The sequence below is a fragment of the Jaculus jaculus genome, chromosome 14, assembly GCF_020740685.1.
Source record: "Jaculus jaculus isolate mJacJac1 chromosome 14, mJacJac1.mat.Y.cur, whole genome shotgun sequence".
NCBI classification, from domain to species: domain Eukaryota; kingdom Metazoa; phylum Chordata; class Mammalia; order Rodentia; family Dipodidae; genus Jaculus; species Jaculus jaculus.
In genome coordinates this window covers 3557998-3697937 of record NC_059115.1, presented here as the reverse complement: position 1 = coordinate 3697937, position 139940 = coordinate 3557998, and the positions used below count along the sequence as shown (strand labels likewise).

General features: G+C 50.6%; 6 protein-coding genes across 11 annotated transcripts; 2 read left to right on the top strand and 4 right to left on the bottom strand.

The window, feature by feature from the left end:
* Window positions 1–38461: 38461 nt before the first annotated feature.
* On the bottom strand, window positions 38462–58646 carry Xrcc1 (X-ray repair cross complementing 1). 4 transcript variants are annotated; one of them, XM_045134022.1, is made up of 17 exons: window positions 58454–58646; window positions 56055–56147; window positions 49837–49953; window positions 45223–45381; window positions 44587–44661; window positions 44398–44506; window positions 43977–44086; window positions 43793–43904; window positions 43346–43610; window positions 42907–43023; window positions 41479–41572; window positions 41206–41338; window positions 40870–40924; window positions 40644–40783; window positions 39401–39491; window positions 38699–38774; window positions 38462–38614 (listed from the first exon to the last, which is right to left on the bottom strand). In XM_045134022.1, the coding sequence occupies exons 1-17, from the start codon at window positions 58502–58504 to the stop codon at window positions 38501–38503; spliced, it is 1911 nt and encodes a 636-aa protein (XP_044989957.1). In that variant the 5' UTR covers window positions 58505–58646; the 3' UTR covers window positions 38462–38500. The 4 variants fall into 4 exon arrangements, with proteins under 4 accessions (XP_044989957.1, XP_044989956.1, XP_044989955.1 ...); XM_045134021.1 differs by having other exon boundaries at window positions 44398–44509; window positions 58454–58645; XM_045134020.1 differs by having other exon boundaries at window positions 43793–44086.
* Window positions 50160–64502, top strand: LOC101604522 (phospholipase A2 inhibitor and LY6/PLAUR domain containing). Its single transcript, XM_004670367.3, has 6 exons — window positions 50160–50214; window positions 61011–61161; window positions 62414–62530; window positions 63540–63692; window positions 63917–64060; window positions 64275–64502. The coding sequence occupies exons 2-6, from the start codon at window positions 61092–61094 to the stop codon at window positions 64427–64429; spliced, it is 639 nt and encodes a 212-aa protein (XP_004670424.1). The 5' UTR covers window positions 50160–50214; window positions 61011–61091; the 3' UTR covers window positions 64430–64502.
* A 3420-nt stretch (window positions 64503–67922) lies between these two features.
* On the bottom strand, window positions 67923–75939 carry Irgq (immunity related GTPase Q). The gene is made up of 3 exons (XM_045134150.1): window positions 75776–75939; window positions 74780–75314; window positions 67923–72308 (listed from the first exon to the last, which is right to left on the bottom strand). Exons 2-3 carry the CDS (start codon window positions 75310–75312, stop codon window positions 71039–71041), a joined length of 1803 nt encoding a protein of 600 aa, XP_044990085.1. The 5' UTR covers window positions 75313–75314; window positions 75776–75939; the 3' UTR covers window positions 67923–71038.
* A 3182-nt stretch (window positions 75940–79121) lies between these two features.
* Znf576 (zinc finger protein 576) lies at window positions 79122–79581 on the top strand. The gene is given in 3 exon segments (XM_004673172.2): window positions 79122–79258; window positions 79260–79372; window positions 79375–79581. Coding segments are annotated over 3 exon segments (429 nt in total). The 3' UTR covers window positions 79554–79581.
* A 9779-nt stretch (window positions 79582–89360) lies between these two features.
* Znf428 (zinc finger protein 428) lies at window positions 89361–100557 on the bottom strand. 3 transcript variants are annotated; one of them, XM_045134499.1, is made up of 3 exons: window positions 100477–100557; window positions 95428–95621; window positions 89361–89981 (listed from the first exon to the last, which is right to left on the bottom strand). In XM_045134499.1, exons 2-3 carry the CDS (start codon window positions 95501–95503, stop codon window positions 89482–89484), a joined length of 576 nt encoding a protein of 191 aa, XP_044990434.1. In that variant the 5' UTR covers window positions 95504–95621; window positions 100477–100557; the 3' UTR covers window positions 89361–89481. The 3 variants fall into 3 exon arrangements, with proteins under 3 accessions (XP_044990434.1, XP_044990436.1, XP_044990435.1); XM_045134501.1 differs by having other exon boundaries at window positions 89361–89942; XM_045134500.1 differs by lacking the exon at window positions 100477–100557 and adding an exon at window positions 99982–100113.
* Window positions 100558–110496: 9939 nt separating this feature from the next.
* Cadm4 (cell adhesion molecule 4) lies at window positions 110497–139178 on the bottom strand. The gene is made up of 9 exons (XM_045133899.1): window positions 139106–139178; window positions 119158–119304; window positions 118578–118730; window positions 116702–116836; window positions 114786–114950; window positions 114599–114689; window positions 113809–113981; window positions 112408–112536; window positions 110497–110981 (listed from the first exon to the last, which is right to left on the bottom strand). The coding sequence occupies exons 1-9, from the start codon at window positions 139167–139169 to the stop codon at window positions 110872–110874; spliced, it is 1167 nt and encodes a 388-aa protein (XP_044989834.1). The 5' UTR covers window positions 139170–139178; the 3' UTR covers window positions 110497–110871.
* Between the last annotated feature and the right edge of the window lie 762 nt (window positions 139179–139940).

Genomic DNA, 139940 nt, shown 5'->3' with positions numbered 1-139940 from the left:
AGTATCTGGAGTTCATTTGCAGCGGCCAGAGGTCCTGGTACACCTATTCTCTCCCTCTCTCTCTGCCTCTTTCTCTCTCTCAAATAAATAAAATATATTTAAAAATGTTAAAAAAAAAAACAGAAAATAGGGTTGGAGAGATGGCTTAGCAGTTAAGCGCTTGCCTGTGAAGCCTTAGGACCCCGGTTCGAGGCTCGGTTCCCCAGGTCCCACGTTAGCCAGATGCACAAGGGGGCGCACGCGTCTGGAGTTCGTTTGCAGAGGCTGGAAGCCCTGGCGCGCCCATTCTCTCTCTCTCCCTCTATCTGTCTTTCTCTCTGTGTCTGTCGCTCTCAAATAAATAAATTTAAAAAAATTAAAAAAAAAACAGAAAATAATAATTTTTTATGTATTCACTTGAGAAAGGTCGGGGAGAGAACATGGGCATGCTGGAATCTCTTGTCACCCCAAGTAAACTGCAGATGAATGTACCCACCACCTTGTGCATCTGCCTTTATGTGGGTACTGGGGAACTGAACCTGGACCAGCAGACTTGTACACAAGGCTCTTTAACTGCTGAGAACTCCTCAGCCCACTTTTTTTTTTTTCCTGTTTTTTTTGAGGTAGGGTCTCACTCCAGCCCAGGCTGACCTGTAATTCACTCTGTGGTCTCAGGGTGGCCTGGAACTCACAGTGGTCCTCCTACCTCTGCCTCCCCAGGGCTGGGATTAAAGGTGTGCGCCATCCCAAGTCTCATGTAGCCTAGGCTCGTCTCCAAATTACCACGGAGCAGAAGAGGACCTTGACCTACTTGTTGGTCCTCCTGCCTCCACCTTGGGAGTGCTAGGACTACAGGAATGTGCCCCCGTGCCTAGCTCTGGGTGAATTTCCTGGAAATCTCTGAATTTTCTAGCACCTTTCTGAGGTACTTCCACGCTGAGAACCTGTGGCCACTCTGTTCCTCCTCAGGACCGGGCTGTCACCACGGCTTCCCACGTCCACAGGATTCCCCACCTCGGAGACCGCACCCTCCCCTCTGTAAACGTCACGCTGACCGACATCCTGCCACTCCCATTGGCATGTGACTCCTTGGTGACAGGAATGGGACGTTCAAGGAGAGAGTTCTGAAGAATTCAATGTAGTGGGATCATCACACTGAAGCTCAAAAGTGGGGTGAAGCCGGGCGTGGTGGCACACACCTTTGGTCCCAGCACTTGGGAGGCAGATGTAGGAGGATCTCGCTGTGAGTTCAAGGCCACCCTGAGACTACATAGTGAATTCCAGGTCAGCCTGGGCTAGAGCGAGACCCTGCCTTGAAAAGCCAACAAGAAAACAAAGCAGGTGAAAGGGCAGGTCAAAGCTAAGGTATGGATGAAGCCGTTGAGATGGAGCCAGACTTGGGGGTCAGGAGAGGGGAAAGGGAGCTGGAGAGATGGTTCCGCTGCTTAAGACGCTGTCTTGCAATGTCTGATGGCTGATGTTCGACTCCCCAGTACCCACGCGTGGCAGTCAATGCCTGACTGCTGGGACAAACATCCAAGCAGACACACTTCTGGGAGGAACAGGTTTACTTCAGGCTTACAGAATCCAGAATCCGGGGAAGCCCCGTCAATGGTGGAAGAAGCTGGCTCACTCCCATAGATCCAGCAAACGCCAGCATCACCCAGCAAGCGTGAACAGCCGGAGCTCAAACTGCCCTGAACACACACGGTAGGGCTGGGCCCAGATCCACCCCCAACTACACCTCAAGATCCACCCCCGGGGACATACCCCCTTCAGCAGGGACCTACCTGCTAGAGGCTGAAGTTGGAAGCTCAGTTTTAATAAGACACCTGAGTCTTATTATTATTATAAAGGTATGAGGCCATACCTTTAAACTATCATGTCCAGATTGCCACAGCACATAAAGCCAGATGCACAAAGTGGCACATGCATCAGGAGTTCGTTTGCAATGGCCAGCGGCCCTGGCATGTCCATACTCACACAAGATCTCAACTCTCTCTCCCTCTTCCTCCTCTCTATCTCTGTTTCGGTACTCAACAAATAAGTAAATAAAAATATTTCAAAAACAAAAGAAAATTCCATCAAGATGCAGGAGATCTCAAATCTGTGGATCACAGCTTTTGGGTTCTTATCTGTGTTAGCAAACAACAGAAAACACAGACTCCAAAAAGAGTAACTTATGATGAATTGTAAGATATAGTTTAGGGACAGTTAGGAAGGGGGAGAGGCTAGAAGGGAAGCCCAAGCCAACACACACGCGCACGCACGCACGCACACACACACAGAGGCACAACTGACAGCCTAAGCACAAAGACCTCTTCATATAAGACATCAGAGAGGATTAAGAGACACCAGGGGCCTGGAGAGATGGCTCAGTGGTTAAGGCACTTACATGCAAAGCCTAAGGACCCAGGTTCGATCCCCCAGAACCCAAGTAAACCAGATGTACAAGGTGGCACATGCTCTTTTGGAGTGGCTGGAGGCCCTAACACGCCCATTCTTTCTGTTTCACACACACACACACACTCTCTCTCTCTCTCAAATAAATAAGAATAAAAACTATATTAACAGCTAGGTGTGGTGGTGCATGCCTTTAATCACAGCACTCAGGATGCAGAGGTAGGAGGATCGCTGTGAGTTCAGGGACACCCTGAAACTACATACTGAATTCCAGGTCAGCCTGAGGTAGAATGCAACCCTCCCTTGGAAAACCTATATATCCGATTAAAAAATTGCTGCAAATTAACCAAAGTAACCCAAAACAAAGTATGCCAGATTAATTGCTATAGATTTTTTTTTTTATCAGGATTGTTTGTGTCTAGTCCGGTTTAGACAAAAAGATTAGAATAGGCACATGCATCTGGAGTTTATCTGAAGTGGCTACAGACCCTAACATGTCCATCCATTCTCTCTCATTCTCTCTCTCTCTGTCCCTTTCTTTCTCTCAAATACCATATATATATATATATATATATATATATATATATATATATATATATACACACACACATACATATATATATTTTTATATATATATACACACACACATATACATATATATATATATATATATTTATTTATTTATTTATATTTATATTTTAAAAGTACACAGGTTCAAAAGAGTACACAGGTACATAACTGTATTTAAAGGTGATGATAAGTTCCTAAAGACAGACTTCTAGGTTCTCAACTTTTAAACAAAAAGTGATGTGGGCCATGGTGATGACTTTAATCCCGCACTCAGAAGGCAGAGATAGGAGGATCACCATGAGTTCGAAGCCACCCTGACACTACATAGTGAATTCCAGGTCAGGGCTAGAATAGGACCCTACCTTGAAAATCCAAAAATCAAACAAACAAACAAAAAGAGAGAGAGAGAGAGAGACCCTGATTGAGAGGGGGAGGGGATATGATGTAGAATGGATATATGAAGGGGAAAGTGTAGAAGAGGAGGAATTATCATGGCTATAATTATGGAAGTTGTCAGTTTTAAAAGTTTAAGAAAAGTACAGATTACTAGTGTCTTTCTGAGGGACTTCCACACTGGGAATGTGTGGCCATTCTGTTCCTTCTCAGGACCATGATGTCATCATGGGATTCTCCCAGGGCTCACAGATATGGTGGCTCTGTATGGCCATTGAATTACCCCAGTGAAGTTGGAATTTCCCCAGGAATCTCACGTTGGGGGAGGGAAAGGACTGAAGTGTGGTACCAGCCAGAGGAAGAACTTGTCTTCCAGGAAAAGAATTCACACAGGCATTCTGACCACTTCAAGGCTACACCCTGGAGTCTAGGACAGTCCTTGTCAAAGATACTCTGTGCACACCTAAACCTCATGTTGATAGCAATCAGGAGACAATTAGCCCCATTTTGTAGGTGGTCAGGGTTGCAGGTCTAAAGCATATTGCTAATGATAAACCCAGAGAAAAGAGTCCCAGGGTGAACTCCACTAAAGTCCTGACTCACCTTGACTCATCAAGCTGACAGGAGAGCACTAGCCTTTGAACCCTTCTTCCTTCTTACAAGAATATTTATTTATGAAAGAAGGATGCAGATGGGGAGAATGGGCACACCAGGGCCTTTAGCCACTGCAAACAAACTCCAGATGCATATGCCACCTAGTGCATCTGGCTTATGTGCGTTGCGTCCTGGAACTAGAAACTGAGATCTTAGGCTTTGCAGGCAAGTGCCTTAACTACCATCTCTCCAGCCCGGGACTGGCTATTTTGAATGTATATAGGAGGATCTTGATTTTAAAAAAAAATGAGACCCTAACTCAAAAAAGAAAAAAAAAAAAAAGCAAGAAAAAAAAAGAAAGAAAAAAGGCAAGAAAAAAAAGAAAGCAAGAAAAAGAAAGGCAAGAGCCTTAACCACTACGCCATTTCTCCAGCTCATCCTTCTTTCTTTTTCTTTTTCTTTTTCTTGATTTCTTTTTTTTTTTTTTCTTTTTTGAGTTAGGGTCCCATTCTAGTCCAGGTTAATCTGGAATTCACTGTGTAGCCTCAGGAGGGTGGCTTCGAAATCAGTGATCCTCCTACTGAATCTTCTATGTGCTGGGATTAAAGGTGAGCCACACCATGTCCTGCCTTTTTTTTTTTTTTAAATCAAGATCCTCCTATATACATTCAAAATAGCCAGTCCAGGGCTGGAGAGATGGTAGTTAAGGCACTTGCCTGCAAAGCCAAAGGATCCAGATTTGATTCCCCAGGACCCATGTAAGCCAAATATACAAGATGGCACATGCACCTGAAGTTTCTGGAGTTTGTTTGCAGCGACTGGAGGCCCTGCCATGCCCATTCTCTCTTTCTCTCTCAAATAAATAAAAATAAAATATATATTCAAAGTAGACAATAGACTGCCATAGTGGTGCACACCTTTAATCCCAGCCCTCAGGAGGCAGAGGTAGGAGGATCACTGTGAGTTCGAGGCCACCCTGAGACTCCATAGTGAATTCCAGGTCAGCCTGGGCTAGAGTGAGAACCCACCCACCTCCAAAAACAATAGCCAATCCAGTCCCTCCTGACTTGATTTTAATGAGGTTTAATTTAATACCCCCTCAGGATCTCCGTACACACTCAGTAACCAGTGTAACCTACTGGTCCCAGAGCTCTTTCCCCGTCCGTCCTCCCATTCCTGCCCCTGGCTGTGCTCACACTGGGACTCTGGATCTACCTCCTGGTGTGGAAATCCAGGACAGGAGGGAAGGCCTCCTTCCCCCAGCCCCTACCTCTGCACACCGCCCAAGTCCCCTTCCTCTCAAAACACTTTCTCTCCTCTACCTGTAAAGCCCACTCCCACTAGTTGAAAAGGAGGAGGATTCAGTGGAGGAGGGAAAAGGGAAGGCGCTGGTCTGATCATTTAGCAGTAGTGTTGCAAAGAACTTCTTCCAGGTCACTGTGAGGGTGCTTTAATTTTTTTTTTTTTTTTTTTTTTTTTTGAGGTAGGACCTCACTGACCTGGAATTCACGACGTAGTCTCAGGGTGGCCTTGAACTCATGGTGAGCCTCTTGACCCTGTCTCCCAAGTTATGGGATGAAAGACGTGCACCACCACGCCTGGCTGGTGTATTATTTCTTGTAACTAAAGTGTGGTTATTTGGACTTGCGGTTTTGTTTGGAGGGGGTCTCATTGTGCCGCCCAGACTGACCTCAACATCCTTTCTTTTTCTGTTTTTAAAAAATATTTTTATTTGGGCTGGAGAGATGGCTTAGTGGTTAAGCGCTTGCCTGTGAAGCCTAAGGACCCCGGTTCGAGGCTCGGTTCCCCAGGTCCCACGTTAGCCAGATGCACAAGGGGGCACACGTGTCTGGAGTTCATTGCAGAGGCTGGAAGCCCTGGCGTGCCCATTCTCTCTCTCTCCCTCTATCTGTCTTTCTCTCTGTGTCTGTCGCTCTCAAATAAATAAATAAAAAATTTTTTAAAAATAAATAAAAATATTTTTATTTATTTATTTGAATGAGAAAGAAGGGGGCGGAGAGAGAGAATAGGTGCATCAGGACCTCCAGCCACTGCAAATTAACTCCAGATGCGTGTGCTCCCTTGTGCATCTGGCTAATGTGGGTCTTGGGGAATCAAACCTGGGTCCTTTGGCTTTGCAGGCAAATGTCTTAACCACTAAGCCATCCCTCCAGCTCTTCAATGTTCGAAAGATGATGTCTTCCTTCAGCCTCCCCAGTGTTAGGATTACGGGTGTTAACTGTCAAACCCTGCTAAACCTAAGGTTTTGAAACTGTTTTGGGAATATGCCTAGTTACTTAAGTAGCTACAGCCACATCCCACTATCCACCCCCCCCCACCCAATGAACTAAGACTTGGATCTAGGGTCTTGTGTATGCCAATCTTGTACTCTACGCTCTCACTGAACGACATAGCTCTCTTTTCTTCTGGCCCAGCCTGACCTGGAATTGACTATGTACTCTCAGGGTGGCATCAAACTCATGGCGATCCTCCTACCTTTGCCTCCTGAGTGCTGGGATTAAAGGCGTGCGCCACCACACCCAGCTTTCTTTCTTTTTTTTTCTTTTTTTTTCTTTTTTGAGGTAGGGTCTTACTCTATCTCAGGCTGACCTGGAAGTCACTTTGTAGTCTCAGGGTGGCCTCAAACTCATGGCAATCCTCCTACCTCTGCCTCCCGAGTGCTGGGATTAAAGGCGTGCCCACCACGCCCGGCTTCTTCTTTTTTTTTTTAAGATTTCTTTTTATTTATTAGACAGAGGGAGAGAGAAAGAGAGAATGGACACATCAGGGCCTCTAGCCACTGCAAACAGGCTCCAGACACATGTGCCACCTTGTGTATCTGGTTTACATGGGTTCTGGGGAATCAAACCTGGGTCCATTGGCTTTGTGAGCAAACGCCTTAACTGCTAAGCCAATTCTCCAGCCCAGCTCCTTTTAAAAAATGTTTTTTGGGCCAGGCATGGTTGCATATGCCTTTAATCCCAGCATTTGGCAGGCAAGCTAAGGTGAGACCCTTCCTTGAAAAACCAAAAAAAAAGAGAGAGAGAGAAAAAAAATTTTTTTTGGCTGCATGTGGTGGTACATGCCTTTAATCCCAGCACTCGGGAGGCAGAGGTAGGAGGACTGCTCTGAGTTCTAGGCCACCCTGACACTACAGAGTGAATTCCAGGTCAGCCTGGTCTACAGTGAAACTCTACCTAGAAAAACCAAAAACAGCTTTTTAAGGGCTAGAAAGATGGCCCAAGGGTTAAGACGCTTGCCCGAAATGCCTAATGCCCTGGCTTTGATTCCCCAGTACCCACATAGATCCAGGTGCACCCAGGGATTCATGCATCTGGAGTTTTTGCAGTGGCTGGAGGCTCTGGCCTACCCATTCTCTCTGTCCCTCTCCTATCTCTGCTTGCAAAGGAATTAATAAAAACAAAGTGAAATGAAAAAATAAAAAATTTTTTTTTTATAAAGGATCCAGGGGGTGTTGGAGAGATGGCTCAGCAGTTAAAATGCTTGCAATTTGAATCCCCAGCGCCCATATTTCCCTGTCTCTCTCATAAATAAATAAATAATAGATGAAGAAAATAGCCGGGCATGGTGGCGCACACCTTTAATCCCAGCACTCGGGAGGCAGAGGTAGGAGGATCGTTATGAGTTCGAGGCAACCCTGAGAATACATAGTGAATTCCACGTTAGCCTGAACTAGAATGCAACCCTACCTCAAAAAAGAAAAATAAAATAAAAATTAATAAAATAAAATATTTTTAATAAGAATTTATAGGCCAGCACTTTTTGTGTCCAACTTTACTTAGGTGCTAGGGGACTGAACCTGGGCTGCTGGAGTTTGCAAGCAAATGCCTTTTCAACCACTGTACCATCTCCCCAGCCCCAACAGATTTGTTTGATCTCTTTTTTTTTTTTAATATTTTTTGTTCATTATTTATTTATTTATTTGAGAGTGACAGACACAGGGAGAAAGACAGATAGAGGGAGAGAGAGAGAATGGGCGCGCCAGGGCCTCCAGCCTCTGCAAAAGAACTCCAGACGCGTGTGCCCCCTTGTGCATCTGGCTAACGTGGGACCTGGGGAACCAAGCCTCGAACCGGGGTCCTTAGGCTTCACAGGCAAGCGCTTAACCGCTAAGCCATCTCTCCAGCCCTGATCTCTTTTTTTTTTGTTTGTTTCTTTGAAGCAGGATCTCACTCTATAGTCCAGGCTGGCCTCTAACTCACAGCAATCCTCCTACCTCAGCCTCCTGAGTGCTGGTATTAAAGGTGTGAACTACCATGCTCAGATTGTGTGCATCTTTTCTAATTCTTTGAATAACATCAGGAACCTGGAGACACCTAGGCAAACACCACAGGTAATAATAGAGACAACAATAAAAAAGATCCCACCACATAAGACTATGTAAACAGAAATCTTCCTGTCATCTCCTGCTTCCAGCCTTGATTCTGGTTTTATTTCCCCCCTCCCCACCCTCCCAGCCCTGGGTAGGGTTTCACACTAGCCCAGCCTGACCTGGAAATCACTGTTTAGTCTCAGGGTGGCCTCAAACTCATGGCGATCCTCCTGAGTGCTATCACACCCAGCTTGCTTCTGGTTTTGTCCCCTGTACTTTGGACCTCTCTCCTATTTGCTCAGTTACCTTCTCTTGCTCAGCCTTTTGAATCTCTGAGATGCATTCTAAGGCACCCACCTCGGTTCATTTTCCAGCCTTGTGGTGTAAGCAGCCGCCAGCTGTGATGTGATGAGACAGTTTCAGTTTTTCACCACTACAAGAAATGGGGAAGGACACACATTGTTGGAAGAGTATTTTTAGAAAATGAATCCATATAAAGAAAAAATGAAAAACTCAAAAAAAAATAAGAATTTATAGGGTAGGCATAGTGGGACATGCCTTTATAATCCCAATACTAGGGAGGCAGAGGTAGGAGAATCGCTGTGGGCTCGACGCCACCCTGAGACTACATAGTTAATTCCAGGTCAGCCTGAGCCCACGTGAGACTCAGCCTTGTCAAACAACAAAAATCCAGACTGGAGAGATGACTCAGCCGTTCACCGTGCTTGTTTGTAAAACCCAATGGTCCAGGTTCTTTTCCTTAGTGCTGACCTTTCTCTTTCTCTATCATAAATAAATAAATATAAGTGAATAAAAAAATACTCTTTTTTTTTTTGGTTTTTCGAGGTAGGGTCTCACTCTAGACCAGGCTGACCTGGAATTCACTATGGAGTCTCAAGGTGGCCTCGAACTCATGGCAATCCTCCTACCTCTACTTCCTGAGTGCTGGGATTAAAGGCGTGCGCCACCACGCCCGGCCAAAATACTATTTTTAAAAAATGCAGGGCTGGAGAGATGGCTTAGCGGTTAAGCGCTTGCCTGTGAAGCCTAAGGACCCCAGTTCGAGGCTCGGTTCCCCAGGTCCCACGTTAGCCAGATGCACAAGGGGGCGCACGCGTCTGGAGTTCGTTTGCAGAGGCTGGAAGCCTTGGCGCGCCCATTCTCTCTCTCCCTCTATCTGTCTTTCTCTCTGTGTCTGTCGCTCTCAAATAAATAAATAAATAAAATTTAAAAAAAATGCATACACTGGACAGGTGGCTGTGCGCTTACAGGTGCTTGTGTGAAAAGCCCAGTGGTCCAGGCTCAATTCCCCAGTGCCCACGTAAAGCCAGATGCACAAAGTGGCGCATGTGTCTGGAAACTATCTGCAGTGGCAGGAGGCCCTGGTGTTTTCACATTCTTCTCTCTCTGTCTGCTTCTCTCATTCTCTCTCAAATAAACAAGTAAATTATTTAAAAATTTTAAAAAAAGTAGCCAGGGGAGGACTGCTGTGAGTTCGAGGCCACTCTTCGACTACATAGTGAGTTCTAGGTCAGCCTGAGGTAGAGAGACCTTATATTGGAAAACACAGTATCCAGTGAGAAGCTGGGGGTTGCAGTCCGGTTCGCATTGCTGGTAGAAATCACCCAACCAAGAGCAGCTTCAGGGAAAAAGAGATTTATTTTGGCTTACAGGCTCGAGGGGAAGCTCCACGATGGCAGGGGAAAATGATGGCATGAGCAGTGGGTGGACATCACCCCCTGGCCAACATAAGGTGGACAATAGCAACAGGAGGGTGTGCCAAACACTGGCAAGGGGAAACTGGCTATAAAGCCCATAAGCCCGCCCCCAATAATACACTCCCTCCAGGAGGCGTTAATTCCCAAATCTCCATCAGCTGGGAACCTAGCATTCAGAACACCTAAGCTTATGGGGGACACCTGAATCAAACCACCACACTGCGTGTGGGGTCCCACACCTGTGAGGACAGTACTTGGAAGGGGACAGCAGCAGGATGCTGAGTTCCAAGTCAGCCTAACCCCCTTGTGGCGTTCAGAGCCCAAAGATGGCTGAAGGAGGGTCCAATGGACGGAGCCAGGCATGAACTTGGGGAGCTCAGTGAGGAGGGTCTAGTAAACCCCATTCCTAGGGCAGCTGTCTACCCACCCTCCGGCCACACCCTCCCACCTCTTCCTTCCTATTCCCCCCTCTTCCCGCAAACAGCGCCAGCATGGCCCTCACCCCCACCCCTGCCTGCTTCCCCACACTGAGTCACAGGCTGGAGGGAACCGGGCAGCTTGCTGCTCGGCCCTGGCACGGCCTCGCCCCAGCCCCTGCCTCACCTGCAGCTCCTGGAACAGTAGGTCAGCCAGGACTCGATGGCAGAGCCGGGTCACACGGTCCAGAGCACTAGCTGAGGCTTCTCGCGCAGGCTCACTCTGTGGGGGGGGGCACCCTGGCCACCCCCTTGTGCATCTGGCTAACGTGGGACCTGGGGAACCGAGCCTCGAACCGGGGTCCTCAGGCTTCACAGGCAAGCGCTTAACCACTAGGCCATCTCTCCAGCCCAAAAACTTTTTTTTATTGAAAGTGATTATTGAGAGGGATGGCATATATAAATCTGTCAGTGTGCAGGGGAGTCCAGAGATAGTTTGTTACAATCTCCACGACTGAACTTCTCTTTTACCACCTTAGAGCAACTGTGTGGTAGGGAAAGCTCAAAGACAGCAGAGAGCGAGTGCCAACACCATTCTACAGGCAATATTTTGTTAAAATCTATTTATTTATGCATGTATGCTAGAGAGAAAGAGAAGGAGAAAGTCATAGAGAGAGAGAGCGAAAATGGGCATGCCAGGGCCTACAACCAGTGCAAGTGAGCTCCAGATGCATGTGCCACTTTGTGCATTTGTTTGCGTGTGTCCTAGACAATATAACCTGGTTCCTCTGCCTTTGCAGGCAAGCACCTTAAACAATGAGCCGTCTCTCCAGCCCTCTACATGCAGTCTTGATGGTGAAACATGCCAGGACAGATAAATAGCCTCCCCATGTAGATGAGTGCATTATTGTGCGGGTGTAATGATTGAAAATGATCATATGCACAGTGGTGGCGGTGAGCATGGGAGCCAAGATGGAGTGTGATAGAATCTCGGTGGGCTACTACTTTTCTCCTAACCGAGAGCTGCTGATAGGTGGACAGTACTCGGAACCAGAGGGTGGGCAAGTACCACCATGACTCTACATAGCGTATGACACAGAAAACTTCCCGAACCAAGAAAGTTTCATCTATAGCATCACAACTGGCTCAAGATTTTAACAGGGCAGGTAACATATCATTTCCTACAGTATCTCTCCGTACATGGTTTGCATGTAGGTTTTGTGCACATACTGACTTTCTCTTTTTTTTTTTTTTAATATTTTTTGTTCATTTATTTGAGAGATAGAGGGAGAGAGAGAGAATGGATGAGCCAGGGCTTCCAGCCACTGCAAACGAACTCCAGACGCGTGCGCCCCCTTGTGCATCTGGCTAACGTGGGACCTGGGGAACCGAGCCTCGAACCGGGGTCCTTAGGCTTCACAGGCAAGCACTTAACCGCTAAGCCATCTCTCCAGCCCCTGACTTTCTCTTGTATCACATACATCAAAGAGCAATTGCCTTCTCCACCATATTTTTTCTGTGTGTGTGTGTGTGCACGTGTGTGCGCATGTGTGTGTGCACCACTTCCTTGTCCTCAGATATGAGGGTGCACGGTTTTCTGCACCGTTATTCCTACGAGTATATACACAGGGCAGTCAGTGTGTCTGTGAGACTAGAAGGAGTTTCATAGACACTCCATGCCTGATCTTGGCCTCCCTGTTCCACCTAGAGCCAACATGATCCTTGGGGATTTGCTTGCCGGCTGGCGGGCAGTTGCACTTTATCATTGTTCCATGTGGGTCTGGAAGATATGACCCAACAGGTGAGCAACCAGGCACCCAAACTCTTCTGCTGTTTTTCCTATGGATGTATATGGGATTGCGTGACCATATTTGTGCTGTCCTGTGGCACAAGAGTCGAAACAGACCCCAAAGGAGGGAGTGGGAATGAATCTGAGACAAAAACACAAGGAATGAAGCCAAGACAAGTTTTGATCAAGGCTCAAGTTTATTCAGGCAAACACAAGCTTATATACAGAAAATGAAACTTTCTCAAAACAATGCCTTCTTCATGTCTGAAGTCTGCTCCACCAAGGCTGTTAATGCCTCTGTGTCTGAAGTCTGCTTCACCAAGGCCATACGATAAGGCCTCTGTGCCTGGAGATCCAACACCAGCTGCAGTTCCCATGGTCAAAGAGTAGCTGTAGCTCCCGACATCTCTCCCTTCTTTCTTTCTTTCTTCCTTCCTTCCTTCCTTCCTTCCTTTCTCTCTCTCTCTCTCTCTCTCTCTCTCTCTCTCTCTCTCTCTCTCTCTGTCTTTCTTTCTTTTTGTTTTTTCGAGGTAGGGTCTCACTCTGGTCCAGGCTGACCTGGAATTCACTATGGAGTCTCAGGGTGGCCTTGAACTCATGGCGATCCTCCTACCTCTGCCTCCCGAGTGCTGGGATTAAAGGCATGTGCCACCACGCCCGGCTTACCCTTCTTTATTAAAAAGAAGTGACTGTGACTGTCTTAGGTTGTCATAGGCAGAAGAACATCCTTACCCATCATAGGACAAACGTATTACCCTTCAAGATGTGTCCTGTCTTAGGTTGGATGCCTCCTCCCCCAATTTTATCTGTCTCTGGCTACCAGCTGGATAAAATTTAGGGAGAATTAGGATAAAGTCTGAGGGAGCCAAGGATGTGTTCCATAGGGCATACCTCGGACCTCTGCATGAACATTTACAATAGACTTTATTAGACACTTGAAGAAAATAGGCAATAGGCATAAGAGAAGCAGAAGGCAAACTCCCACAGCTGCAAAGCTGCCTATCCAGGAACTTAGAGAGTCCCAACCAGGCAACACAGACTTAATTGTAGTAAGTAAATCCTTAGTAGCCTTAGTAGCATCAAAATCATGACTGTTTTGTATAGCTAGAATTTCCGAATGTAAACTAACCAAATCTAACAAAATGTTACCATGGTGTCAAATTCCTTTTAAGTGTATTTTAACCTTTACCTAATTTCCATAACTAGCATTGTAAGTTTTAGAGGTGATGCAGATCCACTGGTAATCTGCATGGCATTCCAATCAAGCTCTGTAATTGGCTAGGTGTATTTGATGAACTTTCAACAAACTTATTTTAAGCAAACTTTATGACCACAGGAACATATGGTTTAAACAGTCTATTTCCCCTTCATTTCTTCCTCTCATGAGAAGACACTCTAACTGCTTTAGGGGACTGAGTTGAAGACATCAGATCATTTACTATTTCCTGCTGAACAGGACACGAAGTGGGGACTTGTTGCAGTTAGAGAGTCTCTCCCAGAGAGGGGAACTATTTTAATGGATTCCGGAGTGTAGGAAGATGCAGGCAAACACAAGCTTATATATAGAAAATAAAACTTTCTCAAAACAACGCCTTCATGTCTGAAGTCTGCTTCACCAAGGCCGTACGATAAGGCCTCTATGCCTGGAGATCCAGCACCAGCTGCAGTTCCCACAGTCAAAGCAGCTGCAGCTCCTGACACATATTATCAAGCTATCTCAATCAGGAAAAACGCCAGTCTTTCATGTGGTGCGATGTTTGTCTCTCATGATATAAATGATTATGTTTTTGTGTGAGACTGTGATTATTGAATAGGAACATGTATAAAGTTTGGGCATTGAGAATGGAGACATCAGTTTGCTTCAATGTCCTCAACTTCCCCTTTGCTTTCAACATAGACCCACATAATGGAGGAAATCACTGGATCCAGCTGCATTGGTGATTACAACCGGGCACCTAACTACACCTGTGGATCCGGTGATGTTTGGGGCCAGGTGACACAACATTTCCTCTAGTAACTCCATGTTAACTTTTGGAGATGTGTGTTTGTGTGTACTTAACTGGGTTTCTCTGTGTCATATACACAAAATAGCATATTCCTTCCTTACCATTTTTTTGTGTGTGTGACCACCACTTTCTTGTCCTCACACGTCACGGGGCATGGTTTTGTGCTCCCTGATTCCTACCATTATTATGCACTGTGGTCAGTGTGTCTGTGAGACGAGAGAGTTTCGTACACACTCTATATCTTGACCTTCCTGTTCCTCCTAGAGCCCGCACGACAAAGTGGCATCTGCTTGCCAGCTGGTGGGCAGTTTTTCTCAGACTTTCTTCCATGTGGGTCTGGAATATTCCACCCAACAGGTGAGCAACTAAGGACCCAACCTCTTCTGCTATCCTTAGTATGGATGTATGTGGTTTCGAGACACCTAATTCACATGATATCTCAATCAGGACAACCCCAGTCTTTCATCCCCACTATATGTATGTGATATTTTCTTGTCTGTCACAAGATTATGTCTTTGTGTTTGAGTGTGATTATTGAATAGCAGCCTGTGTATAGCTTGGATATTGAGCATGGGAGACAGCAGTTTGCTTCAATGTCCTGAACTCCACCTTTTGCTTTCAGTCTAGACCCACATCGGAGAGGAAATCACCAGATCTACCTTCGTTGCTGATTACACCCAGGCATCTAACTACACCTGCGAATCCAGTAGTATTTGGATAACATAACATTTCCTAAAGTACCTACACCAGAACTGGTTGGGCTGTGTGTTTGTGTGTAGGTACTGGGTTTCTCTTGTATCACTATCATCAAAGAGCAGTTTCCTTCCCCACCATACATTTTCTGTGCGTGTGTGTGTGCACACGCGCATGTGTGTGTACCCGCACCACGTTCTTGTCCTCATATAATTCAGTGCACGGTACTGTGCACTCTTATTCCTGTGACTATATAAGCAGTGTGGTCAGTGTGTCTTTAAGACCAGAGGGAGTTTCACATACACTCTGTGCCTCACCTTGACCTCCTTGTTCCACATAGAGCCCTCAGGACCTGGCAGGGTCTTCTTGCCAGCAGGTGAGCAGTTGCAGTCACTCTTTCTACGATGTGGGTCTGGTGGATGCCACCCAAAAGGTGAGCAACCATGCCCCCCCGTCTCTTCTCCTATTCTTCCTATGGGTAGGTTTGGGTTTGAGTGACCTTATTCACAGGGTATCTCAAGAGGGAAAGACCCCAGTCTGTCATCACCTCTGTGTGTGTGATATTTTCTTGTCCCTCACCATATAAATGATTGTGTTTTTTTTTTTAATTTATTTATTTGAGAGCAACAGACACAGAGAGAAAGACAGATAGAGGGAGAGAGAGAGAGAATGGGCGCGCCAGGGCTTCCAGCCTCTGCAAACGAACTCCAGACGCGTGCGCCCCCTTGTGCATCTGGCTAACGTGGGACCTGGGGAACCGAGCCTCGAACCGGGGTCCTTAGGCTTCACAGGACCCCACGGATACTGTGCACCAGTGCGGGGGGGGGGGGGAGGCTGGGGTTGGAGGCTGAGGAGGAGAGAGGATGCTCCGCGCCTTATCTTGTTCTTCCAAACATGCCCCGCGCACACGCACACAGACTCTAAAGCGCTGCTGTCTTCCTGACCCCAGCGCCACTTTGCAGGCTGTGGAAATGTATCTAGAATAAACTGGCGGGGGTTCCTGTGGGTGTGAACATTTTCCCTAGGGGATAGTTTCATGGAGGTGGAGCAGGACCCTTTAGGCTGTGCCACAGAGCGACCGAAATGCCAGTAACGGTGCAGGGTCGTGGAAAGACCCAAGAACCTCAGTGTGGCTCTCCATGTTTTCCAGGCCACGGGACAGTGCTAAGTCACAAAAGGATGTGGCTCTCCAGGAGGCCGAGAGGCAGGGGAGGGTGCGAGGCTGTAGGCGGGTGTGGGGAAGTCTGAGCATGGGACGCGGCAGGTCTTTAGGCTCTAGGAGCAGATGAGCCTGAAGGATGATGTGTGGCTGCAGGAGGGGAAGCTTCGAGAGGATGGAGCCTGAAGGAGGGCTTGAGGCCTCGGGAGGACGTGAGGACACAGGAGGTTGGGAGGCATGAGGTCCCTGCGGCGCCACGGGGGACCTCTGTGTGCTCGCTGACCCTGACCGCCCTGCCTGCCGGGATTAAAGAGGTGTGAGCCACCCTGCCTTGCTCTTTTTGTTTTTTGGGGCTGTTTTTTTGTTTTGGTTTTTGTTTGTGTGTATGTTTGTTTGTTTTTGTTTTTTTCCCCACCCTGCTTGGGGGACCTGCCTGGGCTTAGACTCTGGGAACACTGTACCCTAATTCCTTCCACAGGCCCAAAATGTTGCCCTCTCCTATCCCGTGGGTGTTCTCCTCCTGCAGGCCCCATGGACCAATGTGGCATCTCCCAAAGGTCCCAGGAACCCCCTAAGCCAAGGTGTCTCCCCCTCTGGCCTCTGCAGCCTGAGATGAAGCTCAGTGCAGCCCCAGCCAGGCACTCAGGGCTCTGTAAGGTACACCCCCACAAATACAAACCTACCACCCAGTCACTGTACTGTCTTGGAGGAAGCTCGGCAGACGGCTTAGTGGCTAAAGGGCTCTTGCTTGTAAAGCCTGATTGGCCCAGCTTCCCCAGTACCCACTCGTTCGTTAAGTTGGATACAAAAAGTGGAATAAAGCTGGGCATGGTGGCATATGCCTTTAATCCCAGTGTTTGGGAGGCAGAGAGATAGGCGAATCAGCATGAGTTCGAGGCCAGCCTGAGACAACAGAGTGAACTCCAGATCAGGCTGGACTAGAGCAAGACCCTTCCTCGAAAACAAAACAAAAAGTGGCATAAATATCTGATGTTCATTTTCAGTGTCAATAGGACTGGTGTTCCCCCACCCAGCACACGCGCCCGTATGTGCAAATAAAACTTATAATTTAAAATAAAGGGGACCAGGTGTCGTGGTGCGTGCTTTTAATCCCAGCACTCCGGAGGCAGAGGTAGGAGGATCACCAAGTTCGAGGCCACCCTGAGTGAGACCCTACCTTGAAAAAAAGGGGGGGCTGGAGGGATGGCTTAGCAGTTAAGGCATTTTCCTGAAAATCCAAAGGAACCCAGGTTCAATTCCCTAGGACTCACATTAGCCAGATGCACAAGGGGGTGCATGCATCTGGAGTTCGTTTGCAGTGGCTGGAAGCCCTGGCACGCCCATTCTGTCTCTCTCTCTCCCCCTCTTTCTCTGTCAAATAAATAAATATAAATATAAATATAAATATTTTTAAAAGAAATAAACACAACCCAAATCTCAAGAGCCTTCTACCGGGCACACTCTTCTGTTGCTATTGTCCACCTTATGTTGGCCAGGGGCTGATGTTCACCCTCTGCACATGCCATCATTTTCCCTGCCATCATGGAGCTTCTCCTTGAGCCTGTAAGCCAAAATAAACCTCTTTTTCTCAGAAGCTGCTCTTGGTTGGGTAATTTCTACCACCACTGTGAACCGGACTGCAACAGTAAAGCCGTACCGAGGAGTGGGATTGCTGCTAGACACCTGACTGTGTGGCTTTGGCCTTTTGGAGCTGATTTTCAAGAGGAATGTGGCAGCATTTGAAACCTTGGCTAAGAGATGCCTTTCAGTGCTGATTAACAAACTGGCACCCTACCTGGTATTGTGGAGTATAAGAAAAGCAGGAAAGAGAGGGTCATCGAGTTTGCAACACGGTCTTGTGTTTTGGAAATGGCCATGGGCAGTGTGAAGCAGGTTTGCTGGTTGCCTGCATAGAGACCCCATGGGACCATGAGGATGAACAGTGGGTTGCAGTGGAGACCCAGTGGAGATGCCGGGACCACGAGATGGCTGCCAAGGTGAGCTGCCAGCCCTGATGAAGTTTTCCAGACTGTGAGTAGCCTAGCTGGAGGGGCGGAATTGGAATGCCAGAGACTTGTAGCTGGTTTGAATTATTAGACTTGGAGATCTGTTACTGGCTAGAGTTGTTGGACTTGAAGCTACAGAGTTTGAGGTTTGCCCTGGTTGTTTTAAATCTTGTGTTGGTTGAATGTTTCTTTGCTATGCCCAATGAAATGCCATCTTCTGCAGTGCGAATATTTATTTTGTGCCATTATGGGTTTTTTTGAGGTTATTTATTTATTTATTTTTTTTGGTATTATGGCTCAGTTAAAAGTTCTTGGACTAGCCGGGCGTGGTGGCGCATGCCTTTAATCCCAGCACTCGGGAGGCAGAGGTAGGAGGATTGCCATGAGTTCAAGGCCACCCTGAGATGACAGAGTTAATTCCAGGTCAGCCTGGACCAGAGTGAGACCCTACCTCGAAAAACCAAAAAAAAAAAAAAAAAAAAAAAAAAAAGTTCTTGGACTATGGGGATGTATAAACATCATTGGAATTGATAAAAATCTATGGGACTTTTAAAGTTAGATGAATGCATTGCATCTTACATCATGTATGGTTATCAGTTTATGGGGGCCAGAGGCGGTCTGTGGTGGTTTGATTCAGGTGTCCCTCATAAACTTTGGTGTTCTGAATGCTAGGTTCCCAGCTGATGGATATTTTGGAATTAATGCGTCCTGGAGGGAGTGTATTGTTGGGGGAGGGCTTATGGCTGTTATAGCCAGTTTCCCCTTGCCAGTGTTTGGCACACTCTCCTGTTGCTGTTGTCCACCTTATGTTGACCAGGGGGTGATGTCCACTCTCTGTGCATGCCATCAGTTTCCCTGCCATCATGGAGTTTCCCCTCAAGCCTGTAAGACAAAATAAACCTCTTTTTCCCAGAAAAAAAAAAAAGAGCCTTCTACCTCAGTAAAAATTCGAGGAACTCAGTGGTCTTGGCATGCAGGGATATTCCTCCTAAGGAGAAGAGGGTGTGGCCACCGGCCCCTCCTACCACCAAGAAAGGAGCGCAGCACCTAGTGGGCCTATATGTATTTTGGAGGCAGCACATTCATTTCTCACTAGAATGTGTGACTCCTGAGGTCCCCTCCAGTGTGAAGCTTGACTGGGAAAAGACCCACTGCCACGATCATGTGGTTATTGGCGCAATTAGCCTCTTGCCAGATGTCCTAATGAAGACCCGTTGCTTGCTGTCAGCTAGCAGCCATCCTCAACCCTTTGCCACGTGTCCCCCTCCACGGGCCGCTTGTTTCTCCTAATCCAAGTCCAGGTCCTGCTGTTATGGAACACATCGCAACGTGCATGCAGTTAGGGGCATCCTGTTTCTCTGCCACATTGGTCAGATGCAAATCCCAGGCTCTGGCCTTGAGGGTTAGGGATCAGACAAGGGCCCAATACCAGGAGGTGGCCTTCAGGTCTGACCTAGGAAAGACATGGCTCACTCTAGGAAGGTCCAGTGAGACCTGCGTGCAATGGAAGAGGCAAAAAGGTCTCTGGAGTTTCCAAGAATGAGCAAGGGGGGCTGGAGAGATGGCGTAGCGGTTAAGCGCTTGCCTGTGAAGCCTAAGGACCCCGGTTCGAGGCTCGGTTCCCCAGGTCCCACGTTAGCCAGATGCACAAGGGGGCGCACGCGTCTGGAGTTCGTTTGCAGAGGCTGGAAGCCCTGGCGCGCCCATTCTCTCTCTCTCCCTCTATCTGTCTTTCTCTCTCTGTGTCTGTCTCTCTCAAAGAAATAAATAAATAAATATTTAAAAAAAAAAAAAAAAGAATGAGCAAGGGCAGTACTGGGCTGTCTGAGCCACAGGTCATGGTCGCGCAGCCCGGGAGGGTCCACGTAGTGAGGACAGCTTCCTTCTCTCTGTCTCACAGATGCTTGCGAGTCCACAGCCCAGCACGCACTGCCCGACCAAGCCCTCAAGCAGAAAACCGAGCAGCCATGCCGGGTCATACACCCAGTGACCTCGATGAGTGTATATTGTAAATCTAGCTTCTTCCTGTCACCTTTGTGGACCTTGCAATATTCCATTTCCATGGGATGGCCAGGATCTATACCTTGGGTTCCACCAAATCTTGGGTTTTTTTTTTTTTTTTTCAACTTTTTTTTGTTGTTTGTTTGTTTTGTTTTTCATGGTAGGGTCTCGCTGTAGCCCAGGCTGACCTGGAATTCACTGTGGAGTCTCAGGGTGGCCTTGAACTCTCGGTGATCCTCCTACCTCTGCCTTACGAGTGCTGGGATTAAAGGCGTGTGCCACCACGCCTGGCTTTTTTCAACTTTTTTTTAAAATTTTTATTTATTTATTTATTTATTTGAGAGTGACAGAGACAGAGAGAAAGACAGATAGAGGAAGAGAGAGAGAGAATGGGCGCGCCAGGGCTTCCAGCCTCTGCAAACGAACTCCAGACGCGTGCGCCCCCTTGTGCATCTGGCTAACGTGGGACCTGGGGAACCAAGCCTCGAACCGGGGTCCTTAGGCTTCACAGGCAAGCGCTTAACCGCTAAGCCATCTCTCCAGCCCTTTTTCAAACTTTTTTTATGGGGGTAGGGCACAAGAGAGAAAATTGGCACGCAGGACCTCTAGCCACTGCAATCGAACTCCAGACACATGCGCCACCATATGCATCTAGCTTCCGTGGGTTCTGGGGAATCAAACCCAGGTCCTTAGGGCAGGTACCTTAACCGCTCAGCCATCTCTCTTGCCCCAAGTCTTAGGTTGTGATATGTTTCTTCAAGGGGAACAGAGCTGGGGATGTGGCTTAATGGCAGAGCTCTTGCCTGGCATGGACGTGGCCCTGGATTCGTTTCCAAGCATCACAAAAATAGCAATGGAGCCGGGCGTGGTGGTGCAAACCTTTAATCCCAGCACTTGGGAGGCAGAGGTAGAAGGATTGCTATGAGTTCAAGGCCAGCCTGAGTCTACAGAGTGAATTCCAGGTCAGCCTGGGCTAGAGCGAGACCCTACCTCGAAAAAGAAAAATTTTTTTTTTAAAGAAAACAGCAAAAATAGTAATAGAGCCAGGCTGGGTGGTGCATGTCTTTAATCCCAGCTTCTGAGGTGGAGTCAGGACTGCTGTGAATTCAAGGTCAACCGTGGCTAGGCTGAACCACTGCCTCACAAAAACAGCAAAGCCTCTGTCTGGGCGCCTGGGGGATCTCTCCAGAACCAGCCCTTGTTTGTCAGTGGTAGCTGCTGGACAGCGTCCACGCTATTCACATGAAGCCACGACGTGAGCATCACCACTTCGTGAAAAGACCACGCAAAGGACAATGTTGGCCAGGCGTGGTGGCACATACTGCAATTCCCACATGACACAATCCCACTGGTAATCTGCATGACGCTCCAAATGAGTTCTAACTTCTGACCCTAATATCTCTTCACCCAAATACATAACCACATCATACACAGCATCTATTTTTTGTACTAATTATCTATATCTTCTTGAGTTTCTAGAGTGATAGAGACATTTCTGGATAAGTCATTAACAAAATGTGCACTCTGAACTTTTTTTTTTTTTTTTTTTTTTTTTGGTTTTTCACACCTGGCTTCACTCTGAACCTCTTGTGACAAAGCAACAGCTGCAGTAGTAGCAGTAGCTGACAATATAATAAAAGCTAAGATGCCTGCAATTACCAATCCTATCACTTTTTTTTGGTCTACTTAAAGCATTCTTTACTTCCTGCAAGACTTGTATTCCTTTGTCAGAGTACCAAGGCTTCGTGACAGTAACAGGAGTTATAACAAATGATGGTTGCTTAAAAATCATGACGTGGGCTGGAGAGATGGCTTAGTGGTTAAGCGCTTGCCTGTGAAGCCTAAGGACCCCGGTTCGAGGCTCGGTTCCCCAGGTCCCACGTTAGCCAGATGCACAAGGGGGCACACGCGTCTGGAGTTCGTTTGCAGAGGCTGGAAGCCCTGGCGCACCCATTCTCTCTCTCTCCCTCTACCTGTCTTTCTCTCTGTGTCTGTCACTCTCAAATAAAAAAATAAAAAAATAAAAAATCATAACTTGACTACTATAGGAAGATTCTGAAACACAGTTAGACAAGGTACAATTGTTACATGTAACATTGAACATTTGTTCAGTCCATGTAATATTTATCTCCCCTATTAACAGAGCATAAGGTGGGGTAACACAAGCCATGACCCTCCCCTTTGGGAGGGAAGAACTGTCATTCTGGGGAGAAGTGATGCTCACTCCACCCATGGCCGCAGCGACTTTCCATAGGTAAGTCTGTTGGAAGTCCTCATCAGATCACCAAAGTCCAGCAGAGACTCCACCAGACCAGTCAATCACCCATTCAGTTTTCCTTGCTCTCCCAGGATTTCCTGACCAGTCCTTGACATGCCTTCCAGTCCCAGAGACATTGTATATGATGTAAGCAGTCCCAACACAGCCATTCCAATGCAAAGGCTATTAAACCAAGGCGATTGTCCCTCACAGGGGACAAAAGCATCTGGCGACTCAGCTCCCCTGACTTGATCCCCGAGGGGAGCCAAATGCTGACTTGTGCAACAGACACCTGAGTTTTCTTTCTCCCCTTCTCTGCCATACGCTTTACAGTTACATCCCTACACTAAGCTGCCAAACACGCAGGTGCCTCTCTCTCAGTGAGGCATATTGGAATACCAGTGCTATGACCGATATAATTGACTCCAGATTTCTGATGAACTTGCATATTTCCACTGGACAGTGCGCCTAGTAAATGAGTATTGTTTACCAACACTATGATTTCTTTATTTCCCCATGTTGCAAGATGGGTGGATCAGGTACATAGGCCCACTGAGCTCACTGAGGACCATCGGAAGCCACATCATCAGGAGCAGAAGCATCATTCTTCGTATGTTCAATCCCTGCAAACCGGACCAACCTCTCTGGCAACCACCTGGCATTCTCAGCGTCCTGTGGGAAAACACAGACATACCCTCGTCCCCATATTAACACTGGGTCGGGGCCATGCCATTGTCCATCAGTGGGGTCCTTCCATCTAACCTGAACAAAAGTGTCCAGTGTTCTAGGATTCCATAATCTGTCTACTGCAGAGTGACCAGATGCATCCACATTTAAAAAAAAAATTTTAGGGGCTGGAGAGATGGCTTAGCGGTTAAGTGCTTGCCTGTGAAGCCTAAGGACCCCGGTTCGAGGCTCGGTTCCCCAGGTCCCACGTTAGCCAGATGCACAATGGGGCGCACGCGTCTGGAGTTCGTTTGCAGAGGCTGGAAGCCCTGGCACGCCCATTCTCTCTCTCTCCCTCTATCTGTCTTTCTCTCTGTGTCTGTTGCTCTCAAATAAATAAATAAATAAATAAATAAAAAATTTTAAATAAAGAGTATATGATTTAAACTTTCTGTGGTGACCAAGGGTATAACTCCTCCTTTTTAAAAATTTTTTTTGCAATTGATTTTTTTAAAGCTCCATGAGCACGTTCAACAATTCCTTGTCTCTGAGGTTTATAAGGTATGCCTGTCTTATGAACAATTGATAGCTGGACACAAAAGCACTGGAAAGATTGACCAGCGTAACCTGTACCATTATCTGTTTTTATAATTGATGGTATATCTGCTACAGCAAAGCATTTGATGCAATGTGCTATGACATGCTTAGCAGCTTCCCCAGTCTGTGCCGTAGCCATCAAAAGTCCTGAGTAAGTATCAGTGGATACATGAACATATTATAATTTTCCAAATTCAGGAATATGAGTGACATCCATTGGCCACAAATGATTTGGCTTCAATCCTCTAGAGTTCACTCCATATTGCGGGACTGAATGATATTCAGGACAAGCATTACATTGCCGCACAATCTGTCTCTCTAGTAATTTGAAACTTTTCTTAAACTTTGGCTATTTTTTTTTTTTTAAATTTTTATTTGAGAGCGACAGACACAGAGAGAAAGACAGATAGAGGGAGAGAGAGAGAATGGGCGCGCCAGGGCCTCCAGCCTCTGCAAACGAACTCCAGACGCGTGCGCCCCCTTGTGCATCTGGCTAACGTGGGACCTGGGGAACCGAGCCTCGAACCGGGGTCCTTAGGCTTCACAGGCAAGCGCTTAACCGCTATGGCTATTTTTTTTCTAGGTAAACTTTGGCTATTTTGATGATGCAGATTATGAGATTTTTGTGCTAATTCCAATTGAGATATACCTATGATCTCTGTGGCCTTATCTGCCATATCATTTCCCAATGCTAAAGGACCTGGAAGGCCTGAGATGAGCTCATAAGTGACCTACAAAACAAGGATGAGAGAGAGCATGCATGCATCTTTGTATTTGACTAAACAAATCTTGCACTTGAGTACTAACAGTTTCAATATAGGGCACGGTTTCAAGCACCTGTAAGGCTCTAGCAATATAATGACTATCCAGTATGCAAATTAAATGGAGTTGTAGCTCAAACACTGAACACTGTAGCTACAGTTATAAGCTTTACTACCTGAGCTGACTCTGGGGGAGCAGAAAATGAATAAGACTGCTCTGGAATAACATATGCTGCTCTGCCATTAGAGGATCCATCTGTAAACACAACTAAAGCATTGTCAATAGGCTCTGTCCTGACTGTGGGGGGGGTGGGGGGGACGGGGAATAAAGGAATGAGAATTTGCAAATTGCAACAGTTTGTCTTTATGGTAATGATTATCTATAATACCAAGATAATGTGCAAAGGCAATAGCCCAGGAATCCATATTTTGAAATAGCCAATCCACTTGTTGTTTTGTAAATGGGACCCCTACAATAGCCGGTTCTTTCCCAAAATATTTTCTAGACTCTAATCAAGCCATTTGAATTAAACAAGCTACCGCTTCATAATAAGGAGTCAACACTCTACCAGGAGAAACAGGTAAATGTAGCCACAGTAGAGCTCCTTCTTGCCATAAAACTGCCGTTGGAGTATGTTTAGTAGCCAGAACATCTGCAGCCCATCCCTGAGAATAATCTGTATGTTGAATTTGTTGTTTTTCAATAGCATGTTCTACTAAGACTAATGCCTTATGTCCCTCATCTGTTAACTGACGTACAAATTTTGGATCTGGATCTCCTTTTAAAGTGTCAAAGAGAGGCTTTAATTCTCCAGTACTAATCTTTAAATGAGGTCTAAGCCAAGTAATATCTCCCAAGAGCTTTTGAAAATCATTTAGAGTTTGTAACCCATCTTTCCTGAGTTGAATTTGTTGTGGGAATATGGTTTTTGGATATAATCTGTGTCATAAATATGAATATGGTGGCTCAGTTTGAACCTTTTCTGGAGCTATAATTAATCCTTGCTCTTTTAAGGCCCTCTGTAAATGCAAATAAGCTTGTTAATAATAATCCCTCTTGTTTGTATGCCAAGAGAATATCATCCATATAATGAATAATATATACCTGAGGATAGGCCTGACTAGTCTTTGTTAGAGCCTGAGCCACAAACTTTTGACACAAGGTGGGGTTGTTAGCCATACCCTGGGGCAATACTTTCCGGTGATACTTTTTCACAGGTTCCTTAAAACTGATAGAAGGCACACTAAAGGCAAATCTCTTGCAATCTTGAGGAGCAAGAGGGATAGTATAAAAACAATCTTTTAAATCCAATATAATCTTTAGGAATAGCAGACGGTATAGGCAATCCTGGATACAAAGCTCCCATTAATTCCATTGTTTCATTTACCTTCCTAAGATCTTGTAATTTTCCAGACTTCTTTTTTATAACAAAAATTGGAGAGTTCTAAGGTGAGTGTGAATATGACCGCTGTCAAGCTGTTCTGTACTACCTGTTCTGTGGCCTGAATTTTCTCAACAGCAAGAGGCCACTGATCCACCCACACACAGGGTCCTCACTTTTCCAAGTTATGGGGTCTGCGTGAGGTACAGGTTGTTCAGTGACCCCTATTAAAGATATCCCAAGCCAGTTCTTGGAGGTCTTAATATTGGGGTTATAGGTTCCACTTGTCCTTGGCCATTTTTGCCTAACCCTTGATTTGGTAGAAATCCCTGATTCATCATCTCATTAGTAACTGCATCATTGGGACTATAGAGACAAACCCCGATACAGCTCTTCACAGCCCTTCCCCGTAAGTTAACAGGTAACCCAGGCACAATCTATGGCCTAAGAGTTCCTCCCTGTCCTTCATCTTTCCATTTCAGTACATCACTACTTTGTTCTGGGCTTCGAGTTTGCCCGATCCCCAGTGATTGAGTCACAGAGAACTGTTTGGGCCACTTAGAGGGCCATTGGTCAGCTGTAAGTACTGAAACATCAGCTCCTGCGTCCAGCAAACCCTGGAACTCCCTATCGTTAATATACAAAGTCAATGCTGGTCTCTGATCCAATGGCCTGGATCCAGTAAGCGTCTGAAGAACCAAACCCTGCATCACCTCTTTTGTCCCTTTTAGTAGCATTTTTAGTTTGCAGTTGGGGGAGTAATATTAATTTTGCTAATCGTTGTCCCTTACTAATTACTGATAATCCTCCAGGGGAATGAGTCATAACGTTGATTTCCCCCTCATAATCAGAATCAATCACTCCAGGAACCACTAAGATTCCTTTCATGGCAGAGCCCCACAGGTCCTTTAGGTAAAGGCCCATGAACACCTGTTGGTAAGGCCTGCATTCCCATCTCAGGGGTTAATACTGTGTAGGTGGCAGAACTGAGGTCCAGTCCTGCACTGCCTGGGGTTGCTCTGCAGAGGTCCTGAACAGATTGTTTTGCAGGGGAACAAAGTTTTAAAGTGCCCCATAACATAGTTGCTGGGCCTGGGGCTGGCCCCTCCTCCCATTTCCCTGGGAGAGGATTTCCCATTGATATCTCGTTTAGATTTACATTCATTGGCCCAATGTTTACCCTTTCGGCATTTTGGACACAATCTTGGCTCTCTTTTTGTAGCATCATTATTGGGACATTGTTTTATTTGATGACGTATTTGACCACATCCAAAACAATTTCCGGGAGGTCCGGCAACGCTCAACGCTCCTCTTATTTCCCTTTTGTTGCTGGAAAAGAACTTCTTTCACTGACTTTCCTTGCAGCGCAGCAGCAAAAGCCACTCCTTGTGTGTAAGATGGTCCTCTGTCAGAACACAGCCTAATATAATCTGACAAGCTTCCCTTTTTTTTTTCTAAAAGGTCTCAGAGCTGCTAGACAAGCAGAATTGGCAATTTTCATAGGCCAACCGTTTTACAAGTAGAAGCCCTGACTCTGAATCTCCCAGCAATCTATTCACAGTTTGTAGGAATCTATCTACACAGTCCCGATATAATTCACCAGGTCCTTGTCTAATTCTTGACAAATCCTCTGTTTTCTGTTTATACCAGGCCCTTTTAGCTGCACAATTAGTTTGTGCATAAGCGCCAAGCTCAACATTTGTTGTCTAGTTTCTTGATATGGGCCTTCTTCTGCGAGCATATCAAAAGTAATAGGCAGCCCCTGAGCTCTATTTATTTCTGCAAGGTTTTGACATTGTTCTACATATTCTGTGTTTTCCAAAGTAAATAGTCCCCTCCAGATAAACATGCTTTTGCCATTTGTTTCAATCTCCTGGGGGGAGTGCTTCAAAAGACACTGAGTCTAACATAGCCTGCGTAAAAGGAGCAGGGGACCACACTGCGCACAAGCAGCTTTCAGTTCCTTCAACTGCTTGAAAGGGGCAGGATTATGTGCCCTTACTCTATTCCCTTGCCCATCCTCCTGCTAAAATAAAGGAAACAGCTGGAAACCTTGGCTGTTTTCTCCTCTCCGAGCTGCCTCTAATACAGCAGCCTGTAAAGGTGATAGGGAGGATTGTGTCAAAGACAGGAGAAAAAATTTCCCTGGATAGGATACCTTCCAGTGAGTTGTTGGCCAGGGAGGTCACTGATGCCCCCAAAATATTATAGGCCATTGCCGAGGCCCTTGGTTTCCCATCAGGAATAGATGGTAAGACCCTATTGCTGAAGACTCCACATACTTGGGCTGCAAGGCCACTGAGAAATCCTGCTGGAGCTGAGCTGAAAACCTCCCCCATGTAGAACAGCTGACAGAAAGCTGGAAGAAGCTATTCTGCATGCAGTTCAATGGGAGAAAGAGAAATCACCAGTGAAGATACTCAACAGTGGACACTGCAAGCCTTATATTTTGCCAGCCAGGCCAAATGAGCCAATGGGTGCAATAGTGGCATGTCTGTTATGTGGGAAACCAACTGCCCTCTAATTGGACAGGAGGTCTGCTCCATGGGGGGAAACACATCCCTGATACTGAAAACTTAAAACAGGGGTAGTCATGAGCCCTAGGGGTGTAACATCTGCTGTTGTCTGGCTAAATGTATATACTATGCTTATCAAACTGCCCACTAAGCATTTCTGTTAATGTTCATACCCTTATATTAATGCTACTCTCACTTTGGGTACAGAATCTTCTCTTTTCAGATGGCAGTGACCTCGGGGCAACTCAGAAGGTATCATGGTGATGGAAAGAGATAACCGCAGTGCTCAGTACTGCAATATCTTATCACACCTTCCAAGGCTCAGGGTCCATTGTGGAAGAGGTGGCGGAAAGAATGTAAGAGCCAAAGGAAGGGTAGGACTCCTTACAACGTGCTCCTCCAGACACACAATGGCCTGGATATCCGTGACCTCACAGTGCCTGACACTACCTACACAAGACCATCATAAGAGGAAGAAAAGATCATGACATCAAAATTAAAAGGTAGACTGATTTAGATGGGGAGGGGGTATGATGGAAAATGGAGTTTCACATGGAAAAGTGGGGGAAGGGAGGGTATTACCATGGGGTATTTTTTATAATCATGAAAGTTGTTAATTAAAATTTTGAAAAAAAATATTTTCCCTGGGGGTCTTTGCACTACTGCGATTACTGGTGGCTGTTCCACCGCTGGTGGAGGATCTAACCCTGCTGACAGTCGGTGCTGGACTGCCCTGAACACATTTTCCCTTCAGTTATTGCACTTGAAAAGATAAAGATTCCACCATTCTTTGGAGGTGTTGAACCTCCTCTGAACATTGTCCTCTCTGATCATCCTCAAACTTAGTAAAAGCAATAAAAGGTGGACCCTCATCTTGATGACATTTTGCAGCTTCCTCCTTCAATTCCTCCTTTTCCTCTGGATCAAAGGGCTCAAATAAATCATCATATTTAAACATCCCATGTTCTGGCTCCTCAGACGGAGCGGAAGGGTTAGTTTCATTTTCTGTAGCAATCGCACGGTGTTGTGGTTCTGCTTTGGAAACTGCTTTTTCTTTTTTTTAATTTTATTATTTATTTGAGAGTGACAGACAGAGAAAGAGGCAGAGAGAGAGAATGGGCGTGCCAGGGCCTCCAGCCACTGCAAACGAACTCCAGACGCGTGCACCCCCTTGTGCATCTGGCTAACGTGGGTCCTGGGGAGTCAAGCCTCAAACCGGGGTCCTTAGGCTTCACATGCAGGCGCTTAACCACTAAGCCATCTCTCCAGCCCTGGAAACTGCTTTTTCTGACTGAACTTTATCCCGTTCATGTCTAGAATCTAAACTATCCCTAATTAGAGTCCACAGACTAAAAGTTTCTACTGGGCTCTTACTTGGTCCATGGGCATCATAATAATCTTGAAGTTTGGTCCCGACTTTTTGCCAGGTTTTTAAATCTACAGTCCTTTCTGGAAACCAAGGGCATACTGGTTCTACAAAATCTAAGAAATTCCAAAGTTGCTGATGACTTACCTTAGCCCCTCAAGTACGCAAGATATTCTTAAACATGCAGCTACTGTCCTGACGCATGTTGACTTATTTCACTCACCGCTCCCTTTTCTTTTCAGGAGCACTCCTTCCAACCCAGCGGTGCCCTTCACTTCGGATCCCCATCTTTGGGCCCCACGTTGGGCACCACCTGCCGGAACCCGCCAGCTACAACGGTTTGAGCCTGATGGGGAGTGAGGATTAAAGAGAGACAGGAGACAAGAGCTCAAGCAAGGACTCCAGACAAAGGCTGAAGCCCCACTTATTTTTCAGCAGTCCCCTTTATGAGCTCTTGCAAATAATAAGCCAATGTACAAAAATATTCCATGACCTTTACACAAGTTTCTAGCAAAACAACCTTCTTCCTGTTACAGACTCACGATAGCTTGGGAGTCAGACAAACCCCGTTCCCAGCAATAACTTCCTCATACAAGCACAAGAGTTAAAGGTTCGGTCAGGGGCTGGAGAGATGGCGTAGTGTCACTCTCAAATAAATAAATAAAATTTTAAAAAAATATTTAAAAAAAAGGATCGGTCAGCTCTTGCCAGAAATACTGAATTTACACAATCTTGCTTGCTTGCAGGTGCAAAAAGTCTTGTTGCCACACAGCCCAATGCTACAGGTTCAAGGCCAGCCCAATGGCTCCCAACAAGAAGCCGGAACCACTTAGTGCATCTGGCTTTCCGTGGGTATTGGGGATCAAATCCAGATCATTAGACTTCGCAGGCAAGTGTCTTAACCACTTAGCCATTTTGCCAGCTCCCCTTTTAAGAAAAAAAAAAAGGTTCATTTATTTGAGAGAGAGAAAATGAGGCAGATAGAAAGGATGGGTGCTCCCGAGCCTCTGGCTACCGTAAACAAACTCATGCACGTGCCACTGGCTCACATGGGTCCTGGGGAATCATACCTGAGTCCTTAGGCTTCATTGGCAAATGCCTTTATCACTAAGCAACCTCTTGAGTCCCACCCCTTTTTTTCAAGGTAGGGTCTTACTCTAGCCCAGGCTGACCTGGAACTCACTCTGCAGTCCCAGGCTGGCCTCAAACTCAGCAATCCTCGTACCTCTGCCTCTCAAGTGCTGGAACGAAAGGTGCGCACCACCACGCCCGGCCCTTAGATTTTGTTAGCACATCCTCTTGACTCTGATCTTTAGGAGGCATGCATTGCTTCACCATCTTTGTAAACTTGCAAAGAAATGTTCCCACAGACCCCTGAGTTTGAGTCCACCCTTTGAGTACATAGTGAATTCCAGGTCAGTCTGGGCTAGAGTGAGACCCTACCTTGAAAACAACAACAACAAAAAAAAGTGGATGGAGGGATGGCTTAGCAGTTAAGACGTTTGTCTGCAAAGCCAAAGGACCCAGATTTGATTCTCCAGGACCCACATAGGCCAGATGCACATGGTGCTTCATGCATCTGGAGTTCGTTTGCAGTGGCTGAAAGCCCTGGTACACTCCCTCTCTCTCAAATAAATAATTTGGGAAAAAAAAAAGCTGGGCGTGGTGGCACACGCCTTTAATCCCAGCACTAGGGAGGCAGAGGTAGGAGGATCACCATGAATTCAAGACCACCCTGAGACTACATAGTTAATTCCAGGTTAGCCTGGACCAGAGTGAGACCCTACCTTGGAAAACCAAAATAAATCAATAAATACCTAAGAGGCACTGGGAACAACATGTGGGAACTGGCTTAATCTATTGGAGAAGCAGGTCATGGGCCAGGAGATTAAGGCAAGAATGAATCCCATCCAGTCTATGGGAGACAAAGAACTCAGTTTACAAAACAGTACAAGAGGCTAGGCATGGTGGCACCCTTCTATCACCGAGAGTTCAAGGCCACCCTAAGACTACATAGTAAATTCCAGGTCAGCCTGACCCTACCTCAGAAAATAAACAAAGAACCAGATGTGGTGACACACACCTTTAATCCCAGCACTGGACTATAGCAAAACCCTACCTTGGAAACCAGGGACATCTGTGGTGTTGGCTTGAGAGCTAACCAACACACCTGCACGCGTACTGGCATGACAAACCCGACCTGTGGATCAGGAGTGGTAGGTTTTCCCATCAGGCGGCACCTAGTGTACCTAGGCCGCCACGCCGGCCGACAGGAAAGCTGCCCCACACACGACATCTGTGAAGGAGCTCAGCTGCAACCAATAAGTTGTTGATATCTGTGTGTGTGTGTGTGTGTGTGTGTGTGTGTGTGTGTGTGTGTGTTTTGAGAGAGAGGGAGGTTGGGCACACCTTTCAGCCACCATGAGTAACTCCAGATGAGTGCGCCCCCTTGTGTGCACATGTTATATTGCATGGCTGTGTCACTGCATCTGGCTATGTGGGACCTGGACATTCCAACATGCATTCCCAGGCTTCACAGGGAAGTGCCTTAACTGCTAATCTATCTCTCCAGCCCTATATACTTTTTAATTCACTTATTTGTGAGAGAGATTCACTTATTTGGGAGGGAGGCAAGCAGAGAGAGAGTTGGGCATGCCAGGGCCTCCAACCACTGCATACAAACTCCAGAAGCATGTGCCACTTTGTGCATGTGGCTTACATAGCTATTGGGAAATAGAAGCTGGGTCCTTAGGCTTTGCAGGCAAATGCCTTAACCACTAAGCCATCTTTCCAGCCCATTTTTTTTTTTTTTTTTGTCTGTCTTGTTTTTCAAGGTAGGGTCTCACTTTAGCCCAGGATGACCTGGAATTCACTATGTAGTTTCAGGTGGCTTCAAACTCACTGCAATCCTCCTGCCTCTGTCTCCCAAGTGCTGGGATTAAAGACCCAAAAGGCTTTTCTTTTGTTGTTGTTTGTTTTTGTTTTTGAGGCAGGGTATCGCTATGGCCAAGGCTGACCTGGATCACTATGCAGTCTCAGCGTGGCCTCAAACTCTCAGCGATCCTCCTACCTCTGCCTCCCGAGTGCTGGGGTTAAAGGTGTGCACCACAACGCCCAGCAAATTCATCTTTTTATAGTTCTGGAATTCAGTAGTCCAAAATTAGCCTCATTTGGCAAAAGGCAAGGTTTCCATTGGACTCCAGGTCTGGAATCTCTTGCCTCTAAGCGTTGCCCAAATTCCCCACCTGGGGCTCCTTCTTCCCTCTAACCTTAGCTTCTGTCTTCACAGCTTCTCTTTCCCACATTGTGCCTTCCTGGAAAATCAGGCACCAATGCTTGAACGTCTGCAAGGTTTCTTTCGCCACATGTAACACACAGGTTCTGGGGGACAGAACATGAGTATTTTTGTTACCGGGACACTATTTTGTACACCACACAGGATCCCATTTAATTTGTTCTCCATGTCCCTCCAGCCTCATCTATTAATAAATCTGTCCCCACTTATCCACAGCAGGGGGAAACAGACTACAGCTTCTGGGCAGAGTGCTATCGTCAGTAGAGATTTAAAGCCTTGTCTGCGAAGTCTAGGAACTCATGTCTGAATCGCCAGGTTCCACGTATACCAGACAGAGTGACGCCAGCACACAATGTTGTACACATGCACAGGGGTACACACATCTAGAATTCGTTTGCAGCAGCTGATAGCCCTGACACGCCTACTCTCTCTCTCTCTCTGCGTCTTTACCTTTCTCTCTCTCTCAAATAAATAATAAAATTTAAAAAGATACATTTTTGTTGTTTAAAGACACTAAGAAGGCTGGAGGAATGGCTTAGTGGTTAAAGCGTTTGCCTGCCAAGCCAAAGGACCCAGGTTCGATTTCCTAGGACCCATGTAAGCCAAGTGTACAAGGTGTTGCACGTGTCTGGAGTTTGTTTGCAATGGCTGAAGGCCCTGGCATACTAATTCTCTTCTCTGTCAAATAAATAAAAATTAAAAAAAAAAAAAAAGACACTAAGAGCCAGGCATGGTGGTGCATGCCTTTAATCCCAGCACTTGGGAGGCAGAGGTAGGATTGCCTGAGTTCAAAGCCAGCCTCAGACTGTATAGTGAATTCCAGGTCAGCATCCCTACCATGGGGGGCGGGGGGGAGGAGTTAAGCCACTAAAAGTGGTTAGGGAGATGGCTCGGTGGTTAATGGCACTTGCTTGCAAATTCTGCTAGCCCAGGGTTAATTTCCCAGCCCCCCATGTAAAGTCAGACAAGAGACCTTGGTGTGCCTCCCCCACATACAAACAAATAAATAAAAATAAGTGAAATCACTAAGCTTGCGTTAAACTGTCACAGCAAGAAGAAATAGTATCTCCCTATGTAGCCCAGGCTGGCCTCAAATTTTGCAATCCTCCTGCCTCTGTTTCCTCAGTGCTGGGATTACTACACCTGGTATCAGATTTAAATTTGAAGAGCAAAATTCCAAAATATTTAGGTGAAAATAAGAGGAAGTATCCTTAAGACAAAAGAGAAAGTGAAGCCAGGCGTGGCGGCCCACACCTTTAATCCCAGCACTGGGGAAGCAGAGGTAGGAGGCTCACCATGAGTTCGAGGCCACCCTGAGACTACATAATGAATTCCAGATCAGCCTGGGCTACAGCGAGACATTACTGGGGGAGGGGGTGTAGAACCCATAAACAGAAAGAGGTGACCCTGGCCATGGACAAGCAGAGAGCAGGGACTCTAGGAAAGGCAGTCTTGTCAGCAGGTGCTTCCTCTCACATGGCAGGTGGTGTGAAATGAAGGGGGGGGGGGTGGCTGAGCCCAAGGCACCCGGTGTTACCAACCAGCTCAGTGGAAGTTAGCAGGCTGTAAGCTACCGCACAAGGGCCTGAGTGAGGGGGTCAGGACCTTGGGCGGAGGTGGCAGGGCATTGAGGGGAAGGAGCCAGGCAGTGCTGCCTGTCCTGGATTTAGAGAGAGCAACACACGTGAGGCGTGAATGTGCTCCTGCCCCATTCTACAGATGGGGAAAACGAGGCCAGAACAGAGATTTGCCAGCAAACACCGTTACCACGTTCGAGCCCAGGGGCTGCTGCTACATTTTGTTGTTGTTGTTGGCTGGTTGGTTTTTCAAGGTAGGGTCTTGCTCTAGCTCAGTATGTAGTCTCAGGGAGGCCTTGAACTTACGGTGATCCTCTGCTCCCGAGTACTGGGATTAAAGGCGTACGCCACCATGCTCGGCTTTTTGTGGTTTTGCTTTTCAAGGTAAGAGCTCACTCTAGCCCAGGCTGACCTGGAATTTACTATGTTCAGGCTGGCTTTGAACTCACAGCGATCCTTCTATCTAAACGAGTCTGCTCTGCTGAATGTGACCCCCCCCCCAACTACATGCTCCATTGTCCTGGGGTGTCACAAACCACGTCTCCTGGTCTGCCCTGGGGTGTGTCACAAACCATGTCTCCTGGTCTAGCACCACACTGGTCCCAGGAAACCATGGCGAGTCTTGCATCCCCACGCGGGATGTGGTAGAACACTGACGTCTAGGCTATTCGTATCTTGCTCCCAGGAACCTGTAGACGTGGCACGGGGTAGAGGACAATTAAGGGGGAAGGAATCAAGCCTCAGTGAATCCCCTGGCTTTAAACCATTAGGTCGGACATGATGGTGTGCACCTTTAATCTCAGCTCTCAGAAGGAAGAGGGAGAGGATCATGGAGAACTGGAGACCAACATGAAGCTACACAGTGAATTCCAGGACAGCCTGGGCTAGAGCGACATTCTACCTCAGAAAACCAAGAAAAAAAAAAGATTAGCCCAGAGCCGTAGAAGCAGCTCAGTGGCACAGCACACACTCAGGGTCTCGGTTTGACTCCCACACTGCTGCTTTAAAGAAATAAAAGGGAGGGGGGATTGGAGAGACGGCTTAGTGGTTACTTGCTTGCCTATGAAGCCAAAGGACCCTAGTTGGAGGTTCGATTCTCTAGGACCCACGTAATCCAGATGCACAAAGTGGAACACATGTCTGGACTTTGCTTGCAATGGCTGGAGGCCCTGGTGTGCCCATTCTCTCTTATCTGCCCCTCTCAAATAAATAAATTTTTTTTTAATTAAAAGAAAAAACTTGCTTAGCTCATACCTACTCTGTCCATGGTAAGTCTAGAGCAAGTGAAAAAGACAAAGAAAGCCAGGTATGGTGGCGCAGGCCTTTAATCCCAGCACTCGGGGGGCAGAGGTAGGATGATTGCAGTGACACCCTGATTTTACATAGTGAATTCCAGGTCATCCTGGACTAGAATGAAACCCTACCTTGAAAAACAAAGCACCAGACAGAAGAAATCAGCCCAGATGCTACCACAGACTGGTTTGAGACGGGACCTAGGCTGGCCTTAAGCCCCTGCTCCTAGCTTCATCCTGCGCGCTCATCCCAGTGTTTGGACGTGACAGGAAAGACCCAAGAGGCAGGACGAGCAGACTGGGCTCTAGAGACTTCAGCAGATCTCTGCTCTGTCCACACATTTTCAGCCCAGACGCCCATTCTGGCCTCAGAGCTTCAGACCCACCAGACGACAAGTGTTGCTTGAGGCCAAGTCTGTTGTAACGGGCCGGAAACTGGCCGTGAGTTATGGAGGCGGCTAGATGGGCGCAACTGAACTGGAGCACAGAGCCCAGGCCGGTCGGCAGGCATCAGTCACGGGCAGTAAGAGCTACAGCCCTTGGCTGGTTAAAGAGCCAGAGCCAGGAAAGGGTTTGGTATGTCCCTGACCAAAGGCCAGAGCTCAGTCCCAACTAATCCTGGTCTTTGCCCACTTCGAGACCCTTCCTATCCCAGGATGACATCCAAACTGCCCAGCCTGGAGTCCACAACCCTTCGGAGCACCCAAAACAATGTTCTCCAGTAAGAGTGCTTGTTTTCAGTGTGTGGCCAGTGTGTATAGGAAGGAATTCGGTCCTTCCCTCCCTCCTTTTCTTTTCCTTCCTTCTCTTGTCCTTCCCTCCTTCTATGTATTCATTTCCAGACAGAGATTCACCATATAGACCAGGCTGGTCTCAAACTCTGAGATACCCCCAGGATGACAAGCCCTTAATTCATTATAATTAGCCCTGATGTGTGTCCTGGGTGACGGCGCCCTGAGAGACTGTACTTACCTTCCAGCCAGAATCTCTCCACCACAGGCAACCTCAGCTAGCTCCCTTCCCACCGCCTGGCCTCTGCCCACCCTGACCTGAGTTCCCAACACTCAGCCCACTTCCCACATTCAATGTGGAGTCTTGAAGAGCCCCAGGATTTAGGCGAGTTCATGAAAATGGCCTTCCTTCAGCCCATCTCGCTTCCTGACTTGGGAGATGTAAGACAAGTAGGGTGGTGATGCTGCCCTGCACAGCTACGTCAAGAATGCTGCATTAAAGGTGTCGGGGCCAGAAGGCTCATTTGGGGATGTGCTTGCCACGCAAGCCCGAGAACGTGACTTCGGGTCCTGGGCAGGTACCTGCAAGCCCAGCGCTGGGGAGACAGAGACAGGAGGAACCCTAGGCTTGCTAGCTGGCTCTTCTAGCTAATCTGTAAGCTCTGAGTTCACTGAGACCTTGTCTCAAAAAATAAGGTGGAAGGCTGGAGAGATGACTCAGTTAAGGTGTTTGCCTGCAAAGTCAAATGACCCAGGTTCAATTCCCCAGGACCCACGTAAAGCCAGATGCACAAGGTGACACACGTGTCCAGAGTTTGTTTGCAGTGGTTAAGAGACCACGGTGTGCCCATTCTCATTCTCTCTGCATCTTTCTTAAATACATTTGCATTTATTTTTATTTGAGAGTGACAAAAAGACAGATATATATAGAGAGAATGGGCACGTCAGGGCCTCCAGCTACTGCAAACAAACTCTGGACACATGTGTCACCTTGTGCATCTGGCTTTATGTGGGTCCTGGGGAACTGAGCCTCGAACGAGAGTCCTTTGGCTTCACAGGCAAGCGCTTAACTGCTAAACCATCTCTCCAGCCTTCTCTGTATCTTTCTACTTGCAAAAAGATTATATATATATAACATATATATATATATATATATATATATATATATATATATATATATATATATTTAATAAGGGCTGGAGGGATGGCTTATTGGTTAAGGCATTTGCCTGCAAAGCCAAACAACCCAGGTTCAATTCCCCAAGACCCACATTGTATGCATCTGGAATTTGGCCCTGGCATGCCCATTCTCTCTCTCTCTCTCTCTCCCTCCCTCCTCTGTCAAATAAATAAATAAATAAAATTTTAAAATAAGGTGGAGTTGAGCATGGCGGCACACGCCTTTAATTCCAGCACTCGGGAAGCAGAGGTAGAAGGATCGCCGTGAGTTTGAGGCCACCCTGAGACTACATAGTGAATTCCAGGTCAGCCTGGGCTAGAGCGAGATCCTACCTCGAAAAACCTAAATAAAAATAAGGCAGAGAGTGACTGGGATATCCAATGTCTGTCTCTGGGCACACACTACCACAAAGACATATATAATTTACAAACAGCGGCGCTAAGGCAGGACTTGGGTCTTCAAGCAGGCGGGACACCTCCAGAGCACATGTGCCTCCAGCCCACGATGCAGGGGCATTGGAGATGCAGAAACAGAGCAGGTCAAGTTGAGGTCGGTGTCCAGTAGAGTGCAGAGTCCCCATCTCCTACTAGCAAAGGACGACAGGGCCAGAGAGGAGAGAAGCCACCCTCCAGCACATCTGGTAGAGCGGCTGCACATTCTCCCAGACCCATGGCACGGCCATAGAGCCCTGGCCAGCAGAGGAGAGGCAGAACCCAACACGAGACCAAAACCAGAAGCTTCCTGAAGCTCTGGGAGACTCAGGAGCCAGATGGGCAGCAGCTCAAAAGCAAGTCACCTTTATTAAACCCATGCGTGTGCTTCAGGCCTGGGGCACCACCCCATAGAGCTGGTGGGGGAGCAACTTCTGTTTCTCATTGCAACTGTAGATCCATCGGGGCCGGACGAAGGCCAGGGAGGGGTTGTCCATCAGGGCCTGAGGAGAATCCACATGGGAACGTGTGATGCAGGGGATGCAGAGGTGGGCCGGGGCCCCCTGCTCTGCTCCTCCAGGGCTTACCTCCTCAAAGCTGGGATCCCACTCCTGGGCTGTGATCACAAACTGGACCCGGTCACTCATGTAGTCCTCCAGCTCACTGGTGGGAGCACAGAACTGGAGGCGCCGTCGGCTGCCAGCCTCCCTCCACCCTCGGGGCTGTCTTCTCTCCAGCTTGCCTTCTTTGCCTGCGTGCGTGCGTGCATGCGTGCGTGCATGCGTGGTGTGTGTGTGTGTGTACACAGGTGTACCAGAGTCTCACTACTGCAAACCAACTTAAGATGCATATGCCACCTTTCTGTCTGGCTTTACATGGGTGTTGGGGAATTGACAGAGTAGCAGGCTCTGCAAGCAAGCGCCTTTAACCCCCGAGCGTCTCGCTACCCCTTCGGCCCGACTTCTTTTTCTGTTTGCCTGAGACCGTTCTCACACTGGCACGGGTTGACCTGCAATCACCTCCCGCCTCGACCTCCTGAGTGCCGGATTCCGGGCATGAGCCCCCAAGCCCGACTTCTAGGCAATTCCTGACCCCGGCGCCGCCGCCTCCCACGGAGCAGCAGCCTTGGCCTGCCACAGCGGCCGCTCAGCTTCTCACTGGGGAGGGAGGCGGGGCCGCAGACTACACAGCCTGTGCCCATCCTGCCAGGCACCCACCTGGGATCTTATCACCCTCCTTCCCACCGCCCTATACCCTCCATCAGGTCCCGTCACCACCCCGTAACTGACCCGTTGAAGGCTGTGACGTATCGAATGAGCTTCCGCCTCTCGTCCCCAGGGAACTCCCCATACAGGAAGAAGTGCTTGCCCTGGAAGAAGTCTGCAAGAAGGGCGGGACGGGGCCGCTCCGTTTGTCCGTGGCTCTGCTTGCTACTGCACTAGTGGAAGACGGCTGCTGCCACGCGGGCCGGGATGGTTTGTGCACGGAGAGAGGCTGGCTGCGGAGCTGACTGACCCACCCACCAGCCCCGTCCCCCGGGCTCACCCCCACGGCCACTGCCAGCTCCCACTCTGGCCTCTAGGCGGGTTCTCTTCTCCTGAGCTGTATTTTTGGTTTTTTTTTTTTTTTTTTTTTTCTTTTTTTTGGTTTTTCAAGGCAGGGTCTCACTCTAGCACAAGCTGACCTGGAATTAACTATGCAGTCTCAGGGCAGCCTTGAAGTCACTGTGATCCTCCTACAGCTGCCTGCCCGAGTGCTGGGACAAAAGACTCGCGCCACCACGCCCGGCTTTTTCTTCTTCCCGTTTTCATCAGACTTCCCTGGTCACTGACGCAGCCCTCATTTTTGGGGCTTTGGAGGATCAATGTGCTATCATCCAAAAGGCAGAAAAGGGCTGGCTCTCTAGTGGCCTTGAACCTCACCTTTACCTGTTTGAATCTTTTTTTTTTTTTTTTTTTTGAGAAAAGGTCTCAGTCTGTAGGCCAGGCTGGCCTGAACTGAATCTCTGGCAATCCTCCTGCCTCAAGATCCTGACTGCTAGGTGTGAGCCACCATGCTAGACTTTCCCTCCATTCCTGACCCCAAAAGGCTCTGACTTCCATGCACCCTCCGCCACCTGTGCGATTTTCCTTTCTTACGTTATGCTCTTAAGACACTCTCCAGAAGGCCGTGGTAGTGCACACCTGTAATCCCAGCATTTACAGCACTTGGGAGGCTAAGCAGGAAGACGGCCATGAGTTTGAGATCAACCAGGACTACACAAGATCCCATCTTGGCTGGGCATGGCTGCATACACCTTTGATCCCAGCACTGGGGAGGCAGAGGTAGGCGGATCACCGTGAGTTCAAGGCCAGCCTGAGACTACACAGTGAATTCCCAGTCAGCCTAAGCTACACCGAGACACTACCCAAAAAAACTAAAATGAATAAATAAATAAAGGAAATCTCTCCTGGCATCCCCAGGCCGCATGCAAGGCACAGTTGGGACCCAAGGGGCAAGGCAGCACTTCAGAAGGGCAGAAGCGTTGCCAACCTGGTAGCTCAGGAATGGGCAGGTCAGGAGCCTCTGAGGAAGCCTCGTTGTCAGTGTTCTCATCTGTGGAGCCAGCGTATGGGTCCTCGCCGTTCTCCCCTGGACCTGGGGTCCGCCTCTGCTCCCTCTGCTCAGCCACCCTGGTGTGGCAAAGAGGTGAGAGTGGGCATGGAGGACAAAGCCCCCCCCAAGGCCAGGCGGCCCAGCCCAGCCCAGCGCAGCCTACCTCCTCAGCTCGTCCTCTGTGTCCCCCGAGTCTTCGGCCCCACTGTCCTGTCCTCCTGCCCAGAGAAGCTCTGTCAGCGCTTCATCGGCTAAGCTGCCCGGTACTGCTCCTCCAAGAACAGCACCTGGGAGTGCTCTGGCACCCCGCCTCACACCAGACGCCCTCTGCGTTCAGTTCTGTGGGTCCCCAGCATTTATTCCCGTCTGTCTCTTTATCTGGATGCAGCCATCCTCAAACCGGGGAGCCCAGACCCCAGACCTCCTCCCGCAGACCCGGGAACGTAGCCACAGCTTCCCTCAGACACAGCCACCTGGACCCCTGCTCTCTCTCTCTAACCTGACTGCTCCCCCTCAATGTCGGTGCTGTCTTGGAGTCCTGGTGAGGGCGCTCTAGTCTCTCCGGGGGTCGGGGGCTTCTGGGGAGAGCTGGGTCCTGCAGCCTGGGGGAGCTCGGCTTTGGCCTGGGGACGCTGAGGAAGGAAGGCAGGTGGGCGAGGTGGTTGGGGCAATGCAGGTGTGAGGTTCAGGGGTGGTCCACAGGGGCAGCAGTAGAGGTGTTGAAGCACCACACAGACCCCTGGTGTCCATTCCCACAGGCAGGGCAACTGACCTTTCGGGGACGCTTGGGGGCTTCATCACCACTGCTGCCACTGTGGGCGTCCCCTTCGTCCTCGCTGCTAGAGCCGGGCCCCGCCATGAGGTACCTAGGGACAAATGGAGCTGAGGCGCAGGCCTGACTTCCCAGAGGGAGGTTAGCAGGACGTTTGGGAGGCAGGTTAGATCGGGACCCTACGCTTCCTCCCACCCCCCACCCCCCCCTCCAGAAAGACCCAATGGGCCCCAGGCAGCCCAGCCACTGCAAGGAGACGAGCAAGGACACTCTCTTCCCTCAGGAAGAAATGCCCCCTTTCAGGGAGAAAAGAAGTATCTGGGGCTGGAGAGATGGCTTAGCGGTTAAGCGCTTGCCTGTGAAGCCTAAGGACCCCGGTTCGAGGCTCGGTTCCCCAGGTCCCACGTTAGCCAGATGCACAAGGGGGCGCACGCGTCTGGAGTTCCTTTGCAGAGGCTGGAAGCCCTGGCGCGCTCATTCTCCCTCTCTCTCTCTCTCTCTCTCTCTGTCTTTCTCTCTGTGTCTGTCACTCTCAAGTAAATAAATAAATAAAATTAAAAAAAAAAAGTATCTGACATCATAGTCCTCCCCTTTGAGATTCTAAGTCAAGTTTTCACTAGGAAGATGTCTAGCAATTAGGGGAAAGTTGTCAAAAGCAAATCCAGCTGGCCCCATGGACTGGGGTCTCCACCTATGTGACCACCATCAAGCATGGTGGAGACGGCAGAGGTCCTGCGCCTGAGCTGACATGCTGCTTTGGTCAGCACGCCCAGGACACGCACTTCAGAAGGACTTGCATGGTGTTAGCTACCGCACGTCTACAGGAGGGGCTGGGCCTAGTCCAGGATAGCAATCCCGACTACTTGGGTGGCTGAGGCAGGAGGATTGCAAATTCAAGGCCTGTCCGGGCTACAGACTGAGCTGAAGACCAGTCTGGGTATCTTAGTGAGACACTGCCTCAGAATAAAACTGAAGATGGGGCTGGAGAGATGGCTTAGCAGTTAAAGCCCTTGTCTGTGAAGCCTAAGGATGCTGGTTCAATTCTCCAGGTCCCAAGTAACCCAGATGCACAAAGAGGCACATGCATCTGGAGTTCATCTGCAGTGGTTGGAGTACCTGATGTGCCCATTCTCTCTCTCTGTCTCGTCTCTAATAAATAAAAAAATAAATCTTTTTTTAAAAAGTGAAGACAGCTGAGGACATAGCTCATTGACAGAGCACTAGTCTAGAATCCACAGTGAGGGGCTGGAGGACTGGCTCAGTGGTTATCTAGCATGTTCAAGGTCTTTTCAACCCCCTGGAGCCCACACAGACACAAGGATCTGAGAAGATGGGTGTGGACTCTGGAGATACTGCAGTCTTTATGCAGAGGACCTGAGCGGCCGCAGACTGAGTCTTCCGCAGGGCTGTGTGCGCGTGTGTCCTCACCTCCTGGAGGGCAGCCGCCGCTTCATACGGTGACAGTCCAGCACCCACTCTTTGCGCACGATGCGGCCTCCCAGGCCCAGGACCTGGCTGTACTTGGGGGTGTTGGCAAAGGCACAGCTGGGAGGGGAAACAGAAGTGTGGGGGACAGAAGGGGAGAAAAGGGAGTGGGGGAGGGGAGGGGAGGGGAGAGAGGGCAGACAAGAGGGAAGAGGCAAGGGAGGGAGACAGAAATCAGAGAGGTGCAGAGCCTCCAGAGTCAAAGAGGCAAAGACAGAGAGAGGTGTAACACACAGTGGCCGAGCAGGGAGGAGGAGGACGAATGGGGAAAGGGAAGGAAGGGGGAGAGGAGGGGACAACAACGTAAGGGCAGAGGGAACGCGAGAGGGAAGGCTCACAGAGACGAGGGGCGACAACAGGACAAGGGAAGGCAGAGGCCTACATGAGATGGGTGCTGTCCGGGGTCCAGTCTGGCCGATACCTGGCCCCCAGTTCCAGGGCCTTGTCTCGGAGCTCCGAGCGGAAGGGGTTCTGGAAGCCACTGAGCACCACCACCACACCCTGCAGGATCTTCCCCAGCTCCTGAGGGCCAGCACGAGCGCCCCTGGGCTCTGCGCCTTTGCTCTGGGGCTTCTTTGGCACTGCCCCCTGGGCTGGGGTAGAAGCTGGGGCTGAGGCTGTAACTGGGGTGCGGGTGGGAGCTGGCACTGGGGAGTCAAAGAGTAGAGATTCACTTGGCACCCCAGGGCTAATTCAGTCTCAATTCCCCCAAGATCCGAAGCTGAGACCCTAACCCCCCCCCCCAGACACAGGAGGGGTCTAGACTCTGGTCCCCTCTTCCCCTGGGACACGAGAGGAGTCCAGACCCCTAAGGGACTAACATGCTCACATTTGGGTCTCTTGAGGACAGGCGGTGAGAGCTGGGCTGAGGGTCTGCTAGGGGTCTTCCTTTCTTCCACATCCAAATCCAACTTTCTCTTCCCTCGAGGGGACTCCTGAGGCTGAGGGGCAGGAGCAGGCTGAGACGTCCAGCTTCTCTCCTCCTGCAGCCCACCCACCTCCAGCGACCTCACCCTGGAGGCACTGCCTGCGGCCGTGGAGACAGGAGGCGCCGCGGAGGCCGCGCTGGAGGCCTGGAGCGTGGCCGCAGCATAGCTGGGTCCTGCGGGGTCACTGGCTGCGGCTGTGGAGGGAGACGGAATTCGGGGTAAGAGGGCCAGCCAGCGAAGCCTCATCTCCTGTCTCCAAGGTCACTGCCATTCCAACTTCCCAGGAGCCTTCTAGAAGTCCGAGGCCGAGCCTTCTTCCCGGACCCACAAGCCCAAAGGCCACCCTCCTCTCAGCCCTGCGAGTCCAGACTCAGCCCTCCTTCCTCAGCATCAACCTTCCTCCCCCAGACCCATCCACCCCCGAACTTTCTTCTCCCCTTAGATTCCGCCTGCAGGAGTCTCGAGCCTCCGCCCACTGGCCTCAGCAGCAGCTCGGCCCACGCACCTGCAGTCGTCCTACTGACGCGGCTGAAGAAGAGGGCCCCTGGCCTCAGGGCACTGGCGCCGCCATCCTCCTCCTTCACACGGAACTGGCCGAGCTTGGTCACTGTCACCTTCTAAGGTCCCTCAAGGTCAGTGTGAAGGAAGTGGCAGGAGGGGTGGAGAAGGTTCTGGGGTGGCTGGTGCAGCTTACCTGGGATGAGGTCTCTGCCTCATCTTTGTCTGGGGGGCTGTGAAACCGCACAAAACTCAGGCCGTAAGGAGAGTCCTGGAACACGGGTGGGTGTCAGGGCATCTGGCCAGGACCGAGGGAGGCCCCTTACCCCTTCGCTCAGAGAAGCCCTTTCCTAGTTCTGTGTAAGCAGGTGTCCCAAGGGTAATGACAGCAGTAACAGTGAACTTGAGGGAGTCTAACTCTGGATCAAGGTCAGCTCTCAACTCTTGACATGCGTTATTAGCTCCTCTGCTCCTCGCTGCAGCTGGCAGCGTGCTGAGCGTCCAGCGTCCCTCCTGGAGCCGCTCTGGAGCCAGAAACAGCCTAGCGCCTTTGTCCTTCTCCCAGCTGATGGCAACGCCGGCAGAGTGCGGACGGTGACCCTGACAGTCACTGTCTGAGGCTGATGTGTCTCGGCTCACCTTCCTAGCTCCCTCCAGAAAACCAAGCTTCTCTTCATTGGGGAATCTGGAACCCATTTCCGGGAACACAGGGTCACATCCTCCCCATGACCCCATTAGGACGACAGCTGCCCATCGCGCCCAGCTTTCTGGGACTCAATACTGGCCCCTCAGAACCCGAGTCTGCCGCACTGTTAGCTCCTGTCCTAGGTACCTTGCTGTAGGGCTGGCTGCACACAATCTTGACACGGTCCCAGCGCTTCTCAGCTGCTGCCCGGACCAGTTTGTCAGGCCCAAAAATGCGAACACGGTTGGGGTTTGATCCACTGCGGCTCTCAGAAGGGGACATGAAAGAGGAAGTGACCAAAAGGACCTAGGCAGAAGACACGAAGAATGAGAACCAAGGCAAGCTGACACCACCTCGGAGCTGAGCGAGAGAGGAGGGGGTTCAAGTAGGAGGCAGGAGTGACCAGAATCCATCTTGAGCTCAGTATCTCCAGATGTCTTAGTTTTGGGGAGTCCAGTGAGTCTCACAGGCTTCAGAGGGGCTTTACATATATACTGTTTTTAACTACAATGTAGGATTTGCTTATTGTTTTTTAAGTTTTTATTTTGTAATTTTTATTGACAACTTCCACAAGTATAGACAATAAGCCATGATAACTTCCTCCCCTCCCTCACTTTACCCCTCACAAATCCACCCTCCATCATGTCCCCTTCCCATCTCAATTAGTCCTTTTTTTTTTTTTTAACCCTTTTTGTTGTTTTTATTGTTGTTTTTTGAGGTAGGGTCTCACTCTGGCTCAGGCTGACCTAGAATTTTACTATGTAGTCACAGGCTGGACTCGAACTCATGGCAATCCTCTCTACCTCTGCCTCCCAAACACTGGGATTAAAGGTGTGTGCCACCACACCTGGATTATTTTTTTTATTTATGTATTTTTTCAAGGTAAGGTCTCACTCTAGCCCAGGCTGACCTGGAATTCACTCTGTACTCAGGCTGGACTCAAATGCATGGTCTCAGGGTGGCCTTGAACTCACAGTGATCCTCCTACCTCTGCCTCCCTCCCAAGTGCTGGGATTAAAGGCGTGTGCCACCATACCCGGCCTCTTTTATTTTGATGTCATGATCTTTTCCTCCTCTTATGATGGTCTTGTGTAGGTAGTGTCAGGCACTGTGAGGTCTTGGATATCCAGGCCATTTTGTGTCTGGAGGAGCACGTTGTAAGGAGTCCTACCCTTCCTTTGGCTCTTACATTCTTCCCCCGTTTCTTCTGCAATGGACCCTGAGCCTCCGAAAGTGTGACAGAGATGTCTCATGCTGAGCGCTCTCTGTCATGTTGTTGTTTGTTAGACAGGGTCCACATATTCTAGGCTGGCCTCAAACTGTGTGGCCAAGAAGAACCCTGAACTCCTGATTCTCCTGCCTCTGCCTTTCAAGTACTGGAATGACAGGCGTGTGCCACCACATCCCATTTTACAGTGTGTGGTCAGATCAGCATAACTGGCATGTCCAGCACCTCAGACATGCTCGTGTCTTTGTATTGCGAACATGTGAAATCTGCTCACGCTGGAGAGGTAACTCAGTGGTGAGGGACTTGATTGCAAAGCCTCATGACCTCTGTTTGATTACCCAAACGAAGCCATATGCATGCATCTGGAGTTTGTTTGCAGCAGCAAGAGGCACTGATGTGACCACATTCACTCTTTCTCTCAAGTAAAAATACATATTTGGGGCTGGAGAGAGGGCTTAGCGGTTAAGCGCTTGCCTGTGAAGCCTATGGACCCCGGTTCGAGGCTCGATTCCCTAGGACCCACGTTAGCCAGATGCACAAGGGGCGCACGCATCTGGAGTTCGTTTGCAGTGGCTGGAGGCCCTGGCACGCCCATTCTCTCTCCCTCTCTCTCTCTCTCTCTCTCTTTCTCTCTCTGCCTTTCTCTCTCCATCTGTTGCTCTCAAATAAATAAATAAAAATAAACAAAATTAAAAAAAAAAAAACATATTTGGGACTGGAGATGGCTTAGCAGTTAAGGCGCTTGCCTGCAAAGCCAAAGGATCCTGGTTCAATTCTCCAGGACCTACGTTAGCCAGATGCAAAAGGAGGCGTGCATCTAGAGTTCGTCTGCAGTGGCTGGAGGCCTTGGTGTGCTCATTCTCTCTCTCCCTCTTTCTCTCAAATAACTTATGCACACACATGCACACACACACACACACACACATACATGTACTTGGGGGTTAGGGCTGGAGAGATGGCTTAGTGGTCAAGGTGCTTGCTGTGAACCCATGTTTGATTCTCCAGATCCCATGAAAGCCAGAGGTAAAGATGAGGCAAGCACATGGTCACACATGCCCACTAGGTGGCACAAGAGTCTGGAGTTCGATTCAGTGCCTGAGGTCCTAGTGCGCCAATTCTCTGTTCTCTTTCACTCTAAAATTAAAAATTAAAAAACATCATTTTTGAAGGCCAGGTATGGTGGTGCACACCTTTATCCACCCAGCACTCAGAAAGCAGAGGTAAGAGGATTGCTGTGAGTTCAAGGCCACCCTGAGGTTATATAGTGAATTTCAGGTCAGCCTGGGCTAGAGCAAGACCCTCCCTCGAGAGAAAAAGAAAAAGAAAGAAAAGAAACTGCCAGGCCTGGTGGTGCACGCCTTTGATCCCACTACTTGGAAGGCAGAGTGGGAGGCTGACCTGGAATTCACTCTGTAGTCGCAGGCTGGCCTCGAAACATCAGCAGCTATTATTCCTGGCAGGTGTGGTGGCAGAGGCCTGTAACTCCAGCATTTACCAGGCTGAGATGGGAGGATGGTGAGTTTGAGGCCAGCCTGGGCTATGTCTGCCCGGTCTCCCATAAATGGACAACGTCACTGGTCCTCTCCAGCTGGAGCCCTGCAACCACAGTCTCTCCACCCCTGCCTCCCACGCAGCCTTCACAGGCTCTGGCCACCACTAATTCTATTCTCTCGTCTCTGTTTGAGACTGGCTCTTAGCTCACACACAAGCAAGACTATGTAGTGTTTGTCACTCTGGGTGAGGCTGATGTTACTTAACATAATGTGAGTAGTTCCATGCATGTCTCCTGCACGCTTAACCGCTAAGCCATCTCTCCAGCCCGGCTCCCAGTTCTTAACCAAATGGACTTGAATCTGGCTCGTCACTGACTGCTGTTACAGAATTTTATTTTAGTATTTTATTTTTATTTATTTATTTGATAGAGAAAGAGGGGAGAGAGAGACAGAGAGAGAATGGGCACTCTTGGGCCTCCAGCCACTACAAAAGAACTCCAGATGCATGCGCCCCCCCCCGTGCATCTGGCTTACGTGGGTCCTGGGGAATCAAACCTGGATCCTTTGGCTTTGCAGGCAAACGCCTTAACTGCTAAGCCATCTCGCTAGCCCAGAATTTGATTATTTTATGAGCAAATATTACACCCTGTTAACGCGGAACGTTTTCTTCCACAGCAGGCCTCTAACTGCTTCTGTGTACTGGCGCTGCGGTGAACAGGTGAATGCACAGGTCTTGGACATCTGGATCTCAGTTCCCAGTAGTGGGATCACTGGATCATATGGGAGCCCAGACTAATTAGTCTTTTTAAAATCAGGCCAGGTCATAGGCTAGCACAGGACACTCAGTGTGAAGCACAAGAGCCCAAGGTCTACTGGAAAGGCATGGCTGACACAGCAAAAAGGCCAGGACTAGAAGATGCTGGAAAAGAGAGCTCAGGTCCACGGAAGCCTTGGAGCAGCGTCAATTGGTGAGGGCTTCTGGGCTTCAGCTCACCAGAGCTCTTCTCTGTGAAGGCCTCCAGCAAAGCACAAGTGGGCAGGTGGGCTGCGCCTTACCAGGCTCTGCAGATAGAGGGCTTGGGAGAGCAGCTGCGCGCTCACAGGTGCGGAGAAGAATGTTGTCTCAGATGCTGGGAGCATCGCTCCCTTTCAGCCTCAACATGCAGCAGCCCTTCCCATGGCCTCAGGTGAATCCAGTTTGCAGCCTCCCAACACTAGACCCTCTTTTTGTTTCGGGGAGGGGAAGCCAGCGGCAGATGCCAGAGGGGATCTGCTTTAGCTTCCCACCTAACACTTCCAACTTCCTTTGATCCTCCACGCCCAGGCATGAAGGCTGTCCCTGCCCTCTCTTCATCAGACCTCAGTCTTGCAGTCACATTTACTTGGGAAATCCTCTTTTCACTCCTGTGAAAATAACGAGCATGGGCCACGGGAGCAATGATGTGGTGGCCAAGCCCCTGCTGGCCCAGAAATTGATGTTTAAAGTCCCCTTGTGTCGGCAGTAAGAGAACAGGAGACAAGGCCTTAGCTCTAAGCAAGGAAGATGATGGCATCTCAGAGACCATCGCTTTTTCATGGGGAGGGGGGTGCAGGAGCAAAGGCAGAGCCCCTGGCACACCCACACACACTCACCAGTGCATGCACACACACAGAACTCCCACTGCAGAATGCTATGTTGCCAGCCTGGAATCCAAACACTCAAGATGCTGAGGAAGGAGGATCGTGAGTTTAAGGGCTTTCTGTACTACACAGCGGAACCCTGTCTTACAAAGGAAGTGTCCCAAATGAAACAGCGAGCAGAGGCGTGACAGGCAGCACAGAACCCCAGTCTCCCAGGGCACTGGGACCTGAGAAGAGCAGCTTTGCTCACAAGCCAGGGCTCCCAGTTCTTAACCAAATGGACTTGAATCCGGCTCGTCACTGACCGCTCCTACTGACCCCCCTGCACGCCAGCGACCTTGCAGAGGACAGTGAAGGGGGCGACCCACCTTCATCGGGGGTGAGACGGGAGGCAGACATCAGCACCTCCCAACCACTCACCTCGTAGTCCTGCTCGCCGGTCCCAGCCGCTGCAGCCGAGCTGCCCACCAGCACCTCCACGAAGGCCGAGCCGTCATTCCCGATGTCCACACTGTGTATCTGCTCCTCCTTCTCCAGCTGCGGGCAGAGAATGGCTGCGGTCAGTGCCTGCTCTGCCCCGGCCTTGCAGCGCTGCGTAATACAAACGCTGACAACCTGCCCCGTGCCGTAAGCTCAAGCTCCCGGAGAGCGGGGTCTTCAGAACAGGTGCCCTCCTCACTCCCCCAACCAGCATGCCTATCTCAGTCCTCAGCAGGTTGGCCTCCTGGCCCTGGCACAGAAGGAAAACAACCAATGGCCCAGGGATGGGTAACACTACACCCTGAGAAGAGCTGAAAGGTAAACCACTTCCCATCCCCACCCCTAAATCTCTGTCACTATAGTTTATCCCATGGTAAAACAAAAAAAAAAAAAAAAAAAATGGAAGGGAGGGAGGGAGGGAGGAGGGAGAAATGGAAGAAGGGAGGAAGGGAGAAAGGAAACTTTCAGATGTGGTGACACATGCCTTTAATCCCAGCACTTGGGTGACAGAGGTAAGGAGATCGCTGTGAATTCAAGGCCAGCCTAAAGTTACAGAGTTCCAGGACAAAAAAAAAAAGTTGCCAGGCTGGAGAAATGGCTTAGTGATTAAGGCACTTGCCTGCAAAGCCTAAGGACCCAGGTTCAATTCCCTAAAACCCATGTAAGCCAGATGTACATGGTAGTGTATGCACCTGGAGTTTGTTTGCAGTGGCTAGAGTTCCTGGGTACTGGGAAATCAAACCTAAGCTGTCAGGCTTTTTTTTTTTTTTTTTTTTTTTTTGGTTTTTCGAGGTAGGGTCTCACTCTAGCCCAGGCTGACCTGGAATTAACTATGTAGTCTCAGGGTGGCCTTGAACTCATGGCGATCCTCCTACCTCTGCCTCCCGAGTGCTGGGATTAAAGGCGTGTGCCACCACACCCGGCTTGCTGTCAGGCTTTGTAAGCAAGAACCTTTAACCTGCTGAGCCATCTCTCTAGCCCATGATGTCCACTTTTTACCTGCTACTTGCCATTTCTTCTTTGAGTTTTTTGTTTCTGTTTTTTGAGATAGGCTGTCACTCTAGTCCAGGCTGACCTGGAACTCACTATGTAGTCTCAGGGTGACCTTCACCTCACAGTGATCTGCCTACCTCTGCTACCTGAATGCTGGGATTAAAGGTGTGCACCACCACACCCGGGGTAGGACATGATTCTATGGAAGCACCTGAACAGATGAATGTATGGAGGGAGGGAGGGACAGGGGCTCTGTCCAGGTTTGCTCACCACTGAGTCCTAGGCTTGAATACCAGCTCTGCTACACACTAGACTGCTCATTAACCTCTTAAAGAGTTCCTGTGTCGTCACCTGCAAGATGGGGGGCTCCAGCTGGACGTGGTGGCGCACACCTTTAATTCCCAGCACTCAGGAGGCAAGAGGTAAGAGGATCACTGTGAGTTCAAGGCCACCCTGAGACTGCACAGTGAATTCTAGGTCAGCCTGAGCTGGAGTGAGACCCTACCTCAGAAAAACCAAAAAGATGGGTGTTCATCACACTGAGGGTCATATAAATGACATGGCTATGGGGCACAGGACACAACAGGCACTTAGGCTGGCAAGCAGGAGGGTATTTTCTATGTCATGAGCAACTCTTTTTTTGACATTGCAGTTTCATAGAAAATGATGGGGAAGGGCTGGATAGATGGCTCAGAGGTTAAGGTACTTTCCTGTGAAGTCTAAGGACACAAGTTCGATTCCCTTGTATCCACATTAAGCCAGATGCACAAGACAGCACATGCATCTGGAGTTTGTCTGCAGTAGCAGGAGGGCCTGGCATGCTCATGTTCTCTAATAAATAAATAATATATTTTAAAATATTTTTAAAAGATTTTACTTTTTTTTTTTTTTACATATTTATTAGAGACAGAGAGAGGGGGACAGAAAGAGAGAGCTAGAGAGAGAGAGAGAGAGAATGGGCATACCAGGGCCTCTAGCCACTGCAAACAAACTCCAGATGCGTGTGCCCCCATGTGCATCTGGCTTATGTGTGACCTGGAGAATTGAACCTGGGTCCTTAGGTTTCATAGGCATGTGCCTTAACCACTAAGCCATCTCTCCAGGCCTAAAATATATGTATTTTTTTAAAAAGGGGGCTGGAGAGATGGCTTAGTGGTTAAGCACTTGCCTGTGAAGCCTAAGGACCCTGGTTCAAGGCTCGATTCCCCAGGAACCACGTTAGCCAGATGCACAAGGGGGCACACGCGTCTGGAGTTTGTTTGCAGTGGCTGGAAGCCCTAGCACGACCATTCTCTCTCTCTCTTCCTCCCTCAAAAAATAAATAAAATAAAGGCTGAGGTAGAAGGATCACCGTGAGTTCAAGGCCCTGAGACTCTGAGACTACATAGTGAATTCCAAGTCAGTCTGGGCTAGAGTGAGACCCTACCTCAAAAAAAAAAGGAGAGATAGATGGCACAGCGGTTAAGGCCTTTGCCTGCACAACTAAAGGATCCCAGGTCAGCACTGCAGAGGTTAACCTACGCTACAGCACAGCCCCTTGGGAAAGCCAACTGTACCCGGAAGTTGCCAACAGGAGGTAACGCCGAGTTCACTCGATGCCAACTTTCATTCCTTTGAAGTGAGTGATAGGGAGAGATTTCTGGATGTCCAGACAGTAGGCTCCTCTGTGAGCTTTCTTTCCTACTTCCCAGTCTGTTGGTCTGTTGTCCCAACCCAATTAGGCAACACCTGGGTATTGCCACACACGGGTCAGCCCACTACTCGTGACAGCCCCACACACCTGTTTGTTTGTGGTGGCCACAGGAGACTGTTACCAACCTGCTCCCAGGCAGGGAGGTCAGCCTCTTTGCCAGCTGCACCAGAAGGGGATGCTGGGGCACAGCCAGACGGAATTGCAGCTGTGAGGCCCGCTGTTTAGAAGTCAGGTCAACACAAGGCAGCATGCAGCGCATCTCCTTTCGGGGAGCCTGTTTTCTTTATTGAGACAGACTCTCATCCTGCAGCTCAGGCAGCCCTCCGCCCTGTCATCCTCCGTCTGCCTCCCACGTGCTGGTACTATAGGCACGAGCCTTCATACCAGGCTTTCTCTCCAACTTTATTTATCTATTTATTTATGCATTTGAGAGCGACTAACAAGAGGAGAAGGGAGGGAGTGAGAGAGAGAGGGAGGGAGAGGGAGAGAGAGAATGGGTACACCAGTGCTCCACCATTGCAAATGAACTCCAGATGTGTGCGCTCCCTTGTGCATCTGGCTTTCCAGCCCACCCCCCCACTTTTTTGAGTGTAAACACACACAGCAAAGTGCCTGTGCAATTGTTCAGTTTACTGGATCTGCAGGCACTAACCCAAGTCCACGTCTACCAAAGCACAGTGCTGCATGCTTCTTCCCGTCACTATTCCCAGCAAGGGCAGCCACCGTCCTGACCCTCCACCCCGGGGTGGAGCAAGCCCCTGCCTCATGCAAACCAGGCACGCACTGAAACCACTGGCCTACACCCAGGCCCTTCTTTTTATTCTGTTTTTTTCGAGGTAGGGTCTCTAGCCCAGGCTAACCTGGGACTCACCATGTAGTCTCGGGGTGGCTTTGAGCTCATGGTGATCTTCCTAAGTGCGGGATTAAAGGCATGCGCCACCATGCCTGGCTTCTTCTCGCAAACAGACAGAAAACAGGCAGGGAAGGTACTACCCCGACCTCTGTGATGGAAATTACTACACCTCTGTCTCCAGGCCTTCCACTGGTCCCTAACTGCACCCTGGATTCTATCCTTTGGAAGTCCCAAAGTCACACCAAAGCTGTACATCCCAACCAAAATGTATCCTTCAGCTGGGAGATGGCCCAGTGACTAAAGGTGTTTGCCTACAAAGCCTGACGGCCCAGACTGGTTCCCCAGTACCCACGTAAAGCCAAATGCCAAAGTGGTACATACGTCTGGAGTTCGTCTGCAGTGGTAGGAAGTCCTGGCATGCCCATTCTCATTCTCTTTCTCTCTCTCTTGGCCTCTTTTCCCTGTGTGTGTGTGTGTGTGTGTGTGTGTGTGTGTGTGTGTGTGTGATACACACATATACACGCATACATATAATCACCTTCTCGAGCTGCTCCAGTCCCGTGTCTCCTATCTTGGTAACAGCCACAGTTCTCCCAGGCCAGACCAGGCCTTGCCCCTCTGGTCCCCCTCTCACCATGTCTGGTCTCTTACGCCTCTAGCACCTGCTCCCACTGCAGCTAAGCAGAAAGGGCTGAACATCACTTCCCTGGGCTCAGCTGACCTTCAGAGAGCCCTGCAGAGCCACCACCCCATAATAGAGTCACCAACCCCTCCCTTTCCACAAACTCTGACATGTTGACAGAACACTTCTGCAGACATTATGTCACCCAATTTCCACAACCACCCTGGCCTTAAATGCCATTATTCTCAATGGGCAGGTTTGCAGAAATGAAAAAAGAAAGAAAGAAAGAAAACTGCCTAAGGTCATGAGGTCGGAGTGAGTAAGACGGAGAGCTAGGATTTGAATCCAGGTCCCAAAAGCAAACTGTCAGCAAACTGGATCTCCCTGCAGTTAAAAGGCTGGCTCTCAGGTAAACTGCATAATTTCCCTAGCCCTCAGTTCCCTTATCTATAAAATGGGGATAATAATAGACCCTATGTTATGGGGTTTTATGAGGACTGAATGAATTGGGCCATGCGAGGTGTTTAGGCTGACGACCGGCCAGCTGTAATGCTGAATACATTAGCTTTCATTATGAGTCTTATGTTAGCAATTTAGGAAATACTTAAATTCCTAAAACCAGTAAGAAAATTTCAAAGATCTGTGTGTTGGGTTTTTTATTATTATTTTTTTGGTTTATTTTTATTTATTTATTTGAGAGCGACAGAGAAAGAGGCAGAGAGAGAGAGAGAGAGAGAGAGAGAGAGAGAATGGGTGTGCCAGGGCTTCCAGCCACTGCAGACGAATTCCAGATGTGTGCACCCCCTTGTGCATCTGGCTAACATGGGTCCTGGGGAATCAAGCCTTGAACCAGGGTCCTTAGGCTTCACAGGCAAGTGCTTAACCACTAAGCCATCTCTCCAGCCCTGTGTGTTTTTTTTAATGAAACAGAGAGAGAAGAAAATGGGTGCACCAGGGCCACTAGTCACTGCAAACAAATTCCAGATCCATGCGCCACCTTGTGATTCTGGCTTACATGGGTTCTGGAGAACTGAACCTGCATCTTTAGGCTTTGCAGGCAAGCGCCTTAACCACTAAGCCATCCCTCCAGCCCAGATTTGTGTATATTTTTCTCAGCTTCCCTCTAATTCTCAAAAGGCTCGGTGACTCAGAAAGTTTTCCGAACCAGAGGCTGGAGAGATGGGTCAGGGGTTAAGGCATTTGGAAGCAAACCTAAGGACCCAGGTTCAATTCCCCAGGACCCACATAAGCCAGATACACAAGGGGCACATGTGTCTGGAGTTTGTTTGCAGTGGCTACAGGCCCTGGCACACCCATTCTCTGTCTGTCTCTCTCTCTCTGCTTGCAAATAAATAAAAAAATTAATTAAAAAAAAAAAAAAAAAACGTTTCAGAACCACCAAGCGAGAGACCAGAAACATGATCAATATCAGGAACAGTAAGGTAATCCAGTCCTTCCCCAAATACTGTTTCTCCAATCAGAACAAAGGAAACGTGGCCAGCATCAGGGAAGCCAGTGTGAGAGACTGGGCTGAGGGCACACACCTGTAACCCTGACACTTGGCAACCTGAGGCAGGAGGACTGTGGCAAGTTTAAAAGTTTAGGCCGGCCTGGGGTGCAGTGAGACCACGTGTCAAAACACTGAGAGAGAGGAGAGCCGAAGGGAGCTGGAGAGGGTAGCTCAGCAGTACAAGGCACTTGCATGCAAAGCTGCTGACCCAGGTTCAACTCCTCAGTACTCACCCATGTAAAGACAGATGCACAAAGTGGCTCACGCATCTGGAGTTCATTTGCAGTGGCTGGAGGCCCTGGCATGCCCATTCTCTCTCTCTCTATCTCCCTCTTTCTCTCTGTCATAAATAAATAAGAAGAAGGAAGAAGGAAGGGAGGAGGGGAAGAAGGAAGAAGGAAGGGAGGAAGGGAAGAAGGAAGAAGGGAGGGAAGGAAGGAAAAAAGGGAAGGAAGGAGAGGAAGAAGAAAGCACGGGGAGGGCTCACCTGTAGGACCACAGAGATGCTCTTCTCGCCTGCCTTGCCTGCCCGCCATTTGCGGTAAGTGTCTGCCTTGAGAAGGTTTTCTGCACAGTGTGTCTGCAGACAAGAGTGGAAACCATGAAGGGTTAGCCCGCTTAGCTTTCAGATCATTCTTTTTCTTTTTTTTTTGGGGGGGGGGGAGACTGGGGCGTGTTTAAGCTCTAGCCCAGGCTGCCCTGGAACTCACTCTGTAGTTCCAGGCTGGCCTCGAACTCACAGTGACCCTCCTACCTCTTCCCATCTGGTGCTGAGATTAAAGGTGCGTGCCACCACACCTGGCCTTCTATTATTTGAGAGAGAGACAAGAGTATAGGTGTAAAGGAATTCCACTCTGAGCATCTACCTTTTATATGGGTACTGGGAAACTGAACACTAGACATTGCAAGCAAGTGCCTTTAACCACTGAGCCATCTCCCAACCCCAGTGGGGTTCCCCCCCACCTTAGGTAGAGTCTCATTCTAACCCAGGTGACCTGAAATTCACTATGTAGTCTCAGGATGGCCTCGAACTCACAGTGCTCCTCCTGCTTCTGCCTCCCTCCTGGGTGCTGGGATTAAAGGTGTGCTCCACCACACTGGCTCAGGTTATCCTCTGCAGTCTTCCCACTGTGAGCCTCACATTTACGCTCCTCCATTAGTCTCCCCACGCCTGCCCTGAGTTTTCCCCAGTCTTTTCCTCCAGAAGTTACTGAGAGCTCCCCATTCTTCCTTTTATTTTTAAATTTTATTTATTTATTTATTTGGGAGAGAGAAAGAGGCAGACACACATACAGGGGGAGAGAGAGAGTGGGTGGGCAGGGCCACCAGCCATTGCAAATGAATACCAGATGCATGGGCTACCTTGTGCATCTGGCTTTACATAGAAACTGGGGAATTGAACTTGGGCTGCCAGGCTTTCCAAGCAAGTGTCTTTAGCCTCTAAGCCATCTCTCCAGCCCAAATTACTAATATTTTAGGACTGGAGAGACAGCTTAGTTATTAATGCACTTGCCTGGAAATCCTAAAGGACCCAGATTTGATTCCAATGTACAAGGTGGCACATGCATCTGGAGTTCGTTTGCAGGAGCTGGAGGCCCTGGCATGCCCATTCTCTCATCCACCTCTTCCTTCCTCTCTCTCTCTGAAATAAGTAAAAATATTTTAAAAAATAATATTTTAACCAGGCGCGGTGGCGTACGCCTTTAATCCCAGCACTCGGGAGGCAGAGGTAGGAGGATTACCGTGAGTTTGAGGCCGCCCTGAGACTACATAGTGCATTCCAGATCAGCCTGAGCTAGAGTGAGACCCTACTTCGAAAAAACAAAAACAAATAAATGAAATAATAATATTTTAAAAATTACAACAACAAAAAAAAAAAGCAGAGCTGGAGAGTTGGCTTAGTGATTAAGACGCTTGCCTGGAAAACCAAAGTACTTAGGTTTGATTCCCCAGGACCCACATAAGCCAGATGCACAAAGTAGTGCATGCATCTGGAGTTTGCAGTGGCTACAGGCCCTGGCACACCCATTCTCTCTATCTCTTTGTCTACCTTCCTATTTCTCTCTCTCAAACAAATAAATTTAAAATAAAAATAAAGCCGAGCATGGCGGTGCACGCCTTTAATCCCAGCACTTGGGAGGCAGAGACAGGAGGATCACTGTGAGTTTGAGGCCACCCGGACACTACATAATAAATTCCAGGTCAGCCTGAGCTAGAGTGAGACCCTGCCTCAAAAAGCAAACAAACAAGCCGGGTGTGGTGGCACACGCCTTTAATCCCAGCACTCGGGAGGCAGAGGTAGGAGGATCGCCGTGAGTTCAAGGCCACCCTGAGATGACAGAGTTAATTCCAGGTCAGCCTGGACCAGAGTGAGACCCTACCTCGAAAAACCAAAAAAAAAAATATTTTTTTAACTCAATTTTGTTTATAGAGATAGGATCTAGCTCTAGCCCAGGCTGACCTGGAATTAACTCTGTAGTCTCAGGCTGACCTCGAACTCACAGAGATCCCCTACCTCTGCCTCCTGAGTGCTGGGATTAAAGGCATGCAAGGGGGAAAAAAAGAAAAAAGAAATAAAAAAAACTTAAATGTACTGGGTTCGATTTCCCAAGAGCCACCTAAAGCCAGACGCACAAAGTGACACATGCCTCTGGAGGTACTTTGCAGTGACACCAACTTCATCCTTTTGCATCTATCCTCCCGGGACCCCACCCACCTCCATGCGTCCTTTTCTTTCCAGAAGTTTCACGAAGTGCTCCCCCCTTCAAAGTTCCCTAAGCCCTTCTCTCCCTAAGCCCACCGCCTTCCTCCCTGCCCCCCAAAAGTCCTCAGGGAGCACCCTTCTTCCTCACTGCCTTCCCACCTCCCCGCGCCCCAACCCCTCACCGAGTCCTGGCTGCTGCAGGACACGACGTGGCGGAGGCGGATCTCGGGCATGTCACCGTCGTGGGCTTCGCTGGGACTCTTAAAGAAAGAAGACGTGTGGGGTGGCGGCGGGGCGGGGGGGACTGTTCCCCCGACTGGGGGCCCAAAGAGCTCAACTGCGCAAGCGCGCGAGGCTCGGGCCTTTCAAACCGCGGCGCGTCGGCGCCCGCGTCGCCAGCGCGCAGGCTCGGTAGGGCCTTTTCGGAGGAGAGTCGCTACGTCCCCTTAGCAACAGGCGTTCCCTCGGGGCCCCGCCTCTCGCCGATCCCACCAATCCCTAAGCGCGGCTCTCCTGGTGACGTTCGGACCTTGCTTTCAGGGAGCCTAGCAACAGCAGCGGCCTCAGGGATTGGCTCCCACAGGAAGCGCGGTGCTGTGATTGGGCGGCGGCGTGTTTCCTCCCCCCCCCCCCCCCCCCCCCCCCCCCCGCGCACACACACGCCAAGCCGAAGCCGTAGAAAACGCGGAAGCTATCGGAGCTTGGATCGCGTCGCCGAGGCGCTTTTTTGCACCTGTTCCTCGGGCTACGCTCATTTCCTCTTCGCTCGGCACAGAGGGCGGGGAGACAATCGCAGATCTCTCCCCGCTCTCCGCCCTTGGCTTGAGACAAAGCTGGGGGGAGGGGGGAACCCCAAATAAAATACAAAGTAGCCGGGCGTGGTGGTGCACACCTTTTAATCCCAGCCTCTGGCAGGCAGAGGCAGGGGGATCGCCGTGAGTTCGAGGCCACCCTGAGACTACCTAGTGAATTCCTGGTCTTACTGGACTAGAACTAGACCCTACCTCGGTAAAATAAATATAAAAAGACACACACAGAGCATGTTCCCAGAACATACAGACAGACAGAGAGGCAAGGACAGATTGAGACAAACACGCGGAGAAAGAGAAAAATACTTTGCTATGGCTCAGTGGTAGAGCACTTGCCTAACATGTGCCGGGCCCTGAGTTCAAGCCCCAACATTGCAGAAATAAAATTAAATTTATGCCGGGCGTGGTGGTGCACACCTTTAATCCCAGCACTCAGGAGGCAGAGGTAGGAGGATTGCCGTGAGTTCGAGGCCATCCTGAGAATACATAGTGAGTTCCAGATCAGCCTGGGCAAGAGTGAGACCCTATCTCGAAAAAACAAAAGCAAAAAAAAAAAAAAAAGAAAAAGAAAAAGAAAAGTAAGAGAAAAAAGGAAAACAAAATTAAGTTTTAAAAACTTTGCTGGAGAGATGGCTTAGTGGTTAAGTGTTTGCCTGGTTCGAGGCTTGATTCCCCCAGGACCCATGTCAGCCAGATGCACAATGGGGTGCATGCATCTGGAGTTCTTTTGCAGTGGCTGGAGGCCCTGGCATGCCCACTCGCGCTTGCTCTGTTTCTCGCTCTCAAATAAATAATTAATTAATTAAAAAAAAAAAAAAACTTGGCGTGGGACTGGAGTGATGGCTTAAACCTAAGGATTCCGGTTCAGGGCTTGATTCCCCAGTACCCACATAAGTCAGATGTACAAGGTGGCACATACATCTAGAGTTCCTTTGCAGTGGCTGGAGGCCCTGGTGCACCCATTCTGTCTCTCTCAAATAAATAAATAAAAATAAACAAAAAACTGCCAGGCGTGATGGTGCACTCTGAGATTCCATACTGAATTCCATCCAGGTCAGCCTAGGCTACCTTGAAAAACCAAAATAAAATAAAAACAACGAAAAAATAAATTATTTATTTGAGAGAGAGCGAGAGAGAAAGAGGCAGAGAGAAAGAATGGGGGCTCCAGGACTTTCAGCCACTATAAATGAACTCCACACACATGCACCACCTTGTGCATCTGGCTTACGTGGGTCCTGGGGGAATTGAACCGGGTCTTTTGGCTTTGCAGGCAAGTGCCTTAACTGCTAGGCCATCTCTCCAGCTCAATAAAAATACTAAAAAAAAAAAAAAAAACAACACCCACACACACAGAGATACAGTCAGCATAGCAATGTAGAATTGCTTCGACAAATGTCTCCTTGTCCTAGCATGTGACCTGTAGGCATTTGTCACCTACCTCACCTGGCTGCTGACAGGCACCCGTCTGTTTGTGCCCTCAAGACCTAGAGGTGAGGCCGGAGCTGGAGCCAGCCCAAACACTAAGAGTGGGTGTGAAGCAAGCAGGTGAAGGAGAAAGGAAAGTTCACAGCCCACCCCCCTCCAAGACGAGCCTAGACATGCTGGGTGCTTCCAGGTCCAATCCCACCCACGCCGGGAAGAGAGAGGAGGGTGTCCCAGGCCTTGCAGTTGCTCTATTATATCCGCAGGGAATCAAGTGATCCAACCCTGACCATGGCTTGGATTAAAAAAAAAAAAAAAATTGAGAGTGAGAAAGCAGGAAAGAATGGAAGAACGGGGCTGGAAGTCCAAGGTCCTGGGGTCTCCGTGGGATAGGGACTTGGGCACAAGATGTTCAGGTCCCCTCTGGGGGCTGTTCCAGTCCACCTCCCCAAGCCGGAGGCTGTGGAGGAGTGTCCTGGCTTCTGACCTCAGCTATTTCTCACCGCAGGCTGGAGGTGGGTCCAGATCCGCCCATCCTGGGCTTCCTATAAGGGCAGAGGACCTGGGACCAACCGGGAGTTCACACACCATGAGGCTGTCTGTGAGACGGAGGACCTTCCTGCTGGCCTTTTCCCTGTTCTGCACCCTCTTGGGCCTGGGTAAGTGACAGGGGACCTGAACTCCTTCCCCCTGGCATCAGGAACCAGAGATTCTGCAAGGTCATCAAGACAGGGGGTAAGCTGGGAATTTAAACTTACAGAGGATGGTACCAGAGAGGAATGAGGAGAAAGCCTGGGGTCCCTCTGTCCTGGCTAGGCTCTGAATTGTCTGCGCCATAGTCAGAACCTCTAAGACATCCAGGAATCAAATGAGAGAGCGTGACCAGCAAATGTCTTTAAAAATTAACTCTTGAAGCCGGGTGTGGTGGCGCATGCCTTTAAATTCCAGCACTTGGGAGGCAGAGGTAGGATATCCATGAGTTCGAGGCCACCCTGGGACTACATAGTGAATTCCAGGTCAGCCAGGGCTAGAGTGAGACCCTATCTCGAAAAACCAAATAATAGTAATAATAATAATGATGACAAATAAATAAAGTAATTTTTAAAAATTAACTAATGAATAAATGAGAGAGCGATTTCTTTTCTCCTTGGACACAGACAAGTTCAGGCTCTCAGCCCCTCCACCCTGTAGACATAGTAGTCCAGGTTAGAGCTGGAGACATGGCTCAGCAGTTGAGGCACTTGCCTACAAATCCTAAGGACCTAGGTTCAATTTCTCAGTACCCATATAAACCAGCTGCACAAGGTGGAGCATGCATCTGAAGTGCATTCGCAGTGGCTGGGGGCCCCGGCACACCCATTCTCCTCCCCCCACCCATAAATAGACCAGGTCAGCTCCCTTTTCCTTTGGGACCCGGATGTCTATTCTCCTCTCTGTCTCAGAGATAGACCTAATCTAGAGTCAACCCAAGCCCTGACTGGCTACTAGACCTCCTGGGTCCCTGCAAAGAGGACAGTTCCACACCCAAGAACCAGACGGACCTGAAGTTTCACACAGGCCCATGGAAACCTTCGCCACGACCCCTCCCTACCCCTGAGCTTGCTCACAGGACCCTGGCGTCCAAAAGTCCCCAGCCTTGTAATTATTAAGTAAACCAGCTCCTTGGTGGTGGAGTCCATTCCCGCCCCTGGAAGCCGCTTTGTGGGCATCACGGCCGCTTCCTCATCAAACTTGGGACAGTTCCCTGGACAGTTGTCAATGCCCCGTCCAGGAAAAAAGGACGAAGATTCTCTGGTCACTGTCCATCTTAGGACCCTCTTAGTCATCTTTCCCCCTGTTCTCTCTGAGAGCCAAAGTCCAACTCCAGGTCCTCCGAGGAAGACCATCCCAGCCTTTCTGTTTTCACTGCAGGGTGCCCTCTAAGCTGTGAGGTGTGTAAGGGCTCCGGGCACACGTGCAGCGGGAAGGTGAAGACGTGCGAGGCGGGCAAGGATGCGTGTGTAGTTCTCGTGGGCGAGTCCAGCACAAGTAAGGAGGGTGTGGCTTTGGCTACGGCGGCGGTGGGGAGGTAGGAAAGAGGTTCCTTCAGGGTAGAAAATGTCACAGCTGCGTGGAGGGGGGCTGTCAAAATAGGAGAGAGGGTGCTGGAGAGATGGCTTAATTGTTAAGGTATGTGCCTGCCAAGCTTAAGGACTAAGGTTCTGTTTCCCTAGTACCCACATAAGCCAGATGTCCAAGATGGTGCACACATCTGGAGTTCATTCACAGTGGCTGGAGGCCCTGATGTGCCCACTCTCTCTCTATATCGACCTCATTCTCACTCAAAATAAATAAACTTTTTTTTTTTTTTAAGTAGGAGAGAGAAACACCACCTAAGACACAGAAATAAGATAGGTTGGGAGGAGAGACTACTGGGATCCAAACTTGGTGAGGGAACCAATGAAGGTCATTTCTGACAGTAGGAAAACAAACAAATAAATAAATAAAACTATGTGTCTAACAAGGGTTGTGAAAGAAAAGTGGGATAGAAGGTTTATACCATCCTGCCCACCCAGCCAAGCCTTGGTAGGTGAAGAATCCATGAGAGGTATTTGAGTTCTGGGTGGGCGGGTACAGCCTCCTGACCTTTTCTGGAAGAGTCAGTGGAATGGGGAGGGAGGAGCAACGCCGGGAAGGGGGGAAGAGACCATCTTCACACAGGTACAGGAACAGCCATAGAGGGGCTTTAGAAATGGCTCCTGGCCAAACAGGGAGCAGGGGCATGGTGTGGTGGGATGGAGTGGGCGGAAGGGACCAGGTCAGGTAGGCTCTTGGAGGCTGATCATGGGAGCCACAGAGAGACCACCAAAACCTAACCCAGCGGGGAGGGCGGAGTGGGCCACTTGTAAACCCTGGGCAGAGATCTGAGTATGGCTTCCTGCCAAGAGATCATCCTAGGGAGTTGTGGGCTGGGAAAAGTGCAGGGTACGGAGCCACAGGGTGACAGTGGCCACCCAGCAACACCACCTGCTGTCTGCTTCCGGTCACCACCCTATAGAGGGCCGCCACTCCGTGAGCACCTTCAAGGCCTGCACGAAGTTGAAAGACTGCTACTCTGGCTTCGTTTCCACCACCATGAGCCCCAACGACTACATGGTGTCCAATGCCCACTGCTGTCAGAGTGACGGTTGCAATCGTGGCACCGTGCCCCGTAAGTGCCAACACAGCCCCGTTCCCCACCCCACCCCCAAAAAAACCCAGCGTGGCCACACTGTGACATCTGGTAAACGCCTTGTGTGGGTCCCGAGCCTGTTTCGCCACCTGCTACCTGTGAAATGCAATGCCCATCGGCCGGCTCAGGGTATTCCCTGGAGTTTGGGGAAGGTTAGGGTAAGGAACGTCCTCCTGCACCTTACAGTCCACCCACATGTTCAGCTCCTCAGAACAATCGAACTGAGAATGGCCTGATCTGCCCCTCTTGCATCGTACCCTTCCAAGAGTCCTGTCCGGGAACCCAGGTGGCCCGCTGTGTTGGGCGGGAAAACCACTGCATTTATTTCTCTGGAACCGTGCAAGCTGGTGAGCTGGTGCCTGGATTCTGCAAAAGAGTTTGGGCTGTGTGTGTGGGGGGGTAGGGGTGGGGGGGGTGTGTGTCCCAGAACTGGAGACCAACACTTCTCAGTGTTCCAGGGAATAAGGGGCCCCAGGGAAACTGGGTGAGGGAATGATGGAGGGTCAGATTCCTGGGCTCATGCAGAAGGTGGCTAACTCCATTGGGGAAATCTCCTCTCAGGCATCATCAATACCAAATTTGCCACGAGGGGCTGTGCTACAGAGAGCGCCTGCTACACCAAAGTCGGAGCCGAGGTGCCTTCGGCCTCCTACCTCTACTTCCTGCGCAGGGCAGACTGCCTTCCAGCCCCCCAGCCCCCAGGCAGGGGTGAGTGAAGATCCCAGGAAGATGTATGTATGTGCCCTGGGGGCTCCCCACAACTGTGCCTGTAAATTAAACCGATAAACAGATGAGTGCAGTTCCCGTGACACAATGCGTCTTGGGAAGTTGGGATGCAGAGGAATCCCCTGCTGATTCAAAGAAGAGAGGGGCCATGCCTTTGATGCCAGCACTGGGGAGGCAGAGGTAGGAGGATCGCCATGAGTTCGAGGCCATCCTGAGACTACATAGTGAATTCCAGGTCAGCCTGGGCTAGAGTGAGACCCTACCTCGAAAAAGCAAAACAAAACAAACAGGAAAAGAAAAGAAAAGAAAAAGAGAGACCCAGGGGTGGTGGCACATGTCTATAAATCCAGCACTTGGGAGGCTGAGGGAGGAAGATTATGAGCGCAGAGACATCCTGGACTGCATACCCACAAGGGCTGTGTGTGGTGTTACCTGCCTGTAACCCCGGCACTTGCGAGAAGAACGCAGGAGGCTGGGGAGTTCAAGACCACCTTCAGCTTTTATAACAAGTGAGGGCAGCCTGGGCTACATGAGACCCTGGCCTCAAAAGAAAAAAAAAAATCCAGGCAGCATGGTGCACGGCTTTAATCCCAGCACTCAGGAGGCAGAGGCAGGAGGATTGCCGTGCGTTCAAATCCACTCTGAGACTCCATAGCGAATTCCAGGTCAGCTTGGGCTAGAGTGAGACCCTCTGTTGAACAACCAAAACCAAACCAAACAAAAACCACAAAGGAAAATGAAGAGGGAGCCGGGCGTGGTGGCGCACGCCTTTAATCCCAGTACTCGGGAGGCAGAGGTAGGAGGATTGCCATGAGTTCAAGGCCACCCTAAGACTACATAGTTAATTCCAGGTCAGCCTGGACCAGAGTGAGACTCTACCTCGAAAAACCAAAAAAAAAAAAAAAAAAAAAGAAGAGGGGAGTCTTTGTCTTTCATTAATGGGCATTCTACCATTCCCTACGCTAAGCATTTTATAAGTTCTGTCTCATTTATGATCACAACTCTATGACATTGGTTTGTTGTTGTTATTATTATTATTATTTTTATTATTATTATTTTTTTTTTTGGTTTTTCGAGGTAGGGTCTCACTCTGGCTCAGGCTGACCTGGAATTCACTATGTAGTCTCAGGGTGGCCTCGAACTCATGGCGATCCTCCTACCTCTGCCTCCCGAGTGCTGGGATTAAAGGTGTGCGCCACCACGCCCGGCTATTTTTTTTAATATATTTTATTTGAGAGAAAGAGGCACAGAAAGAGAGAGAGAGAATGGGCGTGCAGGGCCTCCAGCCACTGCAAACAAACTTCAGATGCATGCGCCTCCTTGTGCATCTCTGGCTTATGTGGGTTCTGGAGAGTCGAAATGGGATCCTTTGGCTTTGCAGGCGAATGCCTTAACTGCTAAGCCATCTCTCCAGCCCCTGTTGTTATCATTGAAGACAGAGTCTCTCTATGTAGCCCATGCAGACCTCGAACTCAAGGCAGTCTTTCTGCCTCACCCTCCCAGTTACTGAGCTTTTAAACATACATCAACACACCCAGCTTAAAAAAAAAAAAAAAAGACACTAGTCAGATGTGTTGGCTCACGTCTTTACTCCCAGGAGGAAGATCACCCTGAGTTTGAGGCCTCCCTGAGACTACATAGTGAGTTCCAGATCAGCCTGAACTAGTGAGAAAAAAAAAAAAAAATCTCATTTTACAGATGAATAAACTGGGCAAACTAATTGCAGGCAGTACCTGCCATAGATCAACCAGCGAGGAAGAGTGGGATTTGAACTCTAACCTATCAGAATCCAAAGTTCTTGGTCACCTCTAGATAATGCTTCCTCTTGTACCTCAGTCTTCATGACTGAGAGCTTTGGGTGTCAATAACCCACAGGATTGTTGTAAGATAAAAATGCAGTTTTAAAAGCACTTACCAGTGTTTGCCACCTTTTAAGGGCAGGATAATTCTATGGATAATATATCTGGGTAAATAGTAATCATTATAATAGCTGCCACTTACTAAGTGACCATTAGCAGTAGGCATGTGCCAAGATTGACACCAAATGGGTCAGACTCGATTATGCTATAGGACAAGTCCCTAATCTCAGGGGCTGAAAACACCAGAGCTGTATGAGTCAGCTAACACTAAAACAATGCTGTGTAACAAACCCTCCCCAACCCAAGGCTTAAGACAACGAGCATTCTTGTTTCCAAGGGGTTGTGAGTTGGCAGGTGTGGTTCCACTTCCAGCTTGTTTGCATTGAGTTTGGGAGGAGGAACTGTGTCCTCCTTAAGCCTCCATAATCTTCTGGGTCAGGGGTGCCTGACAGTGTTCCGTGAGCAGAGCATAGAAGCATGAAAGCCACATTAACATTTATACTCTCCAAGATTAGCACTGAGACACAGAGCCAAACCAAAGGGCTGGGGGCGTGGCTCAGAGGTAGAGCACTTGTCTAGGATCCACAGTGAGGGGCTGGGGGCGTGGCTCAGAGGTAGAGCACTTGTCTAGGATCCACAGTGAGGGGCTGGGGGCGTGGCTCAGAGGAAGAGCACTTGTCTAGAGTCCACAGTGAGGGGCTGGGGGCGTGGCTCAGAGGAAGAGCACTTGTCTAGAGTCCACAGTGAGGGGCTGGGGGCGTGGCTCAGAGGTAGAACACTTGTCTAGAGTCCACAGTGAGGGGCTGGGGGCGTGGCTCAGAGGAAAAGCACTTGTCTAGGATCCACAGTGAGGGGCTGGGGGCATGGCTCAGAGGTAGAGCACTTGTCTAGATCCACAGTGAGGGGCTGGGGGCGTGGCTCAGAGGTAGAGCACTTGTCTAGATCCACAGTGAGGGGCTGGGGGCGTGGCTCAGAGGTAGAGCACTTGTCTAGATCCACAGTGAGGGGCTGGGGGCGTGGCTCAGAGGTAGAGCACTTGTCTAGATCCACAGTGAGGGGCTGGGGGCGTGGCTCAGAGGTAGAGCACTTGTCTAGGATCCACAGTGAGGGGCTGGGGGCGTGGCTCAGAGGTAGAGCACTTGTCTAGGATCCACAGTGAGGGGCTGGGGGCGTGGCTCAGAGGAAGAGCACTTGTCTAGAGTCCACAGTGAGGGGCTGGAGGCGTGGCTCAGAGGTAGAGCACTTGTCTAGATCCACAGAGAGGGGCTGGGGGCGTGGCTCAGAGGTAGAGCACTTGTCTAGATCCACAGTGAGGGGCTGGGGGCGTGGCTCAGAGGTAGAGCACTTGTCTAGATCCACAGTGAGGGGCTGGGGGCGTGGCTCAGAGGTAGAGCACTTGTCTAGATCCACAGTGAGGGGCTGGGGGCGTGGCTCAGAGGTACAGCACTTGTCTAGAGTCCACAGTGAGGGGCTGGGGGCGTGGCTCAGAGGTAGAGCACTTGTCTAGAGTCCACAGTGAGGGGCTGGGGGCGTGGCTCTGAAGTAGAGCACTTGTCCAGGATCCACAGTGAACACTTGTTATATGTGGGAAGCCCTAAATCCAACCCAGTATTACAACTGACAATAGGATCTGTACTCGTGTTTATTCATTTTTCTAAAAATCACCACAGGCTGAGCACACTGATGACCTGTCCTCCATTGTAGTAGACCTACATCCGTCCCCATCATTACTCAGAAATGTATAAAAACCCACCTCGGTGATGAGGGCATGTCATCCACTTGCCCTTTTGGGGGACCTTTTGTGACAATGTCAACAGTCACTACACATTTCCTGGAGTTCTGGCGTCGAGAGCTGACATTTCCTGGAATTCCTGCTTCCAGAGTCTTCTGGCCATGAAGTGCCTCATGGGTATACAACCTCTTGGCGGCCTTTCCACAGGGAGATTGAGTCCTTTCTGTTTGGATGTGTCCAGAGACAGATGCCTCACTCATGTCCTTCCCAAGCAAAACAGAAAAGGCAGTGTCCCCCAAAAGTGTCTTGGAACTATACAACCCCATAAACCCAACCAGCACACTCAACACATACACACACAGAAACAGAAGTCTGATTCTTCTAACAAGTCTGGCAGGACCCCCTGCCAGAGGGGCAGGGACGAGCTCCAGCAGCAAAGCCCAGATCAGGGAGGCCAGGAAGAACCGCATCAAGAAGGCCAGAGGGCTGGAGAGATGGCTTAGCGGTTAAGGTGCTTGCCTGCAAAGCCTAAGCACCCAGGTTCAAATCTCCAGAAGCCACATAAGCCAGATGCACAAGGGGGCGCATGCGTCTGGAGGTCATTGACAGTGGCTGGAGGTCCTTCCCTTCTGTCTCACATAAATAAAATACATAAAAGGGAGACAAGAGGGAGTAATTGGGAGGGGTTTATGGTTAAATTGTATATGCGCACAAAACTGTCAACAAAATAAGGCATAAGTCACAAGAAAAAAAAAAAAAGACAGGGTCAGAGCTGGACGTTGTAACACATGTCTGGAATCCCAGTAGCATCACAAGAAAAAGGCCATTCTCGGTTATGAGTCTGAGGCCAGCCTGGACTGCATGAAAAAGAGTGGTGGGGGTGGTCATAGTTGTAGAGAGTGGTCTAGGACTGGTCACCCTGGGGCTTCCCAGGTGGAGGGTGTGTGTCCAGGAGTAATGTTTGAGTTCTCAGCATGCCTGGCTTCAAAGAGGAGGCTACAGTATGGTGTGTGCTCATATGCAGTCAGGACAGTATATACAAATACAGTGAACTCTCACAAGACTACGCATAAGAGCCATTCGCAGAGTACTTGCCCAAAGTCCCGTAGGATCGTTTGCCCCTCACCAGCCTCAGGGTCTTGTGTATGTGGGTTGTTGGGGGGGTGCCTAGCCCAGGCTGGGCTTCACTCAATATGAAGCTAGCTTTGCACCCCCGATCCTCCTGCCTCCACCTCTCCAGCGCTGGGATCGCAGGTGTGCCCACCGTACCCCGCATCACCTGGACTTGGCTGCCATTAACTGTGCCAGTGGTGGGAGTTCTAACCGCAGATAGAGGCACCTCTGCCCAGCTTCAGACCAGCAACCCTTGTTCTTGGCCGCGGATGAACTACTCAAGGTGCAGCCTGTTCCAGACAGACAAGAAGGCACTGGTCGCAGAGACAGGATTGCAGCAACGTTACCCTTGCTTCCCAGGGCTTCCGCCTCCCACCGTGCTGTCCTCTCCCTGGAGACATCAGCCGCTGTGAGAACACACCGACCTCTGCCGCCCGTCAGTGTTTGGCAGGACCGGCCACCGTGTGTCAGGCATTGCTGTCAGAGCTGGGGTTGGTTACACCAGAGACCACTCTGGGCAAGGAGGCAAGAATACCAGCAAACAGGCAAATGCCTTAATAAGGTCATTTTGACAGTAATATGTGCTATCAGGACTGGAGAGATGGCTCAGTGATTAAGGCACTTGCCTGAGGAACCTACGGACTTAAGTTGGACTCCCTAGAGCCCACGTAAGCCAGATGCACAGGGTGGCACATGCATATGGAATTTGTTTGCAGCGGCTGGAGGTGCTGGCACGCCCATTCTCTCTCTACCTCTTTCTGTAATAAATAAGAGAGGACTCTCACAAAACAAAACAAAAAATACTATTTGCTATGAGGAAAACTAACTGGTCAGTTATGTGGATGTGCAAGCTACCCAACTTGAGGTAATCAGAGAAGTCCTCTTTGTGGGGACATTTCAGTAGAGACCTGGACAAGGAGCCGGTCACAAAAACAATAACCGGTCGTCGTGGCGCATGCCTATAATTCCAGCAGTGGGGAGGCTGAGGTTGGAGGATCACTGTAGTTCAGGGCCAGCCTGGGCTCAGTGAGGCCCCTTTCCTGCCTCAAAACAACGAAACAAAAAGACAGCGTGTGCATAAGTCCCGAGGCAGGACCTACTACGGCCAACTCAAAAACAAAAAGGGTTTAAAAAAAAGAAGGTCATTACAACAGAGGAAGCCAATAACCATAATATAGAAACCCCTTAAAGGGACAGGAACACACATGCCAGAAACACCCTGAAACACCCAGCACCCATAAAATGGGGGTAGTCACACCCTTTCCCAAACTCAGAGGGATTGCTCCATGGTCACAGGGATGCCGGGCAGGAAGTAAGGACTTCGATTCCTGCATATCCAGAAAGCCTCATTCCCATCTGGTCGCTGCCATGCCCACACACTTGCCCCCTCCCTTCGGTTTTGTTGGAACAAAAACAGAGAGGGAGAGCAGAGTCCGAGGGTCTCTCTAGGGGTCATTGGTTCACCCCACAGGGAGACAGACCTTCCATCAGAAAGAATCGATTAAGGTCGGAGAGGCCTATTTCTAAGCGTAGAGACAACGGGAAGCCCTAACCTGTGGACCCCACTCCAGCTCAGGAGTCTAATAGTCACTGAGCATAACAATCCCAGAAACCAAACCCAACCCCTTCAAGCCCTCAGGATTGCGCTGGAGAGATGGCTTAGCCTGCAAAGCCAAAGGACCAAGGTTCGATTCCCCAGGACCCACTTAAGCCAGATGCACAAGGTGGCCCTGGTGTGCCCATTCTCTCTCAAATAAATAAAATCATATTTAAAAAAAAATAAAGGGGGGGAAAAAAAAAGTCCCCAGGATTGAGTAGCACCCTTCCACCCACCCCACAACCCGTTTTCACAAGGCACCCCAGCCACCCCCACGCCTGCCCCTCGCTGGGTGGACTCAGGGGGGTGTCAATATGACCTGGGCATCAGCTAACATCTCGTCCAAGGCCTGCAGCAGGACGCCGTGGGCGGCCCGGTACCCCAGCCCGCCTGTGGCCGCGGCACCACCCGCGGGCCACAGGAAGGACAGCGCGCCCAGGGCCGCCCCGCCCGCCGTGCCCTCGCCCGCCCAGGATCCCAGCCGGGCTTCCACCTCCGCGCGCGTCACGGGGCCCGGGAAGCGCGCGCGCTCGGCTAGCGTCCCCGGAGCCAGGCCCAGGGCGCGCTCGCGCCGCGCAACGGCCGCCGGTTCGAGCCCCAGCGCCCGCCGCCACTCGGCCAGCTGCCCGCGGAGAAGGGCCACGTCGCAAGCCCAGCCCAGGCCGGGTACAGGGGCGGCGGCGGCCGCCAAGCTGGCCAGTAGAGCCGGCCTCCAGGCCCCGGCCCGCAACGCCGCGGCTTTCCTCCGGGCTTCGCGGGGAGACGCCGGGGGCAGCGCCAGCAGCAGGGCTCCGGCCTGGGCCGGGGGCAGCGCGCGGCGCAGCCAAGTGGCCAGTCCAGGGAGGCCGTGCAGCCGTAGGGGGAACACGGGCGGCGGCGTCTCCTCCAGCACCTCCCACGTCTCGTCCTCGGGGCTGCACGCGGCCGTGCGCCCCGTCTCCCCACCATCAGCTTTCTTAGCGCTGCCCACAACCGGTGGCAAATCCCCGCCGCCTGCTTTCGATCCGGCGCCACAGTTTTTTCCCTCCTGAAATCCTCCTCCTTCTCCACTAGCCTTCTCCAACTTGTCCTCTTCTTCCAGGGATTCCGGGGGATCCTCGCCCTGGCCATCGGTTCGCACGCCGGCTAGGGGCGCATCAGGTGACACCAAAGCGCGTCCCTGAGCCCAGTCCTCGGCCGTGGGGACCCCGGGCGTGACGAGGATGAGGGCATCGTAGTGGGTCGGGTGAGAGGTTGTGGCAGGACAAGTGGCCGTGGGGCCCAGAGGGACGGCCCAGAGTACCACATTGGGGCGCTCCGGAGCTGGGAACGGGGTGGGTCCCGCGGGCGCCTTAGTAGGCGCAGCACCTCGATCGTCAGTATCCAGTCCTAAAAGTATGTCCAGCACCATGCCCATGTCCGCTCGGCCAGCCACAGCCAGATCCAGCCGCGCACTGCCCAGGCGCTCCAGGCCAGCGCGCACCCACGACAGCGCCGCCTCCAGACCACCGGTCTCAAAGGCTTCGCGCACAGCTTCCAGCTCGGCTGCGCCCAGCACCTCGAAGCCATCCTGGGCCGGGGGTAGGTGCCTGTGGGGACCGGGGAGCAGGAAGGGATAGGGTTAGGGATAGCATAGCGGTAACACCTGGGCTGGGGAAACGACCCCGGAAGCTTTCTGAAGAATCCCCCAAACATGACCAGGAGCTGAGCCTGGTGGCGCACGCCTTTAATCAGAAGTAGGGGGATTGTGGTGAGGCTAGCCGGGGACTATAGAGTCCAGATCAGTCTGGGTTAGAGTGAGATCTTACCTGGAAAAACCCAAACCAAAGCTAAAGAAAAGCAAAAACAAAACAAAAAAAAAAAAGATGGCTTAAGTCGTTAAGACACTTGCCTGTGAAACTTAAGGACCCAGGTTCGAGTCTACAGGTCCCACGTAAGCCAGATGCACAAGGTGGCACATGTGTCTGGAGTATTTTTGCAGTGGCTAGAGGCCCTGGCACACCCATTCTCTTTCTCCCCCTCTCTGTCGTTAATAAATAATGTGCTGGGCATGGTGGCACACGCCTTTAATCCCAGCACTGGAGAGGCAGAGGTAGGAGGATCACTGTGAGTTCGAGGCCACCCTGAGACTACATAATGAATTCTAGGTCAGACTGAGCTAGAGTGAGACACTACCTTGAAAAAAATAAAAAACACCTTTAATTCCTGCACTCTGGAGGCAGAGGTGGGAGGCTATTCCATGAGGAGGCCATCCTGAGATTACATAGTGAATTCCAGGTTAGCCTGGGCTACAGGGAGACCCCACCTTGAAAAACAAAAGAAAAACAAAACAAAACATAATCAGGAAAGGGAAGGGCTTATGGAACACCAAATAAAAACAGGTGATAAAGCTGGGATTTAAAAATGCCACCTGGACCAAAAAAAAAAAAAAAAGAAAGAAAGAAAGCCAGGCATGGTGGCGCACGCCTTTAATCCCAGCACTGGGGAGGCAGAGGTAGGAGGATCGCCGTGAGTTCAAGGCCACCCTGAGATTCCATAGTGAATTCCAGGTCAGCCTGGGCTAGAGCGAGACCCTACCTCGAAAAACAACAAAAAAAGCCACCAGGCCAGGTTCTAGAGGATAGGTAGGCTTGCAACAGAGCCACAAAGGGACTGCTAAAACTTCCCCTGGACCTAGCCCAGGACGCTTTCAGGCCCCACAAATCTTACAGGACAGAGAGACAGCTGCACTGTGGTCTATTCCAATGTTTGGCACTATTGGCAAGGACTCTGCCAAGGTCCCCAAGGCCACTCTTCCCAGGCCGGGGGACAAGTCTCATCTCCTACTTTGTTACCAAGGAGGTTGACAAGGATCACGTGTGGCTAAGGAAAAAAAGGAGCAATAAGCCAGGTGTGGCGCACGCCTTTAATCCCAGCGCTGGGGAGGCAGAGGTAGGGGGATGACAGTGAGTTCGAGGCCACTCTGAGACCACACAGTGAACTCCAGGTCAGCCTGGGCTACAGCCAGACCCTGCCTCTAAAAACCAAAATAAATAAATAAATAAATGAAAAACGTGATGGGGGGATGCGCCTGAGACTCGTTTTGAAGCCCATAAAATGTGGCAAGTGGTATTTGAGGGAGTGGATTTTGGAGGTAGTAAGCAGAGAAATGAGAAGGGGTTGGGAGAAAGGAAGTGGGAGGCACCCCAAATTATTAAATTTCCTCGAGTGTATGACATTGTACATGGAAGGGGGGAGGGGGAGGGGCGCTCTCTTCCGGAGAGAATCAGCCTGATGAGGGGACTCTTCATAAGATCACAAATGCTCTTTCTTGGAGAGATGCATCCTTCAATGTTTTGTCTGCGGGGCCGTTATTTGCAAGACATTTCCAGGTCCTCTCCTAGAATTCTCACTAGAGAGGGGGTGCCCATGTCCTCAGAAGGCTTGCAGAAGGCAGGACCTTCACAACTGGCCCTCCAAGTGACCCTTGGCGGGAGAGCAGGCCTAGATAACAGAACACCAGTTAAAGCTCTTATTTACCGTGGATCCTCCCTGATCTCAAAATCTGCCCCTGGGGTCGGGGAGTCTGGGCCAAGAAGCAGGGCATGGATTTAGGTTGCCTCAAATTGGCCCTGGGGAGGGGTGGGAGGGTAGATGTCAATGACCCAGTTGGGAGCCGTGGTGCGGTGACTCAGGCCTTTAATCCCACTGGGGAGGTTGAGGTAGGAGGATCTCTGTGAGCTGGAGGCCACCCTGAGACTAGAGTGAATTCCTATCTCCAAAATCCAAAGAAGAAGAAGAAAAAAAAAAAAGACCAACTTGGATCAATGATGTCCCTTTCTCTAAGCTAAAGGGTGGGGTCTGGTGTATCTCAAAGACCAAGGAGAGCCGGGCGTGGTGGCGCAATGCCTTTATTCCCAGCACTTGGGAGGCTAAGGGAGGAGAGGATCAATCAAGGTGGGTTCAAAGCCACCCTGAGATTACCTAGTGAATTCCATGTCAGCCTGGGCTAGGGGGAGATCCTATCTCGAAAAACAAACAATAGCGGGGTGTATAGACTGATGGGACTAGGGGTCCTCACCTCTGCAGCGCCTCCGCCTGGCTCCGCAGCACCGTCCGCAGGCGCTCCAGCTCCTCGCAGCAGTCTCGGCTACCGCAGTCGGCCGGCAGCACAAAGAGGGGCGCAGCTGCCAGCCCCTCGCTGTCCAGCAAGGCCTTGGTCTGCTGACGGGCCTGGCTGTCATTCAGTGAATCCCCAGGAGGGACGTTCCGCACAGCCAGCAGCGGGGTCCCTCTGGCCAGGGCGGCCCTCGCTGCCTCTGCCAACGCTGGGGCCAAAGGCTGGCCATCGCTCTCAGGTTCCCGCAGCACCAGTACCAGCACGTTGGCCTCGGCCGCCCAGGGCCCAGGAGCTGCGGGTGGGCAGCTCAGTTCACCCAGAAACAGGCCAGGACCAGCAGTTCTGAGGCTGGGGATCCCGGTGTCCGGCCGTGAGGGATCGGGGATCTCGACGGTGTCCACGTTCTTGTCGCACAGGGCGGCGATCACAGCCGACTTCCCGGAGCCTGGAGGCCCCAGGAACAAGACGGTCACGTCACCTCGCGGGGGAGGCATCGCTGGAAAGCAAAGCAGAGAAGTGGGGGTGGGTGGGTGTTGGTGGACGAGAGAGAGACTTCAGAAAGGCTTCTGTCCTCCACCTCCTCCCCCTATTTTTTGCATTCTCTGCAGGGCCGAGAAATCCAATGCCCAGGGAGGGCCTGTTCCCTGGGGAACCTCTCTCGATTTTTATTTGATTGAGAGAGAATGGGCGCGCCAGGGCCTCTGCAAACGACCTCCAGATGCATGCACCACCTTGTGCATCTGGCGTACGTGGGTCCTGGGGAATCGAACCTGGGATCTTTGACTTCGCAGGCAAAAGCCTTAGCCGCTAAGACCCTCTCTCTCGATGCAAGCGTGTCGCTGAACCCCAAACAAACAAACAAACAAAATCCCCGAAATCCTACAAGCAATCCCTCCCATCCCTCCAGGACGCGGGATGATGAAGAAATCCCCTTCCCCAGCTCCCCAAAGCACCCACCGAGCAAAGGACGCAGGGCACACGGCGATCGCTACGGGAAGATCGGCGGGAGGTGAAGCCCGACCCCTGGGGACCCGGCGGACGGAGCCCGAAGAGGCCCGATCGCGTTTGGGCGGCTCTCACCTTTAGTCATTCCTTTCGTGGGTGGGCGTGTCTTGCAGTGGGGACGCTGCGTTCTCCAACGCCGCGGACGCCCGATGTGCGCACGCGCGCTCCTGCCAGGCGGAGGCGCCTGCGCGGAAAGCCTGTACGGCAAGCGCGGCTCTGCAGGCGAGGCGCCGGCGCTGTACGGCTGAGGTCTGTACGGAACGCGCGTCCGTGACGTCATCACGCCGCCCCCCTGCCCCGAGAGTCTAGAGCCGCCAAGGGGCGCTGTTCGGCTTCCGTCCGGGGGAGGCGCTGTGGCGACAGAACGACGGGCGCGGCGCAAGGCAAGCCCTGGCCGGGACCACAGCACAGACCCTTGGGTGACCCGATCCATCGTCGGGCCCGCGGTGGACGAAGTATATACATACATACAGAGATAAGTTATTTTAAAAAAAAAAGACAGGCAGGCTGGGCATCGTGGCACACACCTGGGAGGCAGAGGTAGGAGGCTCACTGTGAGTTCGAGGCCGCCCTGAAACTTAAGGGTCTTCTCACCTGTGTGACCTATGACCTCTGTCACCAGCCTCACCTCGCCTCGCCAAAGGAGATATCTTTCCTTGACATCCTTTTTTTTTTTTGTTTTGTTTTGTTTTGGTTTGGTTTCTCGAGGTTGGGTCTCACCCTAAGCCCAGGCTGACCTCCTGGAATTCACTATGTATTCTCAGGGTGGCCTCAGACGCAGGGCGACCCTCCTACCTCTGAGGCAGAGTGCTGGGATTAAAGGCTTGGGAATCTCTTTTTAAATATTTTATTTTTATTTATTAATTTGAGAGAAAGAGAATGGGCACACCAGGGCCTCCAGCCACTGCAAATGAACTCCAGACACATGCACCACCTTGGGCATCTGGCTTACGTGGCTCCTGGGGAATCGAACCTTGGGCTCTTAAGCTTTGCCAGCAAGCACCTTAACCGCTAAGCTATCTCTCCAGCCCCTCCCCAGGACGGTCTCCATATGCGATGGATGATACTTGTCTACCTAGCATGCTGTTGGGGTCCAAAGAGATGGTGTGCGTGGATGCCAAGGGATTTAGCAGGGTGATGACAGACGTGCTAATATCGTGATCAGAGGTCGCAGTCAATGTTATTAACGCACTCCGAAGAGACCACGGAGCAGCAGGCTTCTCCCAAAGGGAGAACACGTGACCAATGAGCCAACCTCTGTGATTACTGCCCCATAGAGAGAGGTGCGTGTAGCTGTGATGCTAAGGGGATCTCTAGCATTTCAATATCCTTTCCCTGCTGGGAGGAGCTGGAATGGCGCTATCTGCCAGGAAGGGCCTTAAAAGTACATACATCCGTGTAAGATATATTTACCATCCTCTGGCCAGAAAAGGGATCAGAGCGGATCCGGCGAGGCCTGGTCTGGAGACTGGGGAATATCTATTGTGAGAGAAGGCCCAAGATTCTACTTTCAACTGTGCCCTAGACGTTCAGTGTGATTGAGTCTGTTTCCCATGGCAAGAGACTGCCATTCCCCAATTGGAAGGGCTGTTAGGAGATTAGCTGTAGAAAAGGGAAGAGCCTGTGCTGGGGGAATGGCTTAGCAGTTAAGGCCTTTGCCTGGGAAGCCAAAGGACCTTGTTCTATTCCCCAACACCCACATATGCCAGATGCACAAGGGGGCGCACGTGTCTGGAGTTTGTTTGCAGTGGCTGGAAGCCCTCTCTTTCTCTTTGCCTCTTCCTCTCTCAAATAAATAAATAAAATATTTTTTAAGAAAGAAGAAATGGGAGGGAATTTCCGTGGGATATATTTTTAAATTAAAAAAAGAAACGGGAAGAGCTTGATAATAACGAAGCTAGCCAGTTTGACTTGCAGCAATAGCTCCTCCCACTGACTGACTGAATGTGCTGGGTGCATTCATTCTCAAACTATGAATGAATCTAACATCTCGTTTGTCCTAATAATGGACCAAATAAAATCGAAACTGTAAGAAAAGCCAGTGTCAATGCCATACAGACAAGAGCCACCAGAAATGCACCTGGTTTGAACAAATTGGGTTTACGGCTCCAATAATTGTCAGGTGGGGTAGCACACACCTTTAATCCCAGCTCTGTGAAGGCAGAAAGGTAGGAGGTTGTCTGTGAGTTCTAGGCCACCCCAAAACTAATTCCAGGTCAGCTTAGGCTAGAGAAAGACCCTACTGAAAAAAAAAAATTTTTTTTTTGCAGTGCTGGGCCCTAAACTTAGGGTGTTGTACATGCTTGACAAGAGTTCTTCCACTGAGTCATGTCCCCAGTCACCCACTGAAGGATTCTGAGAGAGCACTCTGCTACCGAGCTGCATCCCCAGCTGGTTTCTTGGCATTGTAACATCCACCACGGGGCGCTGGGAGTATCTCAGGAAGAGTATCAAGAAAAACTTACAGGATTTGGGCTTGCTTTTAGGATGGGTTCTGAAAGGGAGAGCTCAGGGTTGCACAATGCCATGAAAGAGGAGCAAATCCAAGACTTTATTTTTATTTTATTTTATTTTTTTCCCCTGAGGTAGTTCAGGCTGACCTGGAATTCATTATGTAGGCTCAGGGTGGCCTTGAACTCACAGCGATCCTCCTACCTCTCGAGTGCTGGGATTAAAGGCGTGTGCCACCACGCCGCCAACTTCAATTGGTGCCTTAATCAGCTTTACATAGGAGGGAGGAAGAAAGTGAGGCGGAGGCTGAATGACAGAACAGCGGCAGCCACTCCTCTTAGCCAGGATAGAGAGCCACTGGGTTAAGGCTTGGACACGGCTCATAGTTTGTATTCAGACATGACTGTGGGGCGGTGTTATCTTGATGCATCCCAGGCATGCCGTGGCCTGGTCTGCCCGCCGGTGTTCTGTGAATGTTTCTATTCATGAGGGCACCGGAGCCTCACAGCGTCAGGGCAGCTCCCAGTGTCACAGCTGCTTGTCGCTGCCACGGTAGCTATGATTGCAAACAGCACTGTTCTGAGCACTTGAATGCTACTGTCATGACACCGTTTTCCAGATAAGGAACAAACGGTTGTACTTGCGCAGGAAACAGATCTGTGGCTCAGTCCCAGGCAGTGTGGTCATCACACCACTGTGTCAGGCCGGCGGGCTCTGGATCTGGATCCCAGCGTGTCTTTTCACCTCCTAACCTCGGCACCTTGGGCAACCTGCCTCTGTCTGCTCACCCGCAAACGACAGTCCTGTACCTCTGGCCAGCAGCAGTAGCCGGCCAAACACTGGCGTGATGGTGGGGCTCCAGAGAGGTCTTGGAGATGCCTTCTGGCCTCCTGCCCCACATCCCTCGGGACTACAGCTCCCACAGTGCACTGGCCGCCTCATCACCTTCGCTGACTCCAAGTTCCAGGAGGGGCCTCTTCAGCGGTGCGGGCTCCTTCCCCTCCTCCAAGGCCCTGATCACCCATCAGCACGGCCACCGTCCAGCCCCAGCCGCCAAGCCCTCCACGCCAGGTGTGCCCACCAAGGCCCAGCCTACCTTCAGTGCCCTGACTGTGGCAAGACCTTTGAGTGGGCCGCTTCTTCTCTGAGGTGGCACCAGTGGGTTCATAAGGCCCATGCCACCCCTGCCCCCTTTACCTGCACTGAATGTGGTCAGGACTTTGCCCGAGAAGCCTGGCTCCATCAACACTACATCTACTGTGCTAGGGAGGAGCTCTGAGTTGGGTTTGAGCTCTCTCCATAGTGATGGGAACGCTGTGGCTGGCGGACCCCACCCATGTTAGAGGCGCAGGTCTCCTTCAGGGGTTTCACTCTCCCCACCCCCACTCACTGGCATGGCAAAGAGCTCCGAGACCCAGAAGATTGTCACACAGAGCTATCGGCTTTGGAGGACACGGGGCCTTTAGGGAAGCAGAGAAATCAACAAGTAGTGAGATGTATAAAAAAAATGAGAGAGGAGGCTGGAGAGATGACTTAGTGGTTAAGGCACTTGCCTGCAAAGCCAAAGGACTCAGGTTCGATTCCCCAGGACCCACGAAAACCAGATGCACAAGGGGGCGCATGCATCTGGAGTTGGTTTGCAGTGGCTGGAGGCCCTGGTGCGTCCATTCTCTCTCTCTGCTTCTTTCTACCTCTCAAATAAAAATATTTTAAAATTAAAAAAGGAAATGAAAGCTGGGTGTGGTGGCACACACCTTTAATCACAGTACTCGGGAGGCAGAGATAGGAGGATCACTATGAATTTGAGGTCACCCTGAGACTACATAGCAAATTCCGGGTCAACCTGGACTACGATGAGACCCTACCTCAAAAAAAAAAAAAAGTGTTTAGCACTGCAATGTCTCTATCACACCTTCCAAGGCTCAGGGTCTAATGCGGAAGAGTTGGCAGAAAGAATGTAAGAGCCAAAGGAAGGGTAGGACTCCTTACAACGTGCTCCTCCAAACACAAAATGGCCTGGATATCCATGACCTCACAGTGCCTGACACTACCTACACAAGACCATAAGAGGGAAAGATCACAACATCAAAATTAAAAGGGAGACTGAGATGGGGAGGGGATATGATGGAGAGTGGAGTTTCAAGGGGGAAAATGAGGGGAGGGAGGGAATTACCATGGGATATTGTTTACAATTATGGAAGTTGTCAATAATTTTTATTTTTTATTTTTCAAGGTAGGGTCTCACTTTAGCTCAGGCTGACCTGGATTTCTCTACGTAATCTCAGGGTAGCCTCGAACTCATAGTGATCCTCCTACCTCTGCCTCCTGAGTGCTGGGATTAAAGGCGTGCACCACCACGCCTGGCTAATAAAAAGTTTTAATTAAAAAAATAACAAAAGGAAATAAGAGAGCAAGGAAAAATGATTTGTGTCAGTCACCTTTGATTCACCCCACATGGGTGCCATTAGCTGAGGAAGCAAACTGCCCAGGCGGTGTGCCTGGGAGGGGGCAGGGAAGTAAGGCTTTGCTGGCCCGCGATCCTGATGGGTTTGTTCTAAACCTGGAGCAACTTGGGGAATATTGGAGAGTTGTGATTTGTGATCTTGTCTCCTCCAACACCCGCCAGGGGCTATGGCATTTGATTGTACTATCCCGTCCCCAGATGATCTACACCCTATTCAATAAGGCTAGTGATGGACTGTTTCTATATGCAAAAGGAGATGACCTGACTAAACCAATAAAAATAGCATTTAAAGATAAGACATCCCGGGCTGGAGAGATGGCTTAGCGGTTAAGCGCTTGCCTGTGAAGCCTAAGGACCCCAGTTCGAGGCTCGGTTCCCCAGGTCCCACATTGGCCAGATGCACAAGGGGGCGCACGCATCTGGAGTTCGTTTACAGTGGCTGGAAGCCCTGGCGCGCCCATTCTCTCTCTCCCCTTCTGTCTGTCTTTCTCTCTGTGTCTGTCACTCTCAAATAAATAAATAAAAAATGAACAAAAAATATTTAAAAAAAAAAGATAAGACATCTGTATTAACATAAATGACTAAACGGACCCTGAGCCAGGCGTGGTGGTGCACACCCTTTAATCCCAGCACTTGGGAGGCAGAGGTAGGCAGATCACCGTGAGTTCAAGGCCACCCTAAGGCTACATGGCGAATTCCAGGTCAGCTCCTGAGCTAGAGTGAGACCCTACCTTGATAAACCAAAACAAAACAAAAGCCCTCTTTTGAGTGGGAATTGCCAGAGGACGTATGGGGAGGGAATCTCAGGGCAGAGCTAAACTAACCCTGCAGAGAACTAGTTTGGAATCAAACACAGATACCTTCTGTATCACTTTTTTTTTTAATTAAAAAAAAAATCATTTGCCAGGAAAGAGAATGGGCACACCAGGGCCTCTAGCTGTTGCAAACAGACGCATGTGCCACCTTTTTAAAGACATGTATATATAATTTATTTGAGAAAGGGAGAAAGAGGCAAATAGATTGGATGCAACGGGGCCCCTAGCCACTGCTAGGACTCCAGATGCATGTGCCACCTTGTGTATCTGGCTTTATGTGGGTCCTGGGGAATCAAACCCCGGTTGCGTAGGTCATTAGGCTTTGCAGGCAAGTGTCTTAACCACCAAGCCATCACTCCAGCCCTGTGTTATGTTTCATTTGGCCAATTCTGGGAGATTTCCCATGGAGACCCTATTTTCAGGTCTCCTGGAACATCCAACACAGGGTTTGCATGGTCAGCAGGGGCAGGGCACAAGGTACAAGCTGGAGATGAGCAATGGGTGTGCCCCCCAGACTGGAGACAAACCCTGCCAGGCCCTCTGGACTCACTAACCTGTCCCGACCAGCCCTGGAAACAGCGGCTAGTGCCTTGGGCACAATACTCGCATACTCTGAATTGAGAGATGTTTTTCAAGCTCACAGATGAGATGGGTGAGGTAGAGACCTTTTTCTCAATTATTTATTACAGAGAAAAAATGAGTCAGATAGAATGAAGGGCATACCAGGGCTTCTAGCCACTTTGTGCAGCTGGTTTACACGGGTACTGGGGAATTGAACCGGGGTCCTTTGGCTTTGATGGCAAACGCCTCAATTGCTAAGCCAACTTTCCATCTCCCCTCCCCCCTTTTATTTGAGGTAGGGTCTCACTCTAGCCCAGGCTGACGTGGAATTCACTAAGTAGCCTCAGGGTAGTTTTGAACTTGTGGCAATCCTACCTCTGCCTCCAAAGTGCTGGGATTAAAGGTGTACCACCATGTACACCTGGTTTACATGGGTCCTGAGGATTTGAACCTGGGTCCTTTGACTTTGTAGGCAAGCGCCTTAAGCACTAAGCCATCTCTGCAGGTCAGCTCTATTTTTTACAATAGTGGCTAGCCATCCTCAAGTATTTTGTTACAGCTGCACATAAGGACGAGCTTTCCTAGTTCTCTGGGGTGCTGGGCTCTAGTGGCTCCGGAAGCCCTCTTGCACACCGCAGTGGGTGGTCAGGTCTTGCAATTGAGGGATGAGAAGCCGTGAAAGATGCCTTGGTCTGAGATCCCGTGACAGGCATCATGGCGCAAAGGCTTCTGGTCCAAGCGGGCATGGGGCACCAGAGATGGGGAAATGATTCCTTCACAGATAGCCCGACTCAGCTTGGGCAAACTTATGCCCCATGGAACTATGGGTTTGGAAATCCAGATCTTACAACTTTTTAAGAATTTTTTTGTTTGTTTTTCGAGGTAGGGTCTCACTGTAGCCCAGGCTGATCTGGGATTTACTATGTAGTCTCAGGATTGCCTGGAACTCATGGTGATCCTCCTACCTCTGTCTCCCACGCACTGCTCTTTTTTATTTATTTATTTATTTATTTTGTTTTGTTTTCTTGGTTTTTCGAGGTAGGGTCTCACTCTGGTCCAGGCTGACCTGGAATTAACTCTGTAGTCTCAGGGTGGCCTCGAACTCATGGCGATCCTCCTACCTCTGCCTCCCGAGTGCTGGGATTAAAGGCGTGCGCCACCACGCCTGGCTTATTTGTTTTTTTTAAAAGTGAGACGACTTTTCAATTCTGCTCAGTGGTCTTAAGAGCTTAAGAGCTTCAGCACTCACAAAGTCAGCACAGCTCACAAGGTGGGGGAACAGAGTTTCAGGCACACAGCCTTGGCAAGAGCTCATGCTTTGCATCTGGTCCTGTGTTCGAACTTGGCCCTCTGCTTCTCAGTGGATGTGTGACTTTCCAGCGGGCAGCCCCACTTCTCTTTGTCTGGGCGTAGCAGTACAACATGCTCGTGAAGGGCTGCAGGGATGGTTTAGCATTTAAGGTGCTCACCTGCAGAGCCTAAGGACCCAGATTCTATTCCCCAGGACTTATGTAAGCCAGATGCACAAGGTGGTTCATGCATCTGGAGTTCTTTGCAGAGATTGAAGGCCATGGTGTACTCATTTTGTGCTCTCTCTCTCAAATAAATAAATGGAAATTTTAAAATGCTCATGGAGCTGGAGAGATGGTTTAGTGGTTAAGGTGCTTGCCTGTGAAGCCTAAGGACCTATGTTTGATTCCCCAGGACCCATGTAAGCTAGATGCACAGGGTGGCTCATGGAAGCCCTGATGCACCCATTCTTCTCTGTCTCAAATAAACAAATAGTCCCTGTGGGGGATGGGATTGTGGTTCGGAGAAGGAGCGCTTGCCCAGCATGAGCAAGGCCTTGGGCTCAATTCCCCATGCTGAGAAGAGCTTCTATGAGGAGGGAAGGAAACTGAGGCCTGTGCAGCCGCGTCTGCTCCTGTGGATCTCTTCTCCTCCCAGTGCTCCTCTTGCCTGCTTCTGCACCCGCAGTTTTCCACAAAGGTCCCAGGCAGGCTCCTCCCTCAGACCACCGAGCTCTGTGTTCCCCCAGACAGCTGCAGGGCCCACTCCCGCTCCAGGCCCCCCCCCCCCCCCGGCATTTATTTGAGAGAGAGAGAATGGGCACACGGGGACCTCCCACCACTGCAAACGATCTCCAGTTGCATGTGCCACTTTGTGCACCTGGCTTTACGTGAGAATGGACTTTGCAAACAAGTGCCTTTAGGAGCCAACCCATCTATCCAGCCCCAGGTCCCTGGTCCGGCATCACTTTTTCTTTGACTTCACCCCATGGGAAGGCTGTAGTGCACTGCACTCACACATTCCACCCCCCTCCCTTTTCACCCAAACCACTCAACCTTCTCACTCTGTAGTCCAAGCTGGCCACAAACTTGTGGTCAGCCTCCTGCCTCAGCCTCCCGGTGCTGGGATTGCAGTCATATGCTATCACATCTGGCTATATATCTTGTATATATTTTTTAAATAATTTTTTAAATTTTTATTTATTTGTAAGTAGACAGCGAGAGAGATGGAAGAGACGGAGTATCTGTGCCAGGGCCTGTAGCCACTGCAAACAAACTCCAGATGCGTGTGCCTCTTGTGCATCTGGCTTATGTGGGCCCTGGGGAATCGAACCTGGGTCCTTAGGCTTTGCAGGCAAATACCTTAACCGCCAAGCCATCTCTCCAGCCCTACCTTGTATATTTTATTCAAATACCTGCTGAATGTCTGTCTTACTATCATAGCACTGCCTCCAGGGGTGGGGACGTGGCTCATCTGGCAAAGTGCTTGCTTAGCAGGCAGAAAGCCCCGGATTCTGCGCCAGAGCCGCCAGAGCCAGGCGTGGTGGTGACACCTGGAGTTACTTTGGGGGTGGAGGCAGGATGACCGGAAATTGAAGGTCACCCTGGGCAACACGGTGAGTTCAAGGCTAACCTGGGTTACATTAGACCGTTTTCGTCTTTCAAATAAGGGTCTCACTCTGGCCCAGGCTGACCTGGAACTCTGTAGTTTCAGGCGGGCCTCTTAGAGGCCTCGTGGATGCTGGGATTAAAGTCGTGCATCACCACGCCCGGCACAAACTCCACCACTCAGGGACGTTTGTCCTTCCCTCAATAAATCGCTGTTGCATGAGGAAATTCAGCCCATCCGTCGCCGGCATACCACTCGCTTACATTGAGGGCACAGAGAGCACTCACCCGGGCTTAGTCCGTGGCGTGTGCTGACTCAGCGATGCCGTCACTCCTGCACTCACTTCCACTTCTGGAGGCTTCTGGCTGCTGGCTCAACACTCGCAAAGCGCCTGAGGAAGGGCCCGGTGAATGGTGGCTGTCGTCGTAATCAAGCTTCTACTTTCAGAGCAGCCTTTGCTGCCAGGCTTCTGTAAATTATCCCCGCCTATCTCTGAGCTCTTAGAACCTGTTCTTTCCTCCCCTCTCCTCCCTTAAGCTATGCAGCCCAGGCCGAGGATCCTCCAGCCGTAGCCCCACTAGTGAGTGCTGGGATCTCGACATGGGTCAAATGATCAGCTTCAGTGCTCAGAGGTTACCATGAGAGCCTTCGCATCTGGAAACCACAGCCCTCCTCATCCACTCTGGCCGCTCAGAAGGCTCATCGCCACCAAGCAGGACTCCCTCCAGCACCCTCCTTGGGGACCTTCAACTTCCCAGGGAAGACCTCAGGATTGAAAATGCCAGGCCGGGGCTGGGGAGATGCCTTAGCGGTTAAGGCGTTTGTCTGCAAAGCCAAAGGACCTCGGTTTGACTCCCCAGGACTCACGTAGGCCATACGCACAAGGGAGCTGGAGTTCGTTTGCAGTGGCTGGAAGCCCTGGCTCGCCCATTCTCTTTCTCCCCCTCTGTGCCTCTTTCTCTCTCAAGTAAATAGATAAATAAAGTGAAATGCCAAGCTTGCCAGGCATGGTGGCACGCACCTTCAATCCCAGCACCGGGAGGCAGAACTAGGAGGATCGCTGAGAGTTCGAGGCCACCCTGAGACTACATAGTGAATTCCAGGTCAGCCTGGGCTAGAGATCAGGAATTCTACCTCGAGAAAATAAAACAAACCCCTCACCACTATTACTACTACTAAAACGGCAAGCCCTTCCAGAGCAGCTCCCCCATCTTGGCCGTATTTTCTCCAAATGGCTGTGCCGCATCCTGCCCAGAGGCGACCTTGCCCTGCCCACCCTGATGTGTTCTTCAGGGACTTGTGATGCTTAGCACTCAACAGGAACTCAAAACTACTTGCTCAATGAACAAATGGCCCCTGATCCCAGCCCCCGCCTCACGGAGTCACGCTGGGAAGCCCTAAGTGAGGGGCAGGCAGCTGGAAAGCATCACAGTTCCATTTTTGTGAGTTCTGTGATTCCATATAGAGAATGGCCCTCGGCAGGGTACCAGGCATCCAGGGGGTGTTTGGAAGGCCTGGTCCAAGGATAATGGAAGTCCTTTGTGGGAGGGCTAGGTGATGGCAGACAGCATTCCTGTCCCCTACCAACCACGTCCTGCTTTCAGCGGATTGCCTAGGCGGCCTTTCCCAAGCTCCTTTGCAGCTGGCTCCTCAGAAAAGCCTTGGCAGGACGAGCATTATGTGCCACCAGCAGGCACCTCGGCAGGATCCCTGTCACGTCACCACTAAGACCCACTGGGCATGGCACCCACCCTGGACTGCGGGGTGATGACAGGCTTCAGGGGCAACCTGAACCCCAATGTTCCAGCTGGGACCACTATGTGAAAAAGAAACAGAACTGTGGCTACGCATGGTGGCTCATGCCTGTGGTTACAGCACTCAGACTTAGGCAGGAGAGACACCATTAATTCAAGGCCAACCTGAGGTACTGAGTCCCAAGCAGCCTGGCCTATAGGCTAACCCTCCCACCCCCCCCCCACACACATACAAAGAAACCTCTTGCGGGGGCGTGGTGGCACACGCCTTTAATCCCAGCACTTGGGGGGAGGCGGAGGTAGGATGGCCTTGAGTTCAAGGCCACCTTGGGACTGTGAATTCCACATAAACCTGGGCTAGAGCAAGACCCTACCTCAAAAACCAAAACAAACAAAAAACAAAACACCTCTCTAAATATTCACATTTCTACCCACTGGTCAGTGTTGCCACCTCTGTTTGTGTTTGTTTTTGCTTTTCTTTGCAGTGGGCAGAGCTTTGACCAGAGAGGGCCAGCGTGCTGGGAGTGACGCAGAACGTGGTGGAGAAGGGGCACAAGGAGCAGAGGAGCTGAAATGGGGAAGGGCACACTGCACAATGTCACCTTCTGGACATGCCGTAGCTGTCAAGGCAGCAGCTGTGGTCTCCTGCACAAAACAGAGCCCATCAATGGTCCACCACAGACGGCAGAGGGGCTCTTAAAACACACTCCCTCCAGAGGAGCTTTTGGCAGGTAAGGGTTGCTGGGGGACGGAGTTGTGTTCTTTTTTTTTATTATTATTATTTTATTTTATTTGAGAGCTACAAAAAAGAGAGAGAAAGATCCAGAGAGACAGAGAGAATGGGTACAACAGGGCCTTCAGCCACTGCAAACTAACTCCAGACTCATGCGTCCCCTTGTGAATCTGGCTAACGTGGGTCCTGGGGAATCGAGCCTCGAACCGGGGTCCTTAGGCTTCACAGGCAAGTGCTTAACCACTAAACCATCTCTCCAGCCCCGGAGTTGTGTTCTTCAGTGGTCTGGCCGCTGGAATCTTGTCCACCCCTGCTGCAGGAATGAAGCCACACTAATGCTCAAGCAAGCAACCCTAATCTAACTTCACGGTCACAGGAAAAAGAAAAAGACCTGAAATTAGGACGGGGACTGGTTAGGAAGGTGTTAGTAGGAGTGGGAGGAAGGTAGGACCCATGTATGATATTGTCAAAAATAAAGGGCTTTTGGAAGCAGGGCATGGTGGTCTATGCTTTTAGTTCCCAGTGCTGGATAGGCAGAGGTAGGAGGATCGCCATGAGTTCAAGGCCACCCTAAGACTACAGAGTGAATTCCAGGTCAGCCTGGGCTAGAGTGAGAAACCAAATAATAATAATAATAATAATAATAATAATAATAATAACAACAACAACAACAACAACAACAACACCACCACCCCCACTTGAGTCTCTCTATAATACATTAATTTTTTGTGTGTGGTTTTCTGAGGTAGGGTCTCCTTCTAGTCGAGGCTGACCTGGAATCCACTATGTAGTCTCAGGGTAGCCTTGAACTCAAGGTGATCCTCCTACCTCTGCCTCCTGAATGCTAGGATTAAAGACATGCACCACCACAACAGGCCTTGAGTTTGAGGATGCCCTAAGACTACATAGTGGATTCCAGATCAGGCCAAGCTAGAGCAAGACCCTATCTCGAAAAAAAAACAAGTAAAAAATAAAATAGGGCCCGGGCATGGTGGTACATACATGCCTTTAATCCCAGCACCTGGGAGGCAGAGGCAGGAGGACTGCTGTGAGTTCAAGACCGCCCTGAGAAAACAGAGTGAATTCCAGGTCACTGTGGGATAGAGCGAGACCCTGCCTCAAAAACAAAAATAAATAAAATAAAATGGGCAGGAGAGATGGCTTAGCAGTTAAGGCAATTGCCTGCAAAGCCAAAGTTCCCAGGTTCAATTCCCCAGGACCTACGTAAGCCACATGCACAAGGTAGTGCACGTGTCCAGAGTTTGTTTGCAGTGGCTGTAGGCCCTACTGTGCCTATTCTCTATCTGCCTCTCTCTCTCGCTTTTCAAATAAATTTTTTTTTTTAAGATATCAGATAGGGGCTGGAGAGATGGCTTGGCAATTAAGACACTTGCCTGTAAAGCCTAATGACCTGGGTTCAATTCCCCAGTACCCATATAAAGCCAGATGCACAAAATGGCACATGTGCCTAAAGTTTGTTTGCAGCAGCTGGAAGCCCTGGCAGACATTCCACGCCCCTCCCCATTTGAAAATAAGTAAATAAAAATATTTTAAAGCTAAAAAATAAAACATTGGGTAGGGTGGCACACACCTATAATCCCAGCATCAGCAGGATTGCTGAGTTTGAGGCCAGCTTGGCCGGAAGGGATGGAGTAAGGGACAGGGCTTTCTGCTGAGCCGCACGCAGGGTCATGAGGAACACACGGGAATGTGTGCACCGTGACTGTTCAGTGGGCCTGGCCACACTGCTAGACCCTGAGGTGGCCAAGGGGAACCCCGGGCATGGTGGGAGGAAGCCCTACTCGCCATGCAGCACACGGTGCTCACGACGCACGCGGCTCCAACACGCTGGACCAGCACACACAGAATCAGGTTTTTATTCTGACGTCACACATCTATGCTAAGACGACCCAGGCCCCGTGATCTCGTGACCATCCAGCTGCCGCAGACCTGCTCCCGCCCTCCCCTCCGCAGAGCTCTGCCTACACTTCTCCCCGGGCGTGCAGCATGAAGTGGCCATGCAGCTCCCCAAGGTTGTCGAAGGAGTCCTCACACTCCGTACAGTGGTAGGCGCCCCCCTCCTCCTCCTCCTCGTCCCCCTCCTGCCCTGCTGGCCGGCCCTCCCCACAGCATGGTGGATCATCTTCTTCCTCCCCAACAGCCCTGCCTTCGGTGGCCGGAGCTTCCTGGGGGGCTGTAGCAGGGCAACAGAGCCGGCAAGGTGGGGTGCCCGGAGGGACCTCTCCCAGTGGTGAGCGGCCACAGAGTTGGCAGGGCTGGGTGGGTGGGCCTGCGGGCTGGGCAGCTCGTGGGGCCCGGCGGGACAGGCCTCCCCGACCCCCACCCAGGCGCTGCTTCACCTTGTAGCCAGGGTCATATTCGGGGTCATCTGTGGTCTCCTCTTCCTCCTCCTCTTCATCTTCTTCCTCTTCAGAGTCCGGCTCTGAAAGAGTGTATTCGGAGTCAGAGGACCGCTCCGGGCCTGTTTGGGCAGGTGGGAGAGACAGCGCATCAGAGGACAGGGGACTCTGCTCAGCTGTCCCCTCCCCGAGCCCCCGTCACGCTGGCCAGTGGGGACATGGCAGCCTGATACAACACAGATGGCCGGTACCTGTGTCTGGCAAATGTCCGCAAGGGCTGCACCTGTAATCTAGTCCGGGTATTTAGGAAGCTGAGATGGGAGAAACTATGCAGATAAGAGGCCAGCCTGGGCTACATAATGAGGGCCACACAGCCTGGGATAGAGGAATAAATACTCTGCCTCGAAAAACCAACCAACGAATAACTGCATCTGGGGTGGAGGTCAGGTAACGTCACAGAAACGAGTCCTGGACACGTGCTTACATATAAACTCACTCATCCCTACCTCTCACAACCATCCTGGGAGGAAGGTACTTATCCCTGGCTGACAATTGTGGAAACTGAGGCCCTGGAGCAATGAGACGACTCACCTATAGTTACCCACTTTACCCTGCATGGAAAGCTGAATGTCACCACGGCCTATACCAGCTGTTTTGTTGTTTTGCTTTTCTTCCCCCTTCTGAGACAGATCTCTTGTAGCCCAGGATGGCATCAAATACTACTATGTAGCTGAGAATGACTATTCCTGACTCCTGCCTCCACTTTCCAAGTCTTGGAGCTACAGGCATGTCCCACCATGCCTGGCCTGTTTTCTTCAGGAAAGGGTCCACTGCAGCCCCAGCTGGCGCTGACCTCTCCATCCTCCTGCCTCAGACACCGGAGCACTGGGACTTCGCAGTAAACATGCATTTTGTTTGTTTGTTTGTTTTTTGGTTTTTCGAGGTAGGGTTGCACTCTAGTCCAGGCTGACGTAGAATTCATTATGTAGTCCCAGGGTGGCCGGGCGTGGTGGCGCATGCCTTTAATCCCAGTACTTGGGAGGCAGAGGTAGGGGGATCGCCATGAGTTCGAGGCCACCCTGGGACTACATAGTGAATTCCAGGTCAGCCTGGGCTAGAGTGAGACCCTATCTCAAAAAAAAAAAAAAAAAAAGTCCCAGGGTGGCCTTGAACTCACAGCAATCCTCCTACCTCTGCCTCCGAGTGCTGGGATTAAAGGCATACGCCACCACGCCTGGCAACTAAACATGTATTTTGATGTGTGTAGTTTAAAACGCACATCACCTATCTAAATTAAAACACTTGCTTGTAGCCAGGCGTGGTGGTGCACACCTTTAGACCCAGCACTTGGGAGGCAGAGGTAAGAGGATCACCATGAGTTCAAGACCACCCTGAGACTGATTACATAGTGAAGTCAAGGTCAGCCTGAGCTAGAGTAAGACCTACTTGAAAAAAACAAAAACAAAGCCGAGCGTGGTGGTGCATGCCTTTAATCCCAGCACTTGGGAGGCAGAGGTAGGAGGATCACTGTGAGTTTGAGGCCACCCTGAGACTACATAGTTAATTCCAGGTCAGCCTGGGCCAGAGTGAGACCCTTTCTCAAAAAACTAAAAAAAAGAAAAAAAAAAAAAAAAGGATCCTGGCTGGAGGAATGGCTTGGCAATTAAGGTGTTTGCCTGCAAAACCAAGGGGCCCAGGTTCGATTCCCCAGGACCCACATTAGCTAGATGCACAAGGGGGCGCATGTGTCTGCAGGGGTTGGAGGCCTGGTGCACCCATTCTATCCCGCTCTCTCTCCCTTTCTCTGTCAAATAAAATAAATACAAATAAAATATTAAAAAAAAAAGATCCTGGTTTGCCTTTCCCAGACCCATGTAAGCCAGATGCACGGGAGGGGGGGGGGGGCCGGGGGGGGGGGGGGGCGGGGGGCATGCATCTGGAGTTTGTTTGTATTACCTGGAGGCCCTGGTATGCCCATTCTCTCCCTCTCTGTGTGCCCTCTTTCCCTGTCAATTAAAAATAAGTAAAATATTTTTTAAAAAAGTCCTATTAACTTTAAGCCAGGCATGGTGGCGCACGCCTTTAATCCCAGCACTCGGGAGGCAGAGGTAGGAGGATCGCCTTGAGTTCGAGGCCACCCTGAGATTCTGTAGTGAATTCCAGGCCAGCCTGGGCTAGAGTGAAACCCTACCTTGAAAAACCAAAAAAAAAAAACCAAAAAAAAAAAAAAAAAAGTCCTATTAACTTTAACTAGGACTACATAAATTATAATAGACCTTTAGAACACAAGGCTTCAGCACTCAGGAGGCAGAGGTGAGAGGTTCTTGAGGTTTCAAGAGTCTGAGGCCACCTTGAGAGACTACACAGTAAATTCTAGGTCAGCCTGGGCTAGAGTGAGACTCTATCTCGAAAATCTACAAAAAATAAAAATATTAATAAAAATAGGGTTAGAGAGAAGGCAGAGGTAGGAGGATCGCTGAGAGTTCAAGGCCACCCTGATGACTACATAGTGAATTCCAGGTCAGCTTGAGCTGGAGTGAGACCCTACCTTGAAAAACAGAGCAAAACAAATAAATAAAAATGAAACAAAAAATTAAAACACACACACACACACAAGATAAACAAATGGTATGGTAGTGCATGCCTGTAATTCCAGTACTTGGGAGCTGTAGAGACAAGAGGATCAGAAGTTGAGAAGTTTGTTGCAGATACCTTCCCGTTGCTGGGACACAACACCCAAGAGGAAGCAGCTGATGAGAGGAAAGGGTTTCTTCTGCTGATGGTTTCAAGGGGTCGGTTTCATCAGGGCAAGGAAAGAGGGGCAGAGCAGAGGCTGTGCCTCACACCTTGTCACAGCAGCTGGAGATAGCAAGAGGGAGCTGGCTCACAGATGTGGGTGGAAGCAGTCCAAATACTAGGGTTGGAGCTGAGCTAAAATATCTAAAGGTCCACCCCAGAGACACACCTCCTCCAGCAAGGCTCCACCTCCCAAACTGCTGCTAGCTGGGGACCAAGCATTCAAACCCGCAAGCCTATGGGGGTCCTTTCACTCAAACCCCTGCAGAAGTCAAGTCCATGCTGGTGGCATGAGGTCCCTGTGGTTGCAGGGTATGGAGAGCAAATAGACAAACTTAGGGTTAAAGACATAAGAACACTGTAAAGTGACTGGGCAGGAAAAGACGATACTGGCCCCTCCACAGAGCCATGGTCACGGAGCTAGATGTCTGCAGAACAGTGTCTTCTGCCACTTTGTAACGGGCCTGCCCAAAGTGCCTCACAGGAGCACAACAGCCTCGCTCTGGATCCATTCAGCAGCCTGCTTCAGTGTCCTCACGGGGACCCTGTTTTCACTGAGAAGCTTGGGCCACCCAGTGCTCTGCCCTCACTTATGTTACGAAGACAGTCACAGGCCCTGGAAGGCCTCTCTGCCTTCCCTCAGCACCACAGATGTGCACCCCCTCAAGATCTCTGGGCAAATGTCACCTTCTCAGTGACACTCTCAGTCACACGCCCGTCCACGGCAGTCCTCCAAGCACGCCCTACTCAGCCTCGTAAAGCTTACTGTGGCGTCTCCAAGTAGCAGGAACTTGGTCTCCCTACGGAGTGACCCCTCTATTCAGCTTCCTTCTTCTGAGGCCTCCGCAGCTGCTCGGCGCCTCTGGTGAGCTCCTCATCCTAGCTGGCCTTTGCTTCTGCTCTCCCACCGACCCGTCCCGGAGCCCCACAATGCGGCACCAGCTCCTCCCCACGCGCTCCTCTGGGAGACCCAGCCCAGCGTCATGGGCCTGCAAAGCTCTCCCTGGCTCTCGGGGTCAGCAGTCTCCTCCAGGCTCCCTCCTCGTTGTAGCTTATCACTCCCTGCCCACCCTGGGCAGCGACACGACCCAAGCCTGGCACTGGCCCTCCTCTAGATCCCCACCCATGCTGAGCTTGAGTGGATGGAGACACAACAGCCAAACAGCTAAACCAATGGACAGTACTCCTCAGGATGCATGCCGGGCCCCTCCCTCTCCTGCACACTCCCCACCCTCGGGCAGCCTCAGAGCCCACTGTGACTTCACGCAGTGGCCTGTGATGGCCCTTCGGGTAGTTGCTCCTGGATACCAGCTCTTGCATGTCCTTCATGCCTTCCAGGACCTCAAGCCCTTTTGCGCCCACCTTCTCCACCACCGAGATCCTCCAAACCCAGCATGGTTCCAGCGTCCACTGGGCCCTCCATGCCCACCACAGCTGGCACGCCTCCTGCCTCTCTGAAGAATACCAAACCAGCAATGCCCAATAGCTCCTCCGTGCCCCCTAAGCCATTAATGTCCCCCAACTTGCTCATGAGCCCAAGTACCTCTAGGTCTACCAAGTCAACAAGTACGAAGACAGCCCCTACCAGCAGGCCCAACAGCCGGCGGTCTCAAGTGCACAGCAAGACAAGGACGCTTGGCAGAGCGGGCACTGACACCAAAACCAGCAAGGCCACCAAAGCGAGTGGCGCGAGACGCCGTCAGAGAGGCGCACACAGCCGCGGTCAAACTCCTGGCAGGAAGGAAACCCACAACTCTAAGAGGTCACCCAGCAGGGCCAGCACACCCGGCAGCGTGAGAACTCGGTCCGCCAGGGTGGACAGAGCCAAAAAGGAGAGAACGTCTACTTCCAGGCCCAAACGGAGCGGAGCCAAGAGTTACAGCCGGCCTCGTACTAACACCCAGGAAGGGAGCGGCCGGCCGCCGGGCCCCGTGCGCAGGGAAGAGAGCCCCAGCCCGGCAGGAGCCTCGGGGGCGGGGGCCAGCTCCCGGGCCAGGGTCCCCGTGGGCAGGGCCAGGAGCCACAGCCCGGCCAGAACGGTCTTCCAGGAGAGCGGCTGCAGCCAGTCTCCTTTGGCACTGAGGAGGGTGAGGAGCTACAGCCACGCAACCCCCAGCAGGACACAGAGTCTCAACCCGGCTGAAGTGCCCAACAGGGCCCAGAGCCACAACCAGGCTGACTCCGCCAGCAGGACTCCAAGCCCCAGCCGCTCCAGAACCCCCCGAAGATCACGAAGTCACAGTAGCAAGAGGGCCCAGAGCAGGGTGAGAAGCTACAGCTGGAAGAGAAGTCACAGCAGGGCAAGAAGTTACACCCGGAGGGGCACGCCCACCCAGACAAGAAGACCCAGCCGGTCCAGGACCCACAGCTGGGGGAAAAGACAGTCACGAACCCCCAGAACCCCCAGAAGGGAAAGACGTTACACCAGGTCTAGAACCTCCAGTGAAGACACAAGCTACAGCCCATCCCGGAGTACCACCCAGGAGAGAGAGCACAGCCGACCCAGACCCTCCCGGAGGCGGGGCCACACGCTATCCAGCAACGGGAGAGCGCGCGGCCCGTCTCGAAGCCCGAGCAGGGAGAGAGACCACAGCAAATCCCAAACCCCCCGCAAGGACCGAAAACCCAGCCAGTCCACAACCCCAAGGACAAGGAATTCCAGTCAGAACAGAACCCCTAGCAAGACAAAGGGCCGCTCCACCTCAGGAGTCCCCAAGGGGGCCCAAGCCCTCAGCCAGGAAGCCAACACCACCACCTCTGCGGCCGTCTCACCTGGAGAGAGGTCCTCATCGTCTTCCTCCAAGCTGGCGTAGCCTCCAGTCTCAGCAGGCTCCCGGGTCTCCGTCATGGCCAGGGGAGGGGACAAGAGACAGGAGCAGAGCAACAGCTGGGCAGTGTCCCTCCCCCACACTCACACCTTCGGCCACAAGCTCCTCTAACACAGGACGCTGGCAAGCAGAGGAAGGCTGCACAAGGGAAAGAGGAGGCCTGTGGTAATGCAATAAATTTCTACAGAGCGTCTGTCCCCACTCCAGGCTCTGCTGTGTGCTCAGTGCTGGGCGACTGGCACAGACGGGCCTCGCTTGGTCTCTGACTGTGGAGAATGAAGGTCCTTGGCCAGGTGTGGTGGCACACACCTTTAATCCCAGCACTTGGGCGGCAGAGGGAGGAGGAGGACTGCTGTGAGTTTGAGGCCAGCCTGAAACCACGGGGTGAGTATCAAGTCAGAGTGGGCTAGAGTGAGACCATACCTCAAAAAAGGAAAAAAAAAAAGGCAACACCCCAACGCCAGCATGGGCATTAGTCAAAACCAGACAGCCAGTTGTGGTGTGCACTACCTTAATCCCAGTGCTTAGGAGGCAGAGGTAGGAGGATCGTCGTGAGTTCAAGGCCACCCTCAGACTACATGGTGAATTCCAGGTCAGCCTGGGCTAGAGCAAGACCCTACCTCGAAAAACCAAAACCAACCAAGGGGCTTATGCCAGGTATTAACCCCTCAGATCAAGTCCAGGGTGAGGAACTGGGTGGCTGTCAGGGACCAGAGACACGGAGTACTTGGTGCAGCCATGTCCTCCTCTCCCATCTGGAAGTGTTTACCATCTGGAAGTGTTTACGAGAGGGTCTCTAGCACTGGTGAGTCTCCAACTCACTACGTAGCCTAGGCTGGCCTCAAACATGCTGTGTCTCAAGAATGACCTCATTTCTGATCCTCCTGCCTCCCCCGCCTGAGTGCGGGATGACAGACACCCACCACCACGCCCCGCTTACGTAGCACTGGAAAGTGAACCCAGGGCTCGGTGCAGGCTAAGCAAGCGCTCCACCAACAGACCTACATCCTCAGTCCTCAACTTTCTTGTTTTGGCAAGTTTGTGTGTGGCATGCACCTGGTTGTGTGAGGGGTGTGTGGAGGGCTGAGGTTGTCTGTGACTGCTCTCCACCTCTTTTACTAAGACTTACTTAAACCCAGAGCTTGCTGACTCAGTAGTCTAGCTAACCAGTTTGTCAGCCAAGTACTGAAATTACAGCCCGCCACCATGTCCACTCACACTGATGTGAGTGTTGGGGATCCCAGCTCCAACTTGGGTCCTCACATTTGGGTGGCAAGTGCTTTTGTTTTTCTCTCTTTTTCTTTTTTTCCAAGGTAGGGTCTCACTGTAGCCCAGGCTGACCTGGAATGCACTATGTAGTCTCAGGGTGGCCTCAAATTCATGGAGATCCTCCTACCTCTTCATCCCGAGTGCTGGGATTCAAAGCGTGCGCCACGCCTGGCTCCCGCTGCTGTTTTCCACCCTCTCCCCTGCCATCATGGAGCATCCCCTCAGAGACTGAAGCCAAAATTAATACATTCCACCCATCAGCTGCTTTGGGTCAGATGTTTTGTCCCAGCAATAAGAAGCACCACGCCCAGCTTGGCAAGTGCTTTTTGTAATGAGCCAACTCCTTTTTACTTGTTTTTGTTTCTCGAGGTAGGATCTTACCCTAGCCCAGGCTGACCTTGAACTCACAGTGATCCTCCTTTCTCAGCCTCAGGGGTACTGGGATTAAAGGCTTGTACCACCAAGCCTTGCTATCTTTATTTCATTTCTCTCCCTTTTGTAGATAAGGGTCTCATGTTGCCCAGGGTGGCCTCCGACTTGCTATGTAGCTAAAGTGGCTTTGAACTCCAGATCCTCCTGCCTCCTCCCCTCAGCACAAGCTTGTTTTTGGTATTTAAACAACTGCTTCACTAATCTGGGAAGTCCAGCCTAGGTTCTGTATCTACATCTGAATCCTAAATCTGTTAGTAACTAGAGAGTAGAAATCAGCTCTCCACTCTTCCTCTCCTCAGAGGAACTGAGCTCCCAGCCCTTGACTGGAATACTCTGAACAAAACAGCTCTTCTGAGAGGATGAGAGAGGCGAGCCATAGGCAGGCAGGTTGTCCCAAGATGCCAACCCCACAGTGGTTGAAGAAGGACGGCTTAGGTTGCGTGTGTGCGTGGGCTTTTAGGGACATGAGCCGCTAATTGCGTCTGGCTTCCATGGGTAGTTTGGAAACTGAACCACTGAGCTATCTTTCCAGCTCCCAAATTAGGAGTTGAAATGATGTTGTAAGATGTTTTGAGGACTCACTAGACTTAGCTGGGCATGGTGGCACAGACCTGTCATCCCAATGCTTCAAGGTCAGCCTCAGCTACATGGTGAATTTTTAGGCTAACCTGGGCTGCATGAGTCTGTTCCCACACATGCAAAAAGATTCACTGGGCTCATTCATATAATTTGGCTGATGTGGCAGCTCAAACGTACTGTGATTGACTACCAAGCATGAGGCCAAGAGTTGGGTTAAAAAAGTGGTAAAGAAAAAAAGCCTGGTGTGGTGGTACACACCTTTAATCCTAGCACTTGGGAGGTAGAGGTAGGAGGATCTCTTTCTCTCAAATAAATAAATAAAAACAAACTTTTAGCATGGTGGCACACTCTTTGAAACCCAGCACTTGGGAGGCAGTAGTAGTAGGATCACTGTGAGTTGGAGGCCATCCTGAGACTTCATAGTGAATTCCAGGTCAGCCTGAGCTAGAGTGAGACCCTACCTCGAAAATACCAAAAAAAAAAAAAAAAAAAAAAAAAAAAGGGTCATAAAAACGGCAGTGAAAAAAATCACTAAAAAAAAGACAATAAAACAAAAAAGGGATCCAAGTGGAATCTGGATCCCTGGATCTGGGGCATGGTGGGACAGACATGCGTGTGGAGTCCCGAGAACCAGCACAAGTGCCACCCTCAGGTGCCATCCACCTTGTGTAAGATGGAGTCTGCCCACCGGCCTGGAGCTAACCATGCAGGCTCCTCTGGCCAGAAAGCCTCGGGGATTCTCCGGTCTCCACCTCCCCAGCTGGCTTTTTCCATACCTGGCTTTCCTGTGGCTGCTGGGGATCTGAACTCAAGTCCTCAGGCTTGTTGCACTGTCCCCCTAGCCTGTGGATAAGGGCTTTTTGTTTTTTGGTCTTTCAAGGTAGGCCTTGAACTCATGGTGATCCTCCTACCTCTGCCCTGGGGAAGCAGAGGCATGAGGACGGCCATGAGTTGGGAGGCCACCCTGAGACTACATAGTGAATTCCAGGCCAGCCTGGACTAGAACAAAACCCTACCTTAAAAAACAAAACTAGCCAGGTGTGGTGGCGCACGCCTTTAATTCCAGCACTTGGGAGGCAGAGGTAGGAGGATCACTGTGAGTTAGAGGCCATCCTGAGACTTCATAATGAATTCCAGGTCAGCCTGAGCTACAGTGAGACCCTACCTCCAGAAACAAAACAAAGCAACAAAAACCACAAAACAGGTAAGAGGGCCAGGTGTGGGGCTGCTCACGTTTAATCAATCCCAGTACCCATAACCACGAGGCTGAGGTAAAAGAACTGCCAAGAGTTCCAGGCCAGCTTAGCCTGGAGTGAGAGACTGCCTGGAAAATAAATAAATAAGCAGAAAAAAATGGGAAAAAATGTGTCATCGATTTCTGTAAGACAAGTTCAAAGCCAGCCTTAGCTACCTTGTTAGGAAAGTGGGGCGGACAGAAACATGGTTCAGTAGTGAAAGGCATTGTCTGCATAGCCTGCACGCCCACGGTTCAAATCCCCAGTAACCCACAGTACAGCTAGATACACAAAGTGGTGCATGCATCTGGAGTTTGTGTGCAGTGGCAAGAGGCCCTGCACTGTCTGCCTTTCTCCGACTGCATGTAAAAAGAAAGAGCTTGGAAACTGCTTAGCGGTTAAGGTGTTTGCCTGCAAAGCCTAAGGAGCAAGGTTCGATTCCTCAGGAACCACGTAAACCAGATGCACAAGGGGGCGCAAGCGTCTGGAGTTTGTTTGCAGTGGCTAGAGGCCCTGGCGCGCCCATTCTCTGTCTCTCAAATAAAATATTATGAAAAAGGGAGGCAAGCACACTGTGACCCAAATCAAGCCCTTAATGCCCTGCGGGTAAGAAAACATAAAGCACCCTTTTCTTCTTATGGGGGGGGGGTAGGGGAAGGGTTTCGAGGTAGGGTCTCACGCTAGCCCAAGCTGACCTGTAGTGAATTGAGGGTGAATTCAGGGTGGCCTCGAACTCACGGCGATCCTTCTACCTTTGCCTCCCCAGTGCTGGGATTAAAGGCGCGGGCCACCGCACCCGGCTAGTGTACTCCAGACACATGCGCCCCTTTGTGCATCTGGCTTACGTGGGTGCCGGGGAAATCGAACCTGGATCCTTAGGCTTTGCAGGCAAGCGCCTTGACCACTGACCCATCCATCTCTCCAGCCCTCTTCCCTCTAGGCAGCCCAGGCTGACCTCGAACCCGCGGACATCCTCCTCCTACCTGGGACTCTGCAGTGCTGGGGATGAAGAGCGCAACGCCCAGCTACAAGGAAGGCATCCTTTTACATACAGTGCTGGGGGTCCCCCCCCCCAAAAAAAAAAAAGAAAGAAAAAAAGCCACACCCCCTACGGAACAATAAGGACCAACCCCCACAATGCCCCGCGGCGCTTCCCACAAGGCCTCGGCGCCCGTAACGACCAGGCGTCAGCCAGACGCCGCCGTCCGGGGTGCTCCGAGCTTGGGCGCGCGACGACGTGTAGTGACCGGAGGGGGCCGTGCTTTCCCAGAGCGCCCCAGGCCCGAGATGCCGCCCGCCCCCCACCCCCCAACCCCCAGCCCCGGGCCCGCGCGGAGTCCCGTCGACTCCGGGCCGCGGCCGCCGCCGCCGCCGCCGCCGCCTCCCGTCATGCCGCGGGGCCTCGCTCGTAACGCCCGCTTCCCGGCATGCCCCGCGCACCCCGCCTCCGCCCCTCCCCCCGCCCCGCGGACACTCACCGGGCGCCGGCGGGCCCAGCTCGGGCTCGGCGCTGGCCGTCGTCCCCCGCCGCCCCGGGCACCGCGCCTGCGTGGTTGAGGCTGGGAGGGCGGGTGGGAGAGGCAGACTGCGTGAGGAGCCCAGGGCGCTTGCGCGGCCCGACGGACCCTTCCCGGCTCGCCGCGGCCGAGGGGCTCGGAGAGTGGGCGGCGGGTGCGACCAGCGCGGGAAACGGGGGAGGGGGGGGGGCTTGTGTGTGTGAGCCCCGGAGGACTTGGTACGGCCCGCGACTTGCGTGGGCGGGAGGGGAGGTGGTGGAAGGGGGAATGGATCTAGAAGCTTCCTGACAGGATCCGCGCGTGCGCGTCTCCTGTGATGCCCTGGTGGTGGTGGTGGGGGGGGGCAATGGAAGAGCGAGCCCCCCACCCCCACCCCGGTCCTCGTCCAAGGGCCTCAAGCGTGCTCATTTGCATAATTCAAGCTCGGGACAAAGGCACTGAGGGCGTGATTAGCATATCCCTGGGGAGGGGCGGTCCTTCTGAACGCAGCGATTAGCATATGCAGGAGGGGGTGTGGCCTGGCCAAATGCGCATAGGGTGAGCAATCTTTTATATATATATGTATATTTTTTTTTTTTCTACTTATTTATTTATTTGAGATACAAGAAAGAGAAAGAGAGTGGGCGTGCCAGGGCCTCTAGCCACTGCAAACGAATTCCAGATGCATGTGCCCCTTGTGTATCTGGAATACGTGGGTTCTGGAGAGAATCCTTTAGCTTCAGAGGCACACACCTTAACCTCTAAGCCATTTCTTCAGCCCCCTCTTTTTTTTCCGTTTTTTTGTTTTTTTTCCGAGGGAGGGTCTCACTCTAACCCACTGGTCTGGAATTCAGCATGTAGTCTCAGGCTGGCCTCGAACTCACAGCGATCCTCCTACCTGGTGCCTCCCAAGCGCTGAGGTTAAAGGTGTGCGCCACCGCGTCCGGCTATTTTTAATTTATTTTAATATTTTGGTGTTTCGAGGTACGGTCTCTATCTCAGGCTGACCTGAAATTCTCAAGGTGGCTTCCAACTCAGGACGATCTTCTCTAACTTTCCAAGTGCTGAGATTACAGGCGTGCGCCACCACACCTGGCCTATTCTTTTTATTTTTAAGGGGAAAAAGAAGATATATCCAGGCAGCCTTGGATCAGGTCGCATTTGGAGATTGCATGATGTCTGGTACCCCTAGCAACTTTAATTAATCCTTGTTGACTTACATGTGTGTGTATGTGTGTATACACACACACACACACATATGGAGAGAGTGTTTTTCTTGCTCAGTAGGGTTCAGTAGGGTTTCGCTCTGCTTCCGGGGTGCTGGGATTAAAGGCATGTACCACCATGCCTGGCTGATTAAAAAAAAAAAAATTATTTGAGAGAGAGGAAGAAGCCAGGCGTGCGCGGGTGTGGTCGCACACGCCTTTAATCCTAGCACTTGGGAGGCAGAGGTAGGAGGATTAGGATCGCCTTGAGTTTGAGGTCATCATGAGAATACACAGTGAATTCCAGGTCACCCTGAGCTAGAGTGAGACCCTACCTCGAAAAAAACAAAACAAAAAACCTGACAGGAATTGAGGAAGATGCAGGAAGAATGGGCATGCAAGGGCCTCTAGCCACTACAAATAATCTCCAGGGACATGCACCACTTTATGCGTCTGGGTTACTTGGGTACTGTGGAATTGAACCTGAGTCATTAGGCTTCACAGGCAAATGTCTTAACTGCTAAGCCATCTTTCCAGCCACTTACTGGTTTCTGATGAATTATGGTTGCTGTGGTAAACAAGATCTATCCCCCACTCTTGTGCAGCCCCTGCCAAAGGAAGGAGAGCCCAGGAGGTTAAGCTGGTAGCTACAACTGTCAGACCTGGAGTCAACAGAGCATAGAAAGCAGTCAGAGCCAAAAGGGCTTGCCCCAGCCAAGGCTTCTGGAAATGCTTCAAGGGCTGCCTTTTAAGCCAGGTATGAGCAGGAGCCGGGAGAATGGGGTTCTTGCTGGCAGAAGGAACCAGCAAGGATGAATGCCCAGAGGCGAAGGGCACACTGCTTGTTTGAGGAGGTGAGGTAGTAGGTCCCGGTGCCGGAACACAGCATGAGAGGCGTCCTGTAGACGATCTGAAAGTTTAGAAGTGGGAAGAACAAGAAGGGAAGGAGGGTTTGACACAGGGTCTCATGCAACCCCAAACCCACTAGGCAGCTGTAAACTGAAGTTCCCAGAAAGGCGCTGCATCTGCTGCACCTACTTCCAGCAAGGCTGGATGGACTGATAAAGCTGTGATCGCAGAGAAATGAGATGTTGCAAGACCCACGCCTGACTAATTGCCTTGGGCTATCTTTAGCTCCTCAATAGCCATTATCACCCACCTGGCCTAACATCCATGACTATCAGTTGATCTTTTTGGAATGTACTGACAGACCACCAGCTTCCACCAACCCAAGGGCTAAGAATGTCATCAGATAGCATCTGAGGCCAAGCGATAATCTGCCTACCTGATGGTCAGCCAACATATTTGAAAAGTGCCTTAATGACTTTCTTTTGTTCTGTGATTATTAAACCTTCATGAAATTGTTAACATGTTGAAACATGGAACTTGGGGTAACCTAAATCTGTGTTCCTAGGCCATGGTCATTCATTCTTGGCTCCAGAATAAACTCTCTTATCCTCTTTGAAGTGAGAGCTGTCTCTTTTGTTTTAACATAGTTGAGGATGACCTTGAACTCCTGATCCTCCAGTCTGTATGTCACAAGTGCTGTGGCCACTACACCCAGCTCCTATAGATGACTTCGAAGGCAGGCTGTGCTGAAGGTAGGGGCTAGTGAAGTACTCTGGTCTCCCAGAATTGACTCAATGAAGTCCCATTACACCCGATAAAGATCCCATTTGGTTGTTGAGACAAGGTCTCCCTAGGTAGCCCAGGCTGCCAGGGAACTTGCCATGTGGCCTCAAACTCCCTGGAATCCTTCCTGAGCCTCCCAAGAGATGGGATTACAAGGCAGGTCCCACTACGCCCTCCCTATCCTTACCAGGCAGTGCCCCCCCCCCCCCACCGTGCTGCTTTTTCTGATGGAACCCATCTTTTTATGGTGAATAGTTCCAGTCGGCCTCCAACACTGTAATCTCTACCAGAATCTCGGGCCTTTGATCTCACTGTTCCCTTTATCTGCAAGCACTTTCCCCTGTGCTCACTCCTCTTACCCCTTCCCCGGTGTCAAACAACAACTCATCATAGAGGCACCTTCTCCGGAGGTGAGGAGGGGGGCAGGAGCTGACAGATGACTCCCCACATCAATAAAGAACACCTAGGTACAGTTATGGAGAGATCTCTCAGCAGTTAAAGGCATTTACTTGCCAAGTCTGGGTACACCGGCTCAATTACCCAATACCCATGTAAAGCCAGATGGGCAAAGTGCCAGGGCCCTGGCATGCCCATACTGTGTCTTTCTTCTTCTTTTGTCCCTGAGGTAGGGTCTCATTGTAGCCCAGGCTGACTTGAAATTCACTATGGAGTCTCAGGCTGGCCTCTCAAACTCACGGTGATCCTCCTACCTCTGCCTCCCAAGTGCTGGGATTAAAGGTGTGCACCACCACGTTCAGTGTCTGACTGTCTTTCAAATTACAAAAAAAAAAAAAAAGCTGGGCATGGTGGCACATGCCTTTAATTCCAGCAATCAGGAAGCACAGGTAGGAGGATCATTGTGAGTAGGAGGCCACCCTGAGACTACATAGTGAATTCCAGGTCAGCCTGAGCTAGCCTGAGACCCTACCTCGAAAATCAAAAAAAAAGCTGCAGGCTGTGTTAGTTGGCTTAGCATGTGCAAAACCCTGAACTCTGGGCATGGTGGAGCTGCCTTTAATCCCAGCACTGGGTAGCAGAGGTAGGAGGATCACTGTGAATTCGAGGCCATCCTGAGACTACATGGTGAATTCCAGGTCAGCCTGGGCTAGAGCTCAGGTGCTTACTTGTTGCTGCAAAGAAACTCCAGATGCATGTGTCACTTTATGCATCTTGTTTTATATGGGTACTGAAAGGCTTTAAAAATAAACACCTTTTGAGCCGGAGAGATGGCTTAGCAATTAAGGCACTTGCCTGAGAAGCCTAAGAACCCAGGTTTGACTCTCCAGGTCCTACGTAAGCCAGATGCACATGGTAGCACATGCATCTGGAGATCGTTTGCAGTGGCTAGGGGCCCTAGTACACCATTTTCTCCCTCCCTCTCTCTCTGTCATAAATAAAATAAATCAGAAAAAAAAAAAAAAAGCAAGCACCTTTAACCACTGAGCAATTGCCCCTGACCCTGACCTAGAACTTTCTTCTTTTATTTTTGTTTCTCAAGGTAGGGTCTTGCTCTAGCCCAGGCTGACCTGGAAGTCACTACGTAGTCTGAGGATGGCCCTGAACTCATGGTGATCCTCCTACCTCTGCTTCCTGAGTGCTGGGATTGAAGGGTGTGTGCACCACAACTCCTGGCTTGGTCTGGAGCTTTCTGTGTAAACCAGACCAGCCTCAAACATGCTTAGACCCTCATGCCTCAGCATCCTTAATGCTGGGATTGCTGTCAATCACCAGTTCCTCCAGCTTTGAGGTCAAGCCCTGTTTCTTGCTTCTAGTCTGTTCATTCATGGAAGCTTCAGGGGTGCCACAAAGGAGTCACTCTTTGCTTTGGGGCCTCGGGGCCAAATACATAGTCAAACATCTTAGTAGTGTTAAACTGAACACTATGTATGTATCTATCTTTATTTTGTTGAGGTAGGGTCTTACTTTAGCTCAGGCTGACCTGGAATTCTCTATGTAGTCTCAGGTTGGCCTCGAACTCATGGTGATCCTCCTACCTCTGCCTCCCAGGTGCTGGGATTAAAGGCTTGTGCCACCATGTCTGACTATCTATCTATTATATATAAATTTTTTTTTAACTTTTCTGGGTAGGGCCTCACTCTATCCCAGGCTGACCTGGGACTCACAGTAATCCTTCTACCTCTGCCTCCCAAGTGCTAGCTAGGATTAAAGGTATATGCCACCATGTCCAGCCCTAATATATTTTGTTTTGTTTTGTTTTTTTGAGGTAGGGTCTTGTTCTAGCCTGGGCTAACCTGGAATTCATTGTGTAATCTCAGGGTGACCTCAAGCTCATGGCACTCCTCCTACCTCTGCCTTCTGCCCAGCTAAAGGCCCTAATGAGTTTTTAAATATATTTTATTTATTTGACAGAGAAAGAGGGAGGGAGGGAGAGAGAGAGAGAATGGGCGCGCCAGGGCCTCTTGCCACTGAAAATGAACTCAAGACACGCCCCCTTGTGTATCTGGCTAAAGTGGGTCCTGGGGAATCGAATCTGGGTCCTTTGGCTTTGCAGGCAAATGTCTTAACTGCTAAGCCATCCCCCCATCCTGGCCCTAATATTTTTTATTGGCTGTTTTATTCATAGTAGACTGCCCAGAGCATACCTGTGAGCACATTGCAAGAGGTTATTTTCTGCTGTTGATTTGAGATTCTTTTATGTGTCTGTAATGGTACACACACACACACACACACACACACATGCACACGTTTGTATGCCAACAGAGGGAATGGGTAAGCCAGGACCTCTTGCTACTATAAATAAACTTCAGAAACATGCACCACTTCATGTATCTGGCTTTACATGGTTACTAGGGCATTGAACTCAGGCCATCATGTTTGCAAGCAAGGGCCTTTGACCACTCAGCAATCTCTACCACCCCCTATTGTTAATTTTGGTCTGAGACAGGGATTCGCTGCCTAGCCCAGAACTCACTAAGTAGCCTCGTTTTCACAAGCATGCACCACCATACCTAGTTTTAGATTACCTTGTAAAAAAAAAAAAAAAAAAAAAAAAAAAAAAAAAAAAAAAAACAACTGAGCTAGAGAGATGGCAAAGCCAAAGGACCTAGGCTTATTTCCCCAGGACCGACATAAGCTAAATGTATAAGGTGGCACATGTGTCTGGAGTTCATTTGCAGAACCTGGAGACTCTGGCATGCCCATTTACTCTCTCTCTCTCTCTCTCCCTCTGCCTCTTTTTCTCTCTGAAATAAAAAAATAAAAATAAAATATATTTTAAAAAACAGTGAAGATACTCACTAGTGGACACTGCAAGCCTTATATTTGGCCAACAGATGCAACAGAGCCACGTCTGTCATGGTAGAAACCAACTGCTTTCTAATTGGACTGGAGGTCCGCTCCATGGGAGAGAACACATCCCTGATACTGAAAACCTACAATAGGGATAGTCATGAGCCCTGGGGTGTAACATCTGCTGCTGTCTGGCTAAATGTACATACTATGCTTATCAAACTGCCCAGTAAGCACTTCTCTTAATGTTCATACCCATATATTAATGCTACTTTTGGTAGAGAATCTTCTCCTTTCAGATAGCAGCAACCTTGGGATGACTCACAAGGCATCATGGTGCTGGAAAGAAGTAACATAAGTGCTCAGCACTGCAATATCTCTATTACACCTTCCAAGGCTCAGGGTCTATTGTAGAAGAGGTGGCAGAAAGAATGTAAGAGCCAAAGGAAGGGTAGGACTCCTTACAACGTGCTCCTCCAGACACAAAATGGCCTGGATATCCATGATCTCAAAGTGCCTGACACTACCTACACAAGACCATCATAAGAGGAGGAAAAGATCATGACATCAAAATAAGAGAGAGACTGATTGAGATGAGGAGGGGATATGATGGAGAGTGGAGTTTCAAAGGGGAAACTGAGGGAGGGAGGGCATTACCATGGAATATTGTTTACAATCATGGAAGTTAATAAAGAAAAAAAAAAATGCTGGGTATGATGGCTTAGGCCTGTAAATTCCGCACTAGGAAAGCTGAGGCAAGTGGATCACAATGAGTTCAGGAAGAGCCTGGGCTACACTGACAAAAGAAAAGCCAGGTATGGTGATGCAGAGCTTTAGTCCCAGCAACCAGCAGGCAAGAGGTTGGAGGATCACCGTAAGTTCAAGGCCACCCTGAGACTTCATAGTGAATTCTATGTCAGCCTGGGCTAGAGTGAGATGCTACCTCCAAAAAATAAAAAAGAAGAAAAAAGCCAAAACTGACACAGGAGGTTTGTGAGTGCGAGACCAGCCTGGGCTACATGTGAGTCTCTGTCTCCAAAAATTGAAAAAGACGTGGTGACACATGCCTTTAATCCCAGCACTCAGGAGGCAGAGGTAAGATGATCACCATGTGTTCGAGGCCACCCTGAGGCTACATAGTGAATTCCAGGTCAGCCTGAGCTAAAGTAAAACCCTACCTCGAAATAACAAAAAACAAACAAACAAAAAATTATTTATTCATTCGAGACAGAAAGAGAGAATAGGCGGGCCAGGGCCTCTAACCACTGCAGATGAACTCCAGACATATGTGCCACCTTGTGTATCTGGTATGGGTGCTGGAGAATTGAACCTAGGTCCTTAAGCTTCACAGGTGAGTGCCAGCCCTATTTTTGAATTTTTCAAGGTACCATCTCACTCTAGCCCAGACTGACCTGGAACTCACAGCAATCCTCCTACCTCTGCCTCCTAAGTGCTGGGATTAAAGGCGTGCACTATCACCCCTATTTAAATATTTTATTTATTTATTTGTGATGAGAGAGAGGGAGAGAATGGGCATGCCAGGGCCTCTCACCACTGCAAACAAACTGCAGATATGTATGCCACTTCATGCATCTGAGTTTAGGTGAGTACTGAGGAATTGAACTCAGGCCGTCAGGCTTTGTAAGCAAGCACTATTAACCATTGAGCTATCTCTCCAATCCTCTAGGGGACTATTTAGATCATGACATAGTCAAAAACACAAGCCCCACATTGCTGATATAGATCATGCCTATAACACAGCACTTGGGAGGCTGGGGCAGGAAGATTGCCATGAGTTTAAGACCATCTTGGACTATGTAGTGAGTTCAAGGCCAGCCTAGGCTTACAGTATAACACAGTCTTTAGAAAAAGGGAAGGGAGCCACAGATTGTTACTAAAAAATTTTCAGTGCCAGGGATGGGATACCTTCCAGTGAGTTGAGGTCCCTGATAACCCTAAAACATTACAGGCCATTGCCAAGCCCTTGGTTTCCCACCAGGAATAGATGGTAAGACCTGAAGACTCCACATACTTGGGCTACAAGGCCACTGATAAATCCTGCAACTGAGCTGATAACCTCCTCCATGTAGACCAGCTGACAGAAAGCTGGGAGAAGCCACTCTGCATGCAGTTCAATGGGAGAAAGAGATACCACCAGTGAAGATACTCAACAATGGACACTGCAAGCCTTATAATTGGCCAGCCCGCCCAAATGAGCCAACGGGTGCAATAGTGGCACGTCTGTCATGGTGGAAACCAACTGCCCTCTAATTGGACTGGAGGTCCGCTCCATGGGAGGGAATATAATCCTGATATTGTAAATCTAAAGTGGGCAGTCATGAGCCCTAGGGCTGTAATGTCTGCTGCTGTCTGGCTAAATGTACATACTATCCTTATCAAACTGCCCAGTAAGCACTTCTCTTAATATTTATACCCATATATTAATGCTACTCTCACTTTTGGTAGAGAACCTTCTATTTTCAGATGGCAGTGACCTTGGGATGACTCAGAAGGCACCATGGTGCTGAGAAGAAGTGACAGAGGAGTGCTCAGTACTGCAATATCTCTATCACACCTTCCAAGGCTCAGGGTCCATTGCAGAAGAGGTGGCGGAAAGAACATAAGAGCCAAAGGAAGGGTAGGACTCCTTACAACGTGCTCCTCCAGACACAAAATGGCCTGGATATCCATGACCTCACAGTGCCTGACACTACCTACACAAGACCATCATAATAGGAGGAAAAGATCATGACTTCAAAATAAAAGAGACTGATTGAGAGGGGGAGGGGATATGATGGAGAATGGAGTTTCAAAGGGGAAGGGGGGGGAGGGAGGGCATTACCATGAGATATAGTTTACAATCATGGAACTTGTTAATAAATTAAATCTTTTAAAAATTAAAAAATAAGAAAGGGAGAGGTTTGGAGAGATAGCTTTCCTTTGAAGCCTAAGGAGCCAGGTTCAATTCCCCAGGATCCATGTAAGCCAGATGCACAAGGTGGCACATGTGTCTGGAGTTGGTTTGCAGTGGCTGGAGCCTCCTGGTGCCCCTTTTCACTGCCTCTCTCTCTCCAACAAATAAATAATAAATAAATAAATATACAAAAGGGTGGGGAGCAAGTCTTAATGTTCTTGGGGAGTAATCTTGGTGAGGTCAGGATCCTTTCCAGACCTAACTACCAGAAGAATGCTTCCCCTCTCTGCCCATCCCTGGATGCCCCCCATCTCTGGATGCCCCCCCATCCCTGGATGCCTTCCCAGTGGTGTAGCCACGGGCAGAGGGACAGACACACAGCCACCCAATACTTGTTCTCTCCTCAGTTTAATGGTGGTTAGTGGGATTGCCAAACCCTCCCCAGCCCCCTCCCCGCCCCGTACAAAATATGTGTGTGTGTGCACGTGTGTGTGTGTGTGTGTGTGTGTGTTTAAACAAGAAAAAGGGGCAAAAGCCAGGAATGGGGGAGGGAAAGGGTGCAATCTGATATTTTCGTACAGATTTTTGATTTTTTTTTAATATATTATATATAAAACCATAGAGACCACGCATCCCCCAAAACTCCTATTCCCCTCCCTGGGGGGCCTGGAGGAGAGATGGGAAGACCCCCCAGGAGTGGGTGGACACAGAAATAAGGGTGAGACAGACGTGGGGAGGAGGTGCAGGGAAGAGGAGCTGCCCAGGACCTGGGGAAAGGGGACTAGAGCTGGGGCTTGGGGCTGTCTCCCTCACTACCCCGTCAGCGTTTGACACAAAGACGCAACCCCTGTTTCCACGCCCTCCCCCCACCCACTCCCCCCACCGTGCAAACATGGCTTTGCAAAGAGGTGCCCAGAGCTCTGCGGAACTCTTACAATGGCTGGCATGGGGTCTAGGACCCCCCAAAATATCTGTTCCCCTTCCCTGCCCACCCCACCCTTCCCAAAATCTGACTCCCTCCCCACAAGACCTGGTTTCTATAGCCCAGGGGGTTCTGGGTTCTGGTTTTCCCCTCCCCCCGGGCCAACTCTCCCCAAACCACCGGTCCCTACTGCCTCCCTGGACTTGGGGGTCTTGGAGGGACCTTTGGCCCCTGTCCCCCTGGGGGACCCAAACCTCTAGATCCTCACTTGTGGCCCCCGAGAAAGAGGCAGACATGAAACACCCCCAGTCTCTGCCCAAGCGCCTGGGGTGTTAGTGGTGGGGGGGAGCAGACCACCATCCCAGGCTCCGGTCAATGTCTCTGCTGGTTCCTTGTGGTTGGCGGTGGGGGTGGGGGGACACCAGCCCAGGCCCAGGCCTGGGGTAGGGGCAGGGTCAGATGAAGAATTCCTCTTTCCTCTTGTGTCCATCGCTGCCATTGAGGAAGGCTTCTCTTGCTTCCCCCTGCTCATCCAAGCCGCTGGCCTCATGGGTCAGATAGGAGCCTGGGGTGGGGGGAACAGAAGCCCCGGGGCAGAGAGGACAAGGAGGTGGACACACAGACACATCCATGGAGGCGGAGGAAACGGTCACCAGCCAAGGAAGGAGCGTCACATCCAGGGAGCACAAGACAGTTGCAGAGAATGGTAAAAACAAAATTAGGAGGACTCCAAAAGTTCACAGAAACACCCATCCTTAGCTGTTCTCCCCTCTCCATTGCTGTATTTATTTTTTATTTTTTCTTTTTTTTAAAGAGAGAAAGAGGGAGAGGGAGAGCGAATGGGCGTGCCAGGGTGTCCAGCCACAGCAAACAAACTCCAGATGCGTCGCCACCTTGTGCATCTGGCGTATGTGGATCCTGGGGAATGGAACCTGTGTCCTTTGGCTTTTCAGGGAAGTACCTTAACCGCTAAGCCATCTCTCTAGCCCCATTACTTTATTCTTAATGAATCCAGCAATTAGAAAGATAAACTGTTTGAGGGCTGGAGAGGTGGCTCAGTGGTTAAAGGCACTTGCTTGCAAAGACTGGCGGCGTGGGCTCAAATTCCCAGTATCCACGTAAAGACAGCTGCACAAAATTGCACATGTATCTCAAGTTTGTTTGCAGTGACAGGAGGCCCTGACACATCCATAATCTCTAATAAGTGAATTAAAAAAAAAAAACAAAAAACTTCTATTCAATTCCCTCCCCTTAATTCAGCCTCTAAATTTCACTCCTTTCAGGGTCCAGAGACCAAAACTCCACTCCTTTGCAATTTCTGTTTAGGATTCCTCCTGAATTTCAAATCTCTGGTCTAGGTTCTGTCCCTGTATCATACTGGCTCTGTGGGCACTCCCTTTAAAAAAACTTATTTACTTCTAGAGCTGGAGGGATGGCTTAGGGGTTAAGGCATTTGCCTGCAAAGCCAAAGGACCCAGGTTCGATTCCCCAGGACCCACGTTAGCCAGATGCACAGGGGGGTGCACACGTCTGGAGTTCATTTGCAGTGGCTGGAGGCCCTGGCGTGCCCATTCTCTTTCTCTTTCTCCCCCTCTTTCTCTCTGTCAAATAAATTTTTTTTAAAAATTATTTACTTCTAAAAGTTGGGCATGGTGGCACAGACCTTTAATCCCAGCACTTGGGAAGCAGAGGTAGGAGGATCATTGTGAACTTGAGGCCACCCTGAGCCTATATAGTGAATTCCAGGTCAGTCTGGGCCAGAGTGACACTCCAGGGCTTCTTGCCTCTGCACACAATTTTTTGCATCTGGCTTTACGTGGGAATTGACCCCAGGCCCCAGCAGGCTTCGTTTGTAAGCAAGGGCCTTTTACCTCTGAGCCATTTCCCCAACGCCCACCCTCTTCTGAATGTGGTCCCATGGCCCCCAACCCTTTCTGGAATCCCACAGTCCCCTACAACCACCTCTGGCTTCAGACCCTGTCACCACTTACCTTTCTGCCGGACTGAGCACCAGACCATGCCAACTAGCACACATATGATGAGGAACACGAGGAGTGCCAGAATGCCACCCACAATGGCGTAGGGGACTGATGTCTGGGCCTCCACCACCGCGCCAGGGTCTGTGGGAGGGACAGGGCACAGGACCAGGTCGTCAGAGATGGCCCCTTGCTGCCAAGCTCCTAAACCATTCTTTTTGTTCTGTTTGGTTTTTCGAGGCAGGGTCTCGCTCTAGCCCAGGCTGACCTGGAACTCACTCTGAAGTCCCAGACTGGCCTTGAACTCACCTTGATCCTCTTACCTCTGCCTGCCCAGTGTTAGAATCACAAAGGCGTGCATCACTGTGCAAGGCTCCTAAATCATGCTGTATACATCTAATCTTGCCCCTGAACTGCCACTTTTCCGTCACGTTTTCTTTATTATTTCATTTATTTGTTTATTTTGGTTTTTCCAGGTGAGTCTCACTCTAGCCCAGGCTGACCTGGAATTCACTATGGATTCTCAGGGTGGCCTCGAACTCACGGCGATCCTCCTACCTCTGCCTCCCGAGTGCTGGGATTAAAGGCGTGTGCAACCACGCCCGGCTCAGTCATGTTTTATAATATAATTCCTCTCCTTCCAGTTGTTCCTCTTCCTTTCTTTTTTTTCCAAGGTAGGGTCTCACTCTTTATAAATTTTTTTAAAAATTATTTATTTATTTATTTACTTATTTGAGAGGCAGAGAGAAAGAGGCAGAGAGAGAGAAAGAGAGAAAAAGAAACGGGCATGCCAGGGCCTCCAGCCATTGCAGATGAACTCCAGATGCGTAAGCCCCCTTGTGCATCTGGCCTAGGTGGGTCCTGGAGAATTGAACCAGGTCTTTTGGCTTTGCAGGCAAATGTCTTAACTGCTAAGCCATCCCTCCAGCCCCTCTTTTTAAATTTTTTAATTTATATTTGAGAGAGAGAATGGGCACATCAGGGCCTTCAGCCACTGCAAACGAACTCCAGACGCATGCACCACCTTGTGCATCTGCCTTATGTGGGTCCTGGGGAATTGAACCTGGGTCCTTTAGCTTTGCAGGCTAGGGCCTTAAATGCTAAGCCATCCCTCCAGCCCCAAATAAGTATTAAAAAACAAACAAACAAACAAACAACAACAACAACAACAAAAAAAAAACTTTTAGGCCAGACGTGGTGGTGGCACACACCTTCAATCCCAGCACTCGGGAGGCAGAGGTAGGAGGATCGCTATGAGTTCGAGGCCACCCTGAGACTACGTTGTGAATTCCAGATCAGCCTGGGCTAGAGTGAGACCCTACCTCGAAAAACAAAACAAAACAATTTGCTTACCCACTGAAATCAACCTCTCCACTTTGCCCCCCCCCCCCCATGCCAGCAGCGACCGGCCCTCACCATAGACCACAAGCACGTAGAGCGCCCTCGCGTGGCCGTGCTTGTTGGACGCCTCGCAGGTGTAGGTGCCGTTATCCGCCGACACCAGGCCGGGCAGCGTGAGGGTCTCCCCTACCGCCTCGGCCCTCTCTGGCAGAGATTCATTCCCGCGGTTCCACCGGATCTGGTTTGGCCTGGAGCGAAGAGTGAACCACACTGAGCATTAGGACCCCCAGGTTGTCAGCGTCCAAAATGTGACCCCAGGAATCCAGACATGCGGCAAACATCTCCGAAAAAGAAAGAGGCTCTCCCTGCCAGCCCTCTCTCTCCTTCCTGGAAAGCAAACAGGCCCGGATCCAGCGAGCTCATGTCGCTAGAATCACAACTTCCTGGGCTTTCCAGGCTCTATTATCCTGAGAGTGCAGGAGTCAGGCCCCACAGCCTCCCTCCAGAGGGATGCAGGAGTGTAACCCCCAGACCCCTCAATCCGTACCACTCTGACCCCACAGCCTCCTTCCAAAGGATGCAGGAGTGTAACCCCCAGACCCCCTCAATCCGTACCACTCTGACCCCACAGCCTCCTTCCAAAGGATGCAGGAGTGTAACCCCAGACCCCTCAATCCGTACCACTCTGACCCCACAGCCTCCTTCCAAAGGATGCAGGACTGTAAGCCCCCAGACTCCTCATCCCTTACAACCCAGAAATCCCGGTCTCATCCTCTTTTCGCCAAGGTCCCTCCTTACTAAGACTCAAGAGTCCAGCTCCCCACCCTTCCGAGGACCAGGAGTCTCGAGGGGCCTCTGAGCTCACCTGGGGTTCCCCGAGACAGCGCACGTGAGCACCAGCGTGTCCCCCTCCCTCACCACAGCCTGGGAGGCATGGATCCGGGCCGTGGGGGAGTCTGTGAGCAGAAGGAAAGATGGGGGGGCGGTCACGGGGAGGGTCTGGAGAGGACAGCGGCGCGGGGAGCCCCGGTTACGGGCCTCTGGGCACTTACACTGCACGTCCAGCACGTACTGCGTCTGCTTGCTGTGTCCCGAGGGCAGCGCCTGGTTCTGCGCCTCGCAGGTAACGATGCCGCCGTCGTCCTTGCGGTCCACGTGGAAGCGCACGGTGCTGGCCACGCTCCACACCTTGCCGTTCTCCTGGCCGCTGCTCACTCCTGCTCCACCCCCAACACGTGTCAAGCCAGGGTCACCGTTCCCCTGGCTAACTCCAGGGGTCTTCCCCCGACTCCTGCTGTCTTTCAGTCCCCTGGGTCGGGTCAGTTCATTCAATAGCTGAATATGGCCAGGGGAGGTGGCAAGGCAGCCCAGTGGTTAAAGGGCTTGCTAACCAATGCTACCCACATAAAAGCCCAACACAAAAAGCGGTGCCTGCTTCTGGCATTCATTTGCAATGGCAACATAACCTGGCGCCCCCTACTTCCCCACCAAATAATTTATTTTTTATTTTTCAAGGTAGGGTCTCACTGTGTCCCAGGCTGACCTGCAATTCACTATGTAATCTCGGGATGGCCTCAAAATTATGGTGATCCTCCTACCTCTGCCTCCCGAGTGCTGGGAAGAAAGGCGTGCGCCACCACACTGGCTTTTTAAATATATATAATGTTAAATAGCTGAAGGTTCTCTCTCTCTCTCTCTCTCTCTCTGACTGTAATAAATAAATAATAAAGTAAAATAAAAATAAAATAGGGCTAGAGAGATAGCTTAGTGGTTAAGGTGCATGCCCGGGAAGCCTAAGGACCCAGGTTCTATTCTCCAGGTCCCACGTAAGCCAGATGCATATAGTGGCACATGCATCTGCGGTTCATTTGCAGTGCATAGAGACCCTGGCATGTCCATTCTCACTCTCTCCTTCTCTCTCTCTGACTGTAATAACTAAATAAATATAAATTAAATGGCTGAAGGCTGGGGAGATGGCTCAGCAGCTAAAGGCATTTGTTTGCAAGGCCTGGGGGCCCAGGTTTTTAATTCCCCAGCATGTATGTAAAGCCCGTTACAGCAGCAAAAAGACCCTGGTGCCCCCCCCAAATAAATAAGTGTTTTTGTTTATTTTTTTAAAAAAATTTTTATTTATTTATTTGAGAGCGACAGACACAGAGAGAAAGACAGATAGAGGGAGAGAGAGAGAATGGGCGCGCCAGGGCTTCCAGCCTCTGCAAACGAACTCCAGATGCGTGCGCCCCCTTGTGCATCTGGCTAACGTGGGACCCGGGGAACCGAGCCTCGAACCGGGGTCCTTAGGCTTCACAGGCAAGTGCTTAACCACTAAGCCATCTCTCCAGCCCTTGTTTATTGTTCTTGAAGGATGGTCTCACCTAGTTTTCACTGTAGTTCCAGGCTGGTCTCAAACTCACGACCTCAGCCTCCCAAGTTGCTTGGGATTAAAGGCGTGTGCCACCACGCCCTGCTAGAAGGCTTTTATTTTTATTAGCACCATGCTCTAACCAACTGAGCTAACTGGCCAGATGGTTTTTATTTTTAAAATAATTGTATGTATTTGTTTGCAAGGAGAGAGAGAAAAAAATGGGCACCAAGCCCTCTTGCCACTGCAAATGAACTGCAGATGCATGTGCCACTTGGTCCGTCTGGCTTTACGTGGGTAGTAGGTAGTCAAACCCGGGCCATCAGATGCATGTGCCACTTTAACTTTTGAGCCATCTCCCCAGCCCTGTTGGTTGTTATTTTGAAAGGTTAGGGCATCAAGTGGTCCGGGCTGCCCTTGAACGCACTATGTAGTCAAGGATAACCTTGAACCTCCTATCCTCCCGCCACCACATCCCGAGCTCAATAGCCGAATGTCCAACAGGCTAGCTAAGCTTCAGAACCCCAGATCTGCTCTCCAGACCCCACCCACACCTAGGTCTCTTCCATAAGCCCCGCCCCTCGACCGATCTGCCCCGGAACCTACCTTTAAGTTCCTTGCGATCCCTGTACCAGCGCAAGACGGCAGCAGGGCGCGACCTTGGAACCAGGCAGCTGAGCTCCACCTCACCGCCCTCCACCGCTTGCTCTCGGACCTCCACCACAGGATTCTCTGGGGCCACTGCACAGGCAGAAAGGGGCACAAGAGGTCTAGATGCACATCAGCCAGCCCACAAGGACCAGGAAGAAGCCAGAGTCCCAAGTGGTAGGGGTCAAACGCAGAAACCAAAGGCCCGGCGGAGCCAGATGTCCAAGAGGTTAAAAAGAGCCAAATTTGGGCCGGAGAGGTGGCTCAGTGGTTAAAGGCGCTTGCTTGTAAAGCCTAACGGACTGGGTTCAATTCCACAGTACCCATGTAAAGTTAGATGCACAAAGTGATGCATGAATCTGGAGTTCATTTACAGTGGTAGGAGGCCCTGGCACGCCCATTCTCTCATTTGTATTCCTCTCCCTCCCTCCCTCTCTCTCTCTCTCTCTGCTGACAAATAAATAGAATAAAAATAAAAACAGGGCTGGCGGGATGGCTTAGTGGTTAAGGTGCTTTCCTGCAAAGCTAAAGAACCCAGGTTAGACTCCCCAGAACCCACATAAGCCAGATGCACAAGGTGGTGCATATCTCTGGGGTTTGTTTGCAGCGGCTGGAGGCCCCAGCATACCCATTCTCTCTCTCTCTCTCTCTCTCTCTTTTCTCCATCTGCCTCTTTCTCTGTCTCTCTCACTCATTAAATAAATAAAAATTAAAGGCACAAGCCACCATACCGACCAAGATGGGCTTTAAACAATTTTTAAAAAGTAAGCCAGGCCGGGTCAGATGTAGTTGCGCCAGTTGGAGACAACCCTGAGTCTATATAGTGAATTAATTCCAGGTCAGCCTGAGCAAGAGTGAGACTCTACCTCAAAAAAAAAAAAAAAAAATCAAAAAAAGATCATGACATCAAAATAAAAGAGAGACTGATTGAGATGGGGAGGGAATATGATGGAGAATGGAGTTTCAAAGGGGAAAGGGAGGGGGGAGGTATTGCCATGGGATATTTTTTATAATCATGGAAGTTGTTAATAAAAATTTGAAAAAAGAAAGCTGGGTGTGATGGCACACGCCTTTAATCCCAGCACTCAGGAGGCAGAGGTGGAGGATTGCCGTGAGCTCAAGGCCACCCTGAGACTACATAGTGAATTCCAGGTCAGCCTGGACTAGTGTGAGACACTACCTGGAAAAAACAAAAAAAAATTGAAAAAAAAAAAAGTAAGCCAGGCATGTTGGCACATGCCTTCAATCTCATAATCCCAGCACTTTGGAAGCAGAGATTGGAGGATCACCATGAGTTTGAGGCTACCCTGAGAGAACATACTGGATTTCAGGTCAGCCTGAGCTAGAAGGAAACCCTACCTTGAAAACCAAACCAACAGCTGGGCGTGGTGGCGCATGCCTTTAATCCCAGTACTCGGGAGGCAGAGGTAGGAGGATCACCATGAGTTCAAGGCCACTCTGAGACTACATAGTTAATTCCAGGTCAGCCTGGACCAGAGTGAGACCCTACCTCGAAAAACCAAAAAAAAAAAAAAAAAAAAAATCCAAACCAACAAAAAAGTAAATATAAAATAAAAAATAAAGAAGCCGGGCGTGGTGGTGCACGCCTTTAATCTCAGTACTCGGGAGGCAGAGGTAGGAGGATTGCTGTGGGTTCGAGGCCACCCTGAGACTCCACAGGTAATTTCACGTCAGCCTGGGACAGAGTGAGACCCTACCTCGAAAACCAAATGAATAAATGAATAAATAAATAAGGAGAGCCAGGGTGGACAGATCTCAGGAGCAGAGGGAAGCCATGGATGAAGAGAGCAGAGGTCCGGGGGGAGGCCAGTACCTAAGACAGTGAGCGTGGCAATCTGGTGGTGGGTGTCCTCTGTGTAGAGCTGGCAAAAGTAGCCGCCTTCATCCTCCAGGCGGGCATCCGAGAGCCGGATGCGCACCCTGCGCGGAGAGAACTCCTCGAGCTGGAAGCGCTCATCCTTAAGCGCTAGAGAGGGAAGGAGAAGAGACTGGGGAGGTGGCTCTGAGGTTAAAGGTGCTTGTTTGCAAAGCCTGCCAGCCTGGGTTCGATCCCCCAGCACCCACATAAAGACAGATGCGCAAAGCGGCCTAGGTATCTGGAGTTCATTTGCAGCAGCAAGAGAGCCGGGCGTGGTGGCGCACGCCTTCAATCCCAGCACTCGGGAGGCAGAGGTAGGACGGAGAAGTGAGCCTGGGGGGTTCCAGACCCATTCGTACCTCCAGAACAGATCCTCCTCTGTCTCTCCTCCAAGCAGACCTACGGGTGTGAGCTATTCAATCGCTTGCTCCCACAGAGACCCAGAAAGAGTAAGAGTCCAGCCTGCCTGCGGGACCAGGGGTCAGGATCCCGGCTGCCCTACTCTGCCCTGTCCTCCTGAAGTCCCAGCACTCACCTCGGGTGCCATTGAAGAAGAGCGTCTGCCGGGCAGGGTTCTGGATTACAACAATGGACCCATCATACTGGTGCAGGCGGCAAGTGATCTCAGCCACCCCGCCCTCGGCCACAGTCACATTCTCCGTCTGTACCTCCTGTCCTGTCCCTGAATCAGGAGAAAGACAGAAAAGGTGATTCACTGAGATGTAAGTCAGCCTTTTGTTTTTATTTATTTATTTTTGGTTTTTCGAGGTAGGGTCTCACTCTAGCTCAGGCTGACCTGGGATTCACTCTGTAGTCTCAGGGTGGCCTCGAACTCACGGCGATCCTCCTACCTCTGCCTCCCGAGTGCTGGGATTAAAGGTGCGCGCCACCACGCCTGGCTCCATTTACTTTTTTTTTTTTTGTTGTTGTTGTTGTTTGGTTTTTCAAGGTAGGATGTTGCTGTAGCCCAAGCTGGCCTCGAACTCATGGTGATCCTACCTCTGCCTCCTGAGTGCTGGGACTAAAGGCGTGCACCACCATACCCAGCTTGCTTACTTATTATATGTCTGTTCATGGGCAGATCAGGGTCTCTTGCCTCTGCAGAATGCCCGTGGGGATTTACCTGGGTGCCTGAGGAATCAAACCCCAGTTGGCAAGCTATGCAAGCGAGTGCCTTTAACCACTGAGCCATCCCCCCCAGCCCTCTATATTTTTGTGATTTTGTTGTTGTCTTTGTTGCTGTTGTTATTGTTGAGGTAGGGTTTTCCTCTAGCCCTAGGTGACCTGGAATTCACTATGTAGTTTCAGGGTGGCCTCGAACTCATGGCAACTCATGCGCCGGGCGTGGTGGCGCACGCCTTTAATCCCAGCACTCGGGAGGCAGAGGTAGGAGGATCGCCGTGAGTTCAAGGCCATCCTGAGAATGCAGAGTAAATTCTAGGTCAGCCTGAGCTAGAGTGAGACCCTACCTCAAAAAACCAAAAAAAAAAAAAAAAAAAAAAGGTGTGCACCACCACACTGGGCCTTAATTAAAAAAAACTTGTGGGTGTGGCTAGGGAGATGAATCAGTGATTAAAGGTGCTTGCTTGCAAACCTACAGGACCTGGTTCAAATTCCCAGCATCCACGTAAGGCCAGATGCACGGAGTGACACATGCTCTGGAGTTTGTTTGCAGGGGTGGGAGGACCTGGAGGCACTCATTCATTCATTCATTCTCTCTCTCTTTCTCTATCACGCATGCACAGGCTCAGCAAATAAATCAAATATTTAAAATAACTGGGGGAGGGTGGCTGGGGAGATGGCTTGGAGATTAAAGGCACTTGCTTGTAAAGCCTGTTAGGCAGCCTGGGTTTTGAATCCCCAGGACCCACATAAAGCCAGACACACAGACTCTGGTATGACCACACAGACACCACACTTTCTCTCTCATGCAAATAAATAACTAGACATTATTTTATTTTGTTCTTATTCTTATATTTATGAGAGAGAGAGAGAGGGAAGCAGAGAGAGGGGAATAAATTAGGTGCACCAGGGCCTCCAGCCACTGCAAATTAATTCCAGATGCATGTGCCACCTTGTGCATCTGGCTTATGTGGGTCCTGGGGAATTGAACCTTGGTGCTTTGGCTTTACAGGCAAGTGCTTTAATCACTAAGCCATTTCTCCAGCCCCTAACTAGACATTTTTTTAAAAAGATTTATTTATTTATTTGATTTTTTTAAAAATTTTTATTTATTTATTTTGAGAGCGAGAGACACAGAGAGAAAGACAGATGGAGAGAGAGAATGGGTGCGCCAGGGCTTCCAGCCTCTGCAAACTCCAGACAAGTGCGCCCCCTTGTGCATCTGGCTAACGTGGGACCTGGGGAACCGAGCCTCGAACTGGGGTCCACAGGCTTCACAGGCAAGCGCTTAACCGCTATGCCAGCTCTCCAGCCCCTAACTAGACTTTTTTAAATGTTGGAGTTGTAAGATCCACTGTACCTGTAGTAAATATATCACACACTGTGCCACTTTTCCCAGCATCCTTTGTTGCTAGGAGGAGCCACCACGCGGATGCCTGACTAATAGGACGCACGTGGTGGAGATAAAAACTCTTCTGGAGAGATGGCTTAGCGGTTAAGCGCTTGCCTGTGAAGCCTAAGGACCCCGGTTCCAGGCCCGGTTCCCCAGGTCCCATGTTAGCCAGATGCACAAGGGGGCGCACGCGTCTGGAGTTCGTTTGCAGAGGCTGGAAGCCCTGGCGCGCCCATTCTCTCTCTCTCCCTCTATCTGTCTTTCTGTGTCTGTCGCTCTCAAATAAATAAATAAAAAATTTAAAAAAAAACAACAAAACTCTTCTATCTGGCCAATCCTCTCTAGGATGCTTCTAGCTGACTGGGCAGGCAGAATACAAAGATCCCAGAGAGGGACAAGACGTCCAGCTGGAAGCAACTGTACCCCTGACTAACTGTCCTCCATGACCTGCCTATATAGGGATTGGACATGAGAGAAATACAGTGTTTTTGTTTTTCGAGGTAGGGTCTCACTCTAGCCCAGGCTGACCTGGAATTCACTATGTCGTCTCAAGGTGGCCTTGAACTCACGGTGATCCTCCTACCTCTGCCTCCCGGGTGCTGAGATTAAAGGTGTGCGCTACCATGCCCAGTGAAAGAAATATACTTTTGCATTAGGCCACTGATATTCAGGACTACCTGTTACAGCAGCTCACCCATCCTGATTAACCCACAAGAGTAACATGTGAGGGATTCGATGGCTTAGGTACTTGCTTGCAAAGCCGAAGGGCCTGGGTTTGTTTCCCCAGTACCTACATAAAGCTATATGATGCACAAATTGGTGCATGTGCCTGGAGATCTTTTGCAGTGTCAAGAGGCCCTGCATGCCTATTTTCTCTTTCCCTTTCCCCCCTCTCTCTTACAAATAATACAAATATTTAAAAAAATAAATCAGGGGGCTAGAGAGCTGGCTTAGCAGTTAAGGCACATGCCTGTGAAGCCTAAGGATCCAGGTTTGATTCTCCAGGTCCCATGTAAGCCAGATGCACATGGTGGTGCATGCATCTGGAGCTCATTTGCAGTGGCTGGTAGCCCTGACACGCCCATTCTCACACTCTCTCTCTCCTTGTCTCAAATAAATAAAAATGAATCCTAAAAAAAAATATCAGGTGCCCCCAAAACATTATAGGCCATTGCCGAGGCCCTTGATTTCCCACCAGGAATAGATGGTAAGACCCTATTGCTGAAGACTTCACATACTTAGGTTGCAAGGCCACTGAGAAATCCTGCTGGAACTGAGCTGATAACCTCCCCCCATGTAGACCAGCTGACAGAAAGCTGGAAGAAGCCATTCTACATGTAGTTCAATAGGAGAAAGAGATACCATCAGTGAAGATACTCAACAGTGGACACTGCAAGCCTTATAATTGGCTCATCCCAAATGAGCCAATGGGTGCAATAGTGGCACATCTGTCATGGTGGAATCCAACTGCCTTCCAATTGGACTGGAGGCCCGCTCCATGGGGGGAAACACATCCCTGATACTGAAAACTTAAAACTGGGGTAGTCATAAGCCCTTGGGGTGTAACATCTGCTGATGTCTGGAAAAATGTATATACTATGCTTATCAAACTGCCCAGTAAGCACTTCTGTTAATATTTATACCCTTATATTAACACTACTCTCACTTTGGGTAGAGAATCTTCTCTTTTCAGATGGCAGTGACTTTTAGATGACTCAGAAGGTATCATAGTGCTGGAAAGAAGTGACTGGAGTACTGAGTAACATCTCCATCACATCTTCCAAGGCTCAGGGTCTAATGCAGAAGAGGTGGCGGAAACAATGTAAGAGCCAAAGGAAGGGTAGGAATCCATACAACGTGTTCCCTCCAGACATAAAATGGCCTGGATATCCATGACCTCACAGTGCCTGACACTACCTACACAAGACCATCATAAGAGGAGGAAAAGATCATGACATCAAAATAAAAGAGAGACTGATTGAGATGGGGAGGGGATATGATGGAGAATGGAGTTTCAAAGGGGAAGGTGGGGGGGGGGACATTGCCATGGGATACTTTTTATAATCATGGAAAATATTAATAAAAATGGAGAAAAAAAAGATCAGGGCTGGAGAGATGGCTTAGAAGTGAAGGCATTTGCCTGTGAAGTCAAAGGATCCAGGTTTGATTCCCCAGGACCTACATTAGCCAGATGCACAAGGGGGCACATGCATCTGGAGTTCGTTTGCAGTGGCTGGAGGCCCCGATGCACCCATTCTCTCTCTCTCTGTGTCAAATAAATAATGAAAATAAAAAATATTTTAAAAATAAATAAATAAATAATAAATCTAGGCTGGGCTCAAGCCTTTCACCTGGGCACTTAGGAGGCAAAGGTAGGAGGATTGTGTGAGTTCAAGGCCAACCTGAGACTACATAGTGAATTCCAGGTTAACCTGGGCTAGAACGAGACCCTACCTCAAAAAAAAAAAAAAATCAAAATAAATAAATACATCAATAGGGGATGGCTCAGTAGATAAAGCATTTGCCACGCAAGCGTATTTAGGTTCCTATCCCCTGCACCCACATAAAAGCCAGACGCGGCCCTGTGAGCATCTGTAATCCCATTTACATCTATATGGAGAAAGGAAGAGGGCGTGGTGGCGCACACCTTTAATCCCAGCACTGAGAGGCAGAGGTAGGAGGATCACTGTGAGTTCGAGGCCAGCCTGAGACTGCATAGTGAATTTCAGGTCAGTCTGGGCTCGAGTGAAACCCTAACCCACATCCCCCCCCCAAAAAAAGAAGAGCAGCCTTGCCTCAAACAAGGTAGGAGGTGGGGATGGGGGACAGACACACCCAAAGTTGTCCTCAAATGTCCCAGGTGCACATGCCTGCACTCATACACATGAACACACACACACAGCCAAACTGACACAGGCTGGGCAACTCTACCTCTCACATTCTGCCTTAGGATTTTATTGGCTCACATGAATCACTCCTGAGCCGCAGGCAGGTTTCAGGGGCAGGGAGCCCAGACTTGAGTCCTGTGATTCGTATGCCCCGGAAAGCCCTTACAACGGTTTGTGGGGGAGTGGACGCAGATCAATGCCATATCCCCTCAGAACCGCTATGCTCCCGGGCAAGAGGACAGGAAACTAATTTGGGGGTCAAAGTGTGAAGGGGATTCATTCTGCAAGATGGAGGCAGAGACTGTTGGCTTCCCACCCAGCATCCATTCTCCTGCTTCTCATCAGTAAAAGAACCCTGACTATGGGCTGGGGAGATGGCTCAGCAGTTAAGACGCTTGCCTGCGAAACCCGAGGACCCACGTTCAACTCTCCACATCCCACCTAAGCCAGATGTGCAAAGGTGAGGCAAGCACAAGGTCGCACATGCCCACTAGGTGGCGCAAGTGTCTGGTGTTGGATTGCAGTGGCTGAGGCTTTGGCACATTGACTCTCGCAAATTAAATATATATATTTATATGGACATAATCAAAAGAATTATATAGTAATTTTGGAAGCACTTCATTAAAAAGGGTCAGATTTTTTTTTTTTCTGAGGCATGGTCTCACTCCGGTCCAGGCTGACCTGGGATTAACTATGTAGCCCCAGGGTGGCTTCAAACTCACCACGATCCTCCTACCTCTGCTTTCCAAGTGCTGGGATTAAAGGCAAGTGTCCAGGAGCCTGGTTACATTAGGGGAAGTAGGCAGTCTCCGTCATATTTTTTTTTTTTTTTTTTTTCAAGGTAGGGTCTCACTCTGGTCCAGGCTGACCTGGAATTCACTATGCAGTCTCAGGGTGGCCTTGAACTCATGGCGATCCTCCTACCTCTGCCTCCCGAGTGCTGGGATTAAAGGCATGCGCCACCACACCCGGCTATATTCTTTTTTTTAATGTGTGTGAGAGAGAGAACTGGTGCACCAGGTCCCCCGGCCACTGCAATCAAACTCCAGACACGTGTGTCACCTTGTGTGCATGTGCGACCCTGCACGCTTGTCTCACCTTGTGTGTCTGGGAGCTGGAGAGTTGAACATGGGTCCTTAGGTTTTGCAGGCAAGTGCCTTAATTGCTAAGTCATCTATCCAGCCCTTATATTCTTTTTTTAGTTCGGCTTGAACTGGAATGTGGTGCGTGGAATCCTGGCAGGGACCTTCGGCTAGGAAGACAAAGGCGGTAGGATTGGGAGGTATCTGAAAGGTATCTGGGGCTGGAGGGACAGCTTCGCAGTCAAGGCTCTTGCCTGTGAAGCCCAAGGACCCAGGTTTGATTCTCCAGGTCTCACGTGAGCCAGATGCAAAATGGTGGCGCATGCGTCTGGAGTCTATGTGCAGTGGCTGAAGGCCCTGATGCACCCAGTCTCACTCTCTCCGTCTGTCTGTCTCAGATAAATAATAAAAAATTAATTAATGAATGAAAGGTACCTGGTAAAGATGTGTAAATGCCACATGAGCCACTCTGTACACTTCCTTCCCCCACTCCTTTTTCTCTTCCTCTTTTTAGCTTTTCTTGTTCAGGTAGCAGGATATCACTGTAGCCCAGGGTGGACCTGGAACTCACTCTTGCAGCCCAGGCTAGCTGCGACTTTACAGTGATCTGCCTATCTCAGCCTGGGATCAAAGGTGTGCACAACAAGGTCCAATTTATCTGTATTTCCTTTTGTTTGAGGATAACACTTTAGCTATCTTTTTTGGTTTGTTTTATTGAGGTAGAGTTTTTCACTCTAGGCCAGGCTGACCAGGAATTCACTCTGCAGCCTCAGGCTTGGAGAACTCTCTTTGAAACCTCCTACCTCTGCCTCCCAAATGCTGGGATTAAAGGCGAGTGTCCAGGAGCCTGGTTACATTAGGGCAGTCTCAGTTAGTCAGTCTCTTAAAGGTGTGTGTCACCGTGCCAGCCCATCTTGAATTTTATCTAGCATCTCCTGGAATGATAACCTTTACACATTCAATCTTTGCCTGGAATATTTTCTCCTCCAAGTTTAAAAAAAAATTTATCTGCCGGGTGTGGTGGCACACACCTTTAATCCCAGCATTTGGGAGGCAAAGGTAGGAGGATGGCTGTGAGTTCGAGGCCACCTTGAGACTAGTGAATTCCAGGTCAGCCTGAGCTAGAGTGAGACCTTACCTCGAAAAACAAACAAACAAAAAAACAAATGACAACAACAACAACAACAACAAAATATATATATATATATATATATATATTTGTTGGACAGGCATGGTAGCACACGCCTTTAATCCCAGCACTCAGGAGGCACAGGTAGACTTTCCAGGAGTTTGAGGCCAGCCTGGAACTGCAATGTATTCCATGTCAGTCTGAGGGAGAGTGAAACCTTATCTGGAAAAAAAAACCATATATATATTTAGGTATTATTTTGTTTCTGTTCTTCAAGTAGGCTTTTGCTCTTGCCCAGGCTGGCCTGGAATTCATGACAACCCTCCTACCTCTGCCTCCCAAGTGCTAGGATTAAAGGTGTGCACCCGAACGCCTGGCAAATTGTTATTGTTTATTTATTTGAGAAATACACAGAGAGAGAGAGAGAGAGAGAGAGAGAGAGAAGACAAGTGAGTGAGCGAGCAAGCAAGAGAGAGAGAGAGAGAGAATAGTTGCATCAGGGCCTCTAGCCATTGCAAACGAACTCCAGACGCCTGCGCCCCCTTATGTATCTGGCTTACGTGGGTCCTGAGGAATCGAGCCTCAAACTGGGGTCCTTAGGCTTCACAGGCAAACGTTTAACCACTAAGCCATCTCTCCAGCCCTACTTTTTGGTTTTTAAGTAGGGTCTCACTCTAGCCCAGGCTGACCTGGAATTCCCTCTGTCGTCTCAGGGTGGCCTCGAACTCACAGTGATCAAAGGTATTTGCCACCATGCCCAGCTCCTTCCCGAAGATTTCACAACCGCAGCAGAGGGCCGCAACCATCCGCTCAGTCGCTCGGGCTGCACACCTAGAAACTACCCAAGTTCTTTTCCTTCCCTCGCTCTGCACTCCCTCCATCTGCACGTCTGTGCACGGTACCCCAGTGTACCCCGATCTGTTCACTGCTCTCTGCTCCGCCTCCCAGCACCCCTTCCACTGCTTCAGCTCTCACAGGCACCTTTCAAGAGCCCACGGGTGGGTCTCAGCTGCCCTGCCCGCCTGTCCCTCGTGCCTGGGCTGCTCCCAAATGTGTGACCTTTCTGCCTTAGCGAGGATGACAGACATGTCACACCACACCCAGCTTGGATGGACTTTTCCTTTCTGTTTTTTTTTTTTTTAATCTTTTATTTATTTATTTATTTTTCTTTAAAAGATTTAATTTTTATTTATTTATTTCTTAGAGACAGAGAGAGTGGGAATAGGCATGCCAGGGCCTCTAGCCACTGCAAATGAGCTCCAGACGCATGTGCCCCCATGTACATCTGGCTCACGTGGGACCTGGAGAATCGAACCTGGGTCCTTAGGCTTCACAGACACGTGCCTTAACTGCTAAGCCATCTGTCCAGCCCCTGTTTCTTTTTAAGGTAGTGTCTCACTCTGGCCCAGACTGACCTAGAATTCACTCTGTAGTCTCAGGGTGGCCTCCAACTCACGGCCATCCTCCTACCTCTGCCTCCAGAGTGCTAGGATTAAAGGTGTGTGCCACCACGCCTGGCTAAAATATTTTTATTTACTCATTTATTTGTAAGGAGAGAGAGAGAACGGGAGTTCGTTTGCATATACATCTGCATCTCTCTCAAATAAATACAAAAAAGAGTGTTTGGCCTCTGCCCGGCATGGTGGCGCACACCTCTAATCCCAGCACTCGGGAGGCAGAGATAGGAGGATCACTGTGAGTTCGAGGTCACCCTGAGGCTACAGAGTGAATTCCAGGTCAGGCTGGAGAGATGGCTTAGTGGTTAAGGCGTTTGTCTGCAAAGGATCCCAGTTTGATTCTCCAGGACCCATGTAAGCCAAATGCACAAGGGGGTACATGTGTCTGGAGTTCATTTGCAATAGCTAGAGGCCCTGAGGTGCTCCTTCTCTCTTTCTCTCTCTCAGATAAATAAAATATATGGAAAAAAAAAAGAAAAACCAAAAAACAAGTAAAACAAGAAACAGTGCTGTTACTCAGTGACAGTCTGTCATCCCAGCAGTAGAGAGGTGGAAGCCGGAGGATCTGGAGTTCAAGTTCATCCTGGCTATATATAGCAAAATCAAAGTGAGCCTGGGATACACAAGAACCTGGATCATGACAAGGCAAGGCTTCCTGATCCACACCTCTAATCAGGAGGCAGAGTGAGGAGGATGAGTTCGAAGCCAGCCTGAGGCTACAGAGTGAGTTCCAGGTCAGCCAGGGTCAGAGTGAGGCTCTACCTGGGAGAAAACCCAAACAAAATAAAACAAAGTCAACCAACCCAAACAGCTGCCATAGGTGCCAAACACGTCGGTCAGGATCTCAAAACAGTTGTGAGGCATGTGGACTTTTTTTTTTTCAAGGTAGGGGCTGACCTGGAATTTACTATGTAGTCTCAGGATGGCCTTGAACTCACAGCCATCCTCCTACCTCTGCCTCCTGAGTGCTGGGATCAAAGGCGTGTGTCACCACGCACGGCTTCATGTGTTTTTATTTTGAGACAGGCTCTCACTATGTAGCCCAGGCTGGCCTCCCCCTGATCCTTCTGCCTCAGCCTCCCAAGTACAGAGGTGACAGGCATGTGCCACCACGCTCCACTCTGTGATGTGGATTATTCTCAGTGCGAACACCACACAGGCTTGCCATCTGTGTGACCTTGAGCAAATGCCCCTCACCTTTATCAGCCGAGTCCATGCCATCTGTGAAATGACAGCGATGCCAGGTTTGACTTCACGAGGGTCACCTGGTGCCTGGTGCTCAGGGATAGTCCCCTCTGAAGGCTATAGCTGTCACAAGCTCTGGGGACAAGCTCTTGACTGTGAAAACTGGTCTGTGTGCTCTCCTACTTTTTAATTTTTTTTTAATTTATTTGAGAGTGGAAGACAGAGATAAGGAGGCAGAGAGAGAGAGAGAGAGAGAAAGAGAGGGAGGGAGGGAGTGAGGGAGGGAGGGAGGGAGGGAATGGGCGCACCAGGGCCTCCAGCCACTGCAAACGAACTCCAGACGCGTGCGCCCCCTTGTGCATCTGGCTAACGTGGGACCTGGGGAAGCGAGCCTCGAACCGGGGTCCTTAGGCTTCACAGGCAAGCACTTAACTGCTAAGCCATCTCTCCAGCCCAACGTTTTAATTTTTTTAAATTTAATTTTATTTTTATTTATTTATTTTTTGAGGTAGGGTCTCACTCTAGCCAAGGCTGACCTGGAATTCACTATGTTGTCTCAGGGTGGCCTTGAACTCACGGCAATCCTCCTACCTCTGCCTTCCGGCGTGCTGGGATTAAAGACGTGCGCCACCACGCCCGGCTCTCCTACCTTTTTAAAGCATTTTATTAAAAAAATTTTTTTTTTTGAAGGCCAAGAGTAGTAGCTCATGCCTTTAGACCCAGCACTCGGGAGACAGAGGTAGGAGGACTATCGTGAGTTCAAGACCACCCTGAGACTATATAGTGAATTCCAGGTCAGCTTTCATTATAGCAAGACCCTATCGCGAAAAAAAAAATATTGTTTTTTTTTTTTTTTTTTTGAGTCCAGGCTGACCTGGAATTTACAGTCTCAAATCGGCCTTGAATCTACCTCTGCTTCTCAAGTGCTGGGATTAAAGGTATGCACCGCCATGCCCAGTGTTCTACTTTAAAAAAAAGAAAATCAGGGCTGGAGAGATGGCTTAGTGGTTAAGCGCTTGCCTGTGAAGCCTAAGGACCCCGGTTCGAGGCTCGGTTCCCCAGGTCCCACGTTAGCCAGATGCACAAGGGGGCGCACGCATCTGGAGTTCGTTTGCAGAGGCTGGAAGCCCTGGCGCGCCCATTCTCTCTCTCTCCCTCTAAATGTCTTTCTCTCTATGTCTGTCGCTCTCAAATAAGTAAATTTAAAAAAAAAATCATTCATTCATTTATTTGTAAGCTGAGAAAGAGAGAAGCCATTGCAAACAAGCTCCAGATGCACGTGCCACTTTGTACATCTGGCTTTATGAGGGTACTGGGGGGATCAAACTCATGTCATGTTTAGGTTTTGTAGGCAAGTGTCTTAACCGTTCAGCCGTCTCTGTAGGCCTCTCTCCAACTTGGTTTTCTTTGAGGTTGGATCTCCCCTAGCTCAGGCTGACCTGAAGTCATTCACCATGCAGTCTCAGCTTGGCATCACAGTGATCCTCCTTCTACCTTGGCCTCTCAAGTGCTGGGATTAAAGGCATGCACCACCACGCCTGACCCCCTCTTCCACTTTTTCTTAAAATATTTTACTTATTTACTCATTTTGAGAGAGAAGGAGACAGAGAAAGAAAGGCACTTAGAGAGAAGGAATGAGAGTGTCAGCGCCTCTAGCCACTGCAAACGAACTCCAGACACATGAGCCACCTTGTACATCTGACTTACGTGGGTACTGGGGAATTGAACCTGGGTCCTTAGAATTTGCAGGCAAGTGCCTTAACCACTTAGCCATCTCTCTAGCCCTCTCCTACTTTAAAATATATATATATATATATATATTTTATTTATTTACTTGAGAGAGAGAGAAAGAGGCAGACAGAGAGAGGGAGAGAATGGGCACTCCAGGACCTCTAACCATTGCAGAAGGACTCCAGATGCAGGCGCCCCCTTGTGCATCTGGCTTACATGGGTCCTGGAGAGTCAGACTGGGATCCTTTGGCTTTGCAGGCAAATGCCTTAACCGCTAAGCCATCTCTCCAGCCCCTCTCCTACTTTTCTTTTTCATTTTTAAAAAATTTTTATTAACATTTTCCATGATTATAAAAAATATCCCATGGTAATACCCTGCCTCATCTCTCCTACTTTTAATAAAACATCTTTGACTAAAAATGCAGCTGGGAAGATGGCTCAGTGGTTAAAGGAATTGCTTGCAAATCCTGTAGGCCACGTTCAATTCTCAAGCCACCCACGTAAGCCAGATGTACAAAATAGTGCAATGACTGGTGTCTGTAGCAGCAAGAGGCCCACGGTGGCCCATATGGATAATCCCAGCACTTCAGGGGTAAAGACAGAAAGATCAGCAATGCAAGCTTATCCTAGGCTACATATGGAATTCTACACCAAAGAACAATAAGAAAACAAACAACAGGGGCTGGAGAGATGGCTTAGTGGTTAAGCCCTTGCCTGTGAAGCCTAAGGACCACAGTTTGAGGCTTGATTCCCCAGGACCCACGTAAGCCAGATGCACAAGGTGGCGCATGCATCTGGAGTTCATTTGCAGTGGCTGGAGGCCCTGTTGTGCCCATTCTCTCTCTCTGCCTGTCTGTCGCTCTCAATTAAGTAATTAGAAATAAACAACAACAAAAAAAAAAAACCACTTAAAAAAAAAAGAAAACAAACAATAATAATAAAACAAAAACAACTTAAAGCCTACCTATGGGTATTGGTTGTCATGGCCAATACAACGCTAGTCCCCCATTTTACAGATGTGGAGGATGAGGCTGGGGGTGGGGTCCGAGGCAAGTCAGTGACAACACTCACTCCTGGGAGCGCTCCCCACCTACCCTTGCCCACTGCTCTCTGCTTAAGGGTGCAGATGGGGTGAGGGTGGGGGGCTTTTGTTCAATTCCCTCCCCTCCTGAGGAGTCAGTAACCAACAGTGTTCCTGCCTGGAATACTGATGTGCCCAGGGCTTTTGTTTCAGAGTTGGGGGGGGGGATGCGGGGGGCAGGACTTTCTGGTTACAGAGGGGCTGAGCTTTTGGGCCTGGGGCATGAACCATTAAAATGGTGTTGACAGCCAGTTGTCATGGAAGGATGCCTGGAAAAGGACCTAGGAGGGTTCTGGAAAAGGGTCTGAGCAGGTGATATGGAGAGACCCAGAAATCCAACATCCTCTACCCTGAGCAGCAAAGATCCAACCAGAGACACTTCTTCTGGACCAGGAGTCCAGCTTGAGCATATCTCCCTCAGACCCAGGGGTCCAGGCCCAGCCCTCCTCCCTCAGACCCAGGGGTCCAGACCCAGCCCTCCTCCCTCAGACCCAGGGGTCCAGACCCAGCCCTCTTCCCTCAGACCCAGGGGTCCAGACCCAGCCCTCCTCCCTCAGACCCAGGGCTCCAGACCCAGCCCTCCTCCCTGAGACCCAGCCCTCCTCCCTAGACCCAGGGGTCCAGACCCAGCCCTCTTCCCTCAGACCCAGGGGTCCAGACCCAGCCCTCTTCCCTCAGACCCAGGGGTCCAGACCCAGCCCTCCTCCCTCAGACCCAGCCCTCCTCCCTAGACCCAGGGATCCAGACCCAGCCCTCCTCCCTCAGACCCAGGGGTCCAGACCCAGCCCTCCTCCCTCAGACCCAGCCCTCCTCCCTAGACCCAGGGGTCCAGACCCAGCCCTCTTCCCTCAGACCCAGGGGTCCAGACCCAGCCCTCCTCCCTCAGACCCAGGGGTCCAGACCCAGCCCTCCTCCCTCAGACCCAGCCCTCCTCCCTAGACCCAGGGGTCCAGACCCAGCCCTCTTCCCTCAGACCCAGGGATCCAGACCCAGCCCTCCTCCCTCAGACCCAGGGATCCAGACCCAGCCCTCCTCCCTCAGACCCAGGGGTCCAGACCCAGCCCTCCTCCCTGAGACCCAGCCCTCCTCCCTCAGACCCAGGGGTCCAGGCCCAGCCCTCCTCCCTCAGACCCAGGGGTCCAGACCCAGCCCTCCTCCCTCAGACCCAGGGGTCCAGGCCCAGCCCTCCTCCCTCAGACCCAGGGGTCCAGGCCCAGCCCTCCTCCCTCAGACCCAGAGACAGGGGTCCATAGTACACAGCTGGTGGATGTTTCCACTAAGACTAAGCAGGGTGGGGGAGCACTTCCTGGGTCCTGAGTCAGCAAATACCCAAGGGAATCTCAAGGTCACAGTTCTGGGAAGGTCACAGCCACCCCCTCTGTATCCGCTCCCCAGGGGGGCTGCTGGCATCATGCCTCCTCCCTCTCCCTCCCTTGGGAAGGTGGTACATTCCCGCATCCTGACTGAAACCCCCCCCAGCCCCCACTAATGGCGGAGTCCGAGCAGCCTTGCACAAAGCATCAATTCTTCACCAGCTCTGCCTTGTGAAGGCGCCTGTATTCGCAGGACCTAGGCGCCAGGGTCCCAGCCCAGCCTCCCTTGGAAATCCCCAGAGCCCCTTCCTACCAGGACCCAGAAGTGTGGGTTCCCAGCACTTTCAAACATCAGACCATCAGACTCAGAAATTCAGACCCCGGCGCCTCCACCCTCAGACCTAGGAATGCAGGGTCCAGCACCTCCTCCCTCAGACGCAGAGGTCTAGACCTTGCCCACCTCCCTCAGACCCAGGATTCCACACTCCAACTCTCCTCCTCCCCCCTCAGACCACGGGTCCAGACCCAGCCCTCCTTCCTAGACCCAAGGGTCCGGGGTCCCAGCCTTCCTCCTTCAGACGCAGAGGTCCAGCCCTGCTCTTCTGGAAAAGGTGAACTCTCAACTCCACAGCCCCCCACCCCAAGCCACCATCCCACCGCCTTCTGCGTGCTTTGTCCCTCGTGTCAGGGGTCCCTGGCATCAGGTGGGGGCGTCCCAGTGAGTCAGCAATAGCCTCACAAAGTCCTCCCTGTGCCCCCCTCCAACGTTCCAGGGATATTCGGGACTCCCTGGATTCCAGGCCTCTGGCCCAGCGGAGTGGGGGTGGAGGGGAGTCCCCTGAAGGGTCACCCTGGGTATGGTCATCCCAGAAGAGTGAAGAGGACAAGCCCGCATTGAGCTTCCGCTTGGGGTCCTCCACCCCCAGGGGGGCTTTTTTTCACTCCCTCTGCCACCCACAGCCCTACTGAGTCGTCCTCGCAGGATCATGGGTGCCTGGCGTCCGTGGACTGGGTTTATGCAGGCAGAAGCCATGGGTGTCCTTATGCCACAGGCCATTGGATGCTGGCGGGTCCGACTGTCTCCTGCCCCCTCCACGCACATCCAGAGAGAGAGAAAGCTGCCTTTGTGTGCCGCAAGATGGGGACAGGCCAGGCTCGCACGACATTAACCCACCCCTGAGCCCCAGCCCTGCTGGGTCTAACGTCTCAGAATCTGTGGCAGAACCTGACCCCCAACCGCGGGGCTCTGGGACCCAGGGTCCAGTTTATGGGGAGGTCAGGAAAGGGAGGGCAGTGATAGAAATCTTCGAGACTTGTTCCTTGGGATGAATCACAAAGAGGAAAGGGTCCCCCCACCATGTGCTCAGAACTTTTAACGGGGAGTAGTGAGTCACCCTGGGAGGGAAACCTTATCTGAGATCAACAAACTCCCCCTGCACAGGGCTCCCCAAGTCTTAACAGACTCTTTATTCTTTCTGGGTATCTGTTTATGTGCATTCTCTGTTTCCTTCTGTTCTACCCACTTCCCGGCTGCCTCACCCTCCTGTGAACATCTCTGGAGTAGGCAAGTCAACGTCTCTCTCGCATCCTCTAATCCGCCGACCCTGGCCCCTCTCTTAATGTCAATCTCGTTCCTCTCGTCTCTGTCCTCAATGGATGAAGGAACCAGGAACGAAAGAACACATGTTACAAAAGGTTCCAATCTGGGCTGGAGAGATGGCTTAGCGGTTAAGCACCTGCCTGTGAAGCCTGAGGATCCCGGTTCGGAGCTTGATTCCCCAGGACCCACGTTAGCCAGATGCACAAGGAGGCGCACGCGTCTGGAGTTCGTTTGCAGTGGCTGGATGCCCCGGTGCACCCATTCTCTCTCTATTTGTCTCTTTCTCTCTCTGTCTGTCACTCTCAAATAAATAAATAAAAATGAACAAAAAATAAAAATAAAAATAAAAAACAAACAAAAAAAAAGGTTCCAATCTCCCACTCCTGCTTGCTTGGTAAGGAAATGTGGAGACCACTGATACTTCCTAAAATAAGGCGCTCATGGCCATTCAGAAATAAACAATGATGGGCTGGAGAGATGGCTTAGCGGTTAAGGTGCTTGCCTGTGAAGCCTAAGGAGCCAGGTTCGATTCCCTAGGACCCACGTAAGCCAGATGCACAAGAAGTTGCATGCATCTGGAGTTCGTTTGCAATGGCTAGAGGCCCTGACATTCACTCACACACTCTGTCTTTCATAAATAAAAAAAAATATAAAAAATAAGAAACCAAGCTGGATACGGTGGCACATGCATGGAGGCAGAGGCAGGAGCACTGCCGTGACTTCAATGCCACCCTGAGACCACAGAGTGAATTCCAGGTCAGCCTGGGCTAGAGTGAGACCCTACATTGGAAAGAAAAAAAAAAAGTTGGGCTGGAGTGCTGGAGAGATAGCTTAGTGGTTTAAACACTTGCCTTTGAAGCCTAAGGACCCAGGTTTGATTTCCCAGTACCCACGTAAACCAGATGCACAAGGTGTTGCATGCATATGGAGTTCGTTCCCAGGGGCTAGAGACCCTGACACTCACTCACTCACTCTCTTTCATAAATGAATAAAAATAAAATATATAAAAAGAAGAGGAAAGTAGGAGGCCAGGTATGGTTGCATATGTACAGAACCCCAGCACTAGGTTAGAAGGCCAAGGTAGGAGAATCCCTGTGAATTCCAGGTCAGCCTGGATTAACCTGCCTCAAAAAAAAAAAAAAAAGCTGGGCATGGTGGCACACACCTTTAATCCCAGCATTTAGGAGGCAGAGGTAGGAGGATCGCTGTGTGAGGCCACCCTGAGACCACATAGTGAATCCTAGATCATCAACCTGAGCTGAGCTAGAGAGAGGCCCGTACCTTGAAAAACCAACCAACAAACAAACAAACAAAAATCCTCCCCCATACCCCCCAAAAAATAAAAATAAAAGGAAGAGAAAAAAAGAAAGAAATATCCAATAAGAAGGAAAGCAAGACAGTGTACTGTGAGCTCCCTAAGTCTGTGTTCTCTAGGAGGGGAAAGTGACATGCACAGAAAGATGGTGAATGACATGGAAATATGAAAGAGCCGGGCGTGATGGTGCACGTCTTCAATCCCAGCGCTCGGGAGGCAGAGGCAGGAGGATCGCTGTCAGTTCAAGACCAGCCTGGACTACAGGGTGAATTCCAGGTCAGCCTGGGCTAGAGCGAGTCCCTACCTCAAGACCCAAACCAACAACAACAAATAAATAAATTATAAGAGACAGGGTGGATGCTCAGACCCAATTCCCTAGCTCCCAGTCCAGAGTCCTCCCTAAGACGCCAAGCTTGGTCTCCACTTGTAAAGCCCCGCACCGTGTAATTTAAAGGTCATTTACAGCGAGGGTTTAGGTGTCAGGAAGTAGTAACTTTAAAAATCAAACAAGAATACGGCTTATAGCTCCCAGAAGTGCTCAGGAAATGAATCTTGAAATGGAGCAGTTAGCTGAGGCTGCGTTCAGATGCTAAGAATTCAAAGGTCAAAAATCCACAACCAATGCAATGGTCAAGTTGTCAGAATTCTAATAGATGTCAAGAGGCTAGAATACTGCCACCATCAAGGTTCTATAAAGAGTTTATTTATTTATTTTTGCACTGAGCTTTGAACCTAGGACCTCTCATATACAAGGCAAGCACTCTACCCCTGAGCTACATCCCCAGCCCCCTCGCTGACAGTAAGTTCTAGGCAAGTGCTCTACCATTGAGCTATATGCTCAGCCCTATTTTCACTTAAAAAAAAAAAAGATATTTTATTTATTTATTTATTTTAGAGAGAGAGGAAGAGGCAGAGAGAAAGGGAGAATGGGCGCGCCAGGGCCTCCAGCCACTGCAAACAAACGTGTGCATCCCCTTGTGCATCTGACTTTCCTGGGTCCCGGGGAATGGAACCAGGGTCCTTAGGCTTCGCAGGCAAACACCTTAACCACTAAGCCATTTCCCCAGTCTCCTATTTTTACTTTTTGAGACAGGGTCTCGCTAAATTGCCCAGGCTGACCTGGATGAGATAGTTTCTAGTACTGCAGAACCTTGAACTGGTGATTATCCTCCCTAAGCCTCCAGAACGGCTGGGAAGACAAGGCGGTCCACCATGCACGGCAAAGTTCTAGGCCCAAGGTTCCAAGGACTTCTGGGCCCAAGAATCTCAAGAACGTCAACATTCTAAATGCCCTCAGATTCTCTATGTACTCCACTGGTTCCAGGAACCTATGGACCTGGTTTTCATGCCAAGAAAGAAAGAAGAAAAAAAAAAAAAAAAGAAAGAAAGAAAAGAAGAAAGAAAACTAAAAACAGACGAAGACGTAACGAGGTACCATGTTCTCATCTGGGAAATTGGGGCACGTCTGTTGCAAAGGAAGGGGAGCCTGATGAAAGTTAGGAAGCCACTGTAGAAGTCCACAGAAAACAGGCGGGGCTTCTGAAACATTGGCTTTGCCCCTGACCTTGTCCTCGCCTCAAACCTTGGGAGTGGGGCAGGTATACCCACACTCAAGTTGTTGTGAGCCTCCCTCCCATCACAGCCGACGGACGCTTCATTCGGTCACCGAAGCCAACATTCTCACCTTAGAGACAGGCAGCTTCACCAGCTGGGAGACAGGGAGCTGTTGGTGTTTGACTGCTTAAACCCAAGTCCTCACCCAGGAGCCGCCTGACCCTAACTCCTCTCTCAAGCCTTGCTATTCCTTTTCCCTTCCCAGTGTGGCTTGACCTACCACAGAGGGGGTGACCTGTGGTCGGTTTGAGACACACACACACACACACACACACACACACACGAGTGTGAGCATTCAAGTGACATTTCCTGACCTTGTCCCCAGCCTCAGGGTTACTCTGTCTTGGGGAGGGGGTCTCCAGCTTCCCACCGTGTGTGTGTGTGTGTGTGTGTGTGTGTGTGTGTGTGTGTGTGAGAAAGGTGTGTAGATGACTCCGTGGAGGTCCTGGAGGGAGCTCCCCTGTGATCATGACCCGGGGTGTGTGAATGGGTGAGAGGGTTTGGGTCGACATCTGCTGAATCCACCCCAGCGCTCCCCATCCGCCCCCCGGCCCCCAGCCCCACACATCCATGCGGGCACTTTGCTCTGGCGCATCCTGAAGCTGCCCAGCCTGACTTCATTCCTCCCCCAGGAGCACAGAGGGTTACAGAGATGTAGGAGTGAAGGATGGGAAAGGAGGGATACTGTGATGGAGGACGTGTGGGTTCGGGAGGCAGAGTCGGGGGACAGGGAGACGGCAGGACAGGAAGGAGGAGGGAGGTGATAGAGGAGGTTAGAGACATGGGTAACAGAATGGTAGGGGACAGAGAGACAAGAGGAGACAGGGTGACAAGGAGACAAGCCAAGGAGATGGGAGAATGGGGACACAGGAGGAGGACAAGAAATACAGGGGACAGAGCAGGCTGGGGAGAGGGGACGACGGGGGAGGGGGGGGCAGCGTTAGAGACAGGCAGAGTGACCTAGGGGAAAGGGACAGAGAGCAGGGGACAAAGGCAGGATGGAAGATGGGATCAGAGAGACAAGAAGAAGGGACAGGACTTGAACACTCGAGGACAAGGGGTGGCGGTGGTGGTGGTGGGGGTGACAAGGAGAGAGAGAGAGAGGCAGACCGAGGGATGCAGAGACGGGACAGAAGGACAACAGGACCGGCCGAGAGAAGGCGGGCTTGAGGAGGAGGAGAAGGGAGGGGGTGGCGGTGGTGGTCTCGGGCCCATTGTCCCCGCGGGATCGAGGCCTGTGTGGGGTAATGGTGGCGGGGGAGGGGGGGCTGCGGCACGGCGGCCGGGGCCCGCGCCCCCTCCCCCGCTCGCGGCTCTCCGGGCTCCCGGCCCGCGCTGCGCTTTGTCCCGGGCAACGGGTGACCCTCTCCCCTCCCTCGGATCCGTGGGGGGGGGGGTGTCTCCCCCTCACCTCCAGCTTATTGTTCGGCCTCTGCGGACCCCCCGCAGACGATCGCGGCTGTCACCGTGACGCGACCCTCTCTCCACGCACCGCCACCCCGATGCAGCCCACAGACACCTCCCCCGGAACCCCCCCCACCCCGCGCTCCCCGCCCCCGGCCCCTCACCCTACCTGGCCCCGCCGCGGCCGCCCACAGCAGCAGCAGCGGCCACTGGAAGCGCCGGGCCCGGCCCATGGTGCCGCCGCCGCCGCCGCCGCCGCTCGCTCCCGGCCCGGCACCTGCACCGCCCGCGCCTCGGCCCCGCCCCCGCGCCGGCCCCGCCCACAAAGCCCTGGCCCCGCCCACCGCGCGGGAACGCCCCTCCGCCCGCGAGGGGGCGGGGCCTGGGCTGGGGGCGGGGCCAGGGGCGCGCGGCGGTGGGGGAGGGGCGCGCGAGGGAGGCGTGGGCGCGAGCGTGACGCCGTCGTGGGGAGGGGAGGGGAGGAGAGGGGAGGGGCCGCGAAAGGTCGTGGGGGTCGTGCAAAGGTGCAGGGGGGGCCGTGCAGCCGGTCCCAGCGAGTGGGGTCGGGGTGGGGGTGGGGGTGGGGGTGGGGGGCCCGGGAGGACGCTGCGCAGGGCGAGGATGCTGCGGGGTGGGGGTGGGGGGGATGCGCGGTTGGAAAGCGCGCGGAGGTGCGGGCTGAGGGTGCGTGCGAGAGTGTGAGAGCGCCGAGGGAAGAGTGGTGTGATGCGGGAAGGGTGGGTGGGTGGGGAGGGGAGAAAGAACTACTGGGACTGGGCAGAGAGAACCACGACTGTGCGGAGCGGGGTCCTCCCAGGGCGCAGCAGGATCCTCCCAGAGCATTGCAGGGTCTTCCCAGGGCGCAGCAGGTCCTCCCAGAGCATTGCAGAGTCCTCCCAGGGCACAGCAGGTCCTCCCAGAGCATTGCAGGGTCCTCCCAGGGCGCAGCAGGTCCTCCCAGGGCACAGCAGGTCCTCCCAGAGCATTGCAGGGTCCTCCCAGGG

Bases quoted from the DNA above. Each gene is read 5' to 3' on its own strand.
- Irgq (XM_045134150.1), bottom strand. From the start codon at position 75,312: ATGCCTCCCCCGCGAGGTGACGTGACCGTCTTGTTCCTGGGGCCTCCA. The intron at 72,309-74,779 runs GTGAGGACCCCT...CGGTCCCCACAG, and splicing joins CAGGCGGAGGCGCTGCAGAG to GCACCTACCCCCGGCCCAGG.
- Znf428 (XM_045134499.1), bottom strand. From the start codon at position 95,503: ATGACGGAGACCCGGGAGCCTGCTGAGACTGGAGGCTACGCCAGCTTG. The intron at 89,982-95,427 runs GTGAGACGGCCG...CTGCCCAAACAG, and splicing joins CGATGAGGACCTCTCTCCAG to GCCCGGAGCGGTCCTCTGAC.
- Xrcc1 (XM_045134019.1), bottom strand. From the start codon at position 58,504: ATGCCCGAGATCCGCCTCCGCCACGTCGTGTCCTGCAGCAGCCAGGAC. The intron at 56,148-58,453 runs GTGAGGGGTTGG...TCTTGTCTGCAG, and splicing joins CCTGCAGCAGCCAGGACTCG to ACACACTGTGCAGAAAACCT. The intron at 38,775-39,400 runs GTCAGTTACGGG...TGCTCCCACCAG, and splicing joins TACGTCACAGCCTTCAACGG to TGAGCTGGAGGACTACATGA.
- Cadm4 (XM_045133899.1), bottom strand. From the start codon at position 139,169: ATGGGCCGGGCCCGGCGCTTCCAGTGGCCGCTGCTGCTGCTGTGGGCG. The intron at 118,731-119,157 runs GTGAGTGCTGGG...TTCCCTCTCTAG, and splicing joins CTTCTTCAATGGCACCCGAG to CGCTTAAGGATGAGCGCTTC. The intron at 112,537-113,808 runs GTGAGGGCCGGT...TCCCTCCCACAG, and splicing joins CTACGTGCTTGTGGTCTATG to ACCCTGGCGCGGTGGTGGAG.
- LOC101604522 (XM_004670367.3), top strand. From the start codon at position 61,092: ATGAGGCTGTCTGTGAGACGGAGGACCTTCCTGCTGGCCTTTTCCCTG. The intron at 61,162-62,413 runs GTAAGTGACAGG...TTTTCACTGCAG, and splicing joins CTGCACCCTCTTGGGCCTGG to GGTGCCCTCTAAGCTGTGAG. The intron at 62,531-63,539 runs GTAAGGAGGGTG...ACCACCCTATAG, and splicing joins CGTGGGCGAGTCCAGCACAA to AGGGCCGCCACTCCGTGAGC.